The 122452-nt window shown below is 38.4% G+C and overlaps 1 protein-coding gene and 1 long non-coding RNA gene across 2 annotated transcripts; both read right to left on the bottom strand.

Annotated features, from left to right (window-relative positions):
- Positions 1 to 1233: 1233 nt before the first annotated feature.
- On the bottom strand, positions 1234 to 21016 carry VCAM1 (vascular cell adhesion molecule 1). Its single transcript, XM_017865165.1, has 9 exons — positions 20585 to 21016; positions 19748 to 20023; positions 17160 to 17480; positions 15601 to 15867; positions 11111 to 11386; positions 8969 to 9289; positions 7803 to 8069; positions 5689 to 5955; positions 1234 to 2154 (listed from the first exon to the last, which is right to left on the bottom strand). Exons 1-9 carry the CDS (start codon positions 20646 to 20648, stop codon positions 1994 to 1996), a joined length of 2220 nt encoding a protein of 739 aa, XP_017720654.1. The 5' UTR covers positions 20649 to 21016; the 3' UTR covers positions 1234 to 1993.
- An 8589-nt stretch (positions 21017 to 29605) lies between these two features.
- LOC108524183 (uncharacterized) lies at positions 29606 to 69976 on the bottom strand. The gene is made up of 3 exons (XR_001883995.1): positions 69349 to 69976; positions 33808 to 35860; positions 29606 to 31986 (listed from the first exon to the last, which is right to left on the bottom strand). It is a non-coding gene; the product is annotated as an uncharacterized LOC108524183 (long non-coding RNA).
- Between the last annotated feature and the right edge of the window lie 52476 nt (positions 69977 to 122452).

Genomic DNA, 122452 nt, shown 5'->3' with positions numbered 1-122452 from the left:
AGTTAAAATCTTAATTTTTTGTTCTATATCTTAACAAACTGACTAATATTTGTATGGAAGTTCAAAAACTAGAATGATCAAGAGACATTTGTAAAAAGAAATATATATTAATTTATGAATATAAATATATATTCTTCATATATATAATGGGCTTTTCAATAAATGGTATAGGGACAATTATTTCATCATCTAAAAAAGATGAAATTGTATGCCCACCCTGCATTCTATAAATAATCCATTCCAACTCTACAGCCATAAAAAAGAACGAGATCATATTCTTTGCAGAGACATGGATGAAGCTGGAGGCCATTATCCTTAGCAAACTAACACAGAAAACCAAACGCCACATGTTCTCACTCATAAGTGGGAGCTAAATGATGAGAACACATGGACACATACAGGGAAACACACACACTGGAGCCTTTTGGAGGGAGGAGGGTGAGAAGTGGGAGAGGATCAAGAAAATCAACTAATGTAGACTAGGCTTAATACTTCGCTAATGAAATAATCCGTACAGTAGACCCCCAGGACACAAGTTTACCCATGTAACAAACTAAACTTGTACCCCTTAACTTAAAAGTTAAAAAAAATCCATTCCAAGTGGAGAAAAAATGAATGACCTATAACATAAATGTATTATGAAAAACATAACTTTGAGTGAAAGAATAGTTACAAGGCAAATGTATAATTGGATTGTATTTATATAAATGCAAAATCTGGCAAAACTAAGTAATGTACTACTTAGGGATACATAGACAGGTATAAAACCTCCAAAGGAAGCATGGAAATGATCAGTTCAGGGTATTTATGGGTTACCGCTCAGTGAGGGAAGAGCGTTGCCATCACTATGTGGTATATAAAAGGCTCTGAAGAATAGTAATACTATCTCTTGCTCTTAATGTTCTGTACACAGGTGTTCACTTGTTGTCCATTAACATGTGCATGTTCATCTGCATTACATCTTTTGGTGTATATTTTTCTAAATTAAAAAATTGCAGATTCCAAGGACCAAAACCAGACATTTCTATTCAATATCTTAGTCTGGCACCCAAGAAATCTAAATTTTTATCAAGTTCCTACAGTAATTTTAATAAAAGTAGTCTGCGGGTCACATTTTGAGTATCTGTATTATTTCCATAGTTTGAATATTTTACTCTTATAACTTGGCATTTCAGAAAGAGCTGCTATGTGGCTAAAGGAGGCAGTTTATAATAAATAAACATACAACCGTTGTAATTCCAGAAATTGTCACTTTACTATTCAAGAAAACCTAAACATTTACAAAAGAAAATAAAAACAAAGTTGCATTTTTAGACCACACTGGGAAAGTTGCACAGGAGTCTGATGAACCAACTTCGTGAAACATCTCCGTACCATGCCAGTACCATACAGAGAAACCCAGTCAACCATTATACCATAGGTTGAGGTATTTAGTACCTGAAAGTCAACCCAGTGCTCTCTTTGCTTATTATTTGTCTATAAAAATATAAAACCCAGCATCTTTATGAAACCTGAAATTACTGTCAATAAACTTTATAGGAGTAAAATTTTGTTAAAGGCAATAAAATAGAAGAAAGATGACAAAGGTCAGCTGTCAGTCAATATTAATGTGAAATTTTCCTAACATGCATTAAATTATAATAGTCCAAGCAACACTAGTTATTTTAACGATCTAAATATAGAGTGTTGCTATTTTAAGCAATCTTGCTATGGCACAATTTTATTTTACATATGTACAAATTATGTTATTGTATATACAGATCAAGGAACTCCTCCAGTTCTCTCATCTTGATGGCAGTTACTGTTTTTCAGGCAGCAAGTTTTCCTTTGACTTCTTGCTCAGAGCAAGGGGCATAGGTGGGCATTTCTTTCCAAGTTCAATACATTCAGAGAAGTCTGCCTCTCAGCTCATTGTTTTTCTCATGGAATGATGAGCAGTATCAAGGATTTGCATAGAAAAATAGTGTCTCCAGTTGAACATATCAAGCATTAGCTACACTTTTGATTTCTGTGCTTCTACAAGACTATATGATCCCTTCATGTTGGCTTTTCTTGCAAAGTAAATTATCATTCCAATGGCAGGTATTATTAAGGAGGATGCACAATAGAGCATGAGAAGCTCAGGAGAAAAATAGTCTTTGTTGTTTTCTCTTCCTGGAAAATAACAAAATGGATGCAATTAATGTCTAGTACAAAAAGATAGCATTTAATAACAACAGTTACATGTTTTATTATAACAGTACAACTAGTTCTCCAAAGAGAAGGGAATCAAAGCAGTGATAAGGACCATCAGGACCCAAGATGCATATTTCTCTGAATTATCCAAATAATCAGTTGGTGGTTGCTATGGTCATGATGGATCTAAAGATGATAGTTGCTGGCTTCTACAAACTTGGATTCAAATAGATTCAGGTTCAGTTGTAAAATGGAAGGGAGGGTACAAGTTTTTAGGGCTCTTTTAACAAGAACAGGAATTGGAGACAGGCACTTGCTTTGGGAAATAAAAATATCTACTAAGGAACTGGGACTCTGATGACCATGGATTGAAATGACTAACCAGTTCTCTAAGAAAATCCTTATAACATTCAGAGTGTGACCATTATAGCTAAATGCCACAAATAAGATGGTAAGAGAAAAAAAAAAATCTTGCCAATGGCTTTTCAGAGATATATAAAAGTTTCTATGTTTTATGTCAGAAATAGGGCATATTAATATATTTTTCCTCTTCAGCATTTATATCATCTTTTGATAAACTGGAATTCTTTGGACAGCATTATGTTACAGCTTAAATGTCTCTTAGAGGCATTCTCCGATCTATATCTCCCTCATTCTAAATTCAGAACCTCAACATATTCTCAAAACCCACTCATTTTTCCTTCAAAACCTTATCACAGCTTTTAATGAAACATTTATCCATATAATTATTATTTATCCATATAACTTATTAAGTTTAGTTTCCTCCCCTAGGCTATAAATTACATCAAGACATGTATATCTGTTTTCTTTTTGGTCCATCACCTGACTCACTGCTTGGCCTAGTTGGCACCAAAAAAGTATTTTTTAAACATTAATAACATTTTTTTCTCTCTACATTTTGCCTTTGCCATTTAGTTGTAAATGGAGCACAGTAGGTACAGCACACAAAAACTTTAAAATTAGTATTCTTTCTAATCTGCTAAAAAATCATCTGACAGCTGCTATATCGTTTAACATCTTAACTTTATAAGAACATCTGAAGAAGATAGTCACTGGAGGTAAACCAAGTAAAAAGAATCACTAGCATCAGATGATGTGAAGTCATTTTTTCAAATTATTGAAGAAAACGGTTCACCCTAAGCATAATGATAATGGCCTCACTTTTTGACTTTCCCTTGCAAGAGCCGAGCTAGTCAAATATAAGGGTAATATTTGAATGGGATGTCCATCAACATGATTATGATTAGGTATCAATATTGATGACATGCTGAGAAATAGTATTTCCATTTCTATTGCTTTCTTTTCAATGTAATATATATTATCTTTTGCCTTTCAGTCTTCCCCGCAGGCATCGGCAGAAAACACAAATTTGCTGCCAAGGTAGTTGCCAGGGCAACCTTCAAATACAATTTTCTATTTGTTGTATAAACACTGAATATCTTTAAAACTCCTGACGATTTCTATTAATGGAATATATTCAAGCCAAGACAAAATGAAACAAAGAAAAAATCCAGCCAAATACAAAAGAAATCTAGTTCAAAATACCCAGAAAAATGCCCATTTTTTTTTTTGTTTTGTTTTCACTAAAATTTACCTATTTTAANGTATCAATATTGATGACATGCTGAGAAATAGTATTTCCATTTCTATTGCTTTCTTTTCAATGTAATATATATTATCTTTTGCCTTTCAGTCTTCCCCGCAGGCATCGGCAGAAAAACACAAATTTGCTGCCAAGGTAGTTGCCAGGGCAACCTTCAAATACAATTTTCTATTTGTTGTATAAACACTGAATATCTTTAAAAACTCCTGACGATTTCTATTAATGGAATATATTCAAGCCAAGACAAAATGAAACAAAGAAAAAATCCAGCCAAATACAAAAGAAATCTAGTTCAAAATACCCAGAAAAATGCCCATTTTTTTTTTTGTTTTGTTTTCATTAAAATTTACCTATTTTAAACTATATTCAGTTTGGGGGCATGAGTTTCTAGCTGAGTGCTTAATATTCTTTGATTGTTCATTTGAATAATGAGTAAAAAGGAGCAACTATATAAGTGGTTAATTTGATAAAGCAATTAGAAAATAAAGCAATGTGTGTGAGAGAGTTAAAAAGTAGTGAAGCAGGTTTGATGTGTCTTTAAAAGATAACAATTAATTAACAAAAGAATTACAGAAGTGTTAGGGGACCAATTTCCTGGGGATAGGCTTAATTAAAGGTGGCCCAGAAGTTTTAAGGATTAAAGAAAATAGAGATGAATACATTTCAACCTGCTCATAACTGAGATTGCAATCTGTCCAGAATCATCCCCAACCTCATTGGAAGCATTGATTACATATACCCCTGTATCATTTTGAGTGATGTAATACAAAGTAAATGTTCCCTTCTTTGAACACATAGTAACTTCATTAGCTAGATCAACTCTTTTCAGGATAATCACTGCAGGTGGATGACTGAAGTTTTACATATAGTTATGCTGTTTTCCCCTTCTTTAACATTTCTAGATGGATGTATAGCTATATAGCTACTGGCATGTTTTGAGGAGGTACTGTGAAGGTGGAAAACATATATATGGTAAGGCTTGCCATTTTGAGAAATTTGGGCAGATGAACAAAAACTTTACCTGTTTCTGACGTAGGTTCAAATTTTCTCTGCATTGACAAGTGATTGCTCACTCCAATAGCCAAGTGCCAGGCCTCTTAAGACTTGGCATTTGTTTGCAGTCCTGTTTGCACTCCACCGCCAAGTATGGCTTCCATTACACAATAGCAGCTAATTGGTGTGCAAGGGGTGTGAGACTGATCAGCCAAGGCTGATGTATTCTACTTCACCAATAAAATCAGCAGATCCTACCTACTGTGCATTCACAAGAGGGCTTAGGAGATTAAGGGGCCTCTGAAGTTTCTCCAGTGAGGATATTGCTCCTCTCTTTCTCTGTCCACCAGAATAGGGAGGGACGGCAAGCAGCTTGAATTTTAATGAGACTTTTCGATAGTCTAGAGATTTTTTTATGTTGTTCAGGATCAAGTTTACTATTCCCAATTATTATCCTGAAAAGAGTCAATCCAGAAAATTGCAGTTACTCTACGTTCAGAAAATAGTGTTTCCTTCTGGTAGAAAGGAAGAGGGTCTGGATAGAACCCTTCTTTTTCAATGTGCCAATCCTACTTCTTTCGTTTCCTTATAACCTCCAGGGAAAAGTTTGAAATATGGTTAAACATTTAGCAACTGCAAAACCTCACAGACAAATGATACATTGTAAACTGAAAAAAGCAAGCAGGAATCCCTCACTCACGAATGATTAATGTCAACTTCCTGGCTAAACTTTATAGGATAAAGCAGCTGTGCTTGATTATTCCAAGAACCATTAAGAAAAAAACCACAGCTCCATTTTGCCAACTCATTCATCAAATATTGGAAACTCTTAGTAATCCATGGAACCTCTGAACTACTACCAACAAAACAAAAACAAAAACTCAAAACAAACTCACCTTGAACATCAAGTGTTAAACTTCTTAATTGTGAGCCAACTTTGTTTTTAGATTCACATTCGTATACCCCCGCATCCTTCAACTGGGCCTTTTGGATGGTATAGGCACCATCTATAGATTTTAGTACTGTGTCTCCTGTCTGTGCTTTTTTCTTCAGGATTATCCATGTTTCTGGAACATTTCCACATGTACAAGAGATGATGACAGTGTCTCCTTCTTTGACACTCTCAGAAGGAAAAGCTGTAAGTTTTATGTCTTTTGGAGTAACTGTAAAGAGAATTTAAAAGGCATCTCTGATTGAGTGAAATATGAACCAATTCCATATTAATTCAGTGACATCAACAACAGCTTCCATGGAGCTATTTTTGCTAAGTGTTTGCATTAAATGTTAAGAAGAGCAAGTAAAGAAGTCGAGCATTGCTAGATTGTTGGAAATGATCATGTTTTAACTAAGAGAGTACATGGTTTATGCTTCTTTCGTGTCCCTTAATATAATTATTTACCCAGCCTAGCACAAAGAATAGGTGTTTGATATAGTTTGGCTCTGTGTCCCCATCCGGGTCTCAACTTGAATTGTAATCCCCAGGTTTTGAGGAAAGAACCTGCTGAGAGGTGATTGGATCATGGGGGCTGTTTCCCCCTTGCTGTTCTCATGATAGTGAGTGAGTTTTTACGAGAACTTTTGGTCTTAAAGTGTGGCAGGTCCTCACCCTCTCTGGCCTGCCACCATGCTAAGATGTGCCTTGCTTCCCTTTCTCCTCTGCCATGATTGCACATTTTGTGAGGTATTCCCAACCATGTGGAACTGTATTAAACCTCTCTTATAAATTACCAATCTCAAATAGTATCTTTATAGCAGTGTGAAAATTGACAAATACAGTGTTTAATAAAGAGCTATAGAATTCAGATGTGAAACAGAAAATTAATTAATTTTTTGTAATACTGTTCTGCAAAAATTTCCTTGAAGTACAAAGGCTTTTACAGGTTTCTGAGTTTTGAGTTGGATCCTTCAATCAAGAAGTTAAGCTGTACAGATGCGACTTTTTTACTCTCCTTAACAACACTACTGCCATTTATTAAGTTCTAGGCACTGAGCTAAGTATTTGACATATAACTTCTCTATTAATGCAACAACTGGTGGATGCAGGTACCATATCACCAATTTTTAATCCCTATTAAGGTCTTCTATTTTGTAAGTTGATTTGAAATTCTTTCCCTATTTCCAAGGTCATGACAACCACCCAAAAGGTTTTTTTGTTTGTTTGGTTGGTTGGTTGGTTGGTTGGTTGTCTGTTTTTTAAGGATGTGCATTGCCTTTCCAAGATTCTTCTTCTAAAATACAAATCTTATTGAGTTGAGGTAACAAGAAAGTCACTAATATCTTAGTGGGAATAATGCCAAGGTGTAAGAGAGGAAATTATAGCCCTGGCAAAGACAAGAACCCTCATACCTAAAGGGGAAGGGATGGAGGAAATCCACATTGATCACTTGATTTTGCTCATAACTCCGTATGGCTTCAACCTGCAAACTAGGAATTGTCTTTTTCTCAATCTTGGGTCTCCATCCTAAGAAGAAGGGGCCTAGATCTGTTGACTTAATCTACTTTAGTGGTTCCATGCTGTCAGGCTGATGAACCAGAGGACAGAGTCACGGCTACTAATAATCTCGGAATTTGCAAAAGACTTAAGTGCCAGCTTAGGCTTCTAAGCAAATACTACTGGCCATCTTGTGAGATTGCCACTCAGAGTTCAATTCAGCCAGATATGGTGACTTTAATCCTACATAATTCCAAATGAAGATATTCCTCTTCCTATTCTTATCTCAACACCATAACCATTGCCTCATAAGTGTAACTGGAACTTCTGACACAGGTCCTGAAGGCTTGCATTTCACTTGAGTTTAAAAGAATCTCAGGATAAGAAACTTGTAACGATTCATGAGAAAGGACAATTTCAGGAGATTTCTCCATACATTGGAAACATCATAAGCTCTTCAAAACCCTCAACACACTTTTGTAGTAAAAATTTTGTTTTCAAAGAAGACTTTACTCATAATCAGTAACATAACCAAAAAAATTACTAGCAAGGATAACTCATTACTCACACTCTGCTCACCTTGGATAATTAATTCTACTTCTTTTCTGCTTCTTCCAGCCTGGTTAATTCCTTCACATACATAAACTCCAGAATCTTCCATTTTTGTAGAAATTAAGGTGAGAGTTGCATTCTCAGAAATAGGCTGTAGCTCCCCATTAGGTAGCTGCCTGCTCCATAGGATTTTCGGAGCAGGAAGGCCATGGCTCAAGCATGTCATATTCACAGAACTGCCTTCCTCCAGGACGGAGGAAGGGCTGACCAAGATGGCTGTATCTCTGGGGGCAACTGAAAAGGCAGAGAGGCTTGTTAGCTGGACCCCTTATGCCCTGAGTTCCAAAGAGTTTTAATAATGTTGCAAAACTGGGCTATGGGTTCAGCAGACTCAAACAGTTTATAAACCTTGATAATTTAACACAAGAGGTTTTGGTCCTTATTTACTTTAGCCGATACCAAATGATAGAGCAGAACATGGACACGTCATGGTGTTTTCTAATGGAAGTAAGTTCAGTATACCCTCCCTTGTAATCAAAGAATGACGAGGGTCAACGATAGTGTGTACTGCCATTTATGGTAGAGTCAACAAGACTATGAATTATTTGAATCTCCTTCTGTGAAAAGATGTGGTCTATTTTTCCACCCCTTGAAACTCTAGGCTGGCCTCATGACTCACTTTAACCAATAGAATGTGGAAGAAGTAACACTGTAGGACTTCCAAACCCAGGCCTTGAAGAGAAGAGGCTGCTTTCATTTACACCTTCTTGAAAACTGAGCTCTGGTGAGTAAATCTAGGCTACTGTTCCTCAGGGTGACAACACATAAAGAAAGAGAGGCCAAGTCATCCCAGATATGTCTCCAGACATGTGGATGAAGTCATCTGAGACCAACCAGTCCTGCTAACCTTACAGAAAATGCATGAGTGAGGTCAGCTAATACCATATAGAGCAGAATAACTGCCTAGCTGGCCCCTTCCTAAATTGCCAACTCAAAGCATCATAAGCCAGTAAATAGTTACTATTTTAAGTTTAGGGAGGGTGATTTGTTACAATCATTATTATTTTGAAATTTCTTTTCAATTATGTTTTTTCTCCACAGAGGTTTTAACTATTAACCTTATGTTAACTATTGCCTGGCAAACACGATAAGAGACAGGTATTAAACTGTAGATACCTCACGTATGTACTTACCATTGACATAAAGTGTCTGTGTACTCTGCCTTTGTTTGGGTTCGAATTCCATTTCATCAATATGTAACTTAGCCTGGCAAACAAGAGCTTTTCCAGTATCTTCAGTGGTAGGGATGAAGGTCACTTCCAAACTTTTGTTCTCTAGAGATTTCATATCTGTATCCTCCAAAAACTCTTTATTCTCCAGAACAGTCTCCCCCTTAAGTAATTCAATCTCCAACCGGTCAAGGGGGTACACGCTAGAAACCTTGCAGCTTACAGTGATGGGGCTCTCACTCATAAGGACACCTCCCATCTCGATTTCTGGATCTCTAGGGAATGCTGCAAAATGCAAGCAAAATGATTTTATATGCGATATTCAAGGAAAATTGAGCTAAGCTTTATTAAATGTAAAGGCCTAAAAATGACAGCTTTAATTGACCTGGGATAGATTGACTGTCAATATATAAGTAATGACAGTATTTATAAATGACATATTTATGATATTATATATGCATAATGTTAGAAACAAAAACTACTTAGCATATCCAGTCCTTGAGTAATAAATTTTCACTTATTTTTTTTCTTCTTAATATGCAATCTTGCTGTGTGCCATAGCTTGATCCTAAGTACACATCAGCTTCCACTATCTTATTTAGTAAGTATATATTTTACATGTTTTAAAATTTGCCATGTTATGTTGAATACTTAGTATAAACTAGTCCTCTAATATTCATTATCTCAGTCTTCAAAACAGCTATGTAAAATGGGTATTAGTTATTTTATGACCAGGAATACTGAAACATATAGAGGCTAAGAGACTTTCCTCATGCATTATATCTAGTTGAAGTCAATGAGATGGGCTGAGAATCCGTATCTCTCTGACCTCAGAGCCCAGCTTTGGTTTTACACAGCTGTGCAGTCTCTCAGTATCAAATAAGACAAACAAGGAAGTTCTCAACTTAGTTTAAATTTTAATGACCAAATTTAGGGAGCAAGTTTTAAATATTTCTCAGATAATACTTGTAATCAAGAAAAGAACTGCTTAACTCTAGTCTTTATAATACAGCACAAATCAATAAAAATGAGACTAAAATAGCTATCAAGGGCAAGAATAATGCTTAAACATGTTTTCCTTAACAAAATGTTGTTAAAGTGATACATGCTCAAATATTTCTATGTTGCAATAAGACTCCACTGCTGGTTCTCATTTCTGCTGGGAATGTGCCTATCTCAGCAGATCATGGACTCTGGGTAATATAATAATGCAAATAAAATGTATCCTCCTTTTGAGAGACTCAAATCCATTTACAGGCATACTGTAACCCATTCTGAACAAAATCTTGAAGGGTATCACAAGTTTGGGCAGGGTTTCTGGTAGAAAATCTCTACAATATGTTCTCTTGAGTTCTACTGAAGTGAGAACTCAAGGCAGAGTGACCCTCTCAAAAAAATAACTTTATGGTCACTTTGCATATTTTGTCCTTCATTCAATATGGACTGAGGGACTCCAGCAATGTCAAGTTCACAGAGATTTGAGGTTGCGAAGAGTGTTTATTAAGACAACAAGAAGAGTAAGAGAAAGTGTAGTATATGTAGGTGGCATAAATCAACATTAAGATCTAATGCTGCTTCCTGATTCTGCTTTTCACCTTAGCCACTACCACTGACCATCCCCATCTCCAACCTAATTCCTTATCTTTAATTTTGGCTTCCTTCTGCTTCCTATTCCCTTATTTTTTTTTCCCATCCTGCAGACAGCTCTTCAAATGTGCTTTAAAGCAGTGCCTTAAAATAGTTTAAAACTACTCATTTCCAACTGGAGTAGCTGGAGTAGTCACCTCCACCCAGTCATCTGAATGGGCACTGACCCCAATGCACTCACCTCCAGCATGTAGTGTGTTCAAGTGCATGATGAGAGAGTATTGACAAGGCATAAACCAAGGATTGTGGGTGCTGTGTACATATGTAATACATCCTTGAGATTTAGGCTAATAATGTTGTATCAAACCATTCCGATTCAGATTTAGGAACAAAATTCGTAATGCTAAATTCCTTTTCTAGACATAAGGATCTCATTGCACATCACAGACGTGCATTCTTTTTCTTCCAATAGAACTGGAAAAAAATAAAATAAAATAAACAATTCTGAAAACCACTTACAGTAGAGCTCCACCTGGATTCCCTTTTCCAGTTTCTTACGTCCACAAGTCACTGTGCACAGATAAGAGTGTTCGTTCTCAAAACTCACAGGGCTCAGGGTCAGCGTGGAATTGGTTCCCTCACTCCTCACCTTCCCGCTCAGAGGGCTGTCTATCTGGGTTCTCCAGGAGAAAGACGGGGACTCACAGCCCATAACACTACATGTCAACACAACTGAGTCTCCGATCTGAGCAGCAATCCGGGGTCCAGGGGAGATCTCAACAGTAAATGGTTTCTCTGGGACAGAAGTGGAAAGCAAGATGAAAAGAACGTAAGATTATTTTCTTCTTTCATCACATTCTGACATATGATTTTTTTTTTCCGGATCTCCTTTCAGTTAATATCTATGCCAACAAGAAATTACTCTTTTCCACCTTGGGACTATCAGAAATGAGACCACATCTTTTAGAATGAAACCATTATAGTTTGTTGATTCATTCATTTAACAAATTGAATAGATAAAAACTTGTCAAGAGAGGTTGGTATCTTCATAGCAATAATAGTCTCTGCTCAAATGTAGTTATTCAAATCACTGTCAGAGTGGACAATCACTCAAAGAATTTAAGGGTTTTTGTGTGTCAAGCACTATCTAAATTACTTTATATTATTATATATATATATATAAACAATCAACAATTTCGTACACTAGTACTATTCTTTCTTCTTTGCCTTCTCTTTCTGCTTCTAGTCTTTCTCTTCCTCCTTTTACCCCTCGTTTTTCTTCTTGAGGAAATTTAGGCTCAGAAATGCTAAATAACTGTGCCCAGTTTGCAAGTAACAAAATTAGGACTTGATGCCAGGTGGGTCTGATTCAAGATCCCAGTTTTTCAGTTGCTACAACAACTAAATCGAGTCATCCTCATATGGAGATAAAATGATCTAAAAAAGGTACTGGAAAAAGCTACAAAAAAGGTCTCTTAATTAGATATAATACCCACAGTGGACAAGCATTTAGAGCTTCTGTTCCAATAATACAGTTATACCATTGAAAGTCACATAGAATCACCCTGAAATCAAAGTCATAATCTAAGCATTAAAGTGATACATAAGTCACCTCCAAAATTTGCCTGATGCAATATAAAAATACTTTACAATTAATTCAGGGTCTGAAAACTGAGATGTGAGGGCAAACTCCTAAGACTCAAATATCCAGGAATGTCCTTTGGTCATCAGCACTGTCCCTGCTGGGTACATGGGCTTCTTTTGGATGACTGCTATTTAGGGAGAAAGGGAACCCCACATCTCGGCTCTGTTCCCCTGAAGAAACTGAGAGTGTCTGGGCAACTCTGAAAGCAACAGATGAGACCCCCATAAAAATCACTGAAATCTTACTTGTAAATTACAGGCTTGAGCTTAAAGAAAGAAATCTCAATATACAAATAATCCAAACATGTTACATTTTGCATGGTTCTCATCTGTGTCATAAGTTATTTTTCTTAATAAGTTTCTCTAATTGTGACATCTTAGTATTTTCTGAAGAAGATTCTCCTCAAATTACCTCAATAAACTGATATACTATTAGACTTTGAAAGAGAGCTCATTCACAAAAACAACCAGAGCTTCCGAATTTCTTATAGGCTAACGTCAGAATGAGGAACTTTAAAAACAGATCCACTGCCTGTCTGTGAACATTTCTAAGTCATTCTTTACAGTGACCACATGTATTGCCATGTGAACTTGGAACCACTGGAGGAGTAACTCTTTTAGGTAGCTGAAAGTTTCTTTGAAAGTACTTTCAGTACTTTAGGCCAGTAGTATCCCATGTGATGCAAAGTGCAAAACAACTCTCCCCAACCCCAAAATACATATCCTTTGTACACTGGAATAGGATATGGTTTATTATGGAGTGGCATTATTCCAGGGTGAATGATTAGCTTTACATACTTTTATTGGTATAACATCTTTCCTGGTCACTTGAGAATGCTAACCTAACATCCAGCTGAGATAATCTACTTATGGTGAGTTTTATTTTTATTTTAATCATCCAAGTTTAAATACCATGTTTTCACATTTTAAAAATTTGTGTTGAGCTGGGTGTCACTACAGCTGGGTGGCACGTGCCTATAGTCCCAGCTACTCAGGCAGCTAGGGTGGGAGGATCAGTTGAGCCCAGGAGTTCAAGTTCAGTCTGGGCAACATAGCAAGACCTCATTTCCTAAAACAAACAAACAAGACTATGCTACCCATGTTTATAATCTATTAATTCAGCAAACATTTACTGAACATTCATTATGTGTTAGGTACTGTGCTAAGAATCTAAGCATTCACACACACACACACACACACACACACACACACACACATTCCTGACTTTAAGGAGTTTACAGATTTTTTTTTTTTAAATTAAATAGAAACGGAGGTCTGACTATGTTGCCCAGGCTGGTCTTGTACTCCTGGCCTCAAGCAATCCTTCCACCTAAGCTTCCCAAAGTGCTGGGATTATAGGCTTGAACCATTGTGCCCAGAGCAGGAATTCACAGTTTAGTGGAAAGGCACATTTAAAAAGATATACTGTTTTGGCTCTTACTAAGGAATATTTGAGTTAACTATGTATATGCCTGTCCTTCCTTCCTAGTTTGTATGCTCCCCTAGGGCAGTTGTCATATCTTTTTCATGTCTGTACCCCTAGTACCAAGTAGAATTCTTGGATTCTTGGACAAGGGCTCTTAATATGTGTTGAACTGAACAGAACTGCATACATGACTATAAGGAGTGTCGAGTGTACACGAAGGAAAGAATATGTAGTTTGGTCTGACACAATCTGGAACTGGGAGGCTGACATGAGCTTCGTATTGGAGAATGGCTAAGACTTTGCCAGATGAAGGAAGGAGAAAGGCCATTTTAGGCAAAAGAAACAGCATAAACAGGGGCACCAAGTCATCAACAAAACTGCAAAGGTAGTTTCTGGCCAGATCATAAAGAGTTTTGTGTGACAGTTTTAAGAAATGGATTGAAGTTATAGAAAATGAGCACCTTTTTGTTTAAGGTAATAAACCCTGGGAGTAGTGCATAAGATTTATTATTCTAGGGACAGAATGTCTACATAGCAGGTAGACTATGTAAAGATAATTAGCCACAAAATAATGTGAAATATTATTCAGCCTTAAAAAACAAAAGAGGAAATTCTGTCATTTGCAACAAAAGGGATGAACCCAGAGGACATTATGCTAAGTGAAACAAGCCAGGCACAGAGAGACCAGTACCTCATGATCTCACTTACATGTGGGATCTACTTCTAAAGTCATAGAAGTAGAGAGTAGAATGGTGGTTACCAGAGGCTGGGGCGAGGAGAGGAAGGGAAGGAGGAGATGTTGGTCAATGAGTACAAAGGTTCAGTTAGACGGGAGAGTAAGTTGTTGAGATCTACTGTACATCATGATGACTATAGTTAACAATAATATATTGTGTATTTAAAAATACCTAAGAAAGTGAATTTCAAATGTATCACCACAAAAGAATAAGTGAGGCAATGAATATGTTGACTTGACTTAATCATTCTACATTGTATACCCATATCAAACATCACATTGTAATCTATAAACAATCATGATTTATCAATTAAAATATTTCTAAAAGAAATACAAACATAATTAGCTATAAAATTAAAAAGTCAAAGGGGTTTTCATTAAAATTAACCTGTATTAAAATCATAGTAAATGCAACTAAAGAGCTATTTAGCCCTAGAAAAAGTATGAACTATCCTGAGCCTGGGTTTTTAATAGTGTTGCGGTAAAGATTAATGCGATAAAATATATAAAGCAGAATGTAGAATTCCTGGGAAACATTAGGTGTACAATCAATAGGTGGTGTCATTATTAATCTCTGGGAGATTCCACTCTCTCATCTGTAAAATGAATACAAAATACTTACTTTTTAGTTATTTCTTGAAGATGGCATATGTAAAGTACCAGAAACATATCTGGTGTTTAGTGAATGCTGTTATGTAAGAATATCTTGTAAGAGCCCAAGTAAGAGATGATAAACTAAGGCAATGGCAAGTGGGGTGAAGAAGAGGTCATATTCTGGGGAGCATTTTGAGGTAGAACTGACAGGAATTAACAGCATGGAATTGGAACATGAATTTTGGAGTAATCAACATATTGTAGTCCAATTCTTGGGAGTCTAGCGTGAGAAGAGAAGAGGACCCAGGGATGTAAACTTGAAAATACCAGTATCCCAGGGGCAGGAGGAAGATAAAAAGTGAGTGAATGAAGCAGAGAAAAAGTGGTTTGAGATGAAAAAGAATCAGAAAAGCAGAGCCATGGAAACTCTGGGAGGGAAGACTTCTAAGAAGTACTAGTAAGATAAACATATATTTGTGCTAAAGGCTATGGCAACCAGATAGGTCATCAGTGAAACTAAGGGAAGCAATTTCAGCATTGAAGCTGTGTGACTATTGCTCAAATCCCAGTGACAGCACCTTTGTCATTCCTTTTTCACATTCTACTCACCTTGAACAATTAATTCTACCTCTTTTCTGTTTTTCCCAATCAAATTAACTCCTTCACACACATAAATTCCAGAATCTTCCATCCTCATAGCAATTAAGGTGAGAGTTGCATTCCCAGAAAGGTGCTGTAGATTCCCATTATCTAATTTCTTACTCCAGAAAATCTCTGGAGGTGGTAGACCCTCACTGGAACAGGTCATGGTCACAGAGCCACCTTCTTGTAGCCTTGTGGATGGATTCACAGAAATAACTGTATTCTTAGGTGATACTGAAAAGGCAAAAAAATAATATTAGCAATTGCTAAGCATCATCCCAGTGCAGCAGAGGGAATGTATTTCTCTTAGACAGTATTTATGTGCTTCCACCAATTTGATGAAATTACTCTGCCAAACTAGTATAAAGAACTGCTGAATCATTCAAAATAATCTATCCAGTTTCTGACTAAACTGATCAAGTTTAGTTGATGTTTCATGTTTTTCAGATGGTTAGAGATAGTCAGAAATTAAGAAGAACCATGTGGCTTAACCTCCCACTAAAGGGTAGGAGTCCCATTTAAGCATTCTTGCCAAGTGCCCATTCAAGTCAACTTCAACATTTACTGAGAGAATCAACCCATTGCTTTCCAAAAGGGTCAATTTGATTTTTGGAGAGTTCTATGTATTAGCACATTTCTCCCTATTTTGCTGAAATCTTCTCTCTATACTAATTTAAACATATTGGCCATAATTCAGCCCTGTGCTGTTACAGAAAAAGGTAAATCACTCTTTCATATAACTGTCTTTCAAATGCTTAATTAGAGCTCTCTTTTCCAGGTTTTGTATTCTCTTAGGAAAAATATCCTCTATCTTGACTATTCTTCTCAAAATATTGTTAAAAGCCTTCCCAGCTCATTGTCTTTCAGCTAAACATGCCATAGCTGGCAATACTCCTTTTAAATGTGGTGCCCAGTGCAGAACATAGCATTTTAGTCTAGAACAAAGCACAGTGAGCCCACTCCTACACAATGCTGGGACTACAAGACTCCCATAAATCCCCTGGCAGTATCAGGCAGATTGGAGGCAATCAAACCCCATCATTTTTCCCCTGTCCAATGCACATATGTATGTATGTGCATATGCATACACACACACATACACACACAGAGAGAATAACTGCTCACCTTGTCAAGTTTCTGTACCTGTCCAAGTAATATTTCAAGGCATACTATAAGAGTTTACAAAACAATATTAAAATGTTTTGTTATTTGAACCTATTTCCCACTACTCAATCTGGTGGTATGACTACTCCCATTTTATATCCTGGGAAATAGAGAAATTAAGTAACCCAAACTTACACAGTTAATAGAGCCAGAAATTAAGCTCAAGTCTTCTCAATCCAAATCCAGTGTTCTTTTCATTGAATTGTACTATTGGCAAACATTATGTTCTCAATGAATACAAATGGAATACAAACTATATACAAGTTTTTTGGTTTTTTTTTTACTTTGCTGCTAAGTTTATTGCTATACACAACCGAAGTGGGATTCCCACAAAGACTGGAACACATCGCACAAGTACTTACTGTAGACTTGCAATTCTTTTACAGCTTCCCTTTCTGTGGGCACAGAATCCATTTCATCAATCTGTAATTTAGCTCGGCAAACAAGAACTTTCCCAATATCTTCAATGACAGGAGTAAAGGTTACTTCCAAACTCTTGGTTTCCAGGGACTTCCTGTCTGCATCCTCCAGAAATTCCTGACTCTTCATGAGACGATCTCCTTTCATTAAGTCTATCTCCAGCCTGTCAAATGGGTATACATCAGCAACCAAACACTTGACTGTGATCGGCTTCCCAGCCTCCAGAGGACCACTCAGATGAATCTCTGGATCCCTAGGAAAAGCTGAAAAGGCCAAACAAATACATGGATGGGCTTTTTGCTCATGGGATATAAGGTCTCTTACTGCTTTAACACAATACAAATCAAGTCTAGTGTTTTTGTTAATACAGTCTTAATACAGAAAAATTGTTTAAATAGCCCTTCATGATTTGGGGTGAGTTCAAGGCGCAAGAAATGGAAGCAAACATTTTTTAGAACATTATTCTATTCTGATCCTGTATATATTAAGGGTTGCATGTTATTACAGTAAAAGAAGGAAGAAAAAATAATGTTTATATTGAACCTTACATGTGGCTGTCACTGCGCTATAGATTTAACATTAATTATTTTATTTTATCCTCACAACAACTCTAGGAGATAGAGATCACATTTCACAGTAAAGAAGACTTGGACTTAGTACATTTACATAACTTGTCTAAGGTCACACACCTAGTAAATGGTAAAGCTGGGATTTAAATTCAGGATTTCTATTACTTGGTTTTGCTACTACAGATTTACCTTATGTTACATCACATTTTCTTATTATAGTCAGGGCAGATATATTTCCATTTTACAGATAATGACTGTAAGGCTTGGAATGTCATTGCAAAGAATAGTTATTGTCAAGATATTCTAAGAAATGAAAAGACCAACTTTAAGTAATTAGCTTCTGAAAACAGTGCCTCTGATAGGAATTCATCCACCAGAAAGATACATTTGTGCAATCTTTATGTTCTGGAACACATATTTGCCTCCTGAAATGCCTAACTCAGTATCCCACCAAGTGTTCCATTGAAGCTTCTAGTACAAGGAAATGTACTACTCGTAGCCATTGCCTCCTTTGCAAGCATTACCTTTTTCATTACACATTGTCATGAAGTAACATATTGGTGGATTCAAAACTCTGTGTAACAAAAAGAATACAAAGGTCTCAACTCTAACCACTGTTACAATCAAATGTGGAAAGGAGACAGAACTGTTATACATAATGAAAAACAGACACTCTTGGAGGAAAACCTCAGGCAAGAAAATTAAAGCCAGAAGCGTCTTCATTTCTCTTTTTTAAATCTTCAACTATTTGGTACTAGTGGGCAAAAGAGAAAGGAGCTGGAAATTCTTTGCTATGTGAAGAAACATGGTATTTTCATTTTTCCAGCAATAATTTCTGTCCCTCATATTCGGTAAGAAACGTTCCTCTAATCCACACAGTTTGATGTCAGGTAACATAAGAACTTGCTACTTTTCCCTGTATTTACATAAGGGAAGCTTTTAAGGAGCTCAGGAGGCTGCACAGACATAAACTATGCATGTACAACCAGCATAATTGAAAGCAGCCGGCCAAGCACAGTTTCTTGGGAAGCTTGAGCAACACATGGGGCTTGTTGCAGAATCAATTAAGGTTACTGGGAAAAGTTGGGCTCTGGTACAACAGAACGGAACCAAAGTAATTATAATCAAATGAGGTCTTCATGAAGACACGACCATAAATGGGTTCAGTTTTTTAGAAAGAGAGGCCATGGGTAACAAAAGGCAAATGATTTGTGTCTGGTTAGTTTTTTACTCCTCTTGCTAACTTTGTTTGCTGAATGGAGAATGGAGTGGGATGCATTTTGGCAGGCTGGTAAACTAGGGACATCCACTCACGTTCATGAGGCAAATCTAATTCATTATATAAATATCTTTGAAGTTGAGCGGTTGAGCACCAAGTCTTTATGGCCCCAAAAAAAAAAAAAAAAAAAATCCTAAATGTGTCAACACCAAAGTCAAATGAGTGAAACGTTTGCAGATATTAACAATTATGTCTAAGGAGAACACTTTTATACTAATACCTATTACTAATTATAGATCTACTTAATGTTTAAACTAATTTTAAGCATCAAATTGCATAAGAATAAATGAATAGAAAATCCCTGAAGGATGGAATTCATAAATCACTCAGAGACATAAGCAAGTAAACATGTAAGGATATAATCAAGTGGAAAGATTTTTTAATAAAACAAAAAGAACCTTAGAAATGATCATTTTACAGCTAAGGAAACCGGAGCCCAGAGATATTGAGTCTTATACATGGTCACTGTGTTTGCGGCAGAGGAGGAAACAGAAGCCAAGATTTGGATTCCTGCTCTCTCTCATGCTGGCCTTAGCTGTCCCTAGCTTTCCTGATGTTGTGTGTTCTTCAGCCAAGAATCTGTACACCAATATCCATTTTAAAACTTTTTTTAAATATCATTTTTAAAAAGCAATTTTAAAGTAAAATTGAGAGAAAAACGAAGATTTTCTAAAGCACTCACAGTAGATCTCCACCTGGATTCCTTTTTCCAATTTCCTAGATCCACAAGTTGCTGTGCACAGGTAAGAGTGTTCGTTTCCAAAACTAACAGGATTCATGGTCAGCGTAGACGTGGTCCCCTCATTCCTCACCTTCCCATTCAGAGGACTATCTATCTGGGTTCTCCAAGAGAAAGATGGGGACTCGCAGCCTGTGGTGCTGCAAGTCAGTGAGACGGAGTCACCAATCTGAGCGAGAGATTTAGATTCTGGGGTGGTCTCGATCTTAAAAGCTTGAGCTGCAACAGCAAAAAAAAAAGACAGAAGCAAATTTACCACTAATTTGTCTAGTATTCTACTCCTTCTTCTGTGTATAATGTCTAAAATATGATCAGACTGATCTCTTTCCTAAACCGCTTCAAACTAACTGCAAGGTAGCCAAAAAGCACCGAAGTCACTTTCAAAAAAGTTTATGGAATCATCTTCACTAAAGAGAATTCTCAGTTCCAACCTTGATGCCCATTTATCAAAGCCGTTTTGTTATTTGCTAAGTTTGACCTCATTGTCAAGTATAGGAAACTAAGGAGACAGACCAACTAGAGACAGAAGCCGAATTACTCATTTGCCTTTGGAAAAAAGATACCAAAAACATCAATTTTCAGCTCTAACTATTACAGTACAATATTATATAGCAAAACTCAATTGCATATTAAAAGTTAGGTTAAATTAACTTTTCTTACTGTTTAAAATCACAGTGTCTTTACTTCACTACTTCACTACTATCGCAAAACTGACTGAAGCCAAAACCAGGGCTAAAATGGAATGCTAACATTAGAAACAGATAAAGGAAAATAACTTACAAGCTGCAAACATTATCCAAAGTATATTTGAGGCTCCAAAGCTCACGACCATCTTCCCAGGCATTTTAAGTTGCTGTTGTGATGAGAAAATAGTGGTTCCAAAACCCTAATTTGTGTCCCACGTGTATGTGCCTGGAAAGGGTATTCAGCTCCTGAAGCCAGTGAGGCCCGATGCTGCGGCGTGAAATAGAAAGTCTGTGCTTTATAAAGGGTCTTGTTGCAGAGGCGGAGGGAAATCCCTTCAAGGGGAAACCCAGGGCAGAGCCAGGGAAAAAAGTTTAACGGACACCCAGCCAAGTTCCAGTATTAACCCCTTCAGTTGCTCTCACTGCTGAAGCTCCTCTCTCTGTCCTGGCAAAAGAAGACACTTCCAAAACTATAAAATACAGGCTTTTCCTCATTTCGACTCCAAAAGGCTATCTTTACTGGAAAGATAAAGGACAATGCTGATTACAGAATGAAACTTTCTGAATCCAATGTGGTTTAAGAGGGTAGGGAGAGCAGAAAAGGAGCCAGAGTAGTAAATTCTACTCTATTTTTTGAACTGGATACATAACAACTATGTCATGTGAACTGATTTTCTCCATCAAGGAAATATGTTTGCAATTCTAAAAGAGATTATTTTTTTTCTCTCACAAGAGAAAGGAAAAGTTATTTCTTTCGATGAGTCATTTTTTAAAAGGAGACATCATAACTTCTTAGTTTTATATTTGTTCATAAATACAGTTCTTTTGGCAACAAATACCAACTTTTTGAAACTATTTTCTTGAGTAGAAAGTAAAGGAATATAACTGAAATTGCTGCCAAAACAAGGGAAATCATTTTTTTCTTTTGTTTTAGAAAAGTTATCAATACTTTGGTTAAATTGCTGGATAATTGGAACTTTTTTTGCAGACTTACATGCAAGTGTATGGAATCCATCTGAAGTAGCAAATCTCTTGGGCTGTGAGATTTAACCACAAACCCAGTTAAAACATTAAAATAATATGTTTTATTATAGGGAAGGGAACAATAACCAATTTTATGTGCCTTTTCCCCCAGTGAACTGCCTTCTTAAAAAAATCCCGATTAACTAACTGGCTTAGCCTTGCACACACATAGCCCAAGACCTTGCAAAATGCTTGCCCACCAAAAAGAAACCGGAATAGCCACTTCCTTATATTAAACACGTGCTGGTCTACCTCCCCCATTGGATCATCAGTTCCTCTCATGGCCAGGACCAGTTCTTGTTCATTGTTGTATCTACTTCTACAATATCTAATGCATGATTTTCCACTTAGTGGATGCAAAAAAAAAATGCAATAATAAATATTACACATTTGGAAAAGAAAATTCTAAATACTAGCAATAATAGGTAAATATGTCATGAAAAAAACTGTTAAATTCTACAAGAGAATTCTAAAGCTCAGAGGCTCACTGAGATGTGTACAATAAACTTGTACTATATAAATTTTGTACTTTGTAACAAAGGCCATAGTTGAGGTCTGGAATCTATAACTGTCCCTACCTGGTTGGACAGGCTTCTGGACCTCCTCTTGGATACTGATGTGGCTCCCACTAAAAGACAAGGAGGGAAAAATAAGTGGGAGATGCTGTTCTAGGGTGTGGGGATATAGGACTTCACCTACCAAATATCTAGGGACCAGAAAAATTGATTCAGGAAATATTAACTTGTAAACAAGTAACCCAGAGGTCCTTTACAGTGTTTGTGTCATCATCATGTAAGTTCACTATTTAACTTCAGAATAGATCAAAAGGGTATTATGGAGTTTTAATATGTTCCTTTGAGGCTCAAAGACAAATGGCCAATAGGATCCCTGGGATCATTATGACCAAGCTATGTTGTATTACTTCGGTTCTGAGTTTGGATGTGATTCTCAGCTTGCAACATTGGAGAAATGCCTAATCTATTCATTTAACTCATAGTGGTCTTGGCAAATGTTTGATCAAGTCCCTCACTATATCTTTGAGTTGGATGACATCTGAAGTCCTACCTGCTCCTGCCAGGTTGAGTGGATTGCACCCTTCTCTGTGGCCTCACTACAACAAGTGCATATTGATTTATCAAATGTAATAAATTTGTGTATAAATGCACAAATGATAAAAGTGCATTTATCATTCTGCATTTACCTGTTAATATGCCTATCTTTCCTACTTTGCTAACTCATATGGTTTCATTTTTTCATCTCAGCATTTAGCTTAAAATAAGGCATTTATTAAAATTTGTGGAATGAATGAATGATCAGAGTTACAAGTGTAAAGTTAACAGATTGAGACTAACCTGTCTGAATAAAGTATTACTGAGTTTTGTCTTTGAACTTGTTCAGTTTAACCTTTTTATTGGTAGCATAGAGCACACAATATGATTTGGCCATGTCCCCACCCAAATATCATTTTGAATTTCCATGTGTTGTGGGAGGGACGCTGTGGGAGGTAATTGAATCATGGGGGCAAGTCTTTCCCGTGCTGTTCTCGTGATAGTAAATAAGTCTCACAAGAGCTGATGGTTTTAAAAAGAGGAGATGCCCATGCACAAGCGCTCTCTCATTGCCTGCCACCATCCATGTAAGACGTGACTTGCTCCTCTTTGCCTTCCACCATGATTGTGAGGCTTCCCCAGCCAGGGGGAACTATAAGTTCATTAAACCTCTTTTTCTTCCTGGTTTTGGGTAGGTCTTTATCAGCACTGTGAAAACAAACTAATACAGCACATGATTATCTAACCTATTAATAATGCAAAACTGGGAAAGACAACCTTAGAGATGACAGAAGCAAGATAAAGAAGATCTCAAGGTACGCAATAATATTCCAGATGATGAAGTAAACTTTAATAGGAATGCATTAAAGGTCAGCATTTAAATGTTTCAAATGTTTGAGTACAGTATGGGAGAGATCTGACTTGATCACAGTTCATAGAAAGAAGGCCTTGTGATTTTAAGAACCATAAAAATGAATATTGCCATGAGAAATCAAAATAGCTATGATGAGCCCAGGTTGCACTCCTAGTAATTTAACCTTCAAGTCTTCTGAGGCCACAGTCTCTGAGCACTACACATCCACCAGACCATACTGGGAGCCTGGGTGTCTAATTCAGAGTACCACTCCTTAAGAAAGATGATGACAAAATAGAGGGTGTCCAGAGAAAAGCAATAGCTCCTATTAGGAGCTGTTGAAGGAAAAGGACATATTTTGTCTGGAGAAGAGGCACCTATGAAACAATGTGATAACTGAATGACTAATGCACAGGGAAAGGAATTTACTTGTTACTGTGTGCTATACTAAAAGCTAAAAGTACAACTCATAGGTAGGCAGTTACCAGATTATTAGCTCTAGAAGAACCAAGAATGTCTATGTCTTGTTCACCATTAGTGCTTCAGCACTTTTAACATAGAAACCAGTAGATACTACAGGATCAGTAAATCCCTGCTGAATGAACATATAACAATTTAAAGGAGAGCTTGACTCAGAGTCTAACAGTCTTGTGTTCAAGTCCAGGTATTCTACCTAGGAATTGTGAAACCTTGAACAACTATATGTAGCCTCTCAGAGCAGGTTTACAAATGCTCAGATAGTATTATTTCAAGTTATTCATATCATTTTATGACTATCAGTCAATACTGATCATATGAAATCTCTTAAAATAAATATAGTAAAATGCTATATAAATGGTATATAGTAATAATAAGAGTGGGAGGCTGGGGGAGGGATAGCATTAGGAGAAATATCTAATGTAAATGACAAGCTGATGGGTGCAGCAAACCAACATGGCACATGTATACCTATGTGACAAACCTGCACGTTGTACACATGTACCCTAGAACTTAAAGTATAATAATAATAAAAAAGATACAACCATATTAAGTTGATTGTAAAAAGGACTTTCCAGTTAAATATTTTCAATAATGCAATAGATCACCTTCTGAATCCACTAGCTATTAATCACTGGAAGTATTCAAGCAAAGGTTGCAGGACATCTGTGAACAATATGGTAGAAGTCAAGTTTTGCCTTATATGAGACATAGAACTGGATGGCCATTAAGGTGCCCTTCAATGCTAATATTCTGTTATCAGGGTCAGCACTATCCATTGTTTCTAATCCCTTCATTATCCACATCAAAATTATAATCATCTTCTGATGTTGCTGCATGAGTTGGTATCTCAGTCAAGCTCTGAGATACTTCAGGCATACTGCTTTCCACTTATTTAATAACTACTGAATGCATAGTAACTCCAAAACTTTCAGGACTTCCAATTACTCAATTTATTAGGAGCCTCCCTGAAGCAGAGATAATTCTTAACCTTTTTTCTTGGGTGGCCTAACACATCTTAGGGAAGTGACATTTTTAACAGTAACTGTGGCTCATTATGGAAGCAATTCTTTCTTTTATTTTTTTATTTTTTATTTTTATGCTTGCAAGAATATGGCAGCAATTCTTACCCAGATGAGAGGAATAATTTTTTTTTTGCAGGGCATTATCAGAATGGGGTAGAAAAAGTGAAAAATCATTTCAGTAGATTTTATGATGTCAAATACTTCCCCACTAAGCTAGACATAGTCAAAGGATCTACATCTATGACTCCATTTGCCTTTATGTAACAGAAACCTTTCACAGTGGCTTAATTAAATATAGGTCTAAGGGTACACAGTTCAAGGCTGGACCAACTACCAGAGAGAAACATCAAGGACCGAGATTGATTTCAGATCCAGTTTTATCATCCTTTATATGTAACGAATTCTCATGATTCTAAGACGGCTTTGTCGTCAAACAGTACATCTGCACTTCAGTCAGCAAAGCAAGGAAAAAAGTGAAGTGCAAGAAGTCAAAGTCAGCAGAGTTTGTCTTCTTTTAAATAACCTTCTAAGAAGTCACAGGTAGTGATTTCCACTCATATCTCATTGAAAAAGTAGGAGATTAAGTAGTTTAGCTGAATACGTGGTGGCCTCCATATAAATTAGGATTCTGTTTATAACAAAAAAGGAAGAGTGGATGATGAGTAGGCAGGCAATTAGCCGCATCTGTCACAATTTCCTAATTCAGTTCAATTCATAGAATGTTTATTGAGAGACTATTATGCTGACACCTTTCTAGTACTGAAATATACAGATGAAGTCATGGACACAGTTCCTATATCAGAATGGAAAAGATCTGTGTGGTGTTAGTAAAGAACTTTCACATAGTTCAACTCAGAAGAATTGAACTTTGTGACTCAGAATGGTCACAGAATAGGTGCCATTTATTTTTCTGCAATCAGGAAATAAAATATATTTGAGTAAGTTGACAAAAGTGTGAGATTTTCTGGAAAGTAAACTACAGGAAAGATCATTATCTGGCAAGAATCTTGCTTAACCATGAATTTATTGTGATCTTTTGGAATTTTGAAAAAAAAATGCTGTTTTATTAAGAGTAAAACTTCTATTTAGTAAAACATAAAAATAACATATGAGAGATTTATTGAATTTTAATATCACACTAAATGATTACATAAAATAATAACAGGAAGAAGACTGCCAATATGAAAATTATTACTCCCTTCCCTTTTCTAAATTTATTTAATGGAATTCAGAATTTGATTATTTATGCTTTTACTATCAGGTGCTTAAATTTGGCATTTCAGGTGGACAGAGGTGCCTTTGTATATTCCAGTTCTCCTGTTTGGGATGACCTTCCCTCTTTGCAAATCTGTCTCTGGCCTTCTCAAAAAGCATTTTGCCTTGTATTTGTTCTACTACTTACTATGTCCAGCTGGGGCTTTATTTTCTTGACATATTTAACCTCTTTAAGTAGAGAAGCCTTGCTCATTTTTACATATTACCTGATCTGATGCTCTGTCTGCCCCAAGTGCCTATGAAGTTATATGAAATAAATAAACATGTTTTTGAGGCAATAATTAAGTACATTTCTTTCAGTTACTAATGACACTTCTCTGTTGTTTTTTGTTTGCTTGCTTTTTGTTTTGAGACAAAGTCTTGCCCTGTCACCCAGGCTAGAACGCGGTGGCATGATCATGGCTCACTGCAGCCTTGATCTTCTGGGCGTAAGCAATCCTCCCACCTCAGCCTCCTAAGAAGCTTTAGGACTATAGGCACAGGCCACCCTGCCCAGCTTATTTTTATGTGTGCGTATACAGACAGAGTCTTGCCATGTTACCCAGACTGGTGTCAAATTCCCACCCCAAAAGATCCTCCCACATCAGCCTCTCAAAGCGCTGGGATTACAGGCATGAGCCACTGTGCCCAGCCTCTCATTTGTGTAACTCTTTGTCTAAAGCAAGCTTTTCAATCTGTGGCCCAGAACAGCTTGGAATGTGGCCCGACACAAATTTGTAAACTTCCTTAAAACATTTTGACATGTTTTGGCAATTTTTTAAAGCTCATCAGCTATCATTAGTGTCAGTGTATCTTATGTGTGGCTTGAGACAATTCTTCTTCTTTCCAATGTGGCCCAGGGAAGCCAAAAGATTGGACACCCTTGATCTAAAGAGTTGTACAAATGTGTCCAGAATTGGTTCCTTCCAGTAGATTCTTGGTCTCACTGACTTCAAGAATGAAGCCATAGACTCTCACGGTGAATGTTACAGTTCTTAAAGATGGTGTGCCTGGAGTTTCTTCTTTCTGGTGGGTTCGTGGTCTTGCTGACTTCAGGAGTGACGCTGCAGACCTTCCCGGTGTGTGTTACAGCTCTTAAAGGTGGCGCGTCTGGAGTTGTTTTTTCCTCCCGGTAGGTTTGTGATCTCGTTGGCTTCAGGAGTGAAGCTGCAGACCTTTGTGGTGAGTGTTACAGCTCATAAAAGTAATGTGGACCCAAAAAGTAAGCAGCAGCAAGATTTATTGCAAAGAGCAAAAGAACAAAACTTCCACAGGTGGAAGCAGACCCAAGGAGGCTGCTGCTGCTGGCTAGGGGGACCAGCTTTTATTCCCTTATTTGGCCCCACCCACGTCCTGCTGATTGGTCCATTTTACAGAGTGCTGATTGGCCTGTTTTTACAGAGTGCTGATTGGCACATTTACAAACCTTTAGCTAGACACAGAGCACTGATTGTTGTGTTTTTACAGAGTGCTGATTGGTGCATTTACAAACCTTTACCTAGACAAAGAACACTGATTGGCGTGTTTACAATCCTTTAGCTAGACAGAAAAGTTCTCCAAGTCCCCACCCCATCCAGAAGCCCAGCTGGCTTCACCTCTCACAAAGTGCCTCAGGATTATGGTCTGTGAGCCTCACAGAAACCTTATGTGAGAGGTAATGTGGGTGTTTTTATCTTCACAGTGTTGATCAGGAAACAGAGGCCCAGAGAAATGTGGTTACTTGAGCAAGCTCACGCAGATAGTAGCAAGAATTGGATCTTTACCCCGGCTCATCCCATTCTCACTTCTCTACTTGGTGCACTATGCCAAGTCACCTCAGTGTTTGTGGGAGAGATTCACCTTCCCTTCAAGTGTTAATGCTGTCACTTAGAGAACCCAGATGCCCATGAGGTCTCACTCCAATCTGACACTTTGAATATGACAATGACCCAGGAGACTGCATCCACTTCTCCTCAACTTGATGACTATAAGCTTCTTATCACAATTTTCAGGGCCATTTCTGAATATTAAGTACTGGGACATCTTACGATGAGCATTCAGAATCTGCTGTAGGAGTCCAAGAAGGAAAGGGATGAGTAGATAATATAGAAACACCTTGTCCAAATTCACTCTAGGGCCCTGACTAAGGCGGTAACTCCAAAAAGGGAATTCCCTGTGCCCCTTGTTGGTGCTTAGAAGGAACATTAATGGAGCCTGATATGGTCTGGCTCTGTGTCCCCACCCAAATCTCATCTTAAATTGTAATCGTAATTGTACTCCCCACGTGTTGGGGGAGGGAACTTGTGGGAGGTGATTAGATCATGGGAGTGGTCCCCCCATGCTGTTCTCATGATACTGAGTTCTTACAAGATCTGATGGTTTTATAAGGAGCTTTTACCCCCTTCACTCTGCACTTCTCCTTCCTGCCATGATGCGAAGAAGGACATGTTTGCTTCCCCTTCTGCCGTGATTGTAAGTTTCCTGAGGCCTCCCCAGCCCTGCGGAACTGTGAGTCAATTAAGCCTCTTTTCTTTATAAATTACCCAGTTTCAGGTATTTCTTCATAGCGGTGTGAAAATGGACTAATACAGAGCCCCCGAGTACCAAAATATTCCTCCTCTTCATGTTCTTGTGGCTGCCTTCAGTCAATCTAAGTGAAATATCCTTGGAAAACAGCCCTATACACCCATCCTACCATACTTCCTGGCCCCAAATGGATTCAACTCTGTAACTCATTTGCAACACAAAAAAACTGAGGAGGTAAAAAGCATTCAGGCCCCTCCCATTCTAAAAGGATTGCAAAACATCTGTTTACATTTTTGAGAGGAGACTTGGATATTTCATGAGCTTTTGGTAGATAAGGAACAAGTAAATACATGAGGAAGAAAAGGAGCAAATAACATGATAGAAAATTACTCTAAACAAATGTGTTATATTTATTTATAAATGATTCATGTAATTTGGGAATTATCTCATAATGTACAATGCTCAGAGTTTGGGATGTCAAACAAATAAATACTTTTCCCATTTGACTATAACACAAACATGATTACTCTTTAGTTATATGTTAAATTAAAGTTACAATTTTCATAAGCAACACATAAGATTTCCTTTTGGAACCTAGAAGCCTTTCAAGAATTGTGGGTCAGCATTGTACTATTAAACTGTTTAAGACATTTTGACATTTGTAGGGTACCATTCAGAAAGCAGAAGTAGGCCGGATACAGTGGCTTATGCCTGTAATCCTAGTACTTTGGGGGGCTGAAGCAGGCAGATCACTTGAGGTCAGGAGTTCAAGACCAGCCTGGTGAAACCCTGTCTCTAATATACACACAGACACACAGACACACACACAATTAGCTGAGCATGGTGGTGTTCACCTGTAGTACCAGTTAGTCAGGTGACTGAGTCACGAGAATCACTTGAACCTGAGAGGCGGAGGGTGCAGTGAGCCGAATTCATGCCACTGCACTCCAGCCTGAGTGACAGAGTAAAGCACTGTCTCAAAAAAAAGAAAACAGAAGTAGTCAGAAGTAAAGAAACCTAGGTTCTTATCTCTATTCTGTACATAAAAGGGTAATCTGAGGTAAAACTCTTCACTTTTAGGGTCTAAGTTTTCTCACCTGCAAAGCAGAAGAAGGCAGGTTAGATGGTCACTAAAGTCCTTCCCTTGCATCAGTATGATTTCTGGGCTAATAATGAGTAACTGAAGAACCATCGACAAATTGGCCAAATATCTGTGAATCCAGGTATTATGACTCCAAGAAAACTAACACAGGTCTTCTAACAAAACATCTGTTCTTAGTAGGAGCTTCATGGAAATCTTATTTCATTCTTCAGGTCATTGCTATTTGCTTTTTTATGCTGTAGACTGACTTTCTGTTGTTGGCTGCAGGCTCTAGCCTCTTGAGCTGAACAAGAAGATGACAAGTCTCTTTCAGAACCTCCCTCTCCTCAGTCTATTAAAAGAAAGAGGCGGGGTGTTGTTAGGAACCTACAATAAAGAATATGGATGGTGTGAAATAAATAGTCATTAAAGAATGTGTCACCAGAAGATACCAGGAGGCTAACGGAGATAAGATTTGGACAGCAGTGGAGTGGGAAAATGTTTTGGAAGTGGCCACAAGAAGAAGGATTCCTAATCTGACTTCCAAGCTCTGTGGCATGTAGGGTCACCATTTGACAAGTCTCAATACAATGTTATTTACCAATCCAGCCTTCCATTAGGATAAAAAGATAAGGGCTTAATGAAGGTAGACAGTATCAGGGATTTTGCAGATGATTCTAGAGGGCACAATGAAAGTCTTGAGAGACACAGGATTAGCTCAGAATAAGGAATGTGTAGAGATATATTGATAATGAGTCCAGAAGTTTAGACTTATTGAGAGAGATGTGAAGAAAGATAGGATTAGTCCTGATCATCTGTTAGAGACTGATCTGAGACCAGATCACCATCTTCTGGGTATGGCTTCATAGGCAAATTCACAGCAATTTGCAGTGGTAAGACCAGCAGTGGAGGGTGATCTTTCCAGGAGCTCAATGAGCTTTGGAAGAAGAGCAGAAGGGGGGGGGGGATAGTCTTAACAGAAATAATAGGAACTCAGTAAGCTCCTCTTACATCCTATAGCAGAACCTGCTCCAAAAAGCCAGTAAGATAGACTTATTAGGGTACAAACAAATTGTTATGATATAAACACGATGTCCTGACAAAGAAAAATGTCCCAGTTAATCTTGCCATTATATCCAATTTAAACATTGGGTGTTCAAAGATTAACTGAATTATAGAAAGATGTTATAAAGATATCTCACATTAGTAATATGCTTCATAATTTTAAAAATTATGTAATATAGTTTATCTTATGTGAGCCTTTTAACAATCCTACGAAATATGCCAGGTGAGTATTTTTTTTAGTCATCATTAAAAGGATGAGGAAACTGAGGGTCAGAAAGGTTAACTGACCTACTTGAAGGCACACAGCTATGTAATAAGAAAACTAGGACTAGAAGTTAAGTTTCTTGATTCTACGTCGAGTGTTCTTTCCATTCTAGCACACTGACTACTTTCAAAACAGTCTCAACTCAGCTCAACCCCAGACCTTTTTGAGTCTTCTTGTACTGGTGGTTGTCCAGGAAAGCTTTGTACTTAACTTAGGCATCGTTATTTCCTTTTATATGGTATCATCAATGTAAACTATTTTACCCGTTTTCCTCTGAATTTATAAAACCAAATTTCCATTCCCATATCATACTTAAAATTCATTGCCCTGTTAAGCAAATATATCTGCAAAAAAAGTAATGTTGTGAAGTAAGCCAACTAGATTCAAAAATTCCCTGCTATCAATCTCCGTATATTTTTGTTGGCTCAGAACCTAAGCTGTGGAAATTCCAAGACTTCCATATAAAAAATTCTAGAAGCTTGCTTGCAATTTGCCACATTACAGTTAAAATGGGACTTAAGGAAAATATCCTGTTTTTGAAGCCTTTGTGCCAGGATAAATAGGATAAATACTAGGTGATTAAAATGCTCAAAAAGGAAATTGTAACAGAAGTATTGCGTTGTACTTATGGACATTACAAATATTTTCTAAAGTTTCCCCAGGCAGGCTTTTAAAATCCCAAAGAAAATAAATAAATAAGAAGTGCTGAATGTTAACATGTAAAGTAGACAGTTTAACTTAAAAGATTTCCCCATTTGACAGATTCAGACATCTACCACTCAGGGGGTTCTATTGTCTTCTCCATCCCAGGGCTGAGGTTATCTTTGTTTGAGATGACAATGATCTTCACAAGTCAGCAGGTACCACACAGCCTGACATTTTCCATGTCTCTTGAGATTCTGCAGGAGAAATGACGGAGTCTAGTTATTTGGTTTTCTTCTCAGTGCTGCTCTCAAGTGTTTTCCAAGAATAACCACTGCACCTTTTTTTCAGATTAGCAAACTGGACAAAAGCTGAGAAATAATTGCACCATGTAACTCATCTTCCAAGCAGTGAATCCAGAAAGACTATCATTAAGTCTGCTGGGTAAAAGTCCAAGGCTGTAATTGAGATGTTTGTGTAGGAAGGGATCTGAAAAATCACCGTCTTGTAAGTTCAACCACAGAGTGGTAATCAGGTGTGAGTACTATCGTCAATGACTTCTGGTTAATAATAGTGTGCTGCCTTTTGGAAATGTTCTTGATCCAAAGAATTAGAAAATGAGGGCAATCGGTGTGTCATATTCTAGGGTCTCATTGTATTTTGTTTATTTCCTCTAGGTTTAATAGGCCAATAGTTTTTGAACTGGGCAATAACTTGGCCTTTGTTTAGTCCATCTAAACCCAGGGTAGTTACCATGTTCCCAAATATGTGAAGCTGTTGCAGCTTTAGCCCAGGCCTCTGGCCTATAATTAGCTCACTGTTTTTCCAGTAAACTAATATACTCTCCTACTTTTGAAAATAAAATATCATGGCAATTGAGGGAACCTACAAGAATTTTTTTTTTCTAAAATCCTAATCTGTCCTCTCAGTTAAGTCAGTTTCCTAATACTTGTTTTACAAAATCTGTAAAGACATTTGCTCAAGTAGCTGGTGACATTGCCATTGTCTGTAAGGCTGATTGTCCTGAAAGTCACAGGATGAGGTGGGGGCGGATGTATGAAAAATCAATGGGGGAAGGGATCAGCATCTTTTAGGTAAAAGCTTACAGTTTTGAAAATCTCCCACTTCGCAAACACACATACTTTAAGAAGAGTTTTTTTCTTCTCCCTTTTCCTAAGTTAAGATCAACCATTGCTCTTTATAAAACTAGTTTCCATCCTAATTAACAGGACGCATTCTTCTTTGTAAGCAAATTCTTTGATTCAGCATCAAAGTTCAAGGCTCTTGTAAAAGACAGAAATGTCTGTATGAGAATGTCTGGAATGACTGTATCAGGTTTTCTCAAGGACCGAGAACCTTGTGTTGATAAGAGAGATACCACAATGTGGCCCTGAGGCTGCTGTGTGACAGTATCAGAAGAATGTAGGGGTTTTATCTGGAATACATTAAAAACAAACAAAACAAAGCTTATATCATGATTGTGTGAACTACAAAATATGATTGTTTTAGTACTCATATTGGTTATCATTGAGTGTTTCTCAAATATTTTTGAGGAATCATCATAAAGTGCCTTTACCTCATTTTCTTTTCCCAGCAGATTTAAACCTAGTCTCTCTCCCCTTTCACAAGCCCATAGTCATTTTTTCAGGCCTCCATATGTCAAACATACAAGAGATATGAATTAAAAAGCTTTATTGCCCTTGCTGTAGTGGACCTGCAGGAGCCAGTCATCTTGGAAATTTACCTCTATGACCTGTGCCAATAGGTTGCAGGCATTTGCTTGTCCTTGATTTCAGTGCAGAGGTACTATTTCTAGTTCACCAGAAAACAGTTAAATGAGGCCACCAGAGTTGCTGTCAGCCAACAGGGAACTTGCATCTCCCACATCATTAGCTTAGCTCTGTGAGTAGCTACTTATACCATATTCCCAAAGGTGAATGCTAGCCCCCGGGAAAAACAATGTAATTAATCTAATCTCAATATTTTTCAATTTCAGGGTAAGACAAGTTTGTGGAGACAATGTGATGTGGTACAAAGAACAGTGAAGAATGCTGTAGTCAGAAAAGCAAAGTATATACCTAGGATCCACTCTGCATTCACTGAGTGACCGTAGGTATCTCACTTAATGTGTGACCCTTCCGTTCATTCACTTGCAAAATGTGACAATAATAATGCCAGCTTCACATATATTTCACCTATAAGAAAAAGTGGAACAAAAACTAGAATAGTTTAAGTGTATTTTAACCTTATTACCAGCAATTTTGCTCTTGCACGTAGAGTTCAAAGTGATTCTCACACAGTTCCTTAAGGGTCATGTACATGTATATTGGTTTCAGCATCATTTGGGGTGCGATAACTAGAGGTAATATTGATCAACATCATTAGGAGAGTATGTAGGTAAAATGCATACATTGTGTAGTGGTTAGAGGCAAGGGATTATAAGCACACACAGCAACATGAATGGTTCTTAAAATATGGTCTAGAGGAAAGCAAAACCTAAAGTGGATTGAATTTATGGTCCAGAGGAAAGTAAAACCTAAAATGGACTGAATTTTGTGATGTGATATCATTTATGTAAATTTGATGTACACACAAATATGCATTTTGCAAGAACCCATGCAAACAAAAGGTATACATTTAATACATTAGAAGGGTTACCTTTGGGAAGGTGGAATGGGAATGAGGAATGGAAATAAAATGGAAAAAATTTTAAAAAATAAAGTCTTGCTGTAGCCAGTGATGATAATGACCCATGAATTGAATCATGAACTCAATTATCTGCACCTCATGTCCAGAGGGAAAAATAATTATAATATAAAAAGTATTTGTTAAGATAATTGTTGCCTCTCACTCTAAATTCTTCAGCTCTTTCAATGCTTCATTGAAGGATTTGCCTTCCTCTGATCCTTAATCAACTATTGTATTTCTTCTAGTAGAGAAACTGATATGAATAATTAATTTGCATTATGTTATTTTGAATCCCACTATCTTATTTACTCTATCTTTTATTATTAGATAAAAAGAAATGCTTAAAATAAAAGACTCCCCCTTCATGGTGGAATTTAAGGCCAAGGCAAATGGGTGGACTATTTGGAAGAATGGAGGGTACTCCACTGGAGCCAGGTCAAAGGCATCAAACATCCTCAGAGGTCAGTGACAGTGGATTGAAAATTTGGATAGGGTCTCACATAATTAAAGAAGATCACAAGTGGTTGATTATTTTCTTATCTTCTTGAAAATTGGCTCCCGTTAGAGGGTTTCGGGCCAAGGTGATCCCCCTATTGCTCTTCCTCAGTACATATGAGGAATATGTCTGCCCTAATCAGTAAATATGTCTAATCTATTAACTCCTATGAGATTTTATGAGTGGGACAATAAAAGGAGAGATGAGGTAGAGTCGGAAGACTTCAATAACCAGGATTAAGGGGGTACAAATAAAAGACTGATGAAGGTGAAATACAGCTTGCTGGATGCATTGCCCAGTTAAGTCTTTCACACCAGGCACCATCCCACTTTCCAGCCATCTGATTTCCCTCCACCAAGGAAGTTAAGTAGTTACAGTGAGAGGCCCTCTTTTAGCTATTAACAAAAGGGCAGGTGTTTGTAGGTGTACTGTGGAGGAGGCTTCTGACGTTTCTTATTCCGTGGATTATGTTTAACTTGTCACCCTGTCATCTTTCTTTTGTGTTTTGTGCATTCCCCCTTTAACATTTTCACCTTGCTCTACTGAATTCTTTGTTCTATGAGATGTTAAGGGTCATCAAGACTTCATAGCCATTGTCAAGACACTGTCATTTTGTCAGGAAAATCAGTCACTGCAATTGTCCCCTTCTGCCTGGTAACTTCTTTGTGAAGTTTAAAGTGTTGCAGACACTCTTCTTGTTCTTTGCTCCATCTTGATTACTCAGTCTCTTGGATCATCTAAGGCAATGAAGGAGTATAGTACCTGGCCTTCCCACAAGAGGTTTATCTTCCAAAAAGTAGTTTACAATAAGAGCACTAACAAATAACAGCATTATCAGCTCTTGTTCTTTTCCTTGTTTATTTGATTTAGGAGCATTTTTGCAGTAATTATTTGGCCAGCGTGCTCTGTTACTTCCAAGAAGGATCCACATACTGAATTGTCAGGTGCTGAAAAAATAAATAATTTTAAAACATCATTATTTCTTGTATACTGAATTAGTGACTGAACTGCAGTTATTTATAGGAGTTTAAGTTCTATTGTGATGTCCAAATAAGAATAAAATTTAGTCTATATCATTTGCCGGGATCTCCTGTGTCTTAGTATTGCAGTATTGCAGGGCCCTGGAATATTTATCTCAGAGACACACAGAAAAGTGTTGGCCAGGCTGGATGCTACCAGTTGCTCTAAACAGGCACAAGTCAGCATTACAAGAAGGATGTTTTTTCCTTTGAGTTTCTAAGGAAACATTGCTGCAATTTATAAAGTCAAAGGAAGAAATGAGCAGACAAATTACTTTCCAAAATAATAAGAGCAGCTGTTAGTCATGGTATGGCCTTCCCTTCTCACCTTTAGAAACAATTGAGACAACCAGCTTTCCCTAAATGCATTCCTATTATGGTATATGGGCCAAAAATAAACAATTCTTCAGAATCCTGTGTTTCAAAGTAGAACCTTGCTTGACCCTTACCCCTCAGACAGATTTGTCAGAAAAGAACTGTGCCAAACAAATCTCCGGAAAAGCAAAGCGACATAATCGAAAATGTCATTCGTTTCTTTTATTATTTTCTTTATATCACTTTAATAATTTCTTACAATGAAATACAAAATCTACGTTTACAATGTTATTACAACTGCCATGACAGCAAGTATGTGGGCTGCTAGCTTTCTCCCACCAACCTTAATGTCACCACACACATGATGGCAAAGAAGATGGAGCCGAAACATCAGCATAAGAATTAGAGGCCCCAATTGAAAGGCGGTTGTGTGGCAGCTAATGGAGATGACTGGGGTAGGGTAAGAGTGGGAAAGCACCAATAAAAGGTTAAAGAAAGCTGGAAAATATGGCTGAGAAATAAGCAGAGGAAGAAATTTGGAGTTATTTTCTTTTCCTCTTTATTGCGTTAGAAGAGCTTTCCCTATTTACCATGTTGCCACAGCAGGGCAGAAAAAAACAGGCTAAGGCAGTGCTGTCCAGAAGCAACAGGATAACAACATTAGTGTTATTATCTAGTGCCAGAACACAGCTGGTGGAGAAGCAGGTAACAACAGATACAGGCAGAACAGCAGCCCCCAAGAGTTCCTTCTTCCCCTTCCCCCTCCTCTCCTTTTATATGCTGAGGTTGTGGTGGCTTTGCAGTGTGTCAACTTGGCTAGGCTGAACTAAATTTCCAAGAATTCCTTTCCTTGTATTTCCAGTTAGGATTACAGACTTTTTGTGTGTAATATTGGAAAGTGAAAGTGAAGCAGCACTCAGGTTGTTTGTTTGTTTGTTTGTTTGCTTTTCGAGACAGAGTCTTGCTCTGTCACCCAGGCTGGAGTGTAGTGGCATGATCTTGGCTCACTGCAACCTCTGCCTCCTGGATTCATGCTATTCTCCTGCCTCAACCTCCTGAGTAGCTGGGATTATAGGCGTGCACCACTACACCCAGCTAATTTTTGTATTTTTAGTAGAGACAGGGTTTCACCGTGTTGGCTAGGCTGGTCTTGAACTCCTGACCTCGTGATCCGTCTGCCTCAGCCTCCCAAAGTGCAGGGATTAAAGGCATGAGACACCGTGCCCGGGCTGATTGGTTTCTTTTTGTTCTGTGTATGTGTGTGTGTATTTTATCCCCAGTAACACAGGGCATGACAACCAGGAACTTCTGAAACTCATGCACATTGTCATTTTGCTGACTTATTTCATAGAGATGCAAAAGGTCCAACTTGACCTGCACTCTCCTTCATCTTCTCTGACTTATGAGCCAAATGCGTTTAGCTCCATGATGAAGGGTTTCAGCTTCTTCCTACTTCGAGGTTGAAGGCAGTGAGAACTGGTGTGAGTTCTAGTCCATCACTGTGGGTTACAACTCATGCTCATGTGGTCTAGTTTGTACTCACTCTCCCTAACTTTACATCCATTTTTCCTTTTTGAGTGCCTTCCCTGCAAACTTCAAACTCTGGCATCAGACATGAACACAGCTGCCCTACAGAGGCTATTTAACCAGCTCATTCAACATGTAGGTTTGAATCCCCTAACAAATCTCTTAATATAAAGAAATAGATGGATTTTTCTTCTAGTGATTCTTCTTAAATACAGAGAATCTAACATTTCACTAAGCGAAAGAAAAAGCTTTTAGAGAGAGCAGTCCCCTAGAGGAAGGCAGGACATTTGCTAGAGAGCAAGATAAACTGTTTTGGGGGAAAGAGGGATAGCAAAGAAGTAATAGAAACATCTCAATTCCCCTCTTGTGCTGACTTCCCCACCCTACCCCTATTCCTTAAACTTACCAAAAAGTCACAGTTATAGCCTGGAATTTAACCGATACACGCAGGTGAATATGAGCTCATAGACAAACCAGTAAGACATCTGACTTCCATACCAACATTAAAAAACAAACTGGAAAAGCCATACCTGGAAAATCTGGCCTAATAAACCAGAGAGAAAGTGATTTAAAATGATGAAAACTGGGCAAAATATAATGAACAATGATTTTCAAGACATTGGAATCAGACAATGAGTGGCAGTGACTACTGAGATACGGAAAACAAACTTAGTAAACCCTGAGATTTATAATCACCAAAAAGATGAGGGAGATATTGGTGACATAAAAGGAGAACAAGCAATTCCATGCATAACCAAGTAGTAATACTGTAGTGGAAACATAAAATTTGAAACAAAGAACCCAGTACATTCTATGACAGAAGAATAGATTAATAGCTAAAGAACAATTAGTGAGCTGGAAGATGAGAGTAAAATCTCTCTGTGAAGGCACCAGAAAGATAAAGTTGTGGAAAATGTAAAATGTAAGAGATGTGAAGGATGAAATCAGAAGAAAAACATTCATATGGGAGTCACAATAACAAATACAAAGTAAAGAAAATTGTGATGGAATAAAAGACCAAGAAGTTCCAAGAATTAGAAAAAGACGTACAACCTTGGAATTAACTGGCTCATAAAGTACAAAACGTTACAAATAAGAAAAAACCTTTACTTATATATCCTATGATAAAATATTTTTAAAACTAAAATGCAAACAAAGCATTTAATGTTATCAGGATAAACTGCAGATCACCTCTAAAGAAACAGGTATTAAGCCAACATCAAATTTTACAACAGCAACCTGGACACAAGAAAACAATAGATATTGATTTGAAGGAAAAGATATTTTACTGCCAACTAAGCTATAATTTAAATGTGATAGAAAAATAAATGCATTTTAGGTGTAAAATGTCTCAGAAGTTGGCTTTACAAGAATCTCTTCAAAAACTTCTTGGAGAAAGTGCTCTACCAAGAAGAGCAAGAAATCCAGAAGATGCTATTAAATACGTGGTGTTTCAGGTATCTAGGACTGCATAATAAATCACCCTAAAACGTAGTGGCTTGAAACAACCACAGCATTTATTTTGCCAACTAATATGCAAATGAGGCAAGGTTAAGAGGATGACTCATCTCTGCTCCCCTTAGCAGTGTGGCTCAAAGGCTTGTATTTAGAATGAACTGAAAGCCCATTTCCTCATGGACTGAGAAGACTCCATCAGCTGGTAACTGGAAGAGCCAGGGCTCCCTAAGTATCCCAAATATACTCTCCATAGGGGCTCTACAATCCAGCAACTTTAAGCTAGCCAAATGTGTAACATACTGGCTTAGTACTGCTTCAAGGCAGAAAGCCAGGCATACGTTGTATTGCTTTTTAATCTATCTTATTCTGTCTTGACTGTTAAGAACTATAAAGGATATGAGATTTTTACCCTACTTGCAAGCTAATATGTTAGCCTGTCACAGGTTCATCGATGTTAGCAGAAAACTCAAGGTTCCTGGGGCAGAGACAAAGGATAGTTTATGATTCACAGAAATAGCCATAGAAGAGAAATAAGTATTTTATTTCACCAATTCCTTGAGCCCCAATTCTGACAGGGTGATGCAAAGAGGACCAAGTGATAACTTCCTACACCCTGGGTTGCATTACAGGAGGGGAGCATCGAGCTTAGGAAGCCTAAATATATGATACTGGATGGTAGGCATGTTTGTCCTTTGCTCTGGAGAGAGACACTATATTTTCCAAACTTTAAGCAAGCCTACCCTTTGTTATAGAGCAAAACACTATTGTATGTTTTAAGTCATTGGTTATACAAATATTCTTCAAAAGATAGTCCAAAGCAAAGGTGTTCAGTTTCTCTGCTTGAAAGACATACTGAAATGCAATGAAACCCATGGATAATTAACTCTCAAGAGTCTCATTTCTACTGCATTCTATCTGTTGGAAGTATAAATATTTGTTCTTTTAGAAAGGTTGAGTCACTGGGACTTCTATTTCTAACCAAGTTGAAGTAACAAGGGCCAGATTTACCTTCCTGTCTTGAAACCAAAATCTGGAAAAAAAAAAAAAAAAAGTATGAAACAATGGTCTTCAGGACATTGGAATCAGATAATGAGTGACAGTGATCCCTAATATGTGGGAAACAGACCTGGTAAACCCTGAGATTGCCCCAGCTGCTGAGTTGAAAGAGTTGTCAAGCCTTGGTACAGGGAAAGGGAATCCAAGCAGAGCTCAGAAAATTTCCTAGACAGAGGTGAGAGTCCTGGGAGAGCAAGGTGGTTAGAGTTCCTATAGCAGAGTACCAGAGGAGAGAACTCTGTCCAAAGAAAGGACATGCTGAAGTCTTTTTACTTAATGGGACATTAGAAAGAGTATTCAGACATTTCTTGCCTTAGTTGTGATGAGTAATTACTCTAGAAAAAATGTTGCTCTGGTCCTGCCTAGCAAATGTTAAGAAAATTGTTATAATCATATTCCGTATGTTTAAAAGTTAGGAAAAATAATGGGCATGTGAAGTAGAGACCTGGAAGGAATAAAAAGGAATGAAAAGAAACTTCTAGAGAGAAAAATTATAACGTGTGGGATGCAAAATGCACTGGATGGAATTAATGACAGACACTGCAGAAGAAAAGGTTAGTAAACTTGAAGACAAATAAGTAGAAGCTTTCCAAAGTGAAAGAGGGGGCAGAGGGGACTAAAAAATGAGAATGAGGAACTAGTAGGTAGTAAGGACAACTTCAAGCAGCCTAGTATACATGTTAATGGAATACCTCTCCTTTGGAAAAGGAGACAGAATGATGCAACATAAAAAAATTTGGGAAAAAATGGCTAATTTTTTCCAATTTTGATCAAAACTGTAAAATCACAGATCCAAAGTTAATTTCTTAATTTTAATAAATGATGTATGGTTATATAATATGTTAACATATGGGAAACTGGTGAAGAGTATATTAAAACTCTCTGTATTATTTTTGCAACTCTTGTAGAATTGCTGTAGAAAAAAAAGAAAAATTGCTATAGAATATAAAAAAAAGACCCAAACATATGCCACCATCGAGAAATCTATTTTAAATATAAACCCAAAAATAAGTGAAGAGTAAAATAATACAAAAAAAATGCAACAAAATAAAATTCACGAGTCAGACTTAATTAAACTAAAGATCTTTTTTGTTTGCTTGTTTGTTTTTTGTTTTTTAAGATGGGGTTTCACCACGTTGTCCAGGCTGGTCTTGAACTCCTGGGGTCAAATGATGCCCCTGCCTGTGCCTCCACCTCCTAAAGTGCTGGAATTACAGGCGTGAGCCACCACATCCAGCATGAATTAAAGATCTTTTGTGCAGTGAAATAAACCATCAATAGACTAAACAAACAACCTACAGGATGGGAGAAAATATTCACAAGCAATATATCCAACAGTCTAATATCCAGAATCTACAAGAAACTTAATTCAACAAGCAAAAAACGAAAAATTCCATTACAAGTGGGCAAAGGACATGAACAGACACCTCAAAAGAAGACATACAAGTGGCCAAAAAACATGAAAAAAAATGCCCATCATCACTGATTGTCAGAGAAATGCATATGAAAAGCACAATGAAATATCATCCTACAGCTGGGTGGCTCATGCCTGTAATCCCAGCACTTTGGGAGGGCAAGGCGGGTGGATCACGAGGTCAGGAGATTGAGATCATCCTGACTAACACAGTGAAACCCCCTCTCTACTACAAATACAAAAAATTAGCCGGGCATGGTGGCGGGCACCTGTAATCCCAGTTACTTGAGAGGCTGAGGCAGGAGAATGGCGTGAACCCAGGAGGCAGAGCTTGCAGTGAGCGGAGATCGTGCCACTGCACTCCAGCCTGGGTGACAGGGAGAGACTCCGTCTCAAAAAAAAAAAAAAAAAGAAAAAGAAAAAAAGAAAAAAAAGAAATATCATCTTACACCAATCAGAATGGCTATTATTAAAAAGTCAAAAAATAACTGATGCTGATGAGGCTGTGGAGGAAAAAGAATGCTTGTACACTGTTGATGGGAATGTAAATTAGTTCACCCACTGTGGAAAGCAGTTTGGAGATTTCTCAAGGAACTAAAAAAGAACTACCATTTGACCCACCAATCCCATTACTCGGTATATATCCAAAAGAAAATCATTCTACCATAAAGACACATGTACTCATATATTCATCGCAACACTATATACCATAGCAAAGACATGGAACCAGCCTAGGTGCCCATCAATAGTAGATTGATTTTTTTTAATGTGATACATAGACACTAAGGCATATTACATTGTCATAAAAAAGAATGAAATCGTGTCCTTTGCAACTACATGGATACTGCTGGAGGCCATTATCCTAAGGGAGTTAATGAAGGAACAGAAAACCAAATAACACGTTATCACCTGTAAGTGGGAGCTAAACATTGGGTAGTTGTGAACATAAAGATGGCAACAATAGACACTGAGGACTACTAGAGTGAGGAGGGAAGAAGGGTGGCAAGGGTTGAAAAACTAACTGTTGGGTACTACGCTTACTACCTGGTTGATGGAATCATTTGTATCTCAAACCTCTACATCATGCAATATGCTACACATGTAACCCCTAAATCTAAAATAAAAGTTGAAATTATGTTATAAAAAGGATATAGAAATGATAGTATGTTAGCATAAATAGAAATTAAGAGTAGCTATACTAAATTAGTCAAAGTAGGTTTCAGAGAAAAGAATATTACAATGAGTAAAGAAATTCATTCCATAATGATAAAAGAGCAATTTATGAAGAGAACATGACATTCCTAAGTGTCTATGCACATAATAGCAGAGCTTTAAAATTATATGTAGCGACATGTGTTAGAACTGCAAGGGAGAAACTATATCCAAGCATTTGATAACATTCAATATCCCTTGGTGATTAAAAAAAAAATCCTCAAAAAACTGGGTATAGAAGGAACACACCTCAAAACAATAAATGCCATACACACCAGACCCACAGCTAGTATCATACTGAATGGGGAACAACTGATAACCTTCCTGTAGGGAGACCCCCTGATATTATTGCTATGGAGTAAAAGATGAAATGCTCCTAAATATTGTAAACACAAAATTGCATGCAGGATTGTGTAAAGACAATGCCAGCTTGGACTGCCAGAATGAGCCAACAGCGGGTGATGTGCTCCCCCTTGCAAAGAGCCTATGAATGGACGTGCAGTCAGGGAGGTTTCACATCACCAAGATTTCTATCCCAGAAAAGCAGATGTTCATAGCTCTTTGAATGGAATGTGACCCTTATGGAGAGCCTATAAACAGATGCATGGGGGGGCTCCTGCCCATATGGATAAGATAGGGCTATAAATGCCCTCATCTTGCCATGGCTCTTCTAGGCCTCTCTAGGGTTAAAGCATACTCCTTTCTGAAAATTTCTAGTCTAACTGGTTGTCTAACTTCATGTCCTGTTTCTATGGATTGTTTGTAACCAGCTTTTGCTGCAACTGTTACTGCTGATTAATATCTTGCTAATCATAGGTTATGGAGAGACTGTGTTTCTGTTTTAAGGTTCCTTTAGAAATTACTGATGCACACACTATATTGTAAATTCTTATCTCTGTATACTGTACTTCTGCATACGGATGTTATGATAAAGAATTACTTCATCCCCATGTGACCATCTCACCTCATGATCAAATTGCCCTAAATCCCTCACTAACATACCCCCGCCCTCACTAAAGTTAATAATAAATGCTGGCATATCCAGTGCATTGTTGACACTGTGGGACCAGAAGGCAGTGACCCCCCTGGACCCAGCCTTCACTATCTTGTGTGTGTCTATTATTTCTCAAAGTGCCAATCTGCGTGGGAACAAAGAGAGAGCCCCGTTGCATTGTGGGCTGCTGGCCAGATCCCGCAATACCTTCCCTCTGAGATCTGGAACATGACAGAAATACCCACTTTCACCACTGTTATTCAACATAGTACTGGAAGTCCTAGCTAAAGCAATTAGACAAGAGAAAAAAATAAAGGGCATCCGAATTGGAAAGGAAAAAGTTATCCTTGTTTGAAGATGATATGATCTTATATTTGGAAAAACCTAAACCTAAAGACTCCACCAAAAAAACTATGAGAACTGATAAATTCGGTAAAGTTGCAGCATACAAAATCAACACGTAAAAATCAGTAGCATGTCTATATGCCAACAGTGAATAATCTGAAAAAGAAATTAAGACAGTAATCTCATATACGATAGCTAGAACGATGATAAAATACCTAGGAATCGACTTAACCAAAGTAGTAAAATATCTCTACAGTGAAAACTATAATACACTGCTGAAAGAAATTTAAGAGGACACAAAAAAATGGAAAGATATTCCATGTTCAGGAATTGGAAGAATAAATATTGTTAAAATGTTCATACTACCTAAAGCAATCTACAGATTCAATTCAATCCCTATCAAAATACCAATGACATTCTTCACAGAAATAGAAAAAAAAATCCTAAAATTTATATGGAGGCAAAAAATGCTCACAATAGCCAAATCTGTCCTAAGCACAAACAACAAAACTGGAGGCATCACATTACCTGACTTCAAATTATACTACAAATCTATAGCAATCAAAGTAGCATGGTAGTGGCATAAAAACAGACAAATATACCGATGGAAAAGAATAAACAACCCAGAAACAAATCCATACATGTACAGTGAACTCATTTTTGATAAAGGTACCAAAAACATATTTTGGGGAAAGGGCAGTGTCTTCAATAAATGGTGCTGGGAAAACTGTATGTATATCCATATGCAGAAGAATGAAATTACACCCCTATCTTTCACCATATATAAAAATCAAATAAAAATAGATGAAGTCTTAAATCTTAGACCTCAAACTATGAAACTAATAAAAGAAAACACTAGGGAAACTCTTTAGGACACTGGAGTGGGCACAGATTTCTTGAGTAATACCTCACAAGCACAGACAATGAAAGCAAAAATGGACAAATGGAATCACACCAAGTTAAAAAGCTTCTGTATAGGAAAGGAAACAATTAACAAAGTGCAGAGACAACCCACAGAATAGGAGAAAATATTTGCAAACTACCCATCTGACAAGGGACTAATAACCACGATATATAAGGAGCTCAAACAATTCTATAGGGAAATAAATCTAATAATCTGATTTAAAAATGGACAAAGTATCTGAATAGACATTTCCCAAAGAAGACATATGAATGGCAAACATACATATGGAAAGGTGCTCAACGTCACTGATAGATAAATGCAAATCAAAACTACAGTGAGATATCATTTCACCTTCATTAAAGTGGCTTTTATCCAAAAGACAGGCAGTAGCAAATACTGAAGAGGATGTGAAGAAAGGAGAACCCTGTTACATTGTTTGTGTGTTGAAGGTCCCAGATACTAAATTTGGCAATAAAAAAAGGGAAGAACGATTCCCATCCAAGACGGCAGGTAGAAGGCAGGGCTACCATGCATCTTCCACTTAGACAGACAGAACGGCATGAGTAGATTCACACTATCAACTTTTGTTCCAAGAACAACTGCAGAAATGTACCAGGAAAATGAAAGAATTCACAGATCCTTTGAAAGAAGTGGCATGCCACTGCAAACTCCATGAGATAGATGAAAAACTGTGAGTTCAGAGTGTGAGGTGGGGGAGAACCTGCCTCAGAACACACATCCCCACTAGGGAATGTGAAAATCCAGTTCCAGGGAGAAGGTTTTACCCTTACCTAGAGCTTGAATGGATTTAGGCGGAGTGTGAAATATAAAACTAAAAGCAGCAGCAGGAAGAGGCTCTGTAATTGAGAGCTCACCCAGCCACCCTCATCAAGGCTAGGACCTCGGCCCACCGTTGGATATTGCATCTACCCACCTGCCTTAGCCACAACCAATGTCTACCCAGGGATACCTCCCCTATTGGCCTGAAGCCTGAATCATCAACTTTGTAAATAAAATACTGGGAGAGAATTACATAAATAAAGTGTACACCACAAGAGAATGAGATAAGCTTCAAGAGATCTCTGCCATTCCAACTCCATAGGAGACGATGAACTCACCCTCATATCAAAAAAATAACTACTACAACCAGCATCAGGGAAAGCTAGTGCACAAAGACTGTCTATAATTAAGAAACTCATACAAAGTCTTCACCCCTACAAGCACTAAGAATCAAATTAGGCTAAAATAAACACTAAAGTCCAGTCCTTAAGGGGGGCGGGGGGAAGAAACTTAAACTTAAAAAATCACAGTCAAATTAAAAGCAAATTCAAGAACAATTTCAAGAAATAGTCTACCCAAATGAGAAGGAACCAGAAAAGTAATTCTGGTAATATGACAAAACAGGATTCTATAACGCCTGTAAAAGACCACACTAACTCCCCAGCAAAGGATCCAACCAAAGGAGAAATCTCTGATTTGCCAGATAAAGAATTCAGAAGGTTGATCATTAAGCTACTCAAGAAGCCACCAGAGAAAGACAAAAACCAACTTGAGAAATTACAAAAGCAATACAGGATATGGATGAAAATTTTCCAGAGAAATAGATATTATTTAAAAAAACAACTTTTGGAAACGAAAGACACACTAAGGAAATAAAATGCAGTGAAAATTTCAACAATAGACTAGAACAAGTAGAAGAAAGAACTTCAGAGCTCAAAGACAAGGGTTTTGAATTAACCCAAACAGAGAAAGACAAAGAACAAAGAACTTTCAAAAGTGAACAAAGTATCCAAAAAATTGGGGATTATGTTAAATGGCCAAACCTAGTGTTTCTTAGGAAGAAGAGAAATCTAAAAGTTTGGAAAATTTATTTGAGAGAATGATTGAGATGAACTTTCCTGGCCTGCTAGAGATCTAGACATCCAAATACAAGAAGCTCAAAAAACTCCTCAGAAATCCATCATAAAAATGGTTATTACCTAGGCACATAGTTATCAGGTTAGCTAAAGTCAAGATGAAGAAAATAATCTTAAGAGCTGTGAGACAAAAGCATCAAGTAACCTGTAAAAGAAAACCTATCAGATTAACAGCTCATTTCTCAGCAGAGACTTTACCAGCCAGAAGAGTCAGAGTCCTACCTTTAGCCTCCTTAAACAAAATAATTGTCAGCTAAGAATTTTATATTCAGCAAAACTAAGCTTCATAAATGAAGGAGAGATAAAGTCTTTGTTAGACAAACAAATGCTGAGAAAATTTGCCACTACCAAACCAATGCTACAAGAAATGCTACAATAAGTTCTAAATCTTGGAACGAAACCTCAAAATACACCAAAATAGAACCTCCTTAAGCATAAATCTCACAGGGCCTATAAAACAATAATACAATTTAAAAAATGAGGTATTTAGTCAACAACTAACATGATGAATAAAACAATACCTCAAATCGCAATACTAACCTAAATGATCCACTTAAAAGATACAGAATGGCAGAATGAATAAAAGTCCACCAACCAAGTATCTGCTGTCTTCAAGAAACTTACCTAATACATGACTCACATAAACTTAAGGTAAAGGGGTGGACAAATACTCCATGCAAATGGAAACCAAAAGCAAGTAGGAGTAGCTGTTCTATTATATCAAACAAAACAGACTTCAAAGCAATAGCAGAAAAGAAAAAAAAAAAAAGACAAAGAAGGACATTATACAATGATAAATGGAGTAGTCCCACAGGAAGATATCACAATCCTAAATATATATGCACCTAACACTGGAGCTCCCAAATTTATAAAACTAGACCTAAGAAATTAGATAGACAACAACACGATAATAGTGGGAGACTTCAATACTCCACTGACAACACTAAATAGGTCATCAAGATAGAAAGTCGACAAAGAAACAATGGACTTAAACTATACTGTAGAACAAACGGACTCCACGGATATTTATAGAACATTCCAGTCAACAACTCCAGGATGTACATTCTTCTCATCAGCACATGGAACATTCTTCTCCAAGATAAACGATGTAATAGGTCACAAGACAAGTCTCAATATATTTAAGAAAATCAAAATTATATCAAATATCTTCTGAAACCACAGTAGAATAAAACTAGAAATTAACTCCAAAGGAAACCATCAAAACTATACAAATACATGGAAATTAAATACTCTGCTCTTGAATGATCTTTTGGATTAACAGTGAAATCAAGATGGAAATTTTAAATTTCTTTGAATGGAACAATAATAGTGACACCAACTAATCAAAGCCTCTGGGATACAGCAAAAGCAGTGCTAAGAGGCAAGTTCATAGCATTAAATGCACACATCAAAAAGTCTGAAAGAACACAAATAGAAAACCAAATGTCACACTTCAAGGAACTAGAGAAACAAGAACAAACCAAACCAAAATCCAGCAGAAGAAAAGACATAACAAAGATCAGAGCAGTAAAGAGAATCGGGATCATGGAGGAAAGGAGACAGAACTAGCCTGTAGCTCTGACTTGGATGGACAGAGCAGCATGTGAAGGTTTGCATCACGAACTTTAGCTCCAGATCAACTGCAAGAACAAGCCAGGAACCCCAAGAGAGGATCCACAGACCCTCTTAAGGAAGTAGACTGCTCCTGCAGGAACTGGGAGATACCCCAAATACTATGACTGCCACACCTGCTGAAGTGGAAAAGGAAGATCCTCCTCTCCCGAACACACATCCTCACTGGGGAAACTGAAAATTTGTTTGCAGGACAAGTTTCCGACCTTACCTGGAACTGAGTCAATTTAGAGAGTTGAGTGAAATACAGGGATAGAGGAAGCAGCAGAAAAGGCCCTGGGAGCTCACTGGGTCCCCAAGCAGGCCATTCCTGCCTGGCACCACAGGGATTCATCAGGAGGGTGGTCAGAGGAGCAGGGGAAAATGTCACAGGGAGAAGGAAGTCTCCATCTGAACTTCGTAACAATTTGAACCAGGCAAGAAGCCTCTTGGCCAGAACTCAGGGGAGAGCATGAATCCAGTGGGCATACTCCACAAGTGAGGGAAGAACCAAGCCCTTTTCTTTAGCAGCTGGGAGGCAGGTAGCCCAGGGCAAGTTCTCAAGCCCTGTTCACCCACAGCCTGGAAATAAACTTGGTGCTATTATAGGGGACATGGTGGGAGTGAGATAGGCTCTTCAGTTTGTGTGGGAGCTAGGTGAGGCCAGTGACTGCTGACTTTCCTCCACTTCCCTGACAATCTGCATGACTCAGCAGAGGCATCCATAATTCTCCTAGGTACACAACTCCGTTGACCTGGGAGCTCACCTCTATCCCCCAAAGCAGCTGCAGCAAGCCCTGCCCAAGGAGAGTCTGAGCTCAGATATGACCAGCCCTGCTCCCACCTGGTGGGCCTTTCCTATCCACCCTGGTAGTTGAAGACAAAGGGCATATAATCTCGGGAGTTCTAGGGCTCCGTCCACCACTGGTTCCTCTCCATACTACCACAGCTGATGTTTTCTGTTAAGCACACCTACTGGCAAGAGGCCAACCAGGACAAAAATAGGGCATTAAACCACCAAAGCTAAGAACCCTCACAGAGTCTCCATTTCACCCCACTGCCACCTCCACTGGAATAGGTGCTGGTGTCCATGGCTAAGAGACCCATGGACAGTTCACATTAAAGGACTCTGTGCAGACAACCCCCAGTACCAGCCTGGAGCCAGGTAGACTTGCTAGGTGGCTAGACCCAGAAGAGATATATCACTGCAGCTCAGCTCACAGGAAGCCACAACCATAGGACAAGCAGGAGAGTACTACATCAAGGGAACACCCCATGAGACAAAAGAATCTGAAAAACAGCCTTCAGCCCTAGACCTTCCCTCTGACAGAGCCTACCCAAATGAAAAAAAACTGGAAAAACAACTCTGGTAATATGAAAAAACAAGGCTCTTTAACACCCCAAAAATTCATACTAGTTCACCAGCAGTGGATGCTAACCAAGAAGAAATCCCTGGTTTACCAGAAAGAAAATTCGGGGGGTTATTAAGCTAATCAGGGAGGCACCAAAGAAAGGCAAAGCCCGATGCAAGAAAATCCAAAAAACAATATAAGAAGTGAAGGGAGAAATATTCAAGGAAATAGCATAAAGAAAAGCAATCAAAACTTCAGGAAATATTGGACACACTTATAGAAATGCAAAATGCTCTGGAAAGTCTCAGCAATAGAATTGAACAAATAGAAGAAAGAAATTCAGAGCTCGAAGACAAGGTCTTTGAATTAACCCAATCCAACAAAGACAAAGAAAAAAGAATAAGAAAATACGAACAAAGAAGTCTGGGATTATGTTAAATGACCAAACCTAAGAAGAATCAGTGTTCCTGAGGAAGAAGAGAAATCTAAAAGTTTGGAGAACATATTTGCGGGAATAATCAAAGAAAACTTCCCTGGCCTTGCTAGACACCTAGACATCCAAATACAAGAAGCACAAAGACCACCTGGGAAATGCATCACAAAAAGGTTGCAATAGGCACATTGTCATCAGGTTATCTAAAGACAAAGGAAAGAATCTTAAGAGCTGTGAGACAAAAGCACTAGGCAACCTATAAAGGAAAACCTATCAGATTAATGGCAGATTTCTCAGCAGAAACCATGAAGGGACTGGGCCCTGTCTTCAGTCTCCTGAAACAAAATAATTATCAGCTGAGAATTTGTATCCAGCAAAACTAAGCATTATATATGAAGGAAAGACACAGTCATTTTCAGACAAACAAATGCTGAGAGAATTCACCACTACCAAACCACCACTACAAGATCTGCTAAAAGGAGCTCTAAATCTTGAAATAAATCCTGGAAATACATCAAACCAGAACCTCTTTGAAGCATAAATCACATATGACCTATAAAACAGGAATACAATTTAAAAAACAAAAACTAAAATAAAAAAAAACAAGGTACACAGGCAACAAATAACATGGTGAATGCAACGGTACTTCACATCTCAATACTAACATTGAATATAAACAGCCTAAATGCTCCACCTAAAAGATACAGAACTGTAGGATGGATAAGAACTCACCAACTATCTGCTGCCTTCAGGAGACTCACTTAACATATAAGGACTCACATAAAGTAAAAAGGTGGAAAAAGGCATTTCATGCAAATGGACACCAAAAGTGAGCAGGGGTAGCTATTCTTATATCAGACAAAATAAACTTTAAAGCAACAGTGGTTAAAAGAGACAAGGACATTATATAATGGTAAAAGGCCTTGTCCAACAGAAAAATATCACAGTCCTAAACATGTATGTACCTAACACTGGAGCTCCCAAATTTATAAAACAATTAGTAATAGATCTAAGAAATGAAGTAGACAGCAACACAATAATAGTGGGGGACTTCAATACTCCACTGACAGCATTAGACAAGTCATCAAGACAGAAAGTCAACAAAGAAACAATGGATTTAAACTATACCTTGGAACAATTGGACTTAACAGACATAGAATTCTACCAGACATTCAAAGAAGAGTTGGTACCAATCCTTTTGACACTATTTCACAAGATAGAGAAAGCGGAAACCCTCCCTAATTTATTCTATGAAGCCAGCATCACCCTAATACAAAAACCAGGAAAGGACATAACCAAAAAAAAAAAAAAAAACTACAGACCAATATCCATGATGAACACAGATGCCAAAATCCTTTAAAAAATACTAGCTAACCAAATCCAACAACATATCAAAAAGATAATCCACCATGATCAAGTGGGTTTTATACCAGGGATGCAGGGATGTTTTAACACATGCAAGTCAGTAAATGTGATACACCACATAAACAGAATTAAAAACAAAAATCACAGGATCATCTCAATAGATGCAGAGAAAGCATTTGACAAAATCCAGAAACATTTTATGATTAAAACTCTCAGAAGAATCAGCATACAAGGGACATACCTCAATATAATAAAAGTCATCTATGACAAATCCACAACCAACATAATACTGAATGGGGAAAAGCTGAAAGCATTCCCTCTGAGAACTGGAACAAGACAAGGGTACCCACTCTCACCATTCCTTTTCGACATAGTACTAGAAGTCCTAGCTAGAGCAATCAGACAGGATAAAGAAATAAAGGGCATCCACATCGGTAAACTCACTGTTGGCTGATGATATGATTGTTTACCTAGAAAACCCTAAAGACTCCTCTGGAAAACTCCTAGAACTGATAAAAGAATTCAGCAAAGTTTCTGGATACAAGATTAATGTACACAAATTAGTAGCCCTTCTATACACCAACAGCGACCGAGTGGAGAATCAAATCAAGAACTCAACCCCTTTTACAAAGTTGCCAAAAAAAAAAAAAAAAAAAAAAGTAGTAATATACCTAACCAAGGAGGTGAAAACGTTCTACCAGGAAAACTACAAAACACTGCCAAAAGAAATCATAGATGACACAAAGAAATGGAAACACATTCCATACATCCCATTAATATTTCCAGTTTAAAGATAATGATGCTGTGGTTCATAGAGACCACAGAACTTCACCAGGAGTGCCCAGTTTGAAAATTAGATCTAGTGTTGAACTCATGTATTCCTGACACTGACACTAAAATACATCAACACTATATTCACTAAGTGAAATATATGTAGTAAACATTCTAGCCAAATAGTGAGTAGACACACTGAAAAGAGTCAAAACTAGCAAAGGAAATGGCCCCTTAGTCCTTAAGGAGGAGTGTAGGGTGTAAGGAAGTAATTAGAGAAGCAGTCAGCTTTCATTGCACCTCAGAGCCTGAGAGAAACTGCAGTCTTAAACAGTAATGAGGCGTCTGGTTCCCTGAGTCCTCAGCTAGTGGTCACTAAGTACGGCACAGAAAGCCCATATACCGTCAGCCATCCCATACAGTGATCTATTTCAGAAGAAATGTATGCAGATAACTTTTTCTTCCTCACATGGAGATTTCTAAGAAAGCACAAAATGAAGCCAGATGCTGAAATGAAGGAACAACCTTTCTCAGCAAGACTGGAACCAGCTGAATCTCTTGGGCCCTGGATTCTCTTCGTTAGGTTTATCAAGAGCATCCAGGAACCTGTGCCTTTCTCAGCAGGGAAGAGCAATCAATCCATGTGCAATGGAGACAAGATGATCAGAAGAGTCTCAGTGGTCCCCTTACTTTAAAGATATCCAAGACATCAGTCAAGTACTTTCACTCAGTGTCAGCGAAAGGCAAGACTTAGTTAAAATTGTAGGTAAGCCACGGTAGATCCTCCGCGTGCCCTTTATCCCACGTTTCAGATTCTTCTTGCTGGGAAAGTCCCATTTCCCCTTCCACTTGCTGGCCAGCTTTCTCCCGCTTCCTCTTTGCTCTGGCTACATGTATTTTTTAAATCATTTACACCTCAGAGTGAAAACAAAAGCCTTTGTTCTGGGGTACACTTGCTTTTGAAGCATCATCTCTAATTGGTGACTGAGAGACATGTCACCTCCTCAAGGCAACTATGGGAAGACAGAGGAGGAGATTTGTGCAGAAGAAGCTGAGTGTACTTCTCAGGTCTATGAAGTCTCAGGGCTGAGGCCACTTACTCCCAAGCTGCAGGACAAAGTGAGCAATTCCCCTTTCGCTCATCAGCTGTCAGCTCCAAATTGCACCATTTACTAGCTGAGGATTTTAAGGAAGGAAATTTTGTGGCTATCTGGTCAGTGGGGGGAAAAAAATCCCATTGAAGTAGGTGGGTTGCTTTACTAGCCACAAGAGGAAATTAAAATCTATTGCCACTGAAACATGAAGCTATGCTATTTTTAGGCCAGAAGTAATTAAAGCAGAAGTAGAAGAAAAACCAACACAAATTATGAGATTTTATAATTAAATAAAGTATTTCAACCTTAGACCTTTCTGCAGCAGGTAAGACTTGAGAATAAAAACAGTCTGTGCCTTTTTTTTAAACTTTTAAGCATAAAAGTAGAAATTATCCGGTTAACGGATTCTTCAAGAACAGAAAGTGCAGTAGGGGTAGGGAGGGAGATAAGGGACTCTTTCTTTTACCTACTCGCATGCAGTGGCCTTGAACGCAAAGACTGTGTATTATTCACCTTTGTATAATCAGTGTTTGGCATATAGGGACCCATAGATAGTGCAAAGGTTTTAACTTGGTTGTCAACTATAGTCTATTCATAGTTACTATGGGGTGTTCTGTGTTGAGGATTCCAAGGCTCAGAGGAAAAGAATGCTGCAATCTATTAGTGCTGTCTTCCATGGAATGGGGGGCAAAGGTTGGAGGATGGGGCTGCAGAATTTACCATCCCTTTAGTGAAGAGTGAATAAATTTGCTTTTGGTAGGGAAGGATGTGAAGAAAATTTTAGCAATGTAAGAATTTATGTTTAGGGGACTTCTCTGAAGAAATAAATAATCATTTGGCAATGCTAGCTCCGTGTCTGACCACTTCTTCTCTCCACCTCCAGAAAAGAAAAACCTGAGGCAGGGGAGTCAACGTTTCTGTTCAGTAGTGAGCCACAGGACCAAAGCTAAGTGTCACCTGTGCAGGTGTTTGTTTGATAACCAGGGAGTACTGCTAGAAGACCAAAGCTAGTAGTGGGACCTGAAGTGAGTAAAGACCACAGAGAGGTTTTATTCATGGCTATCTTCTTTCGGTTATAAATCCTCAATAAGACCATAGTGTTATAATGGAAGTTTAGTGGAATTAAACTCAAGCATCTGAACATTATGCTATAAATTGCATTCACCTTCAATCAAAAGGGCCTGACACCTGAAGGCTGTCAATAAAACAATAGCAATGGCAGCAGATAATTATGCATCTCAAGTGTGTGGACCAAAAATCTTGAATGGCAAAGAGATTTCCAAGACAAGAATAACTTGGTTTATTCTTCCTCTAAGATCACTCCAGTTACAAAGTAAACTCACTGTAAGACATTTAATTTCTTTTTCCTAACAAAAGGATGATTGATAGCACCCAAATGAACAAGGGAATTCAGGAAGAGGAAAAGATAAATGAACCTTCCTCTGCCCAAAGGAGATATTTAAACTCTTGAGTTTAGCCCACAGGATGGGCCTGTTTCCCATCGTCTATACACACACCGCAGTCTTGGAATCCAGTAGGGAGCAGTTGCCAATGCTCTCCGTATGTATTAGACATGAAGCACCATGCAGCTGCTAAACACTTTCAGTGTAACAGACATATACACTTTCCTTTAAAATGATGGTGCTGTAATAACCATTCTCACACGGTCATGGAGTCTTTATTAAATGCTAGAAAACTGTGAACTTTTCTGCCTCTTGACCACTTTCTAGATTTGGAGAGGAAGAAAAAACAAAAAGAAACAGATCATGAGGAGTAGGAAACTTGTCAGCAAAGATTTCATAGAAGGGATAACCTTTGAGCTGAGGCTTGCAAGGTGAGTAAATATTCTTCTGGAAGTTTGGAAGAAAGGACAATCTGAGCAAAGATTCAGAGGTGAGAAACAGCCAGGCATGTAAGATTCACATCTTCCACATTATTCTCATTCTCTGGCATAAGCTTATAATTTGGGATGAAGGCACTATAACCTGCCTTATTTAAATGGTTTTTCTCACCTACTTGCTTCCCAGTGGCTGGTGAGACAGATCCATTCTAAGAATATCCACCCTCAGCAAAGAGCAGCCTCAGAGTTTTAACGGAAGGCATAACATGATCAGAGTTGTGCTTTAGAAAGATCACTCGGGCAACAGTGAGGAGGATGAAGGGGAGAACGACAGTTTGGAGTGAAATGAAATAGCCCAAAACTAGCAAGAAAAGTTGGTGGTCTGAACAAAGATTATGTTGGGAACTTGAGTAGGCTGGGAACTTGCAGGCTGATTGAGTAGCCTGCAAACTGATGTTTTTAAAATATTTGCTCAACATTTGCTCATAGAAGGAGCAGGTTGCTAGTCCCCACTCACAAAATCAGAGCCCTGCATTATCCAGAACCCATTTGCTTCCTAATGCAGTTTAGTAACTATTGCTTGCAACTGAAGCAGGCCCCATGAAGGTTTCAGCCCTCAGCCAAAGGCTTTTCAGTGTACTTCTTTCCAGCAATGCAGTATCCTCCTTTGAAGGTTATTGTTATATACAAGATATATATTGTGTTTACAATGGTCTGTAAGCACCACTTATAGATTAGTATCCCAAGCTCCCAGTTGGCATGGCCTTACCCCTTGGTCTACCTTTGCTTGAACTAAAGCATAAAGAACATTTGGCCAGGCGCAGTGGCTCACGCCTGTAATCCTGGCACTTTGAGAGGCCAAGGCGGGTGGATCACAAGGTCAGGAGATTGAGGCCATCCTGGCCAACATGGTGAAACCCTATCTCTACAAAAAATACAAAAATTAGCTGGGCATGGTGGTGCATGCCTATAGTCCCAGCTACTCATGCCTTTAATCCCCGCACTTTGCGAGGCTGAGGCAGACGGATCACGAGGTCAGGAGATCGAGACCAGCCTGACCAACACGGTGAAACCCTGTCTCTACTAAAAATACAAAATTTAGCTGGGTGTAGTGGTGCACGCCTGTAATCCCAGCTACTCAGGAGGTTGAGGCAGGAGAATCGCTTGAACCCAGGAGGCGGAGGTTGCAGTGAGCCGAGATCACACCACTGCACTCCAGCCTGGGGACAGAGTGAGATTCTGTCTCAAAACAAAAACAAAAACAGACAACAACAACTACAATGGAAAACACACACACACACACACACACACACACACACACACACACATTTAGGTAGGAGAGAACTGATACAGGCACTATTTTAAAAAGTGTGATATATATGACCCAGTGACTACAAAGCAGGAGATAGGGCAGAGGAAAGCAAAGTCAACAATGGACACTGAGAAACAAGAATTAGAAAGTAGGAGAAGAAACTTGAAACAGATGGACTTGAAAGTTGCATTAGACGGGGTTGATTAATGGCTCCCAAATCTCAGTGGCTTAACATATAAAATTCTCACTTATGCAAAATCCAATGTAATTCCTAGCAGGAAGGGCTTCTCGAGAGGCTCCCCTCAAAGTGATGGCTCATAGACCAAGACTCCTTCCACCTTGTGGCTCTGCCATCTCATGGTTTCAATGTTGTCCAGGTACCAGCCTGTCAGCGGATATTTAGAGTATCATGCATACTCAGGTACAATGCACACACTTCCTCTCACATTCCATGGGCAGCTACTTATCATGAAACCCACCTAGACATGCGAGTGAGTCAGAAAGTTAGTCCCTGTCTGGGCACTGCTGTCCAACAACTACACCATGGAGGGGATCACAAATCTGGTCATCACCCAGCTGACTCTGTCACAGAGTCAAGGGAAGAGAAAGTTCCAACACATGAGTGACTGATACATGTAAAATTTTATAATACGACAAATGAATGGATAAACACAATGCAGTGTACACATAATATGCAATATTATTCAGCCTTAAAAAGGAAGGAAATTCTGACACTAAAACATGGATGAATCTTGAAGGATTGTGCTAAATGAAACAAGCTAGTCACAAAAAGACAAATATTGTATGACTTCACTTATATAAGGTACCTAGAGTAGTCAAATTTAGGGAGACAGAAAGTAGAATGGTGGTCAACAGGGGAAAGGGGGTGAGGGAATAGGGAGTTATTGTTTAATGAGTACAGAGTTTCAGTTGAGGAAGATGAAAAAGTGCTGGAGATGGATGGTGGGGATGGTTGCACAACCAAGTGAATGCACTTAATGTCACAGAACTGTACATTAAGATGGTAAAAATGGTTAACTTCACATGTATATTTATCATAATAAATTTTTTAAAACTTTTTATGAAGATGTTTAGCCCTGTGTTACAATATCTAATATCTAATATTTATTGGCCATAAATCCTTCCAGGATAAGGTCATACCTAAATAGATGACACCTAACTTTTTAATTTTTTCATATGTTATCTGCTTTAACTAAATGAATAGTCACAGAATAATTTCTCTCCAACTTGATTTTCATCTCTCATGGACACGAAATACCACAGGTTTTCAGGTCTAGATGTAAAAGGCAACTGGATTTCTTTAAAGCTTTGCCTTGTTCCTTCATGCCTGGATTAAATACCCCAAATTCTTGACAAGTTCGTCCAGCACAAAAAAAAGTGGATCAGAATGTCAGAGGAAGAAAAGCATGAGAACAGATCATATATACACAATATGACACTTCTTTTTCTCATATATATGATATATATGTACATATTAATAAATGTCACTTAAAAAGTTAACAGTAATCTACTGTAAGCAGGGTGATTACAAGAGTTGGTTGCTTTCTTCTGCATATTTGCCTCCTATTTCCAAAATGTAGTTCATATGTATATATTGCCTATCCAATCCACTAGTCTAAGAAGCTGTTAGGTTGGTGCAAAAGTAATTATGGGTTTTGCCGTTAAAAGTAATAGTGATAATAAAAAAATAAAAACCTGAAAAAAAAAGTAATAGTGAAAATCGCAATAACTTTTGCACCAACCTAATATATAGTGCTCAGGCTTTGGGACTGTTGGTATTGTTAATGCTGGGAAAAAACTTTTAACATATACATAAGGGTGGATCTCTGAGATACATCTTTCCTTCAGAGATTTTCTATCTAAAAAAAAAAATAATTTAAGTATATTTGACACCTTCTAACCAGAGCCTGCTTAATCCTTCTATAGGCTTAGTTGACCACTGTAATTTAACATTTTTCAGAGGAACAGAAGATAAATCTCTTGTTAAGAAATATGCCACATAAACAACTTTTTTTAGCGATTTTAACCTTCCTAACAAATATTTCTGTTATAGAGGGGACAGAGGAAGTGACAGGATGTCCAAGTGAAATATGCAACGATGGCAAGAAATACATTTATGAAACTGCCCCCAAAGTCCTGACAAACACAATATTTGTATCCTTCAACTTTTTTGCCCTTCATTCCTCTGACTCTTTTGTTTTGATTTCCTTATTTGTCTGTTCTTCTTTAGCCATCTCTGCAGCATCTTTTCAGACAGTCATTGGGCAAAAGGGAACATGAACTCAGTGCTCCTCTCCTAAACACAAAAGTGCCTGGTATTAAGTAAGCACTTAATAACTCTTTAAAAAAAAAAAAAAAAGAAACAGAGCCAAGACTGAAGACTACAAAGGCAGCCATTACAGTAGCAATGTAGAGATTAGGTGTTTTTCAGCAGAGTCTCTTTCAGAGAGGCTTCAGTGGGGCCAAATTTGTAGACCTTTAAGGAGGAGCTGAAACCGAGTAATTCATTTTTATTATCATCCTTTGAGTAAGGGAAAAAAATTATAAATTTTAAAAGGCTCTTTGTTTTACACATTTTTTAAACACTAAAGTTCATATAATTTGAACACAAAATTTCTTTGGGTTCTCGTCGGATTTAATCACACCTTTTTCTTTTATTGATTCTTATATAAGTATGGTAGCTTACATACTCCAAAGTGACTTTACAGTCCTGGAGGAGCAGAATCACGTTTTATCACTTTTCTTATATCATGGTCAGAGTTAAACATTTTTCCAGGTACATGGTAGCTGCTTTATACATACATATCAATTCGTTTTTTAATCAAAGAAATAAATATGCTTGTAAACGAAAAACAAAAATATTTCAAAAGCTTAAAAGACTTTTGTAGGAAAATAACACACTTCCTTGGGAACATCCATCCCTTATTCCCTACCCACCCTTGATTGAGGCAACTGCTTTGAGTTCTTATAGCCATTTCTTCTGGTATTTCTTTCTATATTACTTTCCAATATGTGTGTTATTTCTTGATTTATTCAATGTACATCTTCTCTATTGATATTTTTTGCATTTAATACCCTTACACTATCATTGCTTACACACTCAGTTCCCCTGTCCCCTTATCCCAATAAAGTCATATCACGATTTATGGTAAAGTAAATAATCAATAGTTATACTACAATAATGATGTAAATATTATTCACTGCTGAGCCAAACAGTATGTAAGAATTATGCTTTCCTTTATCAACAACCTGTTTTGCTTTTGTTTTCATTTTCAAAATTTTCTCCATGACTAATTATTCCATCACATCTGTGATGTGTTTGTCTATATTATTTTTCAAGAGCCTTTTTCTTTCTTTCCCCTAGAGCTCTCCCTTCTGGGCTTCTGCATGCTGCAGCACAGTTTTCACTCTGGTACTTCCTTTCCTTGGCTACTGTTCCTTAGCTAGCTGTTTCCCAAGCCTTGTCTTTGTCTTCCTTGTTTCACATATTCCCCAAAAGCTTTCTGTGACAGGATGCATGGGAGTTACATTTTTTTGAGCTATTGTGTGTGCAAAATGAATTGTTTTCCACACTGGATACCTGAGTATGAATGAGCCAATGAATGGAAATGGGCATAGCATGTGCAAAGGCCCAGAGGAAAGAAGGTGTTGCACATTTGTGGAATGGTGAAAGAGAAGAATAATAGGTTTGATCAACCGAACAAACAACAAGAAAGTGGACTGCACCATTATTTTCATGAGAAGGCTATTTAAAAATGAGAGCAAATAAATAACTTTGAATATTAATTCAATAAATTACAAAAGGTAAGGATCCTCTAGAAGAGCACAGAGTTGTGTTATCTATATAGTTGTATTGAGTTAGAGACAATATCATCAATGTTATATTCTTTGTTTTAAAATTCTAATAGCAGCAAGATGCTGTGAGGAAAAATGATTCACAGACACATTTTCCTCCTGCCTTCTAGCAATTTATCCTATAATATCTATGTGAGGTCATTGAGGCTGTTAGGTGATATGGTAGTTTCCAAGCTTGACTGGGCAGCAGAATTACCAGGGAGTGCTTTTTAAAAAAAGTCAAGTTCCAGTTCTTACTCCAGATCTACAGACTGAGAAGCTCATTTGGCTAGAGTTTGGGAGTAGGAATGGGGGATAAGTGGGAAAGGATCTGAGATGCATGTGAGATGGCCAGTGAATGGAAGCTCACCTCTCTTGCACAGTCTCAGAGTCCAGCAACCCTGAATAGGTTATTCAGGGGCAGAGGCTATGCCTTGTACAGCACTGTATCCAATGCCCAGAACTCTCTCTGGCCAAAGGCACACACTCCATAAACTTACACTAAATTAAAGAAGGGTTGACACACTTCACCTTAAACTGTAAATGCTGATTATATATCTGCTCCCACATCCTGCCGTCCCTAATGAGCCTGCAAGATGCTTAAGGTCCTGAACCATATCCTTTATATTAGCACACCAAAGTAAAATACAAAAAGTGTAAATACATGAAGCAATAAATATAAGGAAATTATTGAAATACATAAGAAATACAGTATATAAACTTACTACCAACTTTAACTAGCTTTCTTTCTGATATCAAAGCCACAAGCCAAGGCCTGTTGTGTTTTTGTCTGTTTGTTTTAAGAAAATGTAAGAGAAAATAAAATGTCAAGACTGGAGATAAGATTGAGAGGTCGGGAGAAAGAATCAGCCAAAGACTTCCAGAAAACTGCTCCATGCTGAAGCACTATTGCACTGGACAGAGGAAGAGTCCTATTAAAAGGAGATTTTGCAATGTTTTTATTACACAACTGTTCATTAGCAACATATAGTCTCTGCTGGATTTTTGAATAAATAAATGTTTATATGATGTGAAGTGAATCCAACTATTATTTGCAAGAGATAATAAAGAGCTGATTAATACCATCTTTAGCAAGGACATTGAAAACTTCCTCATCCAGGAAGACAACGATTAAAGGGCAAATTTAACCAATGAGGTGCCGTGTTTTTTTAAAAAAGAGTCAAATGATAATAACAATTAATAACAAGCTTCAAAGCAATTTGCCCCAAAATGTAAAATTCGAGAACTAAAATTCAAGAATGTTAAATTTCCTACGTCTAACAAAATGAAATATTTTACCTTGTGCATCATGCTATGCAAATATATAAAAGCTCCCACACACATAATTTTTAGTGTGTAAGTCTCATATGAAGGCAGATTTTTGTGGTAATTTCTTTGGTAAGAAATGGAAATTGTCAAAACATCCTATGGTCATTTTTTTCCTTTCAGTTTCTAATTTTTTTTCTGATTATTAAAATAATACTTTTTTTCATAAAGTACATGCAAGTGTAAAAGAACAGGAATAAAATTACCCATTAATATCTTGCCAAATTTTATTATCTTTTTAAATTATTTATATAACTGAAATCTAGTGTATAAATGTAGTATCTTGGCATTTTCCAGTTACCATCTTTGAGAATGTATTTAGACCTGTTTCCGATTGCTTTCTCATTATGCATCCCTAGAAGAATAAATAGGGTGTAAACACTTGAAAGATTTAAAAGTATACAGCCAAATTACTTTCCAGAAACTTTGTACCCATTTGATAAGGGTGCTCATTCTGTTTCACTCTGCTTAGCACTTGATTTAAAAAAAATTGTTCCCTGCTAATCTAAAAGACAAAAATGTAGTTTTCTTTTTGTTTTAATTTGCATTTCTTTGAGTCCTAGTGAGGCCATTAATATTTACTGGATTGTTATATTTTTATTATGTGAATGGAAGATTCACGCTCTTTGCCCGTTTACCTCCCAAGGTCTTGCTGCTTTTAAAAAAATCACTTTGTATGAGTTATTAATAAATTAAAATTATATACCTGTCTATCATGCTTCTTGCAGATACCACTTTCTTCATTCTAAGTTACATTGATGGGAAGTTGAACTAATGAGAAAACATTACTTTTATAACAACTTTTTAAAAAAAAGAAAATTAAAAAAAGAAATATTCATAAGATGTTGATTACAAGACATCGATCTTAGCTATGTTAAAATGCATATAATGCTACAATATTAAAATATGAAGAATGTTGAAATGTAGAGTTGGCTCTGAATAGGTATAGCATGATTTCATTATGGATTCTTATAATTGATTGGTTCATGTGATAAGTATTGCTACTAAAGAGAGTAATACGACCCAATATCTAAAAGTGTACGCAGTTTGATAAAATGCATGAATTTTAATATAGCTCATAAGATGCTGAATCAGTGGCAGTTACTTGACCTTGGATCATAAATTACTCTAAGTTATTTAGTGGATAAATGCTGCTTGATGATGTAGTAATTGATGGGCAAGAATTCTGTTGTGAATGTTAATGCCATGTGTTGAGTTATGTTGTGCTAGTTCATTCTAGTTATTATCAGGAAACTTGCACAGATCTATCTGTCTATACCTATGCCCATATATCTATACATGTGTACATCTATCACTCTATCTATCTATCCTAAGTGTGTGTGTTTTTGTGTATGAAATGAGTCATTAATGTTGAATGTTTAACATCTACAAAAGCTGCCGCCACAAGGCCACTTTTCCAGAGCTCTTTTCACATTCATTGTCTATCAAGAATCATAGAAAGGCCTAGAAAATGTGATCATTTTGAAACCTGAGGGTTTATTGACCTGGAGCTATGTATATGTAACTTGTTACAGTGGAACAAGCTAAATCGGGTTTCTCTTATCGGATAAAAAAGTATTTCTTGTATCTAAAGCCTGAATGTTGTACTGTAATTATTCCTCCTTACTATTCACTAGTCCAGGGATATTTTGTAACCCCTCACAATAACAATAAACACAGCTATCAACTGAGGGTATTAATGTGCTAATCACTTCAGAAATTTTGTGAAGAAAGAATAGTTCACGTGGAACCAATAGATTGACTTCGTCTTATTTGTGTATTCATTCCAACATTTTTTTGAGCACCTTCTGTTTGCCAGGCACTGTTCTGTGTAACGGGACAAACAAAAAAGACAAGGTCTCTGATTTCATGGTATTTACAATGCGATGGGTTTGGGGTGAGGAACAGATAATAAACAAGTGAACAAATAAGAAAATGCCAGAATGTGAATAAGAGCCATGAAGAATATAAAAATATAAAAAATAAAGATATGTGGTAGTGACTGGTGGGGATGCTACTTTAGTCAGGATTGCCAGGCAAGGCCTGTCTAAGTAAATGTGTACTGATAGGGTGCCCAGGACGATTCTCTCTTGAGTCCAGAGCTCATGTGCACCTGCCACTATATAATAAAGTTTTCTCTCTATGACCACAAGACAATGGTTTGTATTAATTGAAGTCTGTTGGTGTTGTATTAAAAGTAGCTTTATGCAACTCGTCTGTAATGTAAGAGTTTACAATTAGGTATAAATATGATTCAAAATGTAAGATAACAGTTGGTTTTAGGCAATATAATTTAAAATAGTTACAAGATACCTCATACACAAGCAGTCTGGCTGACTTCCATGAGAACAACTATCTCAGGTAGCCCCTTAAAACAAAAGACTGTGGTTATTTTTCCAGGGCAGTCGCTAACTGAGGACTGCTAATGGAATAACTGTTTCTCTATGTCTGAATGAGCAAACTCAGTTCCTTAGGATCCAATGGTTCCCAAAGCAAAGCTAATTCAGTCCCTACATCCTTGTGTTCCTTCTCTTGGAATGATGGGAAAATGTAACATTTGCTCCCCTGCTGGCCTAGGAACCCTCCTTTTCTTCCCCTTTATCATGGGTCTAGGAATGGTGGGAGAGGACAATAATTCATGCTTTTGTTTTGCACATTTTCTGAGTACAAGTCATTCTACTTTTAGTCAGGTTTTTAAAATTAGTCTGTAATTAGCCAACACAACTCAGTCTCATCTACCTCACTCTTAATCCAGTCCTGCTGGATCTTGTCTTTGTTTAAAATTTTGATACTTTGTTCAGTATGGATTTTTTGCATTAACTTGAAGTCTCAAAATACTGTATTAAAATACTATTTGTCGGCCGGGCGCGGTGGCTCAGGCCTGTAATCCCAGCACTTTGGGAGGCCGAGGCGGGTGGATCACGAGGTCAGGAAATCGAGACCATCCTGGCTGACATGGTGAAACCCCGTCTCTACTTAAAATATAAAAAATTAGCCAGACGTGGTGGCGGGTGCCTGTGATCCCAGTTACTTGGGAGGCTGAGGCAAGAGAATGGCGTGAACCTGGGAGGCGGAGCTTACAGTGAGCCAAGATCGGGCCACTGCACTCCAGCCTGGGAGACAGAGCGAGACTCTGTCTCAAACATACATACATACATACATAAAATACTATTTGTCTTGATCACTGATATCTTCGGCACCCCCTTAAATTTTGCCTGACTTATGTCACACTAGTTCCACTAGTCTTGAATGGTGTTAGAGCAGAGCCCACCAACTGACCACACTGAACTGTGAGAAATAAATGTTTGTTGTGCTAAGCCACTGAGATATGAGTGCACTTGCTATAGCAGCTGATGTCACTTACCCTAAGGAATGCAACTCATTAATCGCTCCTGAAATATTACTCAGTGGATATTTCTTAAGCTTTTCCTTTATGTTGTAAAGACTTCGATCTATGTATTGTCCAAAACTTCTTTTGTGGATAACTCAGGAGGCAAGCCAACAATTAGCTTCTATTACCATTTTGGAATCCATTAAAAACCTTATATATCTCCCATTCTAATAGCATACATACACAGTTCTTGAGAAGCAGGATCGCAGAGGGATTATATGTGCAGACTATGGAGTCAGATATTCCACATCTGAATTTCAGTTTGGTAGAATGTGAAATCTTAGACTAGATACTAACTTCCCTAAACCTCAATTACTTCTTCTACATAGATGGGGCACATAATAATACCTACTATTATGTGAGGAATAAATGAGATAAAACTTAGTATAAAGTAAGCACATGATCACTATTAGCAGTTACCGTTCTAATTTTCTTTTGGTTGGAGCCACTTCTTACCTCTCTCCCTCTGTTATTTGATGGAAATTTGAATTGGGAGGATAATTTTCAATCAATTATTGATTGAAAATTATAAAATCAAGAAACTACTAGATTTCTTTTTTCAGAATCATTGATGTTAAATGGAAATTTGAACTGCATATTAAACAAGGTGTACTATGAAGAAGTCCTGTGGCAGTCCTGTAGCTGGAGAAGGAAGTAATACAGACAGGAAAGATGACAGGAGTCTTTTGGACTGCCACATCCAAAAACTTAAGTGCCAAGACTGGCTCCAGAGAGCCCAGTCTCCCACCCATATGGGAGCTATCAACAGGGGAATTGTAAATAAGGATGGAGTCTCTTCACCCATTGGATTAAATTCAAAATTTGCAATGGCAGCGAGAATTAAGATATCTTTGCCAAAAAGATGTCAAGAGAAACAATAGATGTTGGAATTTTCTTTTGAAGTCAATTTCCCAAGGGGAATTTTTTTTCCTTGTTTGTTACCTGTAAGTGTCTCAATTCACAGAAAGGATTAATAACACAAAGAAAAATGTTACAACATTCCCCAATGTCTTAATGACTATTTATAGGAAAGATTCTCCTTTGGCTGATGAGAGAAGATGAGCCTGGATAAGAGAATTACTTTTGTTTCAATTTACAGAAAATATTTGCTTCCTGGATTATAGACTCATGTAAGCTTAAAGCCAAGAAGGACCCTAGAAATCACAAAATCACTCAAACATTAATTCATTCCTTTTTTGTTGTTGCAAAAGTGAAGGCCTCAAAAGGAAGTAGAAGCCAGGTCCTCTGGTTCTTGTCTAATGTTTATTCATTATAATATGATTTTTTGTCTGATGTGTTAGTCAGTTGTTTTTAAAGTTCTACAGTTATACAAAAGCCTTCCAATGACCTTCATGCCATCCAGACTTTGCAGCAGGACATTGATATAATCATCTTAGTTGTAAGTTCTAATTCTTCTTATACTTAAAATATTTAAAGTGGAGGGGATCAAGCAAGGGTTTCAAAATTAATACCAATATATATTCAAATGGACGAGCAATAAATGTTAGTTGCTTAGGGCTAGGACTCAGACATTGATCTGCTTTTGTTATTTAGAGTCTCAAATAAAATGATCTGTGCTTTTGTAGAATACAGAAGGAAGGAGGAGCAGCTGTGGAAGAGCTAATGGCCAAAGAGATTATCTTTGGAGGCACTTACAAAAGTCTAAGTGGCACAAAATCAAGATAAATTATGGTGTTACACTATTTTACACATTAATTCAACAAATATAAATATGTGCCACATGCTGCATGGGAAACGGTGAACCAAAGGCTGGGTTTTAAAGGGAGGCAAACATGTCAGGATAAGTAATGCAATCTGCTAAACACAGTAACTAACTTGCATCTGAAGGGTCAGGCAAGGCTAGAGGGATGAAGACTGGCTTTGCAGGGTGAGTAATCACAGGTGGACAAGATAGAAGGGGTGTTCTTAGCAGAGGAAACACTAAATTGTAAATGTCTTTCATAGGAGATGGTGCCTCATGAGCTAAATTCTGAAGGATGAATAAGACTAGGTGGACAAGATAGGAAAGAACAATTCCGGCAGAGGAAGCAAAGCAAACTGCTAAGCTCCATTCCAGATTTCATAAGCTCCAGAAGGTCAGGGGCTATGTGCTGCTCAACTTGGTAATCCTGACTCTAGCATAAAGCCTGGCCAAGGGTATGTTATTGGAATGGATGATGGGTGAGTAAATCAATGGATGCATCTGGGAGGCAGGTATTCTCATTTTCAGTCCTCAGACTTTGGCACCGTGCCCCCAGATAGTGCCTGAGAATTTCCGTATTTTTCCAAACTCCCCTAACTTCTAGCATGAGGCATCCGTCATGCCTTTGTGACCAAGGGTAACATTTGGCAACAACTGCAGCTGCCCAAGACTCATCATTTGAAGTGGAGGAAGACACTGTTTTCTTAGCTTTGAGCTCTACTGGGAAATGGAGTGAACCTTAATACAGAGATAAAAACATTCCTGCAGGATAAATCAAGTTGTCCCTTTATAAAAACATGGACTAGGGGCCATGGGTGTGAATGGTAAGCATATTAAACTCTCCCTTACAGAGTGGGCAATCTGCCTTTGAAGTTGCTCTTTAAGTATTGTTGATTGTAGCTGGATAAGGTTCGCTGTCCCTCTAGCTACACAGGTGACATGAGTTCAAGAGCAAAGTGGCTAACACTCTCCAGACCCCTCATCCCGGAAGCTTTCTCCTGCTTGTGGGCACTAAAGGTTAAGCTAGCAAACTGTGGTTGTAAGGGCATGAGGGAATCTTACTTTCATTATGTCAGGTTTTTTAAAGTATAAAAATAAAACATGTAAGTGGTAAATGTTTTTTCAAACAGAATAAAAGGATAGCATAATCAAGTAATATTAGTTACTGTTGAACTTAAGTGGTAAGTAAATGTGAGAAAGGTCAATATATCAATCTTTCCACCTTGTGTATGTTTGTAATTTTCCATAACAAAGCATTTAAAAAAGACTTACCATTCCTCCTCATGATCTGTATTCCCTTAGACTCCCTATCCTACTCTCCAGTTAGATATGATAGTGATTCCTTCTATATTCTTCCCCAAATTTTCTGACCATTTACAAGGTCAATTATGCATATACGGAGCCCAAACTTTTTGTAAATAGTATTTTACAAAGTATATTATTCTGTATCTTGAGTTTTTTCTTCTTTACAATATAATGAGATTTTTCATGGCAGAATATGTAGTTCTACTTCATTTCTTTAATGGCTGTATAGTATTCCATCAGAAGTAGATAACAGTCTGTAGTATTAACTTTTATTTACATCTTTGCAAATATAATAGGTGAAGAAGTATTTCATTAACTCTAAGTGAGGTTCAGTCTTTTTTTCATATGTTTATTGGTCAGTCACATTTCTTTTTCTGTTAATTGTCCATTTGGGTCTTTTGCTCATTTCTCTTTTAGGGATTTTTGGGGGATTTTTTTCCTTTTGTTGTAATATCTCTCTAATAACAAGGCAATTTTTCTTTTGTCTGATGTGTGCTGCAGATATGTGGGGTGCAGTATAGTGGTGTGGTTGAGAGTGACCCTCTGGAGCCAGATGACCAGCTGCCTGAACACTTGTAACTTTGTCTTGGTCTCAATTATGACAATATGGCCATCCTACTCCATTGAAATATACTATTGGTAGATAATGTAATAAGACTTGTCATAATTGAGACCAAGAACGCCAGAGGGGAAAAACTTTTCTCAGCCCACAAAGAATTATAAACCTTCCTACAAGCCTTTCCCGAGAGCTTTCACAGATGGATCCAGAACACAGTGACTGCTGTCAGAGGCTGAAGACTTCCCATTTTGCAGACTGATGGCTCATTTGGAAGTGCAATCCCTCCAGGAGGCCCTGACTACTGAACCACCCCCACCTCCCACCACTTCCTCGTCTTCTCTCCTCACCCACTTACTTACCTGCTCCCCCACCAGGAGATCAACTTCTTGGTATACTCTCAGCCAGGGAAACTCACCAAGCACCGTAGAAACAACCTTGTTATCCTTGATCCCCACCCCAAGACATAAACCCAACTGGTATCCCATTCTCTTCCTTCTCAACCCAATCCCCATTCCTCACCTCCCTTCCAGATCTTCCCTCTGAGCCCTCTGTAACTCTCATCCCATGATTCAGCCCCCTACAGCCTGGACCTCTTCATTGAGCCTTCCCTCCTTGACTTGATTGAAACCTGGCTCCGCCAGAAACACTCAGCAGCCCTGTCTCAAGTGAAAGTTGCTCTCTTTCCCATATTCCATATAAAACCTTTGGATCAAAAGGTTAGATCATGATCTTCTTTACTCCCTACTTCTGCTTCCAGGCCATTTCTCCCTTACCACTTGTGAAATATTTTCCTATTTCTTGCCACTAAACTTACAAATTTACCTACAGTTCGACCTTTTCTTTCAATCCTCTTTTCCTCCCATTTCAATATTCCTCCCTGTCTAGGGTTAACCTCTCCACCTGTTCTCTTGATCTTATTCCCCTCCCGCCACATGAGGGAACTTATCCTACTGGTTTTTCTCCCCCTCTTGTACCTTCAACCTCTACTTCTCCATGGATGACCCCTTCCCATCAGCATAGTTGGCAGAACAATATGAGTGGACCCAGTGGGTAATGGTTAACAGCACAGACTCTGGAGCCAGGTAGCCTAGGGACAGATGCTGACACCACTCTTTCCCAGCTGCGTGGCTATAGGCTACTTTTTTAATCTGTAAAATGGAGACAATAAGAATACCTCTCCTTATAAGGATTAAATCAGTGAACATGTGCAAAGCTTTTAGAACAGTAGCAGCCCATTCGCAGGTATTATGCAAGCATTTGTTAAGTAATTCAGCATTTTAAGATGTCTCTCCCTTTACACATGAATCAAACACACAAACAATATTCTCTTCCTAGTTCCCCGTGTCTTCTGCACTCACCACCCTATTGTCTTTCCTTGTCTGGACCAGCCAGCTGTACTTTTTGAGTCGCCTACATTTATTTCACCACTTTGTCACTTTATGTTTATAACCCAACTTCCAATTGATCTCCTGCAATTGGAATTCACTAAATCTGATCTTACCAAGGGCACGACTTGCAACCTCCTACTTGAATCCATAGTCACTTTTTAGTCTTCATTCACTTGTCATAGGTGTTTAGTGTCACCAATTATTCCCTCCTTTAAAGGCTCACTAGAGCTAGAAGACTAGCTCCACGCCACCATCTCTTCTATTTCTCAACCCAGCAATACAGCCACTCCTCTTCCTCCCTTTTGTGTTCCTTTTGTTGGCTAAATCCCTTAAACAAGAGTGTACTTAGGCTTCTCTTCTAGGTTCTTCCTGTGATCTCAGGCTTACCATCTATATGCAGTTGATTTTCAAATCTCTGTATCTATCCAGCCAGCTGCCTCTTGGAGATCAGCACTTGGATGAGGCACTAAACTCAGTAAGTTCAAATGTGTAAATTAGTGTGCCTCCTTCCAAACATTTTCTACTGTCTGAATTCCTGCTCTTAGAGAATGGTGCCAGCATCCATCCTGTTGCCCAGGTTTGAAACCCAGACTCACTTATTGGATGTGCCGCCTACCTAAGTCTCTGCAGCTTACCAACCATCTATTGGCTCTAATATCTTCTAAATCGAATTTCTTCTCCAACAACTGCCACTACCTTCGCTATGTTTATTTTAATTTCTGGCCTAGATCACTGTCTCCAGACTTGCCCTGTCTCCTCCTCACTAAAGCCAGAGTGATCCTTCTAAAACTGATCTCCCTGGAGATCAGAGTGATCTAAAACTGTCTCCCTGGCTGAAAGCATGTTAATGACTATCCATTGCCCCAGAGTCTATCCAAATTCTTAACCCAGTAACTAGGGTATCTTGGAGGTCACTTGCACCTGCCACAGAGGTGATTTTTAAAAATTGAGGAATTTTGTGAGCCACTTGTTAAATTGCTGGTAGCTGAAATTCGTACCACGGAAATCAGCAGATATCCCCGGTGCTAGTTAACTAGCATACTTCATCTACCCAGCCTCACCTCTTAACGCTCCCCTGCTGGAATTCTGCTGTTCAGCCAGACAGAACTACTGTCAATCGTCTCTCACTTCTGCACCCTTATACCACCACTTTCTTTGGAGGGAATCTTCTCTGCTCTCTCCTGGCTGTTTCCCAGTCATCATTTAGGTCTTACATTAGCAGCCACCTCCTCACAGAGGACTTTTCTGAGGCTCTGCCCTCAAGTGGACCAATGCAACCCTTCTATGTACTCTCACAACATCGTGTGCTACATTAGCCTCTGTCTACATCTGTGACTACTTACAAAATGAGGGCTTGCTACTTTCTACACAGTCCTCACAGCAATCATATGAGATGGTTATTATCTTAGATGAAGACACTTAGGCTAAGATCAGTTGTCGTTTGTGCACAGTAACACACCATTTATCAAATGCCTGGTACTTATCTTAGTACATAATACTTACCCATTCATTTGTCTGAATCACTCACTAGCCTGCAAGCTCCATGAGGGTAGGGTCTGCCTTTTATACCCAATACTGGCACTTGGCAGATGTTCAACATATGTAGATATTAAATAAATTAATTGTAAAATACCAAAATAACTGCTTGCTATATTCTTATTTTATTTCCAATTTTATTTTAAGTTTAGGAATACATGTGCAGGATGTGCAGGTTTGTTACGTAGGTAAATAGCTGCCATGATGGTTTACTGCACAGATCATCCCATCACCCAATTATTAAGCCCAGCATCCATTAACTATTCTTCCTGATCCGCTCCCCTTTCACTCCCCAACGGAGGTCCCTCCAGTAGACTCCAGTGTGTGTTGTTCTCTGCCATGTATCCATGTGTTCTCATCATTTAGCTCCCACTTATAAGTGAGAACATGTCATATTTGGTTTTTTCTTCCTGTGTTAGTTTGCTAAGGATAATGGCCTCCAGCTCCATCCATGTCCCTGCAAAGGACATGATGTTGTTCCTTTTTCTGGCTGCATAGTATTCCATGGTGTATATGCATCACATTCTCTGTGTCCAGCCTGTCACTGATGAACATTTAAGTTGATTCCATGTATTTGCTGTTGTGAATGATGCTGCAGTGAACATACATGTACATGTGTCTTTATAATAGAATGATTTATATTCCTTTGGGTATATACCCAGTAATGGGATTGCTGGGTCAAATGGTATTTCTGCCTCTAGGTCTTTGAGGAATTGCCACACTGTCTTCCACAATGGCTGAACTAATTTGCACCCTCATCAACAATCTGAAAACATTCATTTTTCTCCCAACCTCGCCAGCACTTGTTGTTTTTTGACTTTTAACAGTAACCATTCTGACTGGTGTAAAATGATGTCTCATTGTGGTTTTGATTTGTATTTCTTTAATGATCAGTGATGTTGAGCCTTTGCTTATATGTTTGTTGGCCGCATGTATGTCTTCTTTGGAGAAGTATCTGTTCATGTCCTTTGTCCACTTTCTAATGGAGTTGTTTGGTTTTTTCTTGTAAATTTGTTTAAATTCCTTATAGATGCTCGATATTAGACATTTGTCAGATGAATAGACTGCAAAAATGTTCTCCCATTCTGTAGGTTGTCTGTTTACTCTGTTGATAGTTTATTTTGCTGTGCAGAAGCTCTTTAGTTTATTTATTTATTTATTTAGATGTAGTCTTGCTCTGTTGCCCAGGCTGAAGTGTAGTGGCACAATCTTGGCTCACTGCAACTTCTGCCTCCTGTGTTCAAGCAATTCTCATGTCTGAGCCTCCCAGGTATCTGGGACTACAGGCGCATGCCACCATGGCTGTCTAATTTTTTTATTTTTAGTAGAGATGGGGTTTCACCATGCTGGCCAGGCTGATCTTGAACTCACATGATCTTGAACTCAGACCTCAGATGATCTGCCTGCCTTGTGCTGGGATTACAGGTGTCAATCACCACACCTGGCCTCTTTAGTTTAATTAGATCCCATTTGTCAATGTTTACTTTTGTTGCAATTGCTTTTGGCATCTTTATCATGAAATCTTTGCCCATGCCTAAGTCCTGAAGGGTATTGCCTAGGTTTTCTTCTAGGGTTGTTATTGTCTGAGGTTTTACATGTAAGTCTCTAATTCATCTTGACTTGATTTTTGTCATGGATGATGTTAGGAAGGGGTCCAGCTCAAATTTTCTTCATATGACTAGCCAGTTGTTCCAGCATCATTTATTAAATAGGGAATCATTTCCCCATTGCTTGTTTCGTCAGGTTTGTCAAAGATCAGATGGTTATAAGTGTGTAGTCCTATATTTCAGTTCTCTACTCTGTTCCATTGGTCTATGTGTCTGTTCTTGTACCAGTATTCTGCTGTTTTGGCTACTGTAGCACAGTAGTATAGGTTTTTTTTTTTTTTCTTTTTAACATAAACTTAAGATTTTATTGTCTTCGTAATAAAGCAAAAGATGATGCTTACAACTGGATCATTTGGTCCTTTCTCTTTTTATCTCCTCATAGTTCAAAATGTTTGCATCTTTTATTAGCCAGTATTCTCTTAGATCTGCAGTTGGGCTGAACACATTCAAGCCTTAGCACAATCTTTGTAGTTTTAGCCTTTTTCTGGAAAATCAGCTTAGTCTGCCCACCATGGCCACTCTGCTTCCTATCATAATACCACTTTTACTGGGCATACTGAGAGTCCTTGCCCTTCTTACACTGTGTCACTTTATGGGATTGGTGCTTGCCACAGTTTTCACAGGAAGTCCGGTGGGTCTTAGAAATGTTCACCATGTTTGCACAAGCACTATCACCACAGAGAGAAAGAGGATGGGCCAGAAGTGGAAGTATATAGGTGTAGTATAATTTGAAGCCAGGTAATGTAATGCCTCCAGCCTTGGTCTTTTTACTTAGGATTGCCTTGGCTATCGATATGGTTCCATGTGAATTTTGAAACAGTTTTTTTTTTTTTTAATTCTGTGAAGAATGTCAATGGTAGTTTAATGGGGATAGCATTGAATCTATAAATTGCTTTGGGCAGTATGGCCATTTTCACAATACTGATTCTTTCCATCCATGAGCATGGAACGTTTTTCCAGTTTTTTGTGTGTCTTCTGATTTCTTTGAGCACTGGTTTGTAGTTCTCCTTATAGAGATCCATCACTTCCCTGGTTAGCTGTATTCCTGGGTATTTTATTCTTTTTTGTGGCAGTTGTGAATGGGAGTTCATTCATAATTTGGTTCTTGGCTTACCTGTTGTTGTTGTGTAGGAATGCTAATAATTTTCACACATTGATTTTATATCTGGATACTGCTGAAGTTGCTTATCAGCTTAAGAAACTTTTAGGCTGAGATGATGTGATTTTCTAGATACAGGATGTCATCTGCAAACAAAGATAGTTTGACTTCCTCTCTTCCTGTTTTAATACCCTTTATTTATTTCTCTTGCCTGCTTTCCCTGACCAGAACTTCCAATACTATGTTGAATAGGTGAGAGAGGGCAAACTTATCTTGTGCCAGTTTTCAAGGGGAATGCCTCCAGCTTTTGCCCATTTGGTATGATATTGGCTGTGGGGTTGTCATAGATGGCTCTTATTAATTTGGGGTATGTTCCTTAAATTTTGAGAGTTTTAAGATGAAGGATGTTGAATTTTATTGAAGGCCTTTACTGCATCTATTGAGATAATCAAGTGGTTTTTGTCTTTAGCACTGTTTCTTAGAGGAACCACATTTATTGAATTGCACGTATTAAACCTATCTTGCATCCTGGGGATGAAGCCTACTTGATTCTGGTAGATAAGCTTTTTGATATCCTGTTGAATTCAATTTGCCAATATTTTGTTCAGGATTTTTGCACTGATGTTAATTAAGGATATTGGCCTGAAATTTTGTTGTTGTTGTATCTCTGCCAGGTTTTGGTATCAGGGTGATGCTGGTCTCATAGAATGAGTTAGGGAGGAGTCCCTCCTTTTCAATCTTTAGGAATAGGTTTAGTAGAAATGGGACCAGGTCTCCTCTTTACCTCTGGTAAAATTCAGTTGTGAATCTATCTGGTCCTTGGCTTTTTTGATTGATAGGCTATTTACTACTGCCTCAGTTTCAAAACTTATTATTGGTCCATTCAGGGATTCAATTTCTTCCTAGTTCAGTCTTGGAAGGTTGTATGCGTCCAGGAATTCATTCTTTTTTTCTAGATTTTCTAGTTTATGTGCATAGAGGTGTTTACAGTATTCTCTGATGGTTGTTTGTATTTCTGCAGAGTCAGCAGTAATATCCCCCTTATCATTTCTGATTGTGTTTATTTGAATTTTCTCTCTTTTTTTCTTTATTTTTCTACCTAGCAGTCTATTTATTTTATTAATTTTTTCAAAAAAACACCTCCTGTATTCATTGATCTTTGGACAGATTTTTCATGTCTCTATCTCCTTCAATTTAGTTCTGGTCTTGGTTATTTCTTGCCTTCTGCTAGCTTTGGGGTTTGTTTGCTCTTGATTCTCTAGGTCTCTTAGTTGTAACATTAGGTTGTTAACTTGACATCTTTCTAGCTTTTTGCTGTGGGCATTTAGTGCTATAAATTTCTGTCTTAACACTGCTTTAGCTGCATCCCAGAGATTCTGGTATGTTGTGTTTTTGTTCTCATTAGTTTCAAAGAACTTCCTGATTTTTGCCTTAATTTCATTATTTACCCAAAAGTCATTCAGGATCAGGTTGTTCAATTTCCATGTAGTTGTGTGGTTTTGAGTGAATTTCTTAATATTGAGTTCTAATTTGATTGTGCTGTGGTCCAAGAGATTGTTTGTTATGATTTCAGTTATTTTGCATTTGCTAAGGAGTATTTTACTTCTGATTATGCAATCAGTTCTAGAGTAAGGGTCACATGGCAATGAGAATGTATATTCTGTAGTGATTTGGTGGAGAGTTCTGTAGATATCTCTTAGGTCCACTTGATCCAGAGCAGAGTTCCGGTCCTAAATATCTTTGTTAATTTTCTGTCTTTATGATCTGTCTACTATTGTCAGTGGGGTGTTAAAGTTTCCCACTATTATTGTGTGGGAGTGTGTCTCTTTGAAGGTCTCTAAGAACTTGCTTTATGAATCTGGGTGCCTCTGTATTTAGTGCTTATATTTATATTTAGGATAGTTAGCTCTTCTTGTTGAACTGAACCCTTTACCATCAGGTAATGCCCTTTTTGTCTTTTTTTGATTTAAAGTCTGTTTTGTCAGAAACTAAGATTGCAACCCCTGCTTTTTTCTGTTTTCCATTTGCTGGATAAATTTTCCTCCATCCTTCTATTTTGAGCCTATGCTTGTCTTTGCATATGAGATGGCTCTCTTAAAGACAGCATTTCAGTGGGTCTTGGTTCTTAATCCAGTTTGCCATTCTGTGTCTTTTAATTGGTGCATTTAGCCCATTTATATTTAAGGTTAGTATTGTTATGTGTCAATTTGATTCTGTCATCATGATATTAGCTAGTTATTTTACAGGCTAACTTATGCAGTTGCTTTGTATTGTCACTGGTCTGTGTACTTTTTGTATAGACCAGGGTGCATATCATCACTGGTCTGTGTGTTTTTGTAGCATCTACTAATGGTTTTTCCTTTCCATATTTAGTGCTTCCTTCAGGAGCTCTTGTAAGGCAGGTCTGGTGGTAGCAAATTCCCTCTGCAGTTGCTTGTCTGAAAAGGGACTTATTTCTCCATGGCTTATGAACTAGTTCAGCCAGATATGAAGTTCCAGGTTAGAAATTCTTTCTCTTTAAGAATTTTGAATATTGGCCCCCAATGTCTTCAGGCTTGTAGGGTTTCCACTATTAGTCTGATGGGCTTCCCTTTGTAGGTGACCTTGCCTTTCTCTCTGGCTGCCCTTAACATTTTTTTTTTTTTCATTTTGACCTCGGAGAATCTAAAGGTTAAGTGTCTTGGGGATGATCTTGTGGAGTATCTTACTGGGGTTCTCTGCATTTCCTGAGTTTGAATGTTGGCCTCTCTTGCTAAGTTGGGGAAGTTCTCCCAGATGATATCCTGAAATATGTTTTCCAAATTGGTTCCATTCTCCCCATCTCTTTCAGGTAGCCCAGTCAGTCATAGATTTGGTCTCTTCATATAATCCCACATTTCTTGGAGGTTTTATTCATTCCTTTTTATTCTTTTCTCTCTATTCTTATCTGCCTGTCTTATTTCAGAAAGATTGTCTTCAAGCTCTGAGATTCTTTCCTCTGCTTGGTCTGTTCTGCTATTAATACTCATGATTGCATTGTGAAGTTCTTGTAGCGTGTTTTTCAGCTCTGTCATGTCAGTTATGTTCCTTACTATACTGACTATTTTGGCTGTCAGCTTCTGCATTGTTTTATCATGTTTCTTAGCTTCTTTGCATTGGGTTACAGCATGCTCTTTAGCTCAGCAAAGTTTGTTTTTATCCACATTCTGAAACTTACCTCTGTCATTTCAGCCATCTCAGCCTCACCCAGTTCTGAGCCCCTGCTGGAGAACTGTTGCGATCATTTGGAGGAAAGGGGGGACTCTGGTTTTTTGAGTTTTCAGTGGTTTTATGCTGACTTTTTCTCATCTGTGTGGGTTTATCTACCTTCAATTTTTGAGGTTGCTGACTTAGGATGGGCTTTTTGTGGGGTTTGTTATTGTTTTGGCTTTTTTCTTTTAACAGTCTGGCCACTCTTCCGTAGGAATGCTGCGATTTTGCTAAGTGTCTGCTCCAGACCCTAATTGCTTCAGTTTTTCCAGTACCTGGAGGTATCACCAGTGAATACTGTGAAACAGTAAAAATAGTAACCTGCCCCTTCCTCTGAATGCTCCGTCCCAGGAGGGTACTGACTTGTTGGCTGCCTGAATGTACCTGTAGGAGGTGGCTGGAGATCCCAGTTGGAAGGTCTCACCCCATCAGGAGGAACAGGACCAGGAAAAGCAGTCTCAGTCTGGCTGCATTTTGGTAGAGCAGCTATGCTGTGTTGAGGATCTCTTCAGCCCCTGACTCGTTTGTGCTCTCCAAGGTCTGCAGGCTGGACTGGCTGAGATGCCCAAACAGCCAAGGTGGTGGCCTGCCCCACCCCCCAGGCCCTTCATCCCAGGGGGAAATTAGAACTCTGTCAGTGGTAGAACACAGGCGGTGGTTGCTGGGGGTCCCCTGACTGGGAGGACCCACCGAGTGAGAAGGAATGAATCCAGATCCTGTTTATAGATTCTGTTTGGCCATGCCTTGGCAACATAGCCATGCTGTGCTGGGGAACTGCCTCTGCCCCATCGTTGGCTTGAACTAAGCCCAGGCTGAAATGACTGAGTCATCCAAACAAACAAGGGTGCAGCTCCCCACCCTAGCACTCCATCCCAGGGAGAGAGAAGAGCTCTGTCCATAGAATAAGGGCAGGCAGGGGTAGTTGAAGGTCCCAAATGGGAAGTCCCGCCCAGTGAGGAGGAACAAATCAGGGTTCCAATCAAAGAAACAGTCTTGTCACATTCTCTGCTACACTGGGACCCTTCCTCGTCAGGACCACTTGGACTATCTAAAGCCTGCAGCCTGGAATGGCTGAGTCTATCAAACAGCAGAGATGGTGGCCCACCTCTACCCCCAGGGCCTCCATTCTGTCTGAGGCAGGCTCCACCCTGTTGCCGGTGGCTAGCTGGAATTCCAAGCCAGTGGGTCTTATCTTGTGAGGTGCCATGGAAATGAGGCCCATAGACCGATGCTTCTCAGCCCCCTGGATTCAGCCCCCTTCCTGGGGTATGTACGGACCTCCCATCTTGCTGAGGATCCCAAGCCAAAGTATGTAAAACTCCTGGGTCTCTGTCTGTGCCTGAGCAGCTACTCTGCTAAAATTTCACACAGTTCTGTGTGTTGGACCCAAGGCCCTGGTGGTGTGGACTCACGAGGGGATCCTGATTGGAGGGTTGCAAAGATCTGTGGGAGGATCGTGGTTCCCTCGGGTCACACATTTACTCACTGCTTCTCTCGGCTAGGGGTAGGGATTCCCTTGGCTCTATGTCACTCCCAGGTGGGTCATCATCCCACCCTGCTTTTCTTTCTTCTCAGTAAGTTGAGTTGTTTTCCTCATCAGTACCATTGTGAGTACCTGGATATTTCAATCAAAGGTGCTATATTCACTCGGCCCTTTCATTCCTGTCCTTGAGAGCCACACACCACAGCTGCTTCTACTCAGCCATCCTGGACCACTCCCCACCCCCAATTTTACATTATAACATTCACAACTTTTTTCCCAACATCATATTAATATTCATAAATTCTCCAGAAGCTTATAAATAATGCTGACTAGAAAATTTACCCACTAATCTCCATAACTAGCTGGTACAAGACTCCTTTTTCAGGAAACAGCAATCAAGAGTACACTCTAAATAGCTGTTAGACAGATCTCCCTTGATGACTTCCATCCACCCCCATCAAGGCTTAGGAGCTGGGACTTCTAAAAGCTTTGGCTTTTTGGGGTCCCTTAAGATATTGAAGCTCCTTTTCAGTGTTTTGGGTTAAGTTGTGATTTCTCCATGACAACTGCTGAGACAATTGACGTTTTCTCATAGTTCCAAACAGCAGCCAAGAAATGGTTTTGAAACTAAATCAGGGACAAAAGTTATGAACTTGAGGCCTTTCACTTTGCTGTTCCAGTCTTTGGGTTGCACTGTGGATTAACAGGGTACAGCTTTAAAGAAGTCGAGTTTTGTCCTATGAAGAATCTTCCCCCAACGAAATGATATTCATTTGAAAATGAAATTGCCCCCAGCAGACTTTACCTCTTGAATTTCTTCAGCATTCATGATTAGTGTCTACAATACTCCAGTGACACATTCCCTATCAGTAGCCTCCTCAGTGCTATTGTTTCACTATCTTGGTTCCCTAAACAGATCTGAAACTCCCTAGATGGCAAGAGAGTTTATCCTTCTGGGAATGGGTCTGTTTGTTTTCTGTAGGCATAGAAATGGTTTATTTAATTCATTAAGAAAAACCTGCCAGTATAAGATAAAAGATTGTTTTCAAGTTAGTCCATTAAAAATTGCTTCTTTATAAATGACATCTCAAGCTAATTACTCCTGAAGACTGGTTACCAGAAACAAAGACGCAATAATGGGAAACTACTCTATTTTTTAAAAATTGAAGTAAAACTGTTATAGTAGAAAGGCTTATTCTCCCTTTTCTTTAATCTCCCTTGGTAATGCACTTGGAATATCCAGACCGAAATAAACTTTGTTATGACAGTCTCATAATGGGCTATTTGCCTTGTTCAGGTTACTGTACTTGAAGGAGATTCTTTAACTCAGGACAACAAGAAAAGACAAAAATATCTGTTGAAAGTAAATGAAACCATATTGTATACTGTATATCATATATATGATGAAGAGTAGCTTATATTATTACTATTGATACCAATAAGTATGGAAAAGTTATTTTGATTAGAATTTCCTGTTATGCTCATTTTTCTAAAATTGTGTACCAAAAACTATATTTGCAGGGAATTATTGGCTACAGCTATTATCAGATCACTAATGCATTACCAATGAAGAGCTGGCATCTTGGGCATAAGCTTAAATTTTGAATTTCCAAATATAAACTTCTGAACAGGATTTTTTCTTCTTGTTTTAAAAAATTGGGATATAATATACATTCAGTAAAGTGCTCAAATCTTAAGTGCACAGCTTAATCACTCTTTACATGTATATACACCCATAGAACTACCACACAGATAAAACAGTGGGTACTTCTAGCCTCCCAGAAGGCTTCCTGATGACCATCCTGAGTTAGTATCCTCTGAAAATAGCCACTATTCTTCTATCACCATAGATTAGTTTTAATTATCCTTGAACTTCATATAAATGGATTCATAGTGGTATTCTTTTGTGTCTAGCTTCTTTTCACTCAGCATTATGTCTGTGACATGTATCTTGTTGTACGTAGCAATAGCTTGCTCTTTTTCACTGTTGTGAAATATTCTACTGCTTCTGATGAATATTGATTCATCAGAATCAGTTGATTTTAGTCTTTGGTTATTATGAACAAAGCAACTATGAACATTCCTATACATGTTTGACGATGACATATTTCTCCTGGGTATATACCTAAAAGTGGTATTTATGGATTATAGAGGAGGCTATGTTTGGAATCTTTATCTATAGCTAATTTTTTTTAAGTAGTGGTGGGAGGAAGGAAAATTATCTTCTGCTGATGTCTATTGTATACTTGATATTCTGAGAGAGTAGTTATAGCTGAAGTTGGTGAAGTTGAACAGAAACGTTTCTAGGTAAAATCTCAAGGAGTGAGTGTATAAGGTCAGAGGGCATCTGAACTACATCACTAATATATTGAATTTGGGACAATGATAATTTTCCGTATCCTATTTGAGCCTCTGGGGAAATGCTAAAGTTCCAAAGATTATGGTCATTAAGAATTCTTGGAAAGATGGGAGGGCTTTAATTAGAGTCAACTTCAAGACCTGTGAAACAACACAAAGCCACCTGTGAATCCTGAGTAATTACTGAGGGATACTTTTTCACAAAGAAGTAAATGATGCTCTCATCTAACTTTACCTTTTCCATTGGCCACTGTAGGATTTGAAACTTCCACATGGAACTAATCCGTGAGAATAAGCAGATTTCCACTTACTATTTCATCTACAGCACCCACCTTCAAATAAAATGTCTCCTCTTCGCTCTTAGAGTTATTCCTAGGTTTGATTTAAAGTCTTTGTGTGGGGAATAAATCTGGTGCCAAGAACAAGTTAATAATTAAATTTTGCTTATCCTCTAGGGAAGCTGAAGTCTGATCAACTTCCTTCACATTGTAGAACTGTTGCTTCTTTCCCTGGAATGCTCCCCTGCCCTCCCCCACTCTCCTCCAATCACCACACACAAATGATACGTGTTTACCTTTTCTACCTTAGTCTCATTTTGCAAATCACTTTATTTTTTGCAAAACCCCTTTGATAATGCAAACCTATAACTACCTTCTCACATCCCATTGATGTTAGATCAATTTTACAAGGGTTATCTTGAGGTTTTTTTCTAGATCTAAAAAAAAAAAAAAAAAATCCTGGGAATAGTTCCAGACTTTTTGATTAACTGGGCAGTTCTGGAAAGTAAGGCTGTTCCTCACTTGAATTACAGTATTTGTTATTGGCCCTTCGTACTAGGGAGTGCTGCTGGAAGTTTCTGCTAATACCGGATGTAACAGCTTGGATTCTCATGACATTGTTCATTCTGAGGTCATTTTACCTTCGTTTATATATCTTTATTTAGAATTCTTATAAATGAGTCAATCATTAGACTTTTTCTGCAAAACTCTATCAAGTCCTTATCATAGTGACCAGTGTAGCCCTCAGATCTTTTCCTTTCTAATGAACTTAACTTCTGTTGCACCAATTTAACTTTGTTTCAAAGGAACTTGAATCAGAGCAGACTATTTTATATACACTATGTAGGCAACTACTCTTCAGTGACTATCGACTTTGTTCCTAAGTTGGAATTTACATGCACAATTTAGAAAACAGTGATGACTATTAATTTTCTTCAAATTAATTAGTAGCATGTGGCTACATGAGGAACCCAAATGAGTTGAGAGTCATCACATGTTGATGACAAAGCCAGGTCAGCTCCACCTTCACGAGATGGGGGCAGGAGTCACTTCTTGCTAAATGGCTTTTTGCGTACCTTGAAACTAGAAGGGAAGGAACTAATGTTCACTGAGAATGCCACATGCCAAACACTCTGCAGACACATTACACGGGTTAACTGAAAATTTATGACCACAGGAGAGTAATGATATAACTTTTCCTACCAAGAATGGGGAATTCCTTAACCCATGGGTGTTATGAATTTGACAGATCTTTGTCCAAGCTGAAGGAGGTTTCTTTAGGGATGACTAGAAGGAGCTGAGCAGTTAAGTTTAAAGACTTTCCTGTCTTGAATAATTATTGGCTCAACTCATGAATGTATTTTCTCAATTGCTGCTTTCTGCACACTTTGGCCTTGCATATCTCTGGCTCATTAAGTATTTAAAGCCACGTATTAGTAATGTGCTTATCTGCTTTCATATTGCCGTTTATTTGCTATTCTCTGGATGGGGTTTCTCCTGGGTTATTGATCAGTTCTTATATCCTGCTTGGACTGCCTAACCTTCCCATTTTTCAAGAAACTCCTAGCAATATGCTTGGTTGCCTCCAGATTTTATATCTGCCAACTTTTTTGCTGATTCTTCCCATATGTCACTTGACTCTCAGTCAGTTCTGGACTTGTACCACCTTATTTGGCTTGCACTTTTGTGTAACCTCACTCTGCATCTGACACATAGGACATGATCAATTAGGGCTCATAGGATTGTCCATACCTACTACACTTGTGTTCAGTTAAATGAAATGGGTCGTGTTGACCAAAAGTTATCACCAAAATGATTCCGCAATTATTTTTTCCATTAGCTTATAGATCTAGGCTTAAAAACAAAATCAAATGGTATTCAAATAGCTCATCCTGAAAACCAACAAAAAGTTGCAGAAGAATCCAGATCTGCTTATCTATTTTTTTGAAGAACAGCATCTAATGATTTGTTAAGATCTATGAAATAATGATCTATATGCCAGCATCTTTTCTGATGTTGGATAAGTTTTGTAAGATACAAAACAATTATAAGCCTCTGATTTTATAAATACAGAATGAACTTAATATAGTGCCAGTTATCAGATATTTAGTTTATATTTATTTAATTATTTAAAAGATGAAATAAGACACACATAGCATAAAATTTACCATTTTAACCATTTTTGTCTCCAGTTCAGTTGTTAAATACATCCATAGTGTTGTACAACCATCACCACCATCCATATTCAGAACTCTTTTCATCTTCCCCAAGTAAAACTCTATACCCACTAAACAATAACTCCCCATTTCTCCCAAGGCCCTTTCAACTACCATTCTACTTCCTGTCTCTATGAATTTGGCTATTCTAAGTAGTCATATTAAGTGAAATCATACAATATGTGTCTTTTTGTGCCTGGCTTATTTCACTTAGCATAGTATCCTCACAGTTCATCCATGTTATAACATTGGTTAGAATCTTCTTCCTTTTCAGGGCTGAATAATATTCCATGTAATTTATATACCACATTTTGTGTATTATTCATCCATCAACAGACACTTGGGTTGCTTTCATATTTTAACTATTATGCATAATCGAACAGGGCTGCTATGAACTTGGGTATACAAATATCTCCTTGAAACCCAAATTCAATTCTTTTGGGCATATACTCAGTAGTGGAATTGTTGAATCATATGGTAATTTTTAACCTTTTTGTGGGCCACTATACTGTTTTCCACAGTGACTGTCCGTTGAACATTCCCACCAACTGGGTACCATAAGGGTTCCAATTACTCCACATCCTCATGAACAGTTGTTATTTTCTGTGGTTTCTTTCTTACTTTTTTGACAATAACCATCCTAATAGGTGATCAGAAGATTCATGTTTAAAAAATAGTTTTTTGTAAAAGGCATGGTAATTTCTGTGTGAGATGAGAATGGTTACATGCTTATTAAATGTAGTTCATCTTTCAAATGACTGTGATTAATTCCTTCCCTCCTTCTATGTACATGCCACACCCCCATCTGGAGCTGGATTTTATTCCTCCACCAACTGTGAATCTAGGTTGACCTCTGAAGACTTCAACCAATAGAATATGGTGAAAGTAACATTGTGTCAGTTCCAGGCCTTGCATTTGTGAGTATAGGAAGTTCCTGCTTCCATGTCAGAAGTCCAGGCTACTTTTTCTTGGAAGAAAGACCACGTGAAAAAGCATGATGTCAGATGTGATGAAGAAGCCATTGTGGATACTCAGCCCTGTTGAGACTTCACATGGCTCCAGCCTCAGCAGCTATATGACCACAACTGCATGAGAGACCCCAAATGAAGACTGCCCAGATGAGTTCATTTACCCTGCAAAACTAGGAGAGATAATAATAATGAAGTGTTGCCTCAAGCCACTAAGGATTGGCATGGTCAGTTACACAGCAGTAGATAACTCAGACAAATGAGTCCCAAGGTTCAGAATAAGGCAAGAATCCAGACCAAGTACTTCCCATTAGTAAATATTGTCTCTGGATTTCCCTGTCCATGTTCAACTTACTTGGCTTTTCTCCAGTTGTTTTATCTGTAGCTTTAGTAATGAATATGAAATATTACTGTTAAGCATGAGTCTTATATATGTGAGTGTCTGTATATATAAATCATAAAGTTTGTTTGTAAGTTTACTATACAAATACACACAATTCAGAAAAGCAATTGGCACATAACATCAGGCTTGTGAAATTAATGGTGGGGAATCCCAATGGAGATCACCAAATTTTACATATCAATGATTTATTGGGCAAGAAGGATCACCATCTGGTATATACTCATTCTTTTTCCATAAGAGCACACTAACAGAGGTCATTCTATGGCCCACTAAAAATATTCAACATGATAATCTGTTCTCTGGCTTCCTAGAGAAAATACCTTGCACGGCAATTTGCTATATGCCTTACAGGAGAAATTTATCTTTGGCCATAACTGAGACAGAGTCAGCACCATGGAAGGAGAGATAGAAAACTTCCTAGATCCATAGCATGGTTTCTGAACATCAAATCAAATCCAGACATTAACCCCTCTGACTGTATATCCTGATTTCAATAACTGTACCTCTGACTTACTCATTGTGTATAAAAATAGAAAGGAAGTGTAATATAGGGAAAAGAATAGCCAGAAATATATTTTATATTTACAACACACTAGACATCTTCCTGTGTGCTTACAGGTCATCTCCTAGTCAAGTGATATAGGTACTTTTCTTCTCCCCAGTGCTCTACAGCTCAGCAAATGCCACTCAGTTTCTTAATCCATAATCCAGGTGACAACCTTGATGCCTCTCTCTTCCTCTCACACTTTGTATCTACCCTATCATGGAGTCCTGTCATATTCCTAAAGCCACTTAATTGTGTACTTTTAATGAAAACACTTAAATAAAATGTTATTCTATGTAAATTATATCTCAATAAAACTGCTATTAAAAACGTTTAAATATATCTAGAATCTTTCCACCTCTCATCACCATTGCTGCATCCTCATTCAAACTTCTGTTCTTTTCTTGCCTGGATTACTGCACCAGCTTCCTAACTGGTCTCCCTGCCTCAGGTCCTGTCCTCTTATGGTCCATTTCCACGTAGTAGTCAGAGTGATCTTCTAAAAACATAATCCCTAGCATGTTCTTCCCTTCCTCAAAACCCACCCAAAGAGTTTCCACCACAGTGAAAATAAAAGCCTTCAAGGTCCCACATGATCTGGCCTCTCTTTCCGAGTTCATATCTACCTCCATATCTCTCCATTTGCTCCTTTTATTCCCACCACACTGACCTTCCTGCACTTCTTAAAATGTGTCAAGTTCATTCCTGCCTTGGCAATGAATATGCTTAGCATTGACTGTTTTCTCTGTCTGGGCCATGCTTCCTCCAGATCATTCAGACCTCTGTTTAGTGTTTTTTTCATCAGAGACTTTTCAAGGCCATTCTATATGAAAGAGAAGTCCACCCCCTCATTTGTTCTTGATTCCTTTAATCTGCTTTCTTTTTTCTTCATAGCACTCATTACTATATGACCTCCCATTCTTATTTGTTCATCTCAATGTGATCTCCATGAGTAGAGAGGCTCTGCCTGTCTCCATTGCTTAGAATAGTAGCTGGCATGTACTCAGTAAATATGCAGAATGTTGAATGAATGTGAATGATTAATGAAGAAATAAATGAATAAATATCAGTAAACATCAGCTTTTTGCTAAGTTCACCAGTTCTTCCTGTCCCAGGATACTCTCCTCATATAACAGAGAGCAACCTAACATAACATAATTATACTATGGTTGGGTCTTATTTCCCCACAGAGTTTTGTGGGTTGCACACTTTGAAGAGACTCCAGCAACCTCAATCTTATGGAAAGAAAAGGTCTTCACTACTCCCCAAAAAAGGCCTAAACTGCCCTCCTCTTACAGAAGTGACACTTTGATTAACAAGCTCCAGGTCACAAACAAATTTTTCTTTTCTTTTCTTTTTTCTTTTTTTTTTTTTTTTTGAGACAGAGTCTCGTGCTGTTGCCAGTCTAGAGTGCGGTGGCATGATCTCAGCTCACTGCAACCTCCAACTCCCAGGTTCAAGCGATTCTCCTGCCTCAGCCTCCCTAGTAGCTGAGACTACAGGTGTGTGCCACCACGCCCAGCTAATTTTTGTATTTTTAATAGAGATGGAGTTTCACTATGTTAGCCAGGATGGTCTCGATCTCTTGACCTTGTGATCCACCCGCCTTGGCCTCCCAAAGTGCTGGGATTACAGGAGTGAGCCACCACGCCCAGCCACAAAAACATTTTTCTAAAATTAACAGTCCTAAGGCCCAATAATGCATTCTCTAATATCTATTTATTACCTATGAATATTTGACTGCCCAGTGCCAGACATGGAATATATGTAAATGAATACAATACAGTTGTTTGGAAGGTCTCCTCAGCTTCCCCTGACTGGTTGTATGTGCATGTTTTTTTTTTTTTTTTTCTCTTCTTCTTTTGTCTTATTTTTCTCTCTTTTTTTTTTAATAGCTGACCTGAGTTTTCAATAATAAGCAATTTCTTTTTAATTTCAAAGAGTGAATACATTCCATAAACTCTACTTTGTTAAGAAGCACCTTAAAAATCACTCCTTCTCACGGACAAGTTCTCTCTTAGTGCATAGTTTTCTCCTGCCTTTCCCGAATGGAATAGGTGCCTCTTCTTTTCAGAGGTTACCGCACTAACCGTACACTCAGTTTCACCGCTTCCAACTACTCCTCCATTATGCAGTCTCTGTAATTTTTGTTATCAAATATCTCACAAGAACATCTCCAGTCCTCACTGAAGTTGTTTCCTTACTCATCGCCAATGATCTCCTACTGTAACCTCAATATCACTTTCTACATTCTCATCTTCTTAGCACTTTCTTTTTTTTTTTTTTCAGTATAACGATTTTATTGTCAGAACTTGTGGGATTAATAACAGCAGGTATTTGAAGAGTTCACTGTTTTTATCAGTCATTATTGTGACAAACAGCAAGCTATTTTTTCATGTTAGTCCCTTATTAGCTCCAACTATTTCCTTAAATAACTGTGAAAATCATTTTTACGTTGATTATTAAACTTTACTTCTTAATTTGCAATGCTTCTTAGCACTTTCTAAAGCATTTAACACTGCTGACCTCTCCCTGCTCCTCGGCCTCTCGCCTGCCTCAGCTCACGCGATCCCACACTATACTGTTCTCTTCTCTGCCCTGTCAGTGTTCTTCAGCCTCCCTCCCTGGTTTGTCTTCATCTTCCCACATCCTACATGTTGGCAACCCTCCAAGATTCTGCCTTTTGGCCACTAGTTTCCTTTGGGATTCTCATCTGCATTCACGGCTTCAACTGTCAGCTCTTAAGAGTCCCTCAGGACTACATCTTCAATCGCAACCACAATCCTAACTCTGTTCCCAGAGTTCCATACGCCTACTAAACATTTCTATCTGAAATTCCTCGAAGTCAGAATACCTCAAATAAAACTTATTTTCTCCTCCGATGAGTCAGTCCTCTTCTTATTTTTTGAATTCCATTAATGGCACCACCATTAATGGAATCATCTGCAACTTCTTTCACTGTCTCTGTCCTTTGCTTTCCAAACGAATCCGTTTTCAACCTTCGTACATTTCCTTTGCATCTTGCCTCTGTATGTTCTGTCCTGTTGATACTTTTCACTGTTCTGGTTCTGTCTTTATCTCTCCTTCCTCGACGCTTTGTGTAGCCTCAAAAATGTCTTCAGCTTCTCTCCAATCCATCCTTTATTTAGCTTTCCAAAACTCTAGTGGCTTATAATTTCCTGCTTAATAGACTCTAAATTCCCGACTTTGAAATGTGGTACTTAATTCTCCACCAAAAGTGGACTTTTCACTTTTTTTTTTTTTAGTACATCTTTTGTTTGAGTACCTTCACATATTTTTAAATACTCTTCTATTCACCTTTTGTCCAGTTCCACCTGGCAAAATCTTACTTTTTATGCCCAATTTAAAGAACACGTCTTCTAGTAGGTCCTCTATGACTAATCTCAGTCCAAAGAAATCTCTCCTCCTCTCACCCCTCTAACACTTCTATAACATGTTGCTTGCACCTTATTTTTTTTAATTGTATTTCTTTGTGTATAGCTTACTTCCTCAACTAAATTTTAAGTTCTTTAAAAAATAAGGATGACTTCTCTGGTAAATTATATTATTCCCAAATATTCATGGCTTTCCTCATGAGAAAATTATCCTTGTCTGCCCTCCAAGGCAGGCATGGCTACATGACTAGCTTGTGACAATGAAATATGAGCAGAAGTGATGGATGCCTCTTTTTTTTTTTTTTTTTTTTTTTTTTGTCGGAGTCTCACTTTGTCGCCCAGGCTAGAGGGTAGTAGCATGATCTCAGCTCACTGCAACCTCCGCCTCCTGGATTCGAGCAATTCTCCTGCCTCAAGCTCCCAAGAAGCTGAGATACAGGCACCTGCTACCATGCCTGGCTAATTTTTGTATTTTTAGTAGAGACAGGGTTTCACCATGTTGGCCAGGATGGTCTCGGGCTCCTGAGCTCAGGTGATCCACCTGCCTATGCCTCCCAAAGTGTTGGGATTACAGAAGTGAGCCACCGTGCCCAGCCAATGAATGCCACTTCTGATCTGTCATGTGTATCTGCCATCTCTCTTGTCCCCCAACACAATAAAATTCCAACTAATGGCTATTTCTACCCAGATCCTCAAATCCAGAAGATGGGGAGCAGCTAACTCACAATAGACATTAATATAGATGAGACATTAACATAGATGAGAAATAAATCATTGTGTTCTGAGCTACTGAAATTTGGGAGTTGTTTGTTACAGCAGCATAACAGCCAAAGCTGAAGAAACTTCTTACCTAATTCAACAAATATTCATTCAGTCATTTGTTCCACAACATTGACAACATACTCTGTACCAGCACTGCTTTAAATACCATGGAACAGACAAATATTTGTAAAGCAATTTCTTAGTTCTGGAAAGTAAGACATGTTCTCAAGCTGCTGCAATACAAGGCAACATGGCATAAATCTATTGGAGAACTATAAACAAAGAACTACTAAGTTTCAGGAAAGGGAGAGAGAATTTACACTGGAGGGATTAGAAAAAGTGTCGTGGAGGAAGTGTTACTTGTTTCTTCCTCCACACCTAGCACACAGTAGGCTTTAAAGATTTGTTGAATAGGTAAATAAATTATTAATAAAGCAGAAATAAATGAACACCTAATTGTCATCAATAAAGGCTGACATTTCTGTATTAATTCAATCACGTAGTTTGCCACATCAGGACAGGTGAAATGTTCCAGGACAAAAAGAAAATGGGACTTAAGAACTAGTGAGTGAGTGAGTTTGCCTTACCTAGATCCCATGGTGAAAGAAATCTTACTCATAGACCCTAGAATCTTTTAAGTTCCAATTATTTCGGGTTAGTCATGTGGCTTTTCATAGGACCCACTGCTTTTGACAGACTGTTGAAACAAATTTATCTTACAATCAGCAACCAATGGCTTCCTATTTTCAGTTTTACCCTTGATGGGAACCATCAAGCTGAACCTTCTGGATCTGTACTTCTGAGTTCACTAGGGCTGGGAGAACTCAGCCCAGGGATCAGCAATGCATGTACAAGTCTCTACAAAGCAGGCAAGCAGAGTGACCTTAAATAGCCTAGAACAGAATTTTTAAGAAAAAAAAAAAAAAATCTCTCCTTAACTCTGACACAGACTGCTGGGGTGATTCAAGTGATAAATGCCCTTTTCCTGGCTTCATAAATTACAAATTCAGAAACTGGTTAAATAGCTTAATCATACACCCAATGTTTCAGACAGGAAAATACTGAATACAGGAAGATGGGAGGGCCATAAGTGAACCCTCGCCCTTTCCGCTAACCTAGACTGAGCAGTGGGGCAAAATGTGTATCTGAAAGTCTATCCGAAAAATGTCCATCTGAAGGTCTCTTCAGCTCTGAAGTTCTGTGAGTCTGTGAGACTATGTAGATTCAGAAAGATTTGCCTTTAGGAAGTGGATAGTCTACTCCCATCTGGACATTTTTCCAAATGACAGTGGAATTGGGGACCCTCACTCCTACTCTCCCACCTCTAGGGTTTTCCTAACTAAAAAGGGTAAGTAGGTTTTTGTGAAATGCTGACCCCAGTAGTTACCACAGGGTGACTACAGAAACATATACCTTGGCCTAAGTTCAAGTGCCTTTGCTTTGGTAACGTTGACTGACAATTCTAACAGTGCCAAGTGTCTTGAAGCAGGTTCTCTCCTTTGCAAATAGAGACTGTTCTTTAAAGATAAAGTGAGTTTGCCCAGCATGTTGAGTCTGGGATGGAGTTTCCAAGAGGAAATAATTTCATACCCTCCACAGCTCAAACCTGAGCTCAACAACATAGTCATTCCCAGAAGCTGCTTACTGTCTCTGGGCCTTAGGTTTCAGATCTATGTAAGAACAGCTTTTCAAGACAATAATAAGGTTATTTCATGGATATGACAGTGCCCAGGGCCAAGAAAAAATTCACATGAACTCAATGAATGTGAATGAATGTGAATTCTCTTTCTCTCAGGACTCCCCTAAAGCCCATTTCCATCCTGTCTTGGATACTGTTTGATTAACTTTCTGTTGCTTCATCTTGTAGTTAAACATTCCTTTTATCTACGTTTAGTATATCTCACAGTCCACTAAGAAACCATACAGACACACACACACACACACACACACACACACACACACACACACAATATGAACATTCTAGGGTGAAGAAAAGTGGCAAATCTTTCAGTGTAGAACCATCACCTACATGTAGGCTCATCCATAAAATTTGACATCTCTCATCATCCCCCCCAAAATTCCTTTGGCCTATAACAACATTAGCTTTAAAATTTCCTAACTATTTACACAGAACTGTTTCCTGACTCATTCCTCATAACTACCCCAGAAGCTCCCAGTCTGGAAGCTGGCAGTCTTAGCTTGCCCCAACTCCCTTCTCTACTTCCCAGCCCACACAAATTCCATATCCACCCAATGCTCAGCGTGGCATCCTCAAACAAACCACTGTCTCCACTGCCCACTCTCAGAACTCCCAAGAGTAACAATCATCATCTCTCTTACGGTTGAATGGAAAGGGGTTTCATACCCTTCTTTTTCACTTTGTTTCTGTATTTCAATATTTTCAGACATAACACTGACTGTATGCTCTACAACTAACTAACCTTCAGTTTACAGAAGAGGAAACTAAAGGAAAGGAAGTTGGCTGATTCCTACAATGCCCAGAAATTACAGCAAAGGTCAATCTCAGGACTGAGTTCCCTGTTTTTTCTCACTCGTATTCTTTAAGTTAATACCTGGGCCCCTGGTGCAGGGTGGGCTCTTCATAAACCTTTGTTGAAGAAGTGTTCAATAAATCAATACTCAGTTTTCTCCACTGTAAAGCAAGGGTGACACTACTTGTTTCTGATATAGGTCCAACCTTAGAGAATATCTTTTCTTCTCTAACAATGCTGTCTTCAGGATTAAGTGGTGGACTTTTAGGAGTACGGATGTCTGCGTTTAGTTCTGCTGCTTTGGCTTGATAAGACTTGATAATGTGCACACAATACACACACACACAATGATATAACTTGCAGATATTTCATAAGCAGAGACAGAAAATAACAAAGAAAAAGTTTGTGAGTCTCAGTCTATGAGGAGACAGAGGAAGGAAAATGATCACACTGAGGAACAGCACCGAAGTGCTGTAATTTATTATGTGCTTTCGTAAACCTTAGCTCATTCAAACCTCACAGCAACCTTATGGGAATGGTAGGGCAAATATTGTCATCTCCGTTTCCTTTGAAAAACTGAAAGTTCTAAGGATTTAAGTGAATTTCCCCAGGTTACAAACTTGACAAGTGGTGGGACCAAAACTAGAGCCCAGGTCTTCTCTTTCTAGATGAGAATTAGTCACTCTTCTGCTTTCAATCATCAGTTAGTTATAAGGCATTTAACTTTCCATGCCAAGGATGGCTTTTTTTTTAATAGCATATTCTATCTTCCCACTTAAAACCCCTGAGGGCAGAACTATGTCACATTCCTATTTGATTCCTGTATCTAAGCACAGTTTCTATCACAGGATTGAACCTCAATAATACTTAATAACAATAATATTATTTTGATAGATAAAATAACATTTTAAGAAACGGTAGCTGCATTTAGCAAGCTGGCTTTCCCAGGATATTTACTGGTTCCCTGGTTGCATTATCCAAGTGAGGATGAAAAGTTGATTTCTTAATGAATGTCCCATCAACTTGGTCTAAGCGAAAATTCTATGAGGGAGATTTGTTTATTTTAAGGAAAACATTTTAACTCTTTCAGAAAGTACCTTCTTCTGGTGTCCCTAAAAGATCTCTAATTTGCCAAGTGAATTAAAAAATGTATTTTCTCTTAAACTCTAACATTAGAAACATTATCCCCCAGCTTTCTTTTCAACCCTGTTGAAACAGGTTTTTCTGTTACCGTTCAGGGGCTGGTTTCAGTCAGAAAGTTACTTCTCATTTTTAGAATGCAGGGCACGTTTAAATAAGGATCTTCATCATTAATATTTATGAAGCGCTCAAAATGTGCCAGGATTTTTATCCATTATCTCATTTAACTCTTAAATAATTTAACTCAATTGAGATGTTATTATCTCACAGGATCCCTTTGGCATAGGGAATGTTATTATTCTTATAATATAGTTAAGGAGACTGAGTCTTAAAGGCACCATGTGGCTTGCCCAAGGTTACATAGCTAGAAAGTAGCAGAATGAGATTTGATCCTAGGTCTCTCTGAATTTGAGACTTAGCAACTACACCATAAAGTTTCACTCACTATAAATGGTGGCAGATGAACGTCATCGTCAGTGAGGTCATCAGTGGAAGACAGTCCCAGTTTCCCTTTGGATACCTGAAGGATCAAGCTATGGACTGAGATGACAAAAGGCCAAACTCATCCACTTGCTCATCCATACACCCAATCTGTGATTATGGAAATGTTTTTAACTTCAACATTTTCTGTCTATAGTATGTACAATTAGATTAAAGTTGAGTGTTTGGCAATTTATGCTCAATGTGAACAACCAATCCAAATGCACTGGGCTAAGAAACAGTATCACATTAGCACGATACAATGGAAACAAGAAACACAAGAGAGTCAAAGAGTCATATTCAAAGACGGTGGGCTTGTTTTTGTTTTTTGTTTGTTTGTTTGTTCTAGAACCTGCTGATTAAAAACAGACCCAGATGCACAGGATCTCTGACTAAACAACTGCTGTGTGGTAGCGGGAGGTCCGGGTGGCTCATTCATCACAGCACGGAAGGCACCCTCTCAAGAACATGTAAACGGGATGAAGAGCTCTCCCAGAATGTTACAGCAAACATGTGCCAGCCCTCTTTGTTCTCTGGCTAGGGTCATTTCACTTACAATGACTCATCTTAACCTTTAAGGTTCTGGGAAGCGTATGATACATCAGGCAGGAGGTACCCCATTTCTAAGCCTCGAGCCTTCAGTGCGGAGAAGAAATCCTTTCTGGATGACCACACCATGAGGTTGAGAAAGCAGGGCAGAGTCCACAGTTCTGTGTAGATTATTTATTCAAAAAATCCCCAATAACTAACAGAGCAGAAACTGGATTTAGGAATCTAAATTAAAACCCATTTTGATGACCTTTGAGAAAGATACTTCAAAACAAAGATTTATTGCAAATGTTAGCTACTTTGCTCCTTGAAATAACATTCATTTACTTCAGATTAAACACTGCTTGCTATTTAGTCTTCACATCTACAGCCATATTTCTGGAATACATTCTCTGTTTTTGCCACAGATTTTGGTCTGGTTTTCAATGGAAAAGGAATTTAATGGGTCATGTGTCTTTAGAATTCTTTTTGTAGTTTATTCTAAGTTGCTCATATCCCATCTCCTAGTCTGTCTGAACTATTTGCCCACCATAGTGAGTGGTACACAGTTTCAAAATATCTAATCTAGATACTGCTCAATTTAAGGCAGAGATTTCCAGATAAGAAGCCATTTGGTCCCGATATAGGGATCAAGACTATGACTTTCCTATCAATAACATTATACCCTTCTGCAACAAGCACTAAATCTAACAAGTGACTGAGGCATTTAATAAACAATATAATACTGCAACAAATTTATGCTATCTATAACCCCACAGAAACAAGATCCATAAAATACCTAGGAAGCTATAGCACAACGTAAACAATACATGAAAATTTTACTTGAATGTTGGTTCTGCCATTCATCCGTTCATTCATGCATTCAGCAAGTATTTATTGAATAGCTGCTACATGCCAGCCAATATAATGGTGAACAAAACAGATATATCCCTGCAGTCACAGAAGTTACAATGTAGCAGTCAGAAGGGATACAGAGAAGTTGAGCAGAAATCATAATACCTTGTAATAAATGCTATCATATTGGAGGAATTATACTGTGCTATTGGTACCCCAATGGAAGGACAACACAGTGTGTGTGTCTATGTGTATGTGTGTGTGTGTGTGTGTGTGTGTAGGCTGGTGGTCAAAAAGGACTTCTCATTCATGTTTCTGAGTTTTAATTAGATAAATGATATAGGGGTGGTGGTGGGAAGACAAGGAACCAGCATGTACAAAGACCCAAAGATGAAAAGGAACATAGCATTAACTCCACAGTCTTCGGACATTTATAAATGTTTCAATAGTCTTATAACATTTCACTCTTCTTCTCTGTGACAGAGGCAGTGTCACAGCCAAGGCCTTGGGCAAGACTGTGCCTGGAGTTGCTGAAAGCCTTTGCTCATAAAAGTTGTTTTTCTCTGTTTATAATTGTTCAGCGGTTTGAATCTGTCATTTATTGCACCCCCACTTAAGATGTGACCGACTTGCAGACAGGGAGCATAGCTCACTGTATTTCCCAGAACCCGGCATAGCATTCTGTATATATTGGAAGCTTAAGAAATGTTAGTGCTAAACAAATAGATAAATGGTAAGAAATGGTCAGCAACCAAGCTGGAACTTCCAGAATTTTCAAGGGAGTAGCAATGTTTATCCAACAAGTTTTTTCAGCCAATGTTACTTTCTTAAGTTTCAGCTTTAAAAGCTTAGTCACAAAGATTCTCATTAAGTAGTACCTTGGCAATTCAAATAATCACTGCCCCTCTAACTTGAGTTAGTTGACTTGGTTAAGGCCAAACTGTGAAGCCTTAAGTCCCGTGGAAGGTTAGTTACCTTCACGGAGAGAAAGAAGATCTAGTCATAGTCTCACCCTGAATTCTGGCCGGGCTAAGGGAAATAGCATTGCATAGTCTGTAGACCATACCATGGGCTAGGCACTTACCTAGGGATGTTGACATGAAGATAAATAAGTAGTTCCTGCCCCCTAAGGAGGCTCTGGCACACAGTAGCTTCTCAAGAATTGTTTCCTGAGAAACTGAGTAAATACGGCCTCACATATTTAGGCAAAGCACTTATAAAATGTATTACAGTTTTGTTTTTATATGTGGGACTCCTTCCTGGACTGTAGAAATGTTTGTATCCTATGGGTTTTTGTAGTCTCTGCAAAAGCTAATTCCTCCTCTGAGGTTAAAGGAATCCTTACCATTGTTTTTGAAGACAGTAAGGGCTGCAGTAGCTGAAGCAGTGGCTCTGAAGTGGGGATTTTTCAGCTACTGAAGGGACCTCAGTCCCACTCACATGGAGACTGCAGCATAAGCTTCTGTTCCAATATTACCCTACCCTGGGAACAACTGTTGGAACAAAAGAGTTACTCTGAGAGTCAGCGTGAGCAGTATCCCTAAATAAGTGTAGTCATCCTTTATAAGTAGCAGGTCTCCACTCCTGCCCTTAAATTGTCCAACTCCAATGCTAACAGTCACCAAGGAGAGTGCAGCACAGGCCCTGAAAGGAGCCACCAGGGACATTATTTCATGATGCAGAGGACAAATGCATGCTTTCCCCAAAACCTGGAAAATCAAGTTTACGTATGTCATGTTTATTCAAATACCCTTGAAATAAAGTCTCCCTTGCCTCAGGCAAGGACAGTCTCAGATCGGAAGGAGTGAAGTTCTTTTACCCCCCCCAATAATACTGGTCAGAACTCTGGCTTTCGAGTTCCTTGAGTCATGAGCAGGCTGTTCACTTCCAGGGCACTTTCCGCAGGCTTCTTCGGCATAAATTGAGGTCAGGTTATAGCTGTCTCCTGGGTGATAAAAGCTGCTTGGCTTCTCACACTTTTGGATGAATCATTGGAGTTTCCCAGAGAAATGCAGAGGGTACTGCCACCCCTCAGGGAGTGTTAACCTCCCACAGTGATGGAGCAGTGATGAGGCCGAAAACATCAGCCAAATGGTGATGCAATAACAGGCTCAAGATGAAACTTTTATTATGGTCTGTACAACTCACATTGATTGGAGAAGGAAAGAAAACAATATAAACAGAATCCCACGACTGAGTTTCACTGTCACAAATATGTTCTTCATCAAATCCCAACCTCCTTCATTCTTTCCTTCTCCAATTCTCCCCTCCCCAAGATACCTGGAAATATTTTCTGCCAGATTTCTTTCATTTGTTCACTTGACCTTCCATCATTCACTCAGCAAGTATATAATGAGCCCCTGTCATGTAACAGGCACTGGGAATCAGTTCCAGCTTTTCTGCCTATTAGTAGTTACATATTTTTTTACCAATTACATTTTTTAAGTATGGAGTAGTAAGTACAATAATCAAGTATCAACAAAGCAAGAGGTCAGGAAGTAGAGAACATACATCAAGAACTGTGTTAGAGCAGTCACTGATAATTTCCTAAAAGTAATATATGAGAGTTGAGTTTTGTAGGACATAAAGGGATTTCTGGGCAAATAAGGGCAGTGAGAGGAGTGGAAGGTAAGAGATAGAATTCTAGGGAAAGAAAAAATAGCAGCAGCTCAAAACACTTGTTGATGTTTTAGCCACAAATGTGTTTATACTGTGCTCAGCACTGATCTAAGCTTTTTACCTGTGTTATTATTATTATTATTATTTTTTTTTTTGAGACAGAGTTTCCCTCTTGTTGCCCAGGCTGAGGTGCAATGATGTGATCTCAGCCCACTGCAACCTCTGCCTCCTGGGTTCAAGTGATTCTCCTTCCTCAGCCTCCCAAGTAGCTGGGATTACAGGTGCCCACCACCATGCCCAGCTAATTTTTCATGTTTTTAGTAGAAATGGGGTTTCACCATGTTGGCCAGGCTGGTCTCAAACTCCTGAGCTCAGGTGATCCACCCGCTTTGGCCCCTCAAAGTGCTGCAATTACAGGTTTAATCCACTGCACCCTGCCTGTGTCAATTTTTTAAATCCATACAAAAACAACATGAGGTAGTCTCCACTATTATTTCCACTGTGGCAACTGATACACAGAGAGACTAAGTAAGTTGGCCAAAGTCATATAGCTAGAAAGTGGCAAAGTCACAATAAGATCCAGAGCTCTTAATCACTACAGGATACAAGTACAGAAAGATATACGCAAAGATCCAGAGATGACATAGAGAACAGAACTTTCTGGGGAAAAAATGGGAGTGGATATGAATGAGACCAAATAGTCATGGGAGAACAGCAGACATAAATGATGATGAAGAGTTAATGGGCCAGATTATGAGGAACCTATGTACCCTACTAAAGTCTGCCCTTAATTCTGAGGCCAACTGGGAACTATGAGCAGTTTTATAACCAAGATCAGGCCCATGTTTTAGGAAGATAACTCACAGAAGTGTAGAGAATGGTTTTGAGAGGGCCAATGGTCAGATCGGTTAAGACAGTAATGTTAACTACATACATGAGAAATGAAAAAGGGTGTCTCTTGGTCTATTTTGTGCTGCTATGTGAGAATACCTGAGACTGGATAATTTATAAAGTATAAAAATTTACTTCTCAGAGTTTTGGAGACTGGGAAGTCCAAGATCAAGGGGTCGGCATCTGGTGAGGGCCTTCTTGCTACATCATCCCATGGCAGAAGGGCAAATAGGGGTGGGAGAGAGAGAGCAGGAGGGGGCTGAACTCATCCTTTTATAAGGAATCCATTCCTATAACAATGGCATTAATCCACTGATAAGGACAGAGCCCTCATGGTCTCATTACCTTGAAAAGGTTCCACCTCTTCATACTGTTACAATGGTGGTTATGCTTGTAACATATACTTTTGGGGGAGTCACATTCAAGCCATAGCAAAGCACAACTAAGGGAGCAGGACCAGGGCTGAGACAAAGGGAGACTACAGGATCTGCTTAGATAATAGAATTTATAGGACTGAAAGGGAAGCTTACTCTTCAATAAGAGTAGAAGAATCACTTGAACTCAGGAGTTTGAGACCAGTCTGGGAAAAATAGCAAGATCAAAGCAGGCAGATCACTTGAGATGAGCATGGGCAACATGGCAAAACTCCATCTCTACTGAAAATACCAAAAATGTGCCAGGCTTGGTGGCATGCATCTGTAGTCCCAGCTACTTGTAGGGCTGAGGCAGGAGAATCCCTTGAGCCCACAGGATGGCTGCAGTGAGCTCTGATGGCACCACTGCACTCCAGCCTTGGTGACAGAGTAAAACCTTGTCTCAAAATAAATAAAAGAAGAATGACTTCCAGGTTTAGGATCAGGTATATAGCCATGCCATTAACCAGAATGACAAAGGTTAGAGGAAGGCCAGGTATAAGAGAAAGACAGTTTGTTCAGTTTGAGAATATTGCATTTGAGATGCCTGTTCCAGTTATCCATTGCTGCATATATACTACTCCAAAATGTAGTAGCTTGGAAGAAAAATTCATGATTATTTCTCATGGTTCTGTGAGTGGACCAAGGTCATCAGGACATTCTTGCTTGGGTTCTGTCATGTAGTTTCTGTCAGACGTCAGCTGGGCTACAGTCATCTGAAGGCTCAAGTGGGCTGGTTATCTAAGACAGTTCACTCACATGGGTGGCAGTTGATGCTGTTTATTGGATAAAAGCTCTGCTGGGCTTGTCCACCTGCACGTGGCCTCTCCATGTGGCTTGAGCTTCTCACAGCAGGATAGTTGGGTTGCAAAAGACAGTATCCCAACAATGCACATTTCAAGAGGCCTAGGCAGAGGCTATAAGGCTTCTAGTGACCTAGCCTTGGAACTCACTGCCACTTTTGCAGCATTTTACTGGTTAAGAGAGAGTCACAGGGTCAGCCCGGATTCAAGGGCAGGGGACTCCAGAGGGTATAAAGACTAGGAGACATGGCTCATTGGGGACCATCTTTGGAGACTAACATGATGCCTTTGGGACAGGCAATTAAGGTGGTTCAATATGTATTTAGATTGGGGATTTAGCTGAAGAGACAATCAATATGTAGGTCATGACTGATGCCATACACATAGATGAGATCTCCCAGGGAGAATGTGTGAAGTGCTACAAGAATAAGATCAGGGAAGACTTCTGAAGCAATGGAACACTGAGTAGAGATACCAAGAATGTGGGACCATAGAGGCAGAGAAAACCATGAATGACTTTGCTTACACAAGCCAAATGGAACATTTCAAGAAAAGGAAATAGTCAACAGAGTCAAATGCTGAAGAGAGGCAATGTCATGTAGGGTCCACAATGTATTTTCACCAAATTTAACAATTAATTGATCATGGATAACCTCAGAAGGAACAATTCCAAGGAATGGGAAAAAGTAAAGGAAAAAAATAAGACAAACAAAAAGGGCAGTGAATGGTAGCTAAGAAAGAGAAGGAAAAAACTATCACAAGACACAGTATTGAAGGGGGGTGTTTGTTTTAAGATGCTTGGGGGAGGGCTTTGGGCACAGATTGTCTGTTTGCGTGGATTTACATGTTGGCTCTACCAGCTCTGTGACATTGCTCAAGTTATTTAACCTCTCTTAACCCAGATGTTCTCTGAAGAGGTAACATTTAAGCTGATGCCTGAAGAATGAATCAGCCATGCAATGGATTGGAAGAATAATGGTTTTGGCTGGGGTAATAAGGATATGGGCAAGTTGGGGACACATTTAGCTTGTTAAGGAATAGACTGGAAATGATGACAAGTTGGCAGGTAGGACGGAGTAGAAGATATGGTCATGGGAGCAATACGAGATTGAGCTGGAAGGGAGATGAAAGCCTGATCTTTCTGAGCTTTTACTATGGTGAGATGTCATCCTAAATACAATGGAAGTCACTAGAGAATTGAAAATAGAGGAGGGATATTATTTAACATATTTCTAAAAGGCCACTCTGTTTTAAAAACAAACACACCTTCCCAGCAATTCTACTCCTAGGTGTTTATTCAAAACAAATGGAAATATATGTTCATGAAAAGATTCGTGCAATAATTTCATAGCAGATTTATTGATTATAGTCCCAAACAGGAAACATCCCCAAAATCTACGAATAAAGGAATAGTAAACATACTGTGAAATATTTATCACTCAGCAATAAAAAAGAATTAATTTGCTGCTACAGGAAAGAAAATTTTGTATGATTCCATTTATATGATATTCTAGAACAGGAGAAATTAATACACAGTGGGAAAAACTTAGAACACTGGTGTCCTCTGGGAACTGTTTGGAGTGACAGTAATCTATCCCTGATAAGAGTTAAGGTTAATGGCTGGGCGCAGTGGCCCACGCCTGTAATTCCAGCACTTTGGGAGGCCGAGGCAGTTGAGGTCAACAGTTCAAGACCAGCCTGACCAACATAGTGAAACCCCGTCTCTGCTAAATACAAAAAATTAGCTGGATGTGGTGGCACATGCCTGTAATCCCAGTTACTTGGGAGGCTAAAGCAGGAAAATCGCTTGAACCAGGGAGATGGAGGTTGCAGTGAGCTGAGATTGAGTCATTGCATTCCAGCCTGGGCAACAAGAGCAAAACTCCTTCTCAAAAAAAAAAAAAGTTAGGGTTACACAGTGGTGAAAACTCAAAAAATGCAAATTTGGTATTCAAATTTTACATAAAAAAAATAAAGATTGAACTTTAGTTATATGCATACCAGAGTGTTTACAGGGACTACTACTGATTCCTTTGAAATCAGTTCGATTCCTTTGAAATACACCAAAATGAAGATGGATTCGTGGATGAATCAAGGGGTAGAAATATGGATGGACAGAAATGTGAGAAAGCAAGTGCATGTAAAATGCTAATGGCAGAACCTGGCTGGTAGGTACATGAATGTTCATAGTAAAATAATTACAATGTTGCTTTATATTTGAAGATTTTCTTAGTGAAATATTGGTGGAAAAGATCACTCTGACCTCTCTGAGCATAATGGGTTTAGGGGGCAACTAAGAACACTGGAAGGTGAGAGGAGGATATGACATTGACCAAAACGAAAGGTAAAGTCGGTACAAAGAATGACATTAGTGATTAGGATTTGAGAATGGATTTAAAAAGAAATGACCTGATTCTATATTTATGTTGGAGATACTGTGAGAAACAATTAATATAAAGCCTTTGAACTAGAGCCTTCCCTGAATAATTCGGACTTAGAGAGAGCTCAGTAAATCCTGTTATCTCATCCTTCCCTCAGGCAACATCACTTCCAAATCACCTCAGAGAAATGAGAATTTCTTCTCTATTAAATAACTCATTCTAATGTTTAATAACTGCTGCAGTCTCTTGTTTTCTTCAATTGGAAATTGTCTAAATATAGTGAGAGCTCAGCTTACTGGCCCAGAATGGAGCTTCTGAAAGTCCGAATACATGGTATGATCATGTTTATGTTTATCTGATATAGTAGAGTCCCTGACAGATCTGCAATACAATATTTCCAGAGAAAAAATTTGGTACACTTTAGACATCTTTGTTAGAATTTTGTGTTTCCCATCAGGTGTAGCACACAGATAGAACCCCTAGATTAACCACGTAGGCAGGAAAATTGGGGGGAAAATGAAAACCTGTCATCTGTGTCATTATTTTAGCACTAAGCCTTCAGGGAGTAGGAGAAGTGTCACTCAGAACATCTCTGCAATTGCCTGAGCTGCACGAGTGTCACCAGCTGCATGATACACTCACTTAGAGCTTGCTGAAACTCTCACCTTTTCTCCCCCATCTATCACCCCTATCCTTTCAGTGGAAACGGGGCCGGTGTTTGTTCAAACTCAGTAGAAAATAGTAGCAAGCACACCCTCTGTTTCGCTTCTCTTTTTACAGTTAACAGTTAATAGCTTACTTGGCTGCTTGGCAAAGTGCTAGGTGCCAGGCTAAGCACCATGCAGCATCATTTTGATCAACCTTCACAGCAACGGTTCTATGAGGTGGCATCTATTATTATCTACATTTTACAGCTGAAGTGTCTGAGGCTCCAAGGTTAAGTAATTTGCCCAACTAGCAAGTTAGGGAACCGGAGTTCAAAATGAAGTCAGATGGTTAGCAGAGGAAAATCTTCCAATCACCGTGTCCTCAGCATCACTAATGGAACATCAAGAGCCTAGAGGGTGAAGAGGGTTGACGGATTCTCCTGAGCCTTCAGCAGTAGCCATGAAGCTACATGCCTTTTGTTCTGCCTCTCAGTGCACTACTGAATTAGCAGCTCCTGCTTTGTATGAATTCAGAGGCTTCCCTTGCAAGGCCTCCTACACAGTACCTCAAAACCTCCTAACTCCCAGCTTATGACTTAGTGCTTTTACTGGGCACAAACCTTTGCATCTCTCAATGAAGATGAAACTGAGCACAAGTATTGCTTTTAAAAAGTGAAAGTGGCTTAAATTCACACTAAGCTATAGATAACATTTATTGTGATCCATCTAGATTAGATTTAGCTAGCAGCAGAGATTGGAGAGAAAAGGAGAAAGAGCAGCTAGTTCTATAGAGGTTTTGGGGGATCAGGAAGATATTCAGAAATAAGTATGTAAGCCATGAAATCAAACCTAACCTAACAAAATGTTTTTTTTTTTTTGAGATGGTGTTTTGCTCCTGTTGCCCAGGCTAGAGTGCAGTGGAGCGATGTCAGCTCACTGCAACCTCCGCCCCCCGGGTTCAAGCAATTCTCCTGTCTCAGCCTTCTAAGTAGCTGGGATTACAGGTGCCTGCCACTATGCCAGACTAATTTTTGGTATATTTTTAGTAGAGATAGGGTTTCACCATGTTGGCCAGACTGGTCTCGAACTCCTGACCTCAGGTGATCCACCTGCCTTGGCCTCCCAAAGTGCTGGGAGTACAGGCATGAGCCACCACGCACAGCCAATGTAACAGATTTTTGATTGCCAATCAGCCCATTCCAAAAAGTATTAAAGGTGTTATACACTGGTCCCCAATCTATACTTTCCAGTTTGGAGCCTTGCACTTCTAGTGTAGCACCAAAACCAAGCTTCCACTTTGCCCCTTGTCCTTCTTGCTGCCATTTATCTGCATTTACATTAAAAAGCTTGTTATTTGGAGAAATCTGTTTATTTCTTGGCAAAACTCTAGAGCTGGTATAAATCACTGCTTCTCTAGGGCTTTTGCTCTCACCCTGCCCTGCTGTGCACCAAGGAAACAGCAATCTCCCCCATGACGTAAAGAACAGAAAGTGCAGATGGGCTGTTTTGCCCCACTTGTCTCTCTCAGACCTTCTCCAAGGAGCTCCACAGGGCTGTGAGCTATTTATTCCCAGGAGAGGTTTCAAGAATAAACAGGGAAACAAAAATGAAGAGATTTGCCTAGAGTGAGATGGGAGAATTCTATCATTTATTTAGAATCACAAAATCAAATTAACTCCAATGAAATATTTTTAAGGGTTTATTTAATGTCTATCTTCCACGTTACACTGGGGCTGGATTAAGGGGCAATCCAGTCAGACAGCTACTCCAAACATCAGTCTAAAAGGGGAGCCAAAAATCACCTACTGTTTAGAACTTCACCAGGATGTGATAAGATGAAAGGAACGTAACCACTTTTAGAATACTGACTGAATGGAAGGAACATGGTCACCCAATAATGAATGAAATACCTCCTATATTTAACTGATCCAAACAGATCAGTTAAACTGCCTTCTTAGCTTTGCTGTGTGAAATTTGTAGATTTCGGGCCAGAGCTATTATTGGTCTATACTGGAGAGTAGGGACAGATAACTCTCATAAAACAAGACTCAGATTCCACTCTCAGTTCGAAGGAATGCCAAATTATTCCCCTGCACAGGGTAACCACCAGTCTTGGTGTGGCCCTGACTGGAGAAAGAGTTCCATGTGGACAAGGGCTGTACCTGCTCTGTTCGTGACTGCTCATTCAGCATCTAGCTCAGTACCCAGCCAAAATGCATACCCTAGAGGCATGCCATTGCTCAGCTCCAGAGAGTACCATTTACAGCATATGCTGCTGCTTTATAAGCCTCATAGGTGGTGTGCTTGATGCAGGGTTGTACACATGGCCCCCCAGATTTGTTGACTGACCTACTGAATGGGTAAACAACATATAGATAGAGGGGGGATAACTTTTTCCCAACAATCTTTTCTCCCTACATGCGCTTCATTGCCTTAATGTAGTCTCTGGCCTTCTTAATTCAAGTTGAGGGGCCAGATGTGTTCTTTCTGCCTCCAGTCTCCTTACCCAGTAAGAGTCATCTCTCTATGGCAGGACCAGACCGTGCCACTTCCTTTCTTCAAAGCCTCTGATGCTTCTCACTGACCATGGAAAGGACAAAATGTTTAACATAGAAAATGAGACCCTCTGTGAGTGGCCCCAAATTGCCCTGGCCAGCATCATCTCTAACCACTCCCTCCTTTCTGCTCTGTGCACAGCCATGTCCAGGGGTCATATTCACTACGTGCTTTCTCACTTGGTGCCTCTGCACATTCTATTCCTTCCACCACAAATAATGGTCAGGGTTGTGTGAGATGCTCCTTGTCCTAGTCCATTGACGTTGCTATAAATTACCTGAGGCTGGGTGATTTATAAAGAAAGAAAGTTTATTCAGCTCACAGTTCCGCAGGCTGTACAAGAAGCATGGTGCCAACATCTGCTTGGCTTCTGGTGAGAGCCTCATCCTGCTTCCACTCGTGGCAAAAGCTGAAGGGGAGAGGGTATGCAGAGAACATGTGGCAAGAGCAGAAGCAAGAGAGCGCAGGGGTTGGAGTGGGGAGATGCTAGGCTCTTTTTAACAACCAGCTCACCTGGGAACTAATAGAGCAGAACTCATCCGCATGGGGAGGGCACCAAGCCACTCATGAGGGATCTGTCCCTATGACCCAAACACCTCCCACCAGGCCCCACTGCCAACACTGGGGATCAAATTTCAACACGAGATTTGGAAGGGATAAATAACTAAACTATATCACCCTACTATTGAAATTCATCTGGTGTTTTTATAATGATTACACGGGAGTATGGGATTAGGGGAAGAAGACCTTAGAAGCAAAGTGCCATTCCTTTTGCCTAAGATCAAGGATAAATGATATCAACCTGTCTTATCACTGTTCCTATTAACCTTCATCACCTGGCTGAGATAGCGTGTGCTAGTTTTCTCTATGGTAAAGTTATTCTCCTCCCCCGAGCTTCCACACTGTACTCTTTGGAAGGAGAACACTATTCCAGCTCATACCTAAGGGATGGAAAATACGTTCCACCTCCTTGAAGAGGGGAGCATCCATATAGATTATCAGATGAGATTTTTAAAACATTTGGTTCTCTTAAACACCTATTTTTACTCACCTATTCCTAATAGCACATTTGTCTTATTATCAGTGGATTGTTTTGACTTTGGGTAGTCATAATTAGGGTAAAAGGCAGATATATGGTTCAGTTTTTAAATTTCTTTTCTGCGGCTTATGCTATCAACCAGAATTACTTGCTACATTTTAAATGTATAACTTATCATTTTTATTTATTTCTCCTAATCTTTCTTTCTTTATAACCTTTAGAGATAATGCAAACTTAGTATCTATTCTTTAGAAATAAGAGAAACAAAAGTCTTGAAATGTTAATGATTTAGTTTAGCAGAAAATGAAAACTGACAAGCCATACTCCTTTTGCTTTACATATATCCATCTAAAAAGAAGAAGCAGAGGAATTCTGATCTGTTAGAAAAAACAATTTATTCTTAAAGTTGTACAAATGCTTTCTGACCATTAAACTACAATTCAGTGCACTTTCAAGAATTTATTCTTATACTCCTAAAATCTCTCTCCAGTATGTTATTACCAGAGAATCATGATCTGAGCAGAAAGAGGTGGCTTTCTTCTGTGAGTGCCTGCAACGCATGTTCTCCAGTTAATATGCTTTACCAAAAAAGAATTTGTCATTGCCTGTTGTCAGAGTCAGGCAAATTATTCTATTCTTGAATTGGCAAGTCTTTAGGTTAAACATCTCTTGGCAAAGCATACTGTGTTTGTAAGACCTTTCTGTTTGAAAGGCAGAAAAACCCATCACAAAAAAAAGTATCTTGTTTTAGTCCCCAACAGAAATCAGCTTTAAAAAATGCAGCAAATCACACTCAGCTGGTAACTAGTTCATCACTAGTCGTTCCACTGAATTCAACTGTCTTTTTTCCCAAGCTAATTTATGTGTAGATACAGCCTAAATTTATATCCTTTTAAATGTATAGTAAACTTTTTATCTCTAAGTTCTCCTAATAATTAAACAGCTAGGACACACCTCAAATGACCTGAATTTGATCCCTGGAATCCCCCTAAAAGTGCTTTCCCTGGGGTAGAATTTCCCTAAGGGAAAAAAAGGAACAAAAGAAATGAACTCAGACTTTATTTTGGAATGTGTGTATTGGTAAGGAAAAGGAACTATTAATCAACAAAAATGTGCCTTAAAGTTGAACTTTCTAAGGCAGACTTGCATAGTACTTAGTAAATTAAAAACACAAAAAGCCGTGGGCAATAGACTTAGTGAGCGTCACATTAGCCATTTATTTGGTTTTGAAGTGACAATCTATGAGAGGCAGATCATGTCTGCCTGATGATTTCCCCACATGTACACAGGTGACACTGGAAGATAACTCAGGCAGACACATGTCTGGCATGTTGAGCCAACACCACCGAAGTACACGAGTGACTACTTATCCATTCTTTCTGCAAGAAGAGTCACCCTTGAAAGCTATGCGCCTCTATACGTGTTGATACGAAGTGAAGTGAGAACCACAACCATTACATTTGAAAAACAGTGTGTGAAGTAGGATTTAGTTTTTGGCAAAACAGAAATCTAAAGTATAAATGTCTCTGTATGCCAGCAAAAAAGTCTAAAAATATTTATACACTAAATGTTACTGGTTAGTGCTGAATAGTGGGAGTGTGAATTATTTTTAGTTTCCTCTTGTACTTTATTATACTTCATGAATTTCTATAACAATTTTAAAACATTTTTAAAATATGTAAATCAACATATTTTTTCTCTTTCCTATTGGGATTTTCTTTCCATTTTGTATTCATACTTCTCTTAACACTCTACAAATGTGACCTTTACTATCATACCCTTCCCTAGTTGCAACCAAGTGGAAAAAAATTTAAATTCCTTGACAAGATATATTGATGATATGATATCTGATGATTACTAGGATTGACTAGAGGCCACAGGAAAAAAAGGAAAATTCCATTGGTATTTTTTACCTGGAAAAAATTTTAAAGGCCTCTGAAGATTTATGTAACAATCTGGGTATACACCAAATTGTTGTATTTATAGCATATGTTATCATTGATGGTAACAAACATAGCTTGATGTTTTTCCAAGAGAAAGAGAAGTGTGCAGTGTTTTTTGGTTAATTCACAAAACTAAAAGCCTCAAAATCTCCTGGAACAGATAGAATCTATCCAAGTTCCTTTGGTAGGAATGAGGAGAAGTTTATGCATTTAACAGGCATAAGTTATAAGTTCTCATATTCAAGAGTTTCCAACAGTTTGAGCATTTTTTTTTTAATTGTTAAATAGGAGGGTTTCTGGCTGCAAAACTATAGTATGCATTGACTTTGACGATGTATGAGCCAAGGAAAGAACACTGGCAGTCCCAGCAGGAATACGATCTCACGTGCCCTGTGCTGCTTCTCTACACAGAGGCCGTTCTCTGGGTCAAACACACAGCTACAGGAGGGATAGGCAGACTCGAAGCAGTGTTGGAGGAAGGAGACCAACACAGAATCAACGGGAGTCAATTGGACTATGTTCCTAACACCGAAAAATTCACTGAACATAGGAAACCACAATCTAGGATTGAGAGCATAGGTCCTAGAACAGAGCTTCCACCTTCAGTGTTAAATCACACATAGAACTTGTTAAAACACAGAGTCCTGAACATTACCCAAAAGGTTTTCAGTCAGTCTAGAGTGCACCCAAGAACTTGTCTTAACAAGCTCCCAGGTGTTGTTTATGCTGCTGGTCTACAGTTCACACTTTGCGAATAGATAAAGTCAGGTGCCCTGGCCTCAGTATTGTCTTCACTTACATTATGTTAAACAAGTAAATGAACTCAGTTGACTCCTCTGTGAAGTGGGGTAATAATAGTTCCTGCCTCATAATGCTGCTTTGATGATTAAGTGAGAGAAGTCATGTAAAGTTCCTGTCAAAACACCCAAAAATTTCAGTTATTATTAATAATATTAATATTGTTATAATCTATTGTTTTATCTAACCCTCCAGATTTACAGTTAAAGAAACTGAGGCTCCAAGAGATTGTTACTGTCCCATGATCCCAGAGCTAATGATCAATGAAGCTGGGATGTAGCCCCTAGACCCCGGGCTTCCAGGCCCTCTCGTGACACCAGACTGAGTGTGCCCTGAGACATTTACAGAGATTGAACATTTTCAGCCAGTCTCAAACTCATGATCTTCATGTAGAAAGTAAATACGAAAACAAGCCTCAAAAGGATATAGGCATCCAACAAAGCTGACTGACATCAACCTTGTAGCATTTATGCCTAATTGAAAGCAGCATACTGTCACGGGTTATCAAAATGGAAACCAGGGACATGCTGAATGAGGATACTTTCAAAAACCAAATAAATGAGATGTTGGCATTGCCCCTGTTTTTGAAGATGAAGAGACTGGTTGCCATTGGACACTTTCCTTGACTCCCAGGAGCATGTCAGGAGCAAAATTTCCAGTTACAATCGACGCTGCCAACGAGACACTTGGGACAACAGAAAGTTATGGCCAGAGCATTGCCTACCTTTGGCCTGCTGAGAAAGAGAAAAATATCTTAACTTTTGTTGTAATGAAATGCACAATTATGCATTTTTTAAGAGAACAGAATAAACCATCTTTTTCTAGCCAGTGGAATGTGATGTGTTTTTCAGCTGAGAAGGATAATAAATTCTAGTTTTGCTGGAATAATATGTCTAAGCTGGAAATTAAGAACTTAGATGCTCTTCTCAAGTCCCCAGTCAGCTTTCTGCTTTGGAAAATTGGGACATTAGGGAGGAACAAAGATCCTTAGAACATTTTCTTCAAAGCAAATCTGAAAGGAATACTTTAGATTAGGAAAAACTTCACAACATTCAGAAGATTCCAGTAATCCTTGCATGATATCAGAAAAGTCCTTTTAATTTTACTAAGTCAACAATTTACTTTATAGAATTATTATTATAATTAAACCGATTAATATATATAAAGAGCATAATATAGACTGTAGCATTCAATAACTGCTTCATAAGTGTTTCCTATTATTAGTGTGAATAATTATAATGATTTGGTCCTATGTTAAAGCCACAGGGTTTACAAGCTGGTTCAGCTGTCTGTGACTTTCATGACTTTCTGAAGTAAAGAAATATGTTTCCCAAATTGTATAAAATACAGAAAGATTGTGATTGAGGGGAAAAGAAATATTTTGACAATAAAAGTTTTACTAAACAGAAAATTAAACTTTTTACCAAGAACTGAGTTTGTTTTTTGTTTACTTGGATTATTGTTTTTCAAATTGGTCTACATGCTCTGTGGAGAAACATTCAGGACTTTTTAAAACCACAATTGATTGATTCCAACCTAAGATAATCAGAACATGCAAACAAAGTCACAATAGAAAATATTCTACGTCTTTTTTTTCCCTTGACTTTTCAGTTAATCAAAATCAGGTTCTTAAAAACCTGGTTATCTTACAGAATATTTGCTTACGATGGTTATTTCACTAACTCTAATTTTTCAGTGTGTCCTGACATCTTATTGAGTTTTGAATGGCCCCTTTTACTGTTACTTTTGGACAAGACAGTTCCACCTTATTTACAGTACTAGGACCCAAGGATATGTGTTTCAACACAATGCTGGAAATATAAAACTGTGCAACTATGCATGAGGGTAGTAAAAATGTGATTCAGGGCAAGTCCAAAAACATGTTGATTCCGATCATTCTTTCACTTTCACGGAGAAGAGAATTAAGGCTCATTAAACATGAGTGATCATTTCAGCTGTGTAAAAAATATGTCAGCATGCAACTAGAAAGGACCCTAGAAAACAAAATGGTTTTCAGTAATCAGTCTGGTACCATTAAGCCAGTCCCCTGCAGGCTCTCCTTTCTGGTCCCGCCCCTGCTTCTACTTCCATTTATTACAACTGGGCTCTTGACTCTGTTCATCTATTACAGCCTTATCCTGCTTTATGGACTGGGGTTGCAGCTGACCTCTCAAGCTCCTCTACTCTCTGCAGCACTTCAAAGATTAGCATAGAGTCACGTTCCCACTCTCTGTACATTGTACAATCCTGGAGAGTTTACATCTCTCCTCAGCTGACCCTTACTGACCCCAAATAAACTCTCATCCATGGTCAGTGGCCCATATAGCCCATTATTATTATTATTATTATTGAAATTGATGTTTTAAGTAAAATTGTGGTTAGATGCTTTGTGTAACTTTATTAATTTAGGTAACGTAATTTCATACCATAATAACTAGAAGTCAGTAGAAAGATGAGGAGGGGAAGATTTTAGTCAACCAAATGCCTCTCTAAAATAGGTTTCCTGTTAGGTAAGTCTGCTTATCTTCTCCATTGCATTTGACTCTTAAGAAGCAAATTTATGTCTAGACCAACATGTTCTATCAGTAGAGAGTGTCTAGACAACTTCCCCCAGCTCACTCTCCTGTAGAGGCAAGCACCTGATTTTTTTGAAGCCTGCTGACTGTCTACATCAGGTACAGGGTTCTATTAAATTACCTGATTTCCTAATGCTACTTTCCTCAGGAAAAAAAAAAAAAAAAAAAAAAAAAAAAACTTCAAGAAAATCAACAGCAGCAGTTATATCCAGGCAAACACCTATTTAAGATCATTAGCCCTCAGTGGGATTCCTAATTCTATCACTAAGTGGCGTGGGGGAAAGGGCAGCTTTATTTCTGTGTTTTGAATTCTAGCTGAAAAACAAAAAAAAGGACAGTTTTCCCCTTATGGAAGCTTAAAAGAGATAGTGACATATCTTCAATCACTTCAACACTTTCCTTACAGAATATAATAAAGAATTTCCCAAATAGCAAAATACAATGTCATCTTCATCTGCTGATACAATTATGTCCTTGATAGCAGAATTCAGACAAATCAGCTAGCTAATTTTGGGCCAAATAATGATAGTTCATTACATTACAATTTACAAAAGAAACAAAATTCCTTTCTCTAGAAGGTTTCCAGGCCATTTTTCTCGCTGCATGGTTTTATATTCATCAACATTGATTTAAAACCAAAGGGACCTGAAGGAGCAGTGGCTGGGCAGTAATGCAGTGCCACCTAGCTTCCCTCCTGCAGGATGGTAGTCCATCACCAGTTGTTCTGCATAACTGAAGGAACCAGAGTAGAGGCAACACTGTGCTAGGACTATCTGAGGCAGAAATAGACAAAGGGGAAAATATCTTCTTTCATATTCATCCAAAGACAATTAAACGTCAGATATATACCCTGGAGTTAGGCACGATCCTCCACAATCTAGTCCGATCACTCCATCGAGCCTCTCTCCACCCGATCACCCTTACAACTCTGCAGAAGAAGGCAGCTTGTACATGTACAGTGCTTATGATTAAAACTGCTCATATCATATATTTCCCCTAATCATCCCCAGCATATGCCACGAATATTCTGCCTGTTATATACACTTTTCCCAGCCTAAAATCTATACTCATTTGTTCTCTTTCAAGTCCTTTCCAGTCCCAATTCCTTTATGCAGCCTTCCCTGACTACATCAAACCCCAGTGATAATCTCACCTTTGAATTACATTGTATTTTCAATTCTCTACTGAGTCTTTTACTACTCTGTCTATTCCACCCATGTATCTAGACTGTCCTAATTATCCTTCAAGACTCAGCTCACCTATCTACAGCTGTTCTTGATCACACGCATTCCCTCCACCAAACAAACTGAGTAGTTGCCTGTTTGGTGCTCTCATAGTGTTGTGTACACACCTCTAATAGAGAACTCATTTTTATCTTTAATTTTTTAAAATACAACTTTATTTTAACTTTTGTAGGTACATAGTAAGTACATATTAATATATTAATGGGGTGCATTAGATTTTTGATACAGGCCTGCAATATCTAATAAGCACATGATGTAAAATGGGGTTTCTATCCCCTCAAGCATTTATCCTTTGTGTTACAATCCAGTTACATTCTTGTTTTGTTTTGTTTTGTTTTGTTTTGTTTTGTTTTGTTTTTGAGACGGACTCTGGCACTGTCGCCCAGGCTGGAGTGCAATGGCGCGATCTCCACTCACTGCAAGCTCTGTCTCCCAGGTTCATGCCATTCTCCTACCTCAGCCTCCTGAGCAGCTGGGACTACAGGCACCCGCCACCACGCCTGGCTAATTTTTTGCATTTTTGGTAGAGACAGGGTTTCACCGTGTTAGCCAGGATGGTCTCGATCTCCTGACCTCGTGATCCTCCTGACCTCATGATCCGCCCGCCTCGGCCTCCCAAAGTGCTGGGATTACAAGCGTGAGCCACCACGCCCAGCCCAGTTACATTCCTTTAGTCATTTTAAAATGTAGAATTAAATTATTATTCACTATACTCACCCTGTTGTGCTATCAAATACTAGGTCTTATTCATTCATCCTATTTCTTTTGTACCCATTAACCATCTCCACCTCCCCCAGTCCCTCTCTCATTACCCTTCCCAGCCTCTGGTAACCATTCCTCTATTCTCTATCTTCATGGGTTAAATTGTTTTAATTTTTAGATTCCACAAATAAGTGAGAATATGCAAACTTTGTCTTTCTGTTCCTGGCTTATTTCACTTACCATAATGACCTCCAGTTCCATCCATGTTGTTGCAAATAACTGGGCCTCATCCTTTTTTATGACCAAATAGTACTCCATTGTGTATCTGTACCACATTTTCTTTTTCACTTTATTTGTTGATGGACACTTAAGTTACTTCCAAATCTTTGCTCTTGTGAGCAGAGCTGAACAAACATGGGAGTGCAGATATCTCTTCAATACACTGATTTCCTTTCTTTTCGGTATATATGTAGCCATAGCTCTATTTTTAGTATTTTGAGGAACCTCCAAACTGTTCTCCATAGTGGTGGCATAAATTTACATTCCCACCAGTGGTGTATGAGGGTTTCCTTGTCTTCATATCCTCACCAGCATTTGTAATTGCTTGTCTTTTGGATATATGCCATTTTAACTGGGGTGAAATGATATGCCATTGTAGTTTTGATTTGCATTTTAAAGAACTTGTTTTTATTTTTTCTCTGTTAAACTTAGAATAGGGCCTGTGTTTTAGTCTTCTGCTTTAGAATAAGCATTAATAAATTGTTGTTGAATTAGTAGTGCTTGAATGAATGAAATATAGCCATGTAATTATTTCATATGGTACTCATTGTTTCTCAAATTAGTTGACATTTCTTGGGAAAAGACTATATCTTTTAATCTTTCTCTTGCTCATCTTGGACACAATTGCTGATCCCTGCCTGATCCCTTTTTACTTCATAAAAAAGCAAAAATTTTAAAACCTACATTTCCCTAGTGAATTTACTCTCCCACTCTCAAAGCCAACCAGTTTCCTCTTTCTTCCCATCGACACTCCCATTCTTATCTAACTAAAGGCTTACTTATTATTTCAATGAAAAACAGAAGCAACCAGAGTTTCTGGAAACATGATTGAGAGACGAAAATTAGGGAAATCACCTGAGGTCAGACACGAGACCAACAGACAAATGTGCTGAAGCACATAGCTTTGGCTTCCTTGATCAGGAGGAACTGGAGATAAAGCCTTTGGTGGGACAAAGGCATTGCAGACAGGTGAGAATCTGCCTACATAAATCCATGCCCAGACTATTCTCTACGCATTAGCCAGAGCAATTATTTCAAAATGTCACTCAACTGCTCACAATCTTCCAGTTCCTCTCCCTCAACTTCCGAAAGAGTAAAATCCCAGGCACTTCAAGTTTTTCCGTGACCTGAGACTACTTCCCTGAACTCCCTCTTGCCTCTCTCCTTCTCATTCGCTGCACATATCAGTGTTCTTGCGCTTCCTCGTACTACTAATACTCCTAATATAAAACAGTGACACTATTTTCTGCATCTGTTTCTTAACTCTATTCCCTGCCTACTTCTCAAACTACATATGGCTTATCCCTCACTTCACATTCAGAGCCTGTTCAATATAACACCATCAGAAGAGCCTTTTCTGACATGTTATAAAAAATATACCCCTCACCCTCCATCCTCCATCCCCTTATCCAGCCTTATCTCACTTGACAGCACTTATCATTGGTTAAAGTTACATTTTATGGTTTTATTATTTATTAGCTGTCCTGACCACCAGAATGTGAATTTTAGGAGGAAGGAAACTTTCACTTTTTCATTTAGCTAAATAAACCAGTCCTAGATCTGGGCCTAAGAAGAAGTGTGCTTTATTCACATATAACTTTGTCAGAGTGGTAGGGACTTTGGAGGAAAGTAGACACCAAAGCAAGTGTATTAGTCATTGCGAGATAACTGCTACAACAAACTGTAAAGTCCAGGAGACTTAACACAATGTAAGTTTACTCCTTGCTCATGCTGTAGTCCAGTGTGGATGTGCCTAGTCAGAGGGCCCAAGGGGTTACCAGGCTCTTCAGTCTAGTGGCTTTACCACCCACTGGGATCTTAAAGTCCACCAGGATCCATTACATCTGGCCAGAAGATGAGGAACAGAAGAGGACATAGAGTATCATATGGAATGTTTTCATAGTCAAGTCTGGAAGTGATATAAATCACTTTCACTCACGTTCACCAGAACTGAGTCACTAGGCCATATCTAACTTTGAGGGAGGCTAGGAAAGCAGCCTAATTGTAATTTCAGGGGAAAGAGGAAGTGGGGCTTGGTGAACGCACAGCATACAGTGTTTGTCATGAAACATGACCATTAGATGATGCAAAAGCTGATTTATAAAGGATGAAAAAGTTACCCTGGAAAAGGAGGATAAGTGTGTTCTAAGGGAAGGAAAAGGCAGATGCAAAAGCAAAAAGGCACAAAAAATAATAACGTATCTAAGGAATTTCCATTGTCGATATGGCTGAATGTATACTGTGAAATAAAAAGGCATAAGGTTGGGGAGATAGGAAGAATCTGGATCATGAAAGACCCTGTATACCATGACACAAAGTTTAGACTCATCCTAAAGGTATTGGGGGAGGCACTGAAAGATATTAAGGGAAAAAAATCGAAGGACAATGCGATCAAACGTCTGTTATTAAAATAATATCATTCTTATGGTTATATAGGGGGTAAATTTGGGACACAGAAAATGGAGACAAGATAATTAGATAGGAAACCATTGCAGAAGTACAAGAAGAAATGTAGGCAAATGGAAGCCAAGACTAAGGTAGTAGTTACATAGTGCTTGCTAAGTTCTTCCTTCTCTCTGAAAAGTATCATGAGCATACTTACTGTCTTTGATGAGCTGAAGACTCTAATACTACTGAGGTCAGAGATCCATCTCATAGAGAGGTAGCAAACTCATATTTTAATTAAGTTTCTAATTGGATTTCTATTACTTATTAAAACTACAAGTTGATATTAAGGAATAAAGCTATTTTTTAATCACTGCTAAGAGATTACTGGGGGTGGAGTGGGCAGGGGGAACAGAATACGGGGCAAACGTGAATTCTCACATTGATAGTGTGTGTAAAAGAGAAGAAAATGATGAATACTTCTTCAATATCCTTTGTGATAATATAACTTTAATCAAAGAATAGATGAGAAGGGGTGGATTGCTCATCATAACACTGTATTTAACTCCATCACATAAATTAATATGTTTCAATTAAATAAATCATTAGGTATTTCCACAGCCACAACTATCAACATTTTCCAATTTTTCTCTTTATAGTTATAAACTTTTATTTTACCTGAATCATTGCTGATCCATCATAATTTTAAATTACAATAACAGGATGTACAGTCTAGGTATTTTAAGATTACGGCAAGAAAAGAGCCAAGAAAATTTTTTTTTTTTTTTTATCTTTCTGCCCTGAAAAAAAAAAAAACAAAAAAACAACGAAGGGTCCTAGAAAGTAGAGGACCAAATTAAAGAATCAGCAATACCTTTTTTTTTTTGGGAGGCGCGAAATCTCACACTGTCACCCAGGCTAGAGTGCAATGGTGTGATTTTGGTTAACTGCAGTCTTAGCCTCTCAGGTTCAAGCAATTCTCCTGCCTCAGCCTCCAAGTAGCTGGGATTACAGGTCCCCATCACCACACCCAGCTAATTTTTTGTATTTTTAGTAGAGACGGGGTTTTGCGATGTTGGTCAGGCTGGTCTTGAACTCTTGACCTCAGGTGATCAACCCTCCTCAGCCTCCCAAAGTGCTGGTATTACAGGCATGAGTCACCACACCTGGCCAGCAATACTTTCTAAAGCAAATTTTACAAATCTAAAATTACATTGAATGATGATACCTGTTATATTGAAATGGTAGAATTATAAGAGACTGACTTGTTTTTCCTTACCACGCTTCCTGTGTAAGAACATTTTTGTCTAATATATAAAATAAATACAGAATCACTTTGACAAACTGATTTTCTCATAAAATTATCAGGATTCCTGGGTTAAATTTTAGCGTCATTGCTTTTGTGACATTGGGCAAGTTAATATCATTATTATCATTGTTGCTATCATTACCAGTAGTATTATTAGATCACACTCAGCACATATTATGTACCAGTCATTTGATTAAGAATGTAATATGTATTATCTCATGTTATCGAATATTTCAATTGTTATCATTACCAATAGTATTAGTAGATAGAATTCAGCACATATTATGTGCTAGTCATTCTATTAAGCACATTATATATATTATCTCATGTTATTATTTCAAAATATTTTTCTTAACCTATTTTAAAACATTATAGAAAGTAACTTTAGCAAGATGGCAGAGTAGGAAGCCCTGAATATTTCCCCTCCCACTAGCAACTAATTTGGCCACAATTCACAAATTCGCTTCATGAGAAATTAAGACACTAATTGAAAGTTTCTTGCAACCTGGGAAAACATGAAACCAGACTCATTGAAGCTAGTAGGGAGAGTTAAGACACCCTCTCACCAGATCCCTGCTCCTAGCACAACAATATATAATCAGGAAGATTCCCCCTAGCTCCCAGCTTCTTCCAAGGGAAGGAATGAGTTAATGCATATCCAGTACCCCTAACTTTCTGAGGGAGCTTCCAAGAGGCCTAGTTTGTGTCTTTCTACTCTTGGATTTATGACAGGACTGGCAGAGTCTAGTGAGTTGAGGGAGACATGCAATCAAAAGACATACAGTGGCTGAGTGGATTAAAAATCAAAACAAAACTATATGCTGTCTATAAGAAACTCACTTTAGATTTAAGGACCTACATAGGCTGAAAGTGAAAGGAAGAAAAAAGATATTTCTTATAAATGGTAACCAAAGAGAGCAAGCACTGTCATATCAGAAAAAAAAAAAAAAAAAAAAACAGACTTTAAGCCAAAAACTGTAAGGAGAGGAAAAAAGGACATTACATAATGATAAAAGGGCCAATCTACCAGGAATATATAACAATTATAAAAGTATACGCACTCAACATCAGAGAACCTAAATATATAAAGCTAACATTGACGGAGCTGAAAGGAGAAATGGTAATAAAATAATAGGATACTTCAAAACCCACTTTCATTAATGGATGAAACATCTAGATAGAAGATCAATAAGGAAACAAAAGATTTGAGCAACACTATAGGCTAAATGCACCTAACAGCTATATACAGTTCAGACCACCTAACAGCAGCAGAATGCACATTCTTCTCAAGTCACATGGAACTTTCTCCAGCACAGATCACATGTTAAGTCACAAATTAGATCTTAAAATTGTTAAGAAGGTTGAAATGATACCAAGTATGTTTACTAACCACACTAGAGTGAAACCAGCTATCAGTAGTGGAAAGAAAACTTGAAAATTTCACAAATATGTGGAATTCAAACAAACACACATCCTGAACTTCACTGGGGTCAAAGAAGAAATAAAATGAAAATCCGGGGGCAAAGAAAGATGATGGAATAGAAGCCTACACCATTCATCCCCCACTGGAACACCAAATTTTAACAACCATCTGCACATAGAAAAGCACTATCACAAGAACCAAAAATCAAGTACCATCTCGGCCACAGTAAGGAAGAGCAAACAGGCACTTGGGGCCCCCAAGTTGAGACCTAGGCTCTTGGTCAGCATTTCTAGACATGTTTTGGGCCAGAAGGGTAAGTCCCAGGCTTGGCATTATTTACTGCAGGCTGACAGAAGAGACAATGGACTTTAAACAAACATCAGCACTGGTCTGTCTGACAGAAACTTCCATGGACCAGTGGTGATGGTGACCACAGGGACAGGCTACTCTGCCTGTGGAAAGGAAAGGCAAGAGCAGAAAGGACATCGTATTGTGGTTTGAGTGTCAACTTAGCCACAATAAAATAGAATATTGGGTAAAAGGCTATTTTTTAAATTCTAATCCCTGGCCACCAGATAGTATCTCTGGACACGCCTGGGGCCTGTGAGAACTCACCACCCGGAAGGGAAGGGTCTTTGCTCTGCTGGCTTCAGCCTGATCCAGCCCGGTCCTAGTGCTAGTGGCCACAGCGGTGCTTGACCCCCACACCCCCAGTTCCAGATGGCTCAGCAGAGAGAGAGAGAGAGACTCTGTTTGGGAGAAAGTAAGGAAAAAGAACAAGAGTTTCTCTAAAGAGACATTTCTCAAAAGAAGACATGCAAATGGCAAATAGGCATATGAAAAGTGCTCAAGGTCATCTCGATCATCAGAGAAATGCTGATCAAAACTAATGAGATATCACCTCACCGAGTTTAAATGGCTTTTATCCAAAAGTCAGATAATAGCAAATGCTGGTGAGGATGTGGAGAAAAGGGAGCCTTCATACACTGTTGGTGGGAGTGTAAATGAGTACAACCACTATGGAGAGCAGTTTGAAGAATCCTCAAAAACACTAAAAATAAATACATGATCCAGCAATCCCACTGTTGAGTATATATCAAAAAAAGGAAATCAGTACATCAAAGAGATAGCTGCACTCTCATATTTGTTGCAGCACTGTTCACAGCACCCAAATTTTGGAAGCTATTAACCTAAGTGCCTATTAACAGATGAATGGATAAGGAATGTGTGGTACTTTTACACAATGAAGTACTATCCAGCCATAAAAAAGAATAAGATTCTGTCATTTGCAACAACATGGATGGGACTAGAGGTTATTATGTTAAATGACATAAGTGAGACACAGAAAGACAAACTTTGCATGTTCTCACTTATTTATGGGATATAAAAATCAAAACAATTGAACTCATGGAGAGAGAGAGCAAAAGGATGGTTACCAGAGGCTAGGAAGGGTAGTGGGGAGGGTAAGGAGGAGGTGGGGATAGTTAATGGGTACAAAAACGTAGTTAGAAAAAATGAATAAAAATTTTGTATTTGATAGCAAAACAGAGTGACTCTGGTCAATAATAATTGAATTCTACATTTTAAAATAACTAAAAGAGTATAATTGGATTCTTTATTACACAAAGGATAAATACTTTAGGGGATATACCCTTTTTATGTGACATATACATTGTATGCCTGTATCAAAACAGCTCAGGTACCTCATAAATATATACACCTACTATGTACCTACAAAAATTAAAATTGTTTTAAAAAAGAATAAGATACAGTATTTGATAGTACAAAATGGAAACTATAGTAAATAATAATTTAAATGTACATTTTAAAATAACTAGAAATATATAATTGGATTGTTTGTAACACAAAGGATGCATGCTTGAGGGGATGAATACCCCATTCTCCATGATATGATTATGATGCATTCAGGTCTCTACCAAAATATCTCATGCACCCCTTAAATACATAAACTCACTATGTACCCACAAAAACTAAAAATAAAACAATTTTTTAAAGGTGAATGATAAACAAAACACAACATACCAAATCTCATGAGATACAGCAAAAGTAGCAGTAAGGAAGGAATTTTATTACAGTAAGTGCCTCCCTTAAAAGGAGAAAGATCTCAAATATACAACCAAACTTTACACCTCAAGAAACTAGGAAAAAAGTAAACTAATCCCAAAGTTAGCAGAAGGAAAGATATAACAAAGATTAGTACAGAAATAAATTAAATCGAAAGTAGTGAAACAACAGAAAAAAAATGATTCTAAGAGTTGGCTTTTTTGAAAATATAAACAAAAATGACAAACCCTTAGCTAAACTAATTAAGAAAAATATAGAGAAGGCCCAAATAAATAAAATCAAAATGGAGAAAGGAGACATTGCAGCTGATCTCACAGAAATAAAAAAGATTATGAGACTACGATGAACAACTATATGCCAACAAACTGAATAATCTAGAAGAAACGGATAAATGCTTACAAACATACAACCTGCCAAAAGTAGGCTGTGAAGAAATAGAAAATCTGAACGGAATTATAAGTAGTAGTTCGAACTTCCAGGCAGCTTTGTTTACACTGTGAGGGGTAAAACTGCCTACTCAAGCCTCAGTAATGGCAGATGGCGCCTCCCTCCACCAAGCTGAAGTATCCCAGGTTGAATTCAGACTGCTGTGGTGGCAGCAAGAATTTCA

This window comes from Rhinopithecus bieti, unplaced genomic scaffold (assembly GCF_001698545.2).
Source record: "Rhinopithecus bieti isolate Rb0 unplaced genomic scaffold, ASM169854v2 scaffold_78620, whole genome shotgun sequence".
Lineage (NCBI taxonomy): Eukaryota > Metazoa > Chordata > Mammalia > Primates > Cercopithecidae > Rhinopithecus > Rhinopithecus bieti.
The sequence above is the reverse complement of the archived record's forward strand: the minus strand, read 5'-3'. Positions and strand labels throughout refer to the sequence as shown.

Bases quoted from the DNA above. Each gene is read 5' to 3' on its own strand.
- VCAM1 (XM_017865165.1), bottom strand. From the start codon at position 20,648: ATGCCTGGGAAGATGGTCGTGAGCTTTGGAGCCTCAAATATACTTTGG. The intron at 15,868-17,159 runs GTAAGTACTTGT...TTGCCTTTTCAG, and splicing joins AAAAGAATTGCAAGTCTACA to TATCACCTAAGAATACAGTT. The intron at 5,956-7,802 runs GTGAGCAGAGTG...TTCTCTTTACAG, and splicing joins AGTAGAATTAATTATCCAAG to TTACTCCAAAAGACATAAAA.